We start from the raw sequence: 124,547 nt of genomic DNA on the forward strand, positions 1-124,547 counted from the left end.
ATTTCTTGTCCATCTAAGCCCAAATGTTGTCGATTGGATTGAGATATAAAGAACGAGCTGGCCAAGGCATGACCGTAATGTTTTTCCGATGAAGCCACTCTTTAACAGAGATTGCAGTGTGAGTCGTAGCGCCATCGTGCCGAAAAATCCATTATTGTTGTCTTCCTTAAAAAGCTCTGGCTATAGGCAAAAGTTTACTTTCGAGGATCTCTTTGTAGTTGTACTGGTTAATTCTGCCGTTATAAATTTTGTATGACCCTGTTCCTTTATGGGAGAAGTATCCTCATATTCCAACTGATCCTCCTCCGCCTTGTATCCTTGGTTCACAAAAACACTCTTTGAACTTTTCACCAGCCAGCTTCTTGATGATAAATCTTGACTTGCAATTTATCACCTCAAAATTGGATTCGTCGCTGAAAATAACTTTGGCCCAGTCTTCTACAGACCAGTAAAGTCTTTCTCTACACCACATCTGAGACACGCAAAAGTGGTTTTCGAGCAGCGACATAGCAATCTAAGCCTTATTTATTTAGGCATCTTCGTATAGTCCATCTACTAACACTAATGTTACCAGGCATATCTGTGAACCCTTCAGCAAGTTCGCGGCAAGAAATTTTAGGGTCTTGTGTATTCTTTCGATAGAGAAAACTTTGGTCTCTTGAAGTTAACTTTAAAGGCTTACCAAGCCTTGGTAAATCTTTGACATCATTATGTAGCTCATGGTTTTTCAACGTTGTTTGTAAACATTTAAGCGAAACATTGCACATTCGAGCTATTTCTCATTGGCTTTTTGTTTTATCTTTTAGCAGACCTACAATTTGCCATCGTACCTTGTCTGAAACAGCTTTTCTGCCCATTTTTGTCTTTTTACTTTACCAAATAATTACTATTAATTATTACAAATAATTCAAGATATAAAAATAATTATTTTATTTTCGCAAGAACATTTATATAGTTGGAAAGAAATCAATCCACCAAATTTTAGACCGCTCGGATAACATTTCGTTGAGATATTTCAACTTAAGCCGTTAAATTTTAGTTGACTCTTTATTTTTGCTACATTAGAAATGCAGGTGTGTTCTAATTAAATTGTTAATTACTCAAGACTGGTTAACCTAACGAGTTCTAATTATATACCATTCGATTGAGAATCAATTAATTAAGACATTTAATACGCTTTTAATCGTATTAATTAGTTGGTTTCAAAGGTAATTGGGAAAAAAACAAAAATTTCACACAAAGTAGTGACTATATTTATGCAACCCACTGTGTGTGTATATATATATATATATATATATATATATATATATATATACATATGTATATATAAAACGACTAAAAAGCTGCAAATTCCTCAAACATAACCTATTTGTCACAGGATTCGTCTGCTTTTTAAAACCTTTTTAACTAAACCTTTTTTTTTTTGTAATTTCAAAACAATTATCACCTTCATTAGCTGAAACAAAACATTCTAAACCTTGATAATTTTAAATTGTAAACAGTGTCTCAATGCAATGGTTACTGATCCATCAAAATTAGGAATATTAAACTTCTGTTTATATCCTTGTACGTCTTTATTTGAGCAACCCTTTGTTCCTTGAACAAGCTTTTTTAATTGATCTGAAAAAGCTTTGTATTTGAACGAGGGACATTTATCAAGTACTTAAAATTTAACTGTATCATTTCTTATGTATATAGACATTGTAAACTAGAAGATCCTTACCGTAAAGCTCACCAAATAACTGCACAAAATAAGTTAGTATCTGACAAGCAAAATGAACATATTTTTCAACAAAATAAAACAAAAAATCAGAACTGCAACTAAAAGTACTAAAAAGTTTGAATAGATTTTTTGCTAAATTATCTTCTTTAAACAACTGGCCCAGTGTATACTAAAAAAAGTCTAAATTCAGTTGCTTTCCATTTTTTAATATCTAATTAAGACCTTGGCTTGCTAGAAGATTTACTTGGAATGTAACAACATATCTGGAACAATCCGCCAGATAAAGTATTGACTGTAATCAGAGACAATTTTCAACATTTGGGCCATTTAACCATAGTTGACGAATCTTCGCATAGTATACTAGATGCATAAAGTCTAAAAGACACTTTGTCACCATGTCAAAATTTAATTCCATTTAATACACCACTAAGATGTTCAGAATGCTTTTGATGATGAAAATCTGAATAAGTGCTTTAAATTGATGAAATATGTGGGAGTATTATCCTGCCACACCACCCTTCTTTCCGAACACAACGCTCACATCAGTTATTCATTGTGTCCCTTAATACACTTAACAATTGCTCTAGCTGGTGCATCACATATGATAACAGCAAGATTGATTTCATACTCAAAATTTGTATAGATCAAACCATCTTTTGGAAGAACTTTGAGCTCTACAAAAAATTATGTAGATAAGGGTTATTCCATATCAAATCACCTAGTTTTTTGAAAGTTCCCCAGGGTACCATCTCAGATTTGCTTTAAACTTTGACCACACACAGATCTTATGAAAAAAATACAATCCAGAAAATTTCAGCTTGATTGACCTATTTCTTCAAAAGTTATGATTGAATTAAAAATGACCAAAATCCGAAAACTTTGTGTATCAGGAGCTTACAGCAGTTTTTTTTTATTTTTGACAAACCATAACTTTTTAAATAAAGATAGTGATCACCTGAAATTTTGTAGGGTAATAGTTTTTCACCCAAATAATCCATTATTGCAGTTGTTTTTGACTGATTTTATACAGTTTTTGAGTAATTGTACCTTAAAGTTGCTAAATATTGCAACATTATAAATATTTTTTTGAACTTTAACGTGTTACAGTTTAATACTTCCGGTAACAAGAAGCACTAAAACAGTGCTTCTTGTTACCGGAACTGTGCGCATCCCTTCATATCGTTTCTGAAGGTTAAAAGTTGTTTCATGGTTATTGATATCATCACTTTAAAGATAAAATATGTTAACAACTTTGATGTTTTTTTGAGCCCATGTAAACAGATCTTGTGGTGTGAGAATCTGATTTGTAATTGCTGCTCGTAGACTAGCTTTTGCTGTTTCTCCTATTCCATCACATAGACTTTTGCCATGTGACATAGCAAATAAGTGATGCTCAGCATTTATTTGGTGATCTACAATGTGATAAATTAAATTTTTTAAACATCTGTAGTTTTTATACTGAAGTATTTAACTTTATTTACTGTGGGTAGTTTAATTTTGACCATAGGGAGCAGCTTTGTGAGAAAACAATGGACTGGTCATGGATTGGTCATGACAAAGATGGTCAGAAATTAAACAATAGCATTCACATTTAAGGTGATCTTTTTCATCTTTGTAATAAACAGCAAATGGGTGTAAGTTAGCTTGATCGGCTTGCCAGTAAAACCCTTGTGTAGCATCTTGTACAAGAAAACTATAGTTTTCTACAAAATCCATCAGAATAATGCAGGTATATTGGTCTAATGTTTGTTTTGCCTCTGATAAGTAGGAAGACTGTGCTTCTTTGATAAAGTGGTGGTGACAAAGGCCATACAAAGTTTCACTTAAAGTTTCAAAAAATTTACTAATGCCTGTTTGGACTGTAAAAAGTGCAGTTCGGAACATAGATGAAACATGCAGTTTCGACTATCTATATTACAAACACATACTTTCATTAAATCTTTGTAATATATTAAATGGCTGTTAGCAAGAGCAGAGCACATCAACTTAGCATTTTGATGGTAAGAACATACACAAAATGAGTGGCTTCCACTACTATTAACAGTAAGGCACCACTATGGCCTTCGTTCACAGAACTTGCTGAATCCAACTTTGTGTTCAGGGTATAACTTCTTAAATTCCAGATGAAGTTCTTTTAAACGAACTAGTATTAAGCGTTTTTGTTTATGAACTTTAACATTATTTATATGCACTGAAACAAAGTTTTTTTTTCCTGGACATTGTCTAGTGTATTCGTCAGATTCATATATTTTAATGACTCTCTGCTTAACAATATCCTCCAAAGGATGTCCTTTTTTAGCATCAGGTTTAGCAAGTATTCCCTTTTCATTTTTCAGCTCTCTGGCTTTCTTAACAAGATGGTCTGAAACTGAAAATGCATGGCAAGTTTTTTTAATTGACCAACTATCAGGAGTTAATGTTAGTAACTGAACTTTTTCTTCATTCAAACTGATTTTTACTTTTTCTATTATTGCATCAAAAAGTTTGTCTAAATCATTACAGTTAATGCACTTTTGCTTTTTCTCAGATATTATTTCTTTTAGGTCTATATCCAATGCTGATGCTACTAGGTTTGGCATACTTGTTTCCAGTTTTTTAACATCTTTGTCTTCATCTTCTTGAATAAATTTTCCTGTAATTTGTTCAAGATTGAATTCATTCAAACAGTTAGTGCAAAGTTTTTGACCAGGTTTGATCTTAAGTTGACTTGCTGTTAAAATGTCGACTTTACACAATCCCTTAATAATTTTCTTCTTGTGGACTTTAAACGGATCACAACAGTATTTTTGAAGCGCTTCATATCTAGAAATATAGGCTTTTTCATGGTGAAAACATATCTCCTCATTTAACTTAAAAGTGTGTCCAGTTCTTTGAATTAAAACTTCAACATCTGTGTTCACAATATCTTTTAGTTTTATGCTTCTAATCATTCTACAATAATACGTTTTGTCGCACTCTTCATTTAAAACTTTCCCCACACAGCATTTCTCTGTCATTTTTTACTATTTTTATTACTAATCTAAAAAGTTTAAAAAAGACATAAACATATTAAATCTCAAAGAAACTAACAAATATCAGACACTGATTATGACACTGATCATGTCATTATTATTAGTACAAATTAAGACATTATGTCATTAAAAAGAAAACTGAATATATTCATTCACTGATAAAAAAAAATATACTCCTGTCATCCCTATGACTAATTATTATACTATGACCTACTGCTAGCTAATAGTCTAATAACATTTTCCTTTTGAAAATATCATCACTTTCAAAAGGCTACAATCATGTCATAAGATAGAGTATAGGTCTTTAAATTTTTTTTTGGTGATTGTCTATTTATAGAACCTCAACATTAAAAAGTTTCATAATTTATTTCAACTGTTTACGCTATTTTCTATGCCAGCAAAGTCAATGTAATTTATCATAATTTTTAAAAAAAGTGATTTTACAATAGGCTGCTGCATGTGCTAAATTAATCTTTAATGCATAATTTTGATTATTCTAACAAGTGGTGACTCTAGTGATTATTTTAACAAGTGGTACACAAAGGTAACAAAAAAATCCACATTCTGTAAGTAAGTATTAAACTGTAACACGTTAAGGTTCGAAAAAATATTTATAATTTTGCAATATTTAGCAACTTTAAGGTACAATAATTCAAAAACTGTATTAAATCAGTCAAAAACAACTGCAATAATGGATTATTTGGGTGAAAAACTATTACCCTACAAAATTTCAGGTAATCACCATCTTTATTTAAAAAGTTATGGTTTGTCAAAAATCGAAAAAAACTGCTGTAAGCTCCTTATACACAAATTTTTTCGGATTTTGGTCATTTTTAATTCAATCATAACTTTTGAAGAAATAGGTCAATCAAAGTGAAATTTTCTGGATTGTATTTTTTTCATAAGATCTGTGTGTGGTCAGAGTTTAAAGCAAATCTGAGGTGGTACCCTGGGAGCCTTTAGGTGATTTGATATGAAATAACCCATAATCAAAAATGGAATTAGGTTTTTGAGCACCACTTTTTAAACAAATCTCTAAAAATCCAATTTGGGTCACCCAAAATTGTGAGTCCAACAGCAACATTTATAAACGGCAAAAACATTTTGCAAATTTTTTTTTAATTTTTTACATGTATGTTTAAATTTTGTCACTACTTTAAATTTTCATTGAATAATTTCCTGCATATTTTTTTAATATAAAATATTTATGGAGTATTTTTGTCTTTTACTATCAGCTATCAAGCTGATTGAAGGGTCAAATCATTATATTTCAACCTCTCTCTGATTTTCCTGATTTTTACATATTGTTATGTGCATCATGTAGATAGGTTAAATTTGAAATTTCAGACTTCCAAGTACAACGGTTCAGAAAATATAGCCTTACAAACAGGACACAGTGACCCCCCTCGATTTACAATTGGTCAAAACAGACTACTTTAGAGCTGTATAACTTTTTTCTCACTTTCAACAAGTGTCTCATTTTTTCTAGAACTATTTTCTGGATAGTTCTCTCTTTAAAAAAGTGGTTTTTATTAACTTGTGTTAAATTAGAAAAAAATTATGACCTCAACTTTGGAAAAATTCATAAAATTGCTAAAATATGCCAAAATGAAACTAACTGTAGAATTATTCTATTCATCCACAAGTCTTTAGAGATAGGTTTTCTGATTAGTTACAACTGTCTGCATTAAACGGGCAAAATATAGGCAGCATGTTGCAGTTTAGAACTTAAATATATCTAAAAGCAAAATGTACACTCGCCTAAAAAGTCCAGTTTTCAGCCATTTTGAGATGCTTGTAAATTTTTCTAACACTTTGTTTTGATCTAAGATTAACAGCATATAAGACCATTAGACCCAACTATCTGAAAATGCAAGCCTTATAAACTTGTGAAATCCACACCAAAAATGCCAGCATTTTTAAATTACCCTATTTTTCAATCATCAACGGTTGTATGTGTTACTAGAAACCAGTGCCCCTCTAATCTGCCAACTGGCCTATGTAAAGGGTGCAACTAATTATAAGGCCTATGTAAAGGGTGCAACTAATTATAAGTTATTTCTTAATAAAAGAAAAGGTATGATTGGTTGTCCTTAATCTGGTCTTTATAGTAGATAGGGGCAGTAGCTTTTTAGAGACCTTCAAATAAAGGTCTCTAAATTAATTTAGATATTTAGGTACCTAATATCTAAATATCTAAATTAATTTCAAAATGAAACCATTATTTCTTTAAATTCTATTTTATTATAGGTAATCAGTGGTGTTTATGTAGTCTGGACCCCTCCCCCCTACTCATCGTTAATTATGTTAAAGTTATCAAGTTAAATTAAAATTTTATAATTAAAGTACAAAATACAAATTTTATCAGTTTTGTAAACATAAGTTAAGTATTATAAATATTAACAAGTATAAGTATTGTAAACATAAGTTATTATTATGTATATTATGATATTATTGTTAATATAACAAGCGTACAATTTTAAATCTAAGTCAAAAAATATCAATAATTAAAAAATACAGTTAATGTATAACAATAACGCCATTTTTTGCATTTATATGTAAACACTTAAACTGACGGTGGGTAAACTTAAGTTTACCCACTAATGTTAACTAAGTACTTATTTAACATCAATCATTTTGCTTGCATAAAATAAGAAAAATCAATGGAAAAGAGTGGATCTGTAAAAACGATTTAAAAGCTTTAAGTTTCCTAATTATAACCTATCCATCACAACATTCGCCTGTTTGCACTTTTTAAATGTTACTGACTAAACCAATATTTTGATTAACCTCAAAGTAGTTATTACCATCACTAGCAAAAACAAAACTTTATATTTTGATCATTTTAAAAATGCAAACATTGTCTCAATGGAATAGTTACTACATTTTTAATAGTTACTGTTAAACTTAGTAAATTTATTAAAAAATGTATAAAAAAAATTCTTTTATATTGGTAATAAATAAGTGAAATTCTAAAACAACGTCTTTTTAATGGAGTTTCACAGTGAAAAAATACACCGAAAATTTTTTTTTTCTTTGATTACAATGTAAATATAGTTTATACAAAAAGTATAATGCATAAAAGTTAAACATTTAAATTTATTTCACGCACAATAAGAATTATAAATGGCAACCATCGGAAAAGTTTTGTAATGATTTTTTCAATTATCGATTTGAACCTTTTGGGAACCTTATGGGAAACCCGTCAAATCCCCAGATCTTTCGGCCCTGATAAAAACCAGATAAAAGCCAATCAAACAAATTTGCTTGATTTATTTACCATATGGGACCCGTCCGGAAACCAAAACACTTACCCGTCAAAATCCCGTTCCCGTAAGCCCAGGCAAAAACCATACGGTACCCGCCTGTCAATGTTGGCTGGGTTATTTATATTAAATCAAAGAACAACAATAATATAGATAGTTTAAATATCAATTATAAGACTATAACTAACAAGAAAATAATTACAAACACATTAAACGATTACTTCAATTGCAGATAATCTTGCTAAAGAAATTATACTTCCTAGTTTTCACTTCAGCCACTATCTAAAAAACCAAAATCCTTTTTTTTTTATATCTCCAGTTACTTCTCAAGAAGTAAATGGCTATAACTCTCTTGAATCCAAAAAAAAGCACCAGAACCAATAGCATTCCTTCAAAAATAATGACCTTAGCTTCTCAAGAATTGATCTTCCCCTTGAGTATTATAATAAATCAATCTTTTCAATCAGGGATATTTCCTGACTTATTTAAAGTTGCAGAAGTTGTTCCAATTTTTAAAAGCGGCTGTAAACAAGATCCTTGTAACTATCGGCCTATATCCTTACTCTCAAATGTAGGTAAACTAATTGAAAAGTTTATGCATAACAGGCTACTTAGTTTTTTAAATCTATCAGATAGCTTATATAGTCTGCAATTTGGATTCCGAAAGAAACACTCTACTAACCAAGCACTCATAGATATAACTGAAACCATACGCGAGGCTTTGGATCAAAAACAATTTGCTGGTGGAGTGTTTGTTGATCTGCAAAAAGCTTTTGATACTGTCAACCATGAAATTCTATTACCGTAAGATTGGGTGGCTTTGGCCCTACGGGTTGACTTTACCCCAAGCAAAATTTTTGTTTAAAAATGGTTTAAAATCGATACCTCAAGGTATGCCGGTTAATGTTTAGTAGCAAATTGTGGGAAATTTATTATTTATTTAGTCTAACTTAGTTTACTTAACTCGAGTCTTTGTAATATTATTGTAAGTTGCACTTTAGAAGAAGCACCTTAAATCCGAATTTTTTAGGTGTGTAAACTTTTACATCGATAGCAGTACCTGGAAAAGGTTTTTTATTGGAATATACACTGAAATAATTTTAATCCATTAGTGTTTGATTCTATCTTGTTTTGAAAGCTTAACAGTTTATTACTTTTTTGCAATTGAGATTTAAAAAAAATAGGTTGTCTTTGGCCCACTACATAGGGTGACATTGGCCCGGGCTAAAGTCACCCCATGTATTAGAGTAAACCTTTTTTAGTGATCATTTATAGATATTATGGTAGTTACTATGTTGGAATGAAAAATTTTGTAGTAGTAATGCAATAGAAAATCAGTATAACAGTTTGTATTAGTAAATAGCAAAATTTGTTTAGTTCTTAGTTTAAATATGCCACAAAATTACAAGCCAAATCGTGGAAAAAGAAAATATGTTACTTATACTTTAGAACAGTTAGACAGTGCATTAAAAGATTTAAAGAATGGTTTAATTACTCAACGACAAGCAGCTTTGAAACACGATATACCAAGATCAGCATTAAAAAATAAAATAAAACAGACATATCCTAAAAAGTATGGTGGTCAGCAAATATTTACATCAAAAGAAGAAGACATGTTTAAGGCATATGCAATAAAATCATCTGAGCTTGGTTTTCCTGTTGATAAATATGATTTAAGATGCATAGTAAAAGGGTATTTAGAGAAAAAAGGCGTCGTTATACCTCAGTTCAAAAATAATTTTCCAGGTGGCGATTGGATTCGATCTTTTTTAAAAAGAAATCCAGAACTCACAGTAAGATTTGCAAGCAACATAAAGCGAAAGAGAGCAGAAATAGGAACGACTGTGATTGATAACTACTTTATAAATCTATCAAATGAAATAAGTAATATATCACCTTATAATATATGGAATTATGATGAAACCAATCTCAGTGATGATCCAGGTAAAAAAAAAAAATTAACAAAGCGTGGATGTAAGTATCCTGAACGCATAATTAATTCTACAAAGACCTCGTTCTCTGTAATGTTTTGTGGCAATGCTAATGGTGAATTGCTACCACCTTATGTTGTTTACAAAGCTGAGTCGTTATGGAATACATGGATGGAACATGGGCCACCAAAAGCACGTTATAACAGATTAAAAAGTGGTTGGTTTGACTCAACATTTTTTGAGGACTGGTTTTTCTCTTTACTTCTTCCAAGACTTAAGAGGGCTCAAGGAAGAAGTGTCATTATAGGTGATAACGTATCTTCACATTTGAGCATTGTAGTACTGGATGCATGTCAAATCAATAACATAGGATTTGTGGCATTACCAGCAAACTCTACACATCTCACGCAGCCATTAGATGTTGCCTACTTTAGACCTATGAAGATTAACTGGCGCAAAATATTATGTGAATGGAAGGAGAAAGGAAAAGGAAGAAGAGTTGCTTCTCTTCCTAAAGATGAATTTCCTAGACTTTTAGACCGTTTAATTACCAACTTAAATGAACATGGGAATGATAACCTTAGAGCTGGTTTTCGCAAAACTGGAATTTTTTCCATTAGACAAGTCTCAAGTGCTTTCACGACTACCATGTTGTAATGTAGGTTTAGACTCAACTACTGATTTAGTAAGTCAATCATTTTTAGATCATTTATGTAAGTCACTGGATGATCCCTCAGATGGTTGTAAAAAACCAAATCGACGTAAAGTATGTGCTGTCCCAGGTAAAAACTTATGTTCAACAGATATATCATCTTGTGTTATAAATGAAAATAATAGATTAAATTCAAATAATGTAGATACACCTATCAGTATTATAAATACAATTGAGACCAACAATATTAACTTTGCTGGCCCAAGTACAAATACTGGAACTACTGAGACTTCTAATCTAATTTTTGCGGATGTAAGTTTAGTCGTAGAAAGTCATACAGAATCTTTAAATCATTCAGCATTAGGCAAAAAGAACTTTCAAAATATTGATAAAACAAAAAATGTTTGTAAAAAGGAGAAATTGTTAAATCTTGTAGAGAATTGTTATGTAATTGTTAAATGCAATGGAGAGTTAAATCCTGGACAGGTTTGTTTATTTATTTTGAATTATTTTTATTTAGCTAATCAATTAGTAAACTTTATTTATTATTTAATGTAATGACTATTGAATAATTTTAAAGTAACTTTCGAAATTTTTTTTCTGCAGTTGAAAAAATTAAGAAAAAATGGAGCAGAAATTACTATTATAAAAAAAATGGACTTAACTGGAAATGGTCACTACCAGCAGTGCAACTTTTTTCCCTAGTCTGAAATAGTCGATTTTATTGAGGAACCAAAGAATATTTCGAAAAGAGGAACTTATTCAGTTCCAGAACTTTTTCACTAAATTTTTTAAAACATTTATTTAGTCATTTTTGTTTACTTTATACCTAAACTGTTTTGTTTACTTGGTACCTATACTTGTTTAGTTTTTACCTATATTTTATTTACTATATACTAGAACTTTGTTACTAAATCTTTTTTTGTCACTTTACTTTTGTAAATTTATTTTCTTTGCCTAAATATTGTTGTTTTTATTGTTGTTTCGCTTCCTTTAGTCCCTTTTTACAGGGTTGGGCCAAAGTCACCCTAACACACAGGGCGACTTTGGCCCACCATTTAAACCACCAAAAGATACTTCAGGTAAATAATTTTCAAATGGGAGACAGATAGTTCTAACTGTTCTTTCTATGTACTTCTAATAGTACTTAGTGTTTGAGGAAATAACTTTTGTGGCTTTCATGCAATAGACATTAAGGTGCAAAATGGGCCAAAGCCACCCAATCTTACGGTATCAAAGCCGTATCATTATGTTGTAAGGGGAATCGCTCTGAATTGGTTTAAATCATATCTAAACCATCGTCCACAAAGAGTTACTATTGGTAATATCTCATCCACTACTAAGTTTAGTGTTCCTATAGGTGTTCCTCAGGGTTTAACTCTGGGTCCCCTTCTTTTTCTTGTCAACATAAATGGTTTAAATACTTATATTAAATACTCGAAGGTGTATCATTATGCTGATGACACTAACCTTCTGAAAGTAGATAAGTCTTTAAAAAAGCTAAATAAGTACCTAAATTACGACTTGGCATCACTGGTTCAATGGTTGCGATCAAACAAAATATCTTTGAATGTCAAAAAAACTGAATTAGTTCTATTTAAACCTCAAGGCAAAAAAATTACCAAAAAACTTAACTTTAGAATTAGTGGTCAAAAATCTAAATATTGTAGATAAAATAAAATATCTGGGCATATTATTAGATGAAAATCTTTTGTTCAACAAATTAAATCCATATCAAACAAACTAAGTCGAGCAAATGAAATGCTTACCAAAATAAGGCATTTTGTGAATTACTTGTGAATATTTGGCATGCTATTTTTAACTCCCATTTACGCTATGGTTGTCAGATATGGGGATAAAATTCATCCGTTTATAAAAAAAGTCTCATAAATCTCCAGAATAAATCTTTAAGAATAGTTCACTTTCAACCTAACAGTTTTAGTTCTGACATACTATACAATCTTTCTAAAATTTTAAAGCTTGACGAACTTATCTACTTATTAAACTGTGTTCTCGTATGGGACATTGTCCACAATAATTGGCCCAGCTGCTTCACTAGCTACTTTAAATTCACAAATGATATTCATAGTTATAAACTTAGGTCTGTATCTTATTGTAGTCTCTCTATGCCTTTAAAACAAACACATAAGTATGGCATAAAGTCAATCAAGTATCAATCAATTCACTGTTGGAACTCTCTTCCTGTTGAAACTAAAAAAACATTATGCAAAATGACAAATAGAAATGCCTTCATAACCCATGTAAAAAAATTTATCCTCGATAACTATAATCAATGAACTATCAGTTATGCAATCACCGCCTAGCTATTCTCTATAACTAAATTTTTAATATGATAAAAATATAAAACTCATAAATAAAAATAAAAAAAAAAAAAAAAATATAAAACCAAAAATAGAAATAAAAATATAAAACTCATAAAATAAAAATAAAAAGATAAAACTCTAAAAATAAAACATAAAAATATATAAATGTTCATTTAGTCACAACCAAATACCATCATTTTCATCATCCTGTAAAATTTAAATGGCTCTAAAATTTGTGGCATTGTTACTAAACCATGTAACATGTAATAAATAAACAACAAACTATTTTGTTGTATTTATATTTTTTGTTATTGATATTATTATGATTTTTATATTTTTTATTTTGCATTATTATTAATGATTATCACATTATATATATAGATAAATATATAGTAAAATAATTATTACTATTATTATTATTATTACTTATTATTATTGTTATTTATTATTATTACTTATTACTATTATCATTATTATTACTTATTATTATTATCATTATTATTATTACTTATTATTATGCTATAATTTATACCATCATAGGTCTTAACACGTCATCAGTTTATAACTGTTTGTAAATGTCCCGCACGATTGTATATATATACAGTTATTATTAAAGTGAAATTATATTGATTTGATTTTGATTTGATTTGATTTGATATTAACATAATTATTTTTATTTAAGTGATCTTGATTTCGTAGTATAAATTACGAAATATGAATAGTATGTTATCAAAAATAGATCAATACAGAAATAATATGCAAATAAATAAAATAGTTCAATAAAATGTTTAAAAGCTAAACTTTCAAGATTCTTAACATTTCGGTACTTTTTTCACAAATTAAGCCAATGACATGATCCGGTTTAATGTCTGCCAACAACACTTATTACAATAAAGAAAATGGTAATAATTATTATCATTTGTAATTTTTATATGGTCATAATTTTTGAACGCTGGGAGATAATACTACGAAACTTAAAACCTGATCATTTCTTCTACCGTCTCTCCTTCTGATTCCAGATCATCAACATAAGTATCATCTTCCAAGTCCTACATTGTTTTCGGATAGATATTAACTTTCTTTGATTACCGCTTGATGATGAATGTAGTGAATGATCTCTCCCGTAAGTATTTCTGGTACTACTTCCAATATTCTTTGATTGATCTGTTCCATTACTATGTTATTATATTCTTTTAGTTTATTAAGTTTTTCCAAACGTTGTAACTTTTAATTGTTTAATAGCCAGATTTCTGTTGTCTGGCACTTTGACAACGTCCATTTTCATGGCATCCTAGCTTCATAATATCATTTGTTGGTTTGGAGCAGTTTTTTACTAAAATCTTGGTGGAACATTGGTTCACTGTTTTTGTCTGATAACGCCAGTATTTCTGAACTACGCATTTGCTCGAACTTCTCACGACCAGTGTTCAATAAGAAAGTCTTTTCAATAACTGAATTTAATTATATACGTCTCCCACTAAGAGTCCATCCCAACATAATAATTTATGCTTTTGGATCTTTATCTGGGTTTTTTCCAATAATAACCGGTTACGCAGTTTTTAATCGTTAATAATCAACAGCACCGAGTATTTTGTGAACAGGTTGCAATTCCTTGCTTCCTTCATCTTCAATGAATATCAGTGTTCTCATTTTTGAAAATTTTAATTTTTACTTCTATGACCATCGGATTGGCTAAAAAGGTTAGTATTTCTTCAAGATCGTATGCGTTGACGCATTCGATCTTGATGCAAAATTCTAATACCACTAATGATTCTAGCGTAACGTTATAAATCTCTACACGTTTGTTTACCGTTCCATATAGTTGTTAAATGCTTTTATATTCCATCCGTGTAGGTTTTAAATTCAGTTTTGCAGTTTTTATTTTGCAATCACTGTCGAGTGAATAGCTGTACTTGCGTAAAACATTTTCCCCATGGTTTCTTTTTTGTTTTTAATTTTACCATCCATTGTTGCATTAACACTTTGACAGATTAACGTGTGATGCTTTTTACTACACTTCCTGCATCCTCCCGATTGACAATTCGCTGCAGAGTGTCCATAACCAATGCAGTTGTAACATATTGTTAAAATCTCCTTGCGTCTCGCAACGTTTAGCACCTTTGTGCAATCTTCTCTTTTATGATTTGGTAACCCATAGTAAACATATCCATGTATACTAAGACTTGTTATCATTGCTTCAACATAATTACCTCTATTGTATTGCTTGAATGCAGTATTTTGTTGTTCATTAGACCGTAACTGTACGTTTGCGCTCTTTTTCTCGCATTTCATTCGTTTATCGCTTATGTTGAAAGTTGAGTTCAATGGATTTCTGTCAATGTATATTTGGAGTTTTTCGACAAGTTGCTCAAGTACCCATTCTTCCTATCCGTCATTGTTTTGCGTTAGTATTTCACGAACTGGTCCAAGTTTATACATTAATGAATGCATAAAAGATTGAGTCATTTACAGTTTGTGCATTGTTAATCAATTTTCGTGCTGTTTTTGCAAGCTTGTTATTAAAGTCGTAAACTTCTTTGGTTTTGTGCGTTTTGTTTATAGCCGTTATTTCTTCAAGATCTTTAGTTAACGCTTTGCGAACACAAATGTCTTTTCTTTAAGTGTCTTGTAATATACATTTTGCTTCTTCGTATCCATCCAATGAATGTGGTAATCTAAGTAGTCGTGGCACAGTGGTAACGCACTTGCCCCAGAAAGAAATAATCCGTGGTTCAAACCCCATCTCTGGGCAAGTTTTGCAACATCAGTTTGGAAGAAGGCGTGAACTTCTGATTAAATACTCATCCGCGGTGATAAGACCGTAAGGACTTCTTGGAGCATCTAAATAATTTTTTTTTTAAAAAGCAACAAGTGTCAACTCTGGGTTTTCCTTCAACGAGTTCCAATAAGTAGTTGAACTTACTGGTTCTTAATATGTTTGAGTTATCTACTTTCACCGTGAATTAATTCTGAAATTGTAACCAGTCCTTATAGTCCATTAAATTTTGTAATTGTATATTTTTGAAGCTTGACAGATTGTTACGTAGTTTCGTTTCCGTTTCCTGGAGTTTTCCGCAAGGTTGTTTGTTCCATAGTTTGTTTTTCAAACTCCTATTTTTTGACAACTTTGTTTGTATTTATAGGGTTTATCCAACATTATGTTTTTTATTGCCGCTTCAACTTCTATTACTGGTTTTGAGAGCAAATCCTCTACCGAGTTAATGCTTTTGCTGTCGTTCAACTTTTTCCAAGTCAGCTTGTCTTTTGCCATTTCAAATCTTGTTAATGAGCTTGTTAACCTTTCAAGGGCCAAAATTATTGTCAATTATCGTTATTCATCGGGTTTCGTTATATGTACTTAATGTTTTTTTGATCTCTCTCTCGTAACTTTTCTCTGGTTCTATTTTTGCTTATTCGTAGATTCCTTTTATGTCCAGGTACGGTTCGCTATCTTTTAGTGTTGAAGACGTCATTCACAACAATTCATCATTAAGTAAATCCTTTTCCACTTTCCAATTGGTAGCTGAAGTAAACGCTGCAACTGGTTTGGCGTTTTCCTGGATTAAAATACTTATTGAAGGACCATTCATGTTAGTAAATTATGATGAAGAAAAGTGTTGAATATTAGGACAGAGTATCTTTCAAGTAGCTAAGTTTTCATTTGTTTTTTATTTTAAGGAGAGCGATCAAATAGAAGTTTAGTGGGTGCACTTGATAAAAGACTTCTTTCAGGACAATCGCACACATATATGTCTTATTGTTTTCACTGGATGCATTGATCCATTTAATCTGAGAGTCAGTTGCTACAAAAAAAGCAATGGAAAATCTTTTGAAATGATATTAAAGATCTTCTTTAGATAAGTAGAACCCATTTGCATCTAGACTTATAATCAATCAAAAGTTCACAACAGGCGCAGTATTGCACCAGTACAGTCTAATACTGGCGCAAACACTAGCAGCCGGTACTGGTTTTGTATTGGCATTTTTCTGGGATAATAATGCTATGCCAGTACTGGATGTCGAGTACTTAACTATTAGTGGCATCTGGTAAAGCTATAGTACTGCAGCACTATACCATTACCATTATTATTATACCTAAAATTTTATGCGCTGTAATGATGCAAATATACATCATTAAGCAATTTGCGATTGCAACAGACTTCTGAATTGACACTGGGACCAGAGGAAACTTAGTGGAGCTCAGTACAACTTGCATACAATTGTTGTTTAATTTTTAGTGTTTAATTGTTGAGTTGTTGTTTTTCTTGGCTCAGAAGAAATGCACCATTGGTAAATGCAACGGTGTTTCGTTTACCGTTGACACGCTATATTTCGAGAGTATTAAATTGTTTGCATTAAAGCCTGTACAGTCATACCCTTTTATAGACTATAAATATGACTGTGCCCCAGTATATCTTATGGCTTGTAGATATTTTGGTATGATAAGAGGCAATTGGATACCGAATGTGTCATAATTGGCTTTGTTGGTGGCCGTACGCAGCCAAAATTGTGGAATGAAGAAGTGATTGAACAACGGCCTATCCATCAAGGGTAAAATACGTGATGTTTTATTTTGGTGTAATGCCTCTTTACAATTGATTTCTTTGGCAATTGTTTATTGTTTGTTGCTTGCTGTGAACGCTTAATTGCGCTCAATTTTAACACCAGTTTGTTGGCTTTAGCATTTTTAGTTACATTTAATTTTGTATCATTTAATTGAGTCTGTTATTGATCCTAGAATTGCAATACCTAAGTTTCCTCCAACTGCCTTGACACAATTTATGAGTTTTTGTGTCCATCATTTAGATTATTCTGTAAATAGACTGCAAGACCTCGAGCAATTGGGACATATTTAGTGTTTTTATTGTAATCTGTATTTCTCTTTTTTTTCCTGAAAGTTAATACACTTGAGCAACAAAGTAGCGCATTTCGTGACATTTTTTTTTAATCAATAAATTTTTTTTTAATAAAAAAAGACCAATATCTATGACATAACCTATATCAAAAGAGATCTCTCCAAGCACATCTTTGCGGATGTTAACGTCTGACCCCTAACAACAACAATTTCTTGTATAATAACATCCGTAAAACAATAATTGTTTGCGGGTGACAACTACATTGCACTTTGCTTTGCATAGAATGAACTAATATTTTCGCCAATATTTCGGCCCTGTCTCTTTTGATAAATTTCAGCTCTCCTCATACTAATTGCCAATTGGAGTAGAAAGTTTTCTGTCATTTCATCTTATTAAATTTCTCTCCTTTGCTTAAATAAGGTCCATCAACTAATAAAAATTGACCAAACTTTTTCTGATACGTCCTACCCAATGTAGAGACGATCCATTTTTGGTGCTTTGAGCTTAGAGAAGACTGACTCAATGTAAATTGAATGATAGAATTAGTGGCTGTATATATATATATATATATATATATATATATATATATATATATATATATATATATATATATATATATATATATATATATATGTATACAGTCACTAATTGTATATATATATATATATATATATATATATATATATATATATATATATATATATATATATATATATATATATATATATATATATATATATATATATATATATATATATATATATATATATATAATTTCAGTTGTTTAACAAATAAAAAAACATTATTGTTGATTTATTAGTTTAAAAAAAATACTTTACACTTGCAACTTTCTTTATATGATATTAAAAGATGATATCATGATGACACCATGATGATACCAAAAAATGCTTCGAAAGTGTTAAGCACAAATAGATAAAATTTCTGGACGTGGCAATTAAAAACTAATTCGTTTGGGGTAGTAAAGTACCCCACCGTTCTTTAAGTAGTTTCATTAAACTTCATACTGGTCATGAAATCTCTGAAACCTTTTTTTCAACTAAAAAATATTTAGGGCTATTTTATATATATTTTACATTTTTTTATTATATATTTATTTTTATTTTTTTATTATAGAATTACATTTATCTGATATATTTGTATTAAAAACTACAGAAGGGTGAGACAGGTGATATCAAAATTACTCTTATGTAACACCGAAAAAACATCAGCAGTATAACAAGTTAATGTAGAAGTGATGAACGCAGTAAAAATGAACAATTTATAATTGTAATTTTTTAAATTCGATTTGAATAATGACAAGGTGGCTGAGTGAACTATATTATTATAAAGAGAATTACATATCTTAATAACTTTTCCGCGGAAGAGAAACGTGAGTCGTTATTACATTTGCTAATTGAAATATGTTTTTGGGCCCAACATTTTGTAGATTAGTGAGAAGATGCAAATGTAAAAAAACTCAGAAAAAGGTAGATTGACAGGGTTGTGTGTAATTTTGTATGTCGTTATAAGTAAGTAATCAATAATAAAATTTAACATTTTATATAATAGATCTCATATAATAGAGTTCATAGCTTTTTGTTGATTTAGGTTTGTCTGTATATACATATTTTGATATTTGCCAAACCTTTTTGTAAAAAATTAAGTCATAATGCTAGATATTGCAAAACAAACACATATTTGGAGTTGCTAAGACGTTGCTAAAAGAATGAAGTAATACTTTAAAAAATCTCATAATATGATTACAAAACCATATAAAAGTTGTACTTTACAGAACCAGAATTAAGTTTGATATTTATTGAACTGAAAACCCTAAAATAGAATTTTTTACAATTTAGTGCCATAATTTTTTTGGAAACGAAGTTTTTCTAAAAAAATTGTTGGTGATTTTGAATTAACTAAAAACTCTTATGTTTTAAAAAAAGAGTTTTTAGTTAATATAAGAGTTTTTATTTTTAAATATTAGAAAAAATATTTTGTTTTAGAAACGATATAAATTTTTGTTTAGTCTGGAAAAATATTTATGGTTTTCATGTATATAGATGGTTTCCACAAAACATAATTTCTACAAAATGTTGTATGAATTTTCCGTTTTTTTTTTTTGATTTGAAAATATTTACAGCACAGCATCTCTAAAGAGGTGAACAAAATCCAGCTCCACCATCTCTGAATACAATTCTACAAGTCTCTTTCCAATTGCAATATATTTTTTCAGTGTGATTTGTATTTTAAAAACAATGTTTCCATATGTTTAGTAACTATGAAAAAAAGAAAAAATATGAAAATAAAAAAACATAATACATAATAAATATATAACGACTTGCCATTTTAACTTAACTTCAGTTAAGTTATTTACAGCTATTTTGTTATTAAGTTAAGCTATTTACAGATGACCACTTCAGCCAGTGGTCATCTGTAAATAGAATAAAAATTTAAAGATTGATATTAAATATAAATTTAAAGATTTAAATATTAAATATAAATTATCAATATGTATAGTAAACACATTTTTATATTGAACACAACAGTAAAAACAACGTAAAAATATAACTAGTGGGAACTCCACAAGTTAAATTTTTACGTTGTTTTTACTGTTCCAAAGTGAATATTTTGTTAATACATTGTACTTCATTTTTGACGCATTGACACAGTTTTATATTAGACTTATTGAGGTAGTAGTTGACACAGTTTTATATTAGACTTATTGAGGTAGTAGTTGACACAGTTTTATATTAGACTTATTGAGGTAGAAGTAGCCTTTTCTCGCGCATGTTATTAATTATTATTTTTTAAATTATAAGCCGCCTATCTTTTCATCCGCCTAAATTTTTTTTATTTTTAAAAGCTTTTATATTTAACCATTATAGGAATTTTTTTAATTACAACGACACGATATTAACTATTGTTTTAAATCCATAGTTACGGAATTACTTGTATTATGATCATGGTTGCTTACAAAACATTTTTTTAACAAATGGAAATTTGACTGAACTCTTGTTAAACATTTTAAAATGGTTTCTAAAAACATTGCTGAAAATTTTTTAAAGTCGACTCAAAAAATAGCATTCGACGTAAAAAATTATTTTTTTGCTAAATCAAATGACGAAAATTATGAAACAATGTCGTTAAAAAGCTTTCGATCGAAGTCTATTCTTAAAAGTAGTGTTAAGGTAAATACTCCAAATATAATAGAAGACTTTGAAAAAACGAACGAAAAAACACCAATTGACTGTTCAAGGAACCTAATAGTAGATCCAGATAACTTGTTTCGGAAAGGGCCTATACCAATTGAAAAACTGAGCTTTAAAGATCAGACTCATCTTTCATTAAAAGCATGTTTGAAAGAAATGAATGACAATGACAAAAATTTGTCCAGTGTTAGAGAAGCATCAGATCCAGCAAGCGAAATGCTGCTTCATTATTTTGCAAGGTAAGTCTTTATTCTCTAACTTTTGTAACAATTTTTTGTTATCAAGGATATATTATATCGTTACGTTAATAAAAAGATATGTTATATTGTTTGTTTAAATAGGATATATATTATACTTTTTTGTTTTTTAACATGACATTTAATCTTGTGATAAAACGCACTAATACTTTGTTAAGTTTTTTACTTTTACTTAATAACGTAATTTTAAGTATATATAATCGATTATAATAACTAAAGTGAAAATAATTTTTAAAATTTTCCAAATATGCAATTTAAAAATATTTAGTTGAGGGAGAGGTTCTAACATCTTGCATTAAAACTTTTATTTGGTTTTAAATTTACGTTGATTCTCCTCAGTGTGCATATTATTTATAATCTATTTATTTTCTCTCATTTGTTTTTTATTTTTATATATTTTATAATTGTACTTTCTCCTTTTTGCGGAATTTCTTTAAAAAAAGAACCGGTTGTTGATAATCAGCAACGTCATTTAGGGTGGTTTTGATTAAACTGTTTTAAAGCACTTGATGCTTCTGGGTTTTTTTTGACACACTGTTTCAATACTCTCTTTAAGTCTTTCTCTTTGTTTTATTTGTCAAGCATATTCACGAATCATCTGGAAACAATGTCAAAATATCTTTGATTTTGTAAAAAATGTCAGATTTTTGTAATTTTATATTTAAAAATTTTTTTTTTTAATTTATATTTTATATTTTAATATCTTTGTATTGATACATAAATAATCTTTTAATGGGTGTGGAATTACCCCCACTTCCAAATGGCAAACAATTTTTATTAACGTTTTATTAACGTTAGAACGGTTATACAACAATATTGTATAATAACATAATATAGAAATTTTCATGACAGAATACAAAGATATTAAAATATAAAATATAAACTTTTTAAAAATTTTTAAAATATAAAATTATAATCGCCTCCCATTTATGTTTTAGATTACCGCTTCCTGTTAAAAATATTTAATCGACTTTATTTTATCATTTCTATTTTGTATGTGTTTAATTTGTATTTTCATTTCGTGTAACAACTGCATTTAAGCTCAAAAAAATCTTATATTTATATATACATATATCATAAATTGAATGATACTGGGAAACTTGAGGATACCGGGAAATGGAATGTGTATTTTGTACTAACTTCGGAAGTCCTATCATTGGAAGGCTTTTTTTTTTAAAGAAAGTTGAGGAAACTTCCGGAAAAACCATCAAAGGAATAAATCGAGGAGGTGATAAGGAAAGTTTTTTTGGAAAAATTAAAAATTTTCGAGTTTTCTAATAAACTAAAAAAAAATTCTTAGTTTCATAGTATTACTAATTTATTGTGTTTGCTACATTTCCAGTAAATATTTATTTTAAAAAAGCGTTTTAACAACTTCAAAATAAAAGTTTCTATTCTTTTTTCATTTGTTAAAATTTTTCACAATAAAAGTTTGTTTGAATTGGTAAATAAATAAAAAAAATAATAAGTTTTCTTATTTTTACTTTTTCATAGTTATTTTTTAAAAAAGTTGCAAAACTACTTCGCCTTGTCTGGTTCTTGTTTGGTTCCGAATAGCATTAAAATTAAAGTCGTTATAAAAGCTTAAAAAATTAAAATGAAGCATTTATCATGAAACATTGCATGGGTTTCAGAAAAAGTGCATACTTATTTTAAGGACGCTCTCAAATAGTAGTAACATTTTTATTATCTCCAACTACATCACAGATGTTGATGTTGTTGATGTTGATCAAAAATCGAAATGTTTTATATAACTGTGCTAAATTTCGTCTAAGTTTTTTTTGATTTTTTATACAAAATATCAATTAAGTGATGACCATATTGGGTAATTGATATTGCTTGTACTCTAATAATCCAGACAACCGGTTTCAATCTTTTATATTTGCATGTATAATCGTTTAAAATGTTCTAATATTTTGAAATAAAAGTTCAGATCAAAAAACCCAATTTAATAAACTCTTTATTATAAATTTAACTTTTTTTATTCTTCTTACCAATAATAAGATCTAGTAATATACTAATAAAATATATACTAATAAATTACAATAATCTTTGCACATTTTTGCCTATAAAACGTAAACCAATGTCAACAATTGAATCACAAGAATGCTTTACAGATGCTTTGAAGACTTTATAAAACTTAACAAATCTGTTTGTCCTGTTGCTCCTAAGTATATTGGGAAGTGAAATAGTAGGTTTTAAATGCTAATTTACTCCCGTGATCAGTGTAAGTAAAAAAAGAAGTCCAAAAATAAGTCCAAAATAAGTTATGGTTAAAATCAATTTTTAACAACAGATTATTTAAATACAAGCTTAATATTTAATGAAGAATGTTTCAGGAGGTCGTAATTAAATTTTATTTATATTATATGTACAATGGTACAAAAGGTTAGTATAGTTATATTTATTTACATATGTAATAATAAATATTAATTTATAAATTATAGTATTTTGATATAAATAAGGAAAAATCCCTTAAAAAATATGTAGTATTTCATTAAAAGATTTGTTATTATTTGCTTTTCCGATAAATATTTACTTGTTGATGAGTTGCAATCAGACCTTAAACACCAAAGCAAAGGGTGGGACTAACCATCAACATTTATATGTGACCCCTGCCACCCACTTTATGTTTAAAAAGTTAAATTTTCTGCGTTTTTGAACCACCAGACCAACCATAAGATTAAATGAACAAGTAATAAACACAAAACAAGGCTCTTATATTTTTTGGAAATTTAGGCAGATAAAACAATTCTCTTTCATATTTTGAACAACCGTTTTCTTTATGACGGTTAAAAGTTAAAGACTTTTTTTTTTCAGTTTTCATTTTAATTTATCTTTTAGTATTATTCAAAATATCCCAGCAGTTTTCAACTCGGTGTTTTAATTTCTGAAATCTGATAATCCGAAAAATATTATTTTCCGATAATCCGAAAAATAATATTTCAAAAATATTAATGTACTCAACATATTAAAATTTATTCAGCTTTGAAGCTTAGTTGAAGAGTTACCAGCTACAAAAAACTTTCTTTCGCTGAATCGTAACGTGGGCTGAATTGTTTTGAGCGCAGCATCAATTTTATTTAAATTCGAACTTCATTTGCTTCAAATAGCCTTAACTCCTTTAGTTTCGTTGAAAATGAATCAGAACTATTAAGCTTGGGTTGGAACGAAGCGGTCTTTGTTAGAGATTGTTTTAATTGCGTCTTCAGATTACTATTGGCTTCTTCAGCAACTTCTGTATTTAATGATTCCACGTCAACGCTATCCTATACAATACTTTTGTTAAAAAGTGCTTCCGCCAAGCCTAGTTATGCAGGTTTTTTCGTAAACGCATATTGTGGCGGACGTGTATTTCAGGCATCCTCTTTAGTATGCAACCTAACCATAATGCTTGTTTTATTGAAAACCATACCCTAATTAAATCCTGAACCTAACCCTTAAGGTCAGAGTTAGGTTTTGGTTAGGTTATGGTTTTCAATAATATACGTTTTGCATATGACTTTTTTACTAACTGAAGGGTGGTGCCTAAAATTTACCTCCGCCCATATCTTTACTAAATTAGTGGCAAGAACTTGAACTCTAGTAAATATATTAGTAAAAGTGAATATATTATTGCAGTGAATGTATTAGGAAAATAAGTAAAGTAAAAAGTAACTAAGAAAAGTATTTCATTTAAACTGTTAATGTTATACAGCATTTGTGATCATAAATACCAACACTAGCTGCTAGTACTATTGCTTTACTATACCAGAACTGTAACTATTTGCATCACACGGATTCCAAGACTTTCATTATTTCAAGCTTTTTATTATTTATCATTACCTTGAATTTTTTATTTTAATATTTATCATTATCTTAAGTTTTTAATTTAAACCTTAAACTTTGAAACACTAAATTCGCAATAAAAATGTTTTTGTCTATTTATTTTATCATAAAATATGGAAATTTACAATAATAAATTATAAACTTACATAAATAAAGTTAGGTTTCATTCGTATTGCTAAAAAGTAGTCAATGGAGTGACACCAAAAAACAAAAATGAAAATAAAATTTTAAAAAAGCAAGATTTTCCATGCCATTTTAAAATATGAAGTCTAAACGGAACGGATTTTTTGATAAAAAGATCTGAAAAATATTCTGGCTTTAAACCTTTTATAGATTTAATAACTTCGGTTATTAAAAACCTCAAGTTTCTAAGATGGATAATTGGTTTATTTTTTAATTTTAGAATTTCATCTAATGAGACACCAAGTCTCTAATAAACAAATGCGAAGTCCATTTTAATGAATTTTATTATTATATATTATTATTATATTTTGAGCAAAACATCCAAATCAAAGGACAGTATGAAAAATTTGACAATATAAAAGCATTCAATAAGAGAGAAGCTTGTTTAAATGATAAAAAGTTTCTTATTCGCGAAAGAGCAAAACATTTATTATTTGCTTTTCCACAAATAATTTTAATATGGTCATCAACCTTCAAATTCTTATCAATTGTAACCCAAAAAGTTTAATTTTATAGGAAACAAAGATCTTTACATTTCCAATCATTTAAAATTGACCTTCACAATTTTTTAACCGTCTAAAAAAATTGAAATTTGTGAGAGTTTGCAACCATTTCATTTAAAGTAAATCATGAAATAGCATTTGATTTGTCAACTTTTATTTAAAGTAAACCATGAAAAAGCTTTTGATTTGCAAACGGAGGATTTTTAATTCTCATTTGCGAGCTGAAAGGTACGATAACAAAAGTTTGAGGCTTTTATTAAATAACCCATAACTTAACAATAAGCAAATCCTGAGGAATTAAATCATATGTCTTTGATAAATTCATAAATGTTTAACTAACAACGCCTCCTTTATACAAACATTCTTGCCACTTTTTAAATAAATTGAAAAGTGCATGCATTTACCTTGAGATGTTCTATTGCTTATACAGGAAGAAAGGTTTTTTCTTTAACCCATTACATAAATATGTAGCACAAACGTTGGAACATCTCCACTAGTCTTCTTTTTAACATTTAAAGTATTAATAATTTTAGTGATATCATAGAAAGTAATTTGATGAAATTTAATATTTTGAGGAGACATTTTTTTAAATGTTTTTAATATTAGGATGGTTTGCATATCTTTCAGTAGCAGACTCAACAGAATCCTGAACATTGCAAGGAGGAGGCCGATAAATCACACCACTAAGAGATGATGAGCATTTGTGAAATATAAGTTAAAAACGTTTGGCAGTTGAAAGTCATCCGACACAGTTTCCCCACCTTCAATAAACGTTATACGCTCGTTTGAATTTCCAGATTTATTTAAGAGGAAAGGCTTGCATATCTTTCACAGAGATGTGGAGGAAGATTTAGATAAATTTGCGTTATCAAAATACATTTTCTTTTTTTTTCAAGTTCACCATATAGTTTCTTTGTTTCCTGTAGAGAAAAAAAGAAATGTCTAATTTTTCAATATGGAATTTTTTTTTAATTTTAGGCGAAGCATTATTACTTTTCTAAAATTCTTAGTCATAAGAATGGTTTATCGTTGCCTCTTAAAATTTTAGTTTTTATTGGGGAGTAAAGGTTTAAAGACTTGCAAAAGTTAGTGTCATTGCAAAATCTTAACTTATTTTTTGTTGTTTCAGAAAAAACACCCCTTGAAAAGTTTTTAAAAGACTTGTATATTAATTTATTTGGATAAAATTTGCAAAAGGTAGACCTGAGCATTTTAAAGATAAGCTCATGGTAGTCATTAATACCCCTACAGACTTAAAGTGTTGGAAGTGTATCTTTCTATTTGTAAGGATGAGATCTAAACACGTGGGTTTTACGATGAATTTAAAACAAGTCAGCATTGTAATTAAACTACTACATTGATTAAGGCAAAGAAACTCCTTTATTTGTTTATCATGGGTTGTAGATTAAAATCTCCGATAATTATATAATCATTACATAGTTTCAAGTAAAAATCAAGAGCTCATCTAAGGCCTAGGCATAGTGATATAACTTTTTAATTAAAATCTTGTGGTCAACTGTATCAAAAGCTTTTAGGAGATCGTAAAAAGAGTGTTTAGTATATCAAAAATTTTTGAAACCTCTTTATTTGTTTTTCCTATCTTCAATTCCATTAAAGTTTTTTATTTCTGCTTTAAATTGTTTTCTTTATGTCTCTTTGAGGCCATGATTATTTTTAAACAGTAGAAGATAATTTACACTAATCGTTTCAAAAACTCATAACATTCGAAATTTGAAAAAAGATTTGAGGGTTTAATGAGCTTTTTACGCATCAGAAGTTAAAAAAGTTCGATTTACAAAGAGAATCTTACTGACGAGTCCATTCGAATTGTGGAGCTTTCTGAATTATAGAGATTCGAATTATAGAAAGTTAAACGTAAGAGTTTCTTAAGCGCATTTCACGGTGACTTTTTACTTAATAGAATCATGGAGGTTTTTGAATTAAGGAGATTCGAAATAGAAAAATTGTACTGTATTATCATTTTTAAACATTTTAGCCAAAATCCTTAGAAAGTCTGAAAGAAAAACGAAAAGATTGTCCGGAGCACAGTATAAAAGAAACCGAGAAGAAAAACAAAATGAAGATAAAAAAATCTTTGGTTCACTAACAAAATATTTGGAAAAAGCAAAAACATGAGAGACGAAAAATGCTTGTAGTAGCCAAACAAATTTAAGTAGTGAAATTTCTTCTGATAAAAATGAATTATTAGCAGAAAATACAAATGACAATTTTATTAGTAACGACAAAATAGGTAATAATACAGTTACATATATAGACGATATCACGGGAAATGCTTGCAGTAGTCTAGTAAATCCATGTAGTGATTTTTTTTTCTGAAAATACAAATGCTGGTGACAATATTGCAGTAGCAAATATCAGCAATATCACTAAAATTGATGAAGCATATTCTGCTATGTGTCTGGAACTAAATAATCCAGCTTGCTGGCCTTTAACACTTACCAATAAAATGGTGAATATTTTAATCTAAAAGGTTTTCAAAATATACTACTTACATATCCAGAAAACAAAATTGGGAAGATCTTTTTCAAAGGTTTAATTTTATAGAAATATGCCAAATGGTGAAAAATTTAAACGAGAGTGGTTAATCTATTCTTCAAAAAATAATGCCATATTTTGTTTCTGTTGTAAATTATTTGGCAAAGAAGAAATAAAATTAGTTAATAAAGGCTTCAACGATTGGCAACACACATCTGAAAACTTATCTCGTCATGAAAAAACATTGATGCACATTGAAAACTGCACTCGTTGGAAAGAATTGGAATTAAATTTAAAAAGAAAAACTACAATTGATAATAATATGCAACGGTATTATGATGCCGAGAATAAACGATGGTGTCAAATTGTCCCATGCAAGTGTGACAATTTGACAGGACAATTTCTAGCAGGACAATGTTTAGCTTTTAGAGGTTCTTCCAGCAAGTTGTATGAAAAAAATAGTGGAAATTTTTTAAAAGCAATTGAAATGAGAGAAAAATTTGATGATATAATGGCAGACCACATAAAACACGTATAAAAATTAATTGCTTTAAGGAACCACATGCCATATTACCTGGGAAATCGCTTTCAAAATGAAATAATCACTATCCTTGCAAATCAAATACAAAAATATATATTAACATCAATAAAAGAAGCAAAATATTTTTCAGTCATTTTAGACTGTACGCCGGATGCTCGACATGTCAAGCAAATTACAATGGTTTTCAGATATGTACATACAAAAAATAATAAAATTGAAGTAAGAGAAAATTTCATTGGTTTTTATCAAGCTGAAAAAAGTACCGGAGAATCTTTTTGGACTGGAGAATGGTTTCGAAATTCAAAAATTAAACTATCTTGAACTAAGTATTAACTACATGGGATACGACAATGGGTCTAATATGTCTGGAAAATATATTGGATTGCAAAAATGAAATTTGGACAATTATCCACGAGCTTTGTATATGCCATGCAACGCGCATACATTAAATTTGGCGATTAATGATGCAGTTAAAGTTTCGTTTCCAATGGTGGATTTTTTTAGTACTGTATCAGCAATATATAATTTCTTCAGTGGTTCACCATTTAGATAGTAAGTTTTAAAGAAAAATGTAAAATCTTTAACATTGAAACAGGTTAGTGAAATTCGGTGGGAAGCAAGAAATAAAGCGATTAGACTACTGCGACATGAATTAGGTGAAATTTACGTTAACCTTATAGAAATAGCTGAAGAACCCAGCCGGCACAAAGACGTCTAACGGTAACTTAAGTAAACGTCTGAAGGACGTCTTAAGACGTCTATTTGTTAACACTTTTGAGACGTCTTGTATAGACGTTTGTAAAACATATTGCAACAGACGTCTGTAAACAGTCTAGTATTAGATGTCTCATAGACATCTAATACTAGACGTTTAATTGAAAACTCGCCTGACCGTCTATAGAACGTCTTAAGACGTCTATTTGTTAACACCAGACGTCTTGCCGAGACATCTATTATACGTTATCTCAGCATTTATAGTATTACATACCGAATTGACTAATAAAACAGACTTAAATTATATTTAAAATCATATTTTATATTTTTTTACGTTTAAGATAATTAATAAATAAAATGTAAAAGGAACTATATGTCTACAATAAAACATACAATATCAATATTATTTTTTTATACAACTGTCATCTTTTTTGCTCGTGCAGGGGCATTTCTAAGGAGGCTCTAAACAACTTGATAAAAATCTTTTTCCGTCATCTTTAGGAACTTGAGCGTCACTACTTTGTATACTGCTTTGTAGGTCTCGGCTCCGCTTAAGGTTAACTCATTTTGGCTTGTTCATTTCATCCATTTCATGACAAAATCGGTAAAAAATCGTTTAATTATGTTCTTGATCATATCTTTGTAATCAAACCCTCCTATAGGCTTTTATTGTACAATCTAAGAAGTAAAAGTCACATTAAACTAGAAGTAGCTAAGTGTCCGAACACACACACATGTGTGTACCGACATTAAATAATATCGATATATATTATTTAATGTCGGTACACACATGTGTGTATTACTTTTCATCTAGGAATGAATCCAATTTCATATTTTCTTCAAACAGGAAAAACTCCTCTTTTGATTTTATAAACTCTATGTCAAATAAAGATATTGAAGATTGTTGAGAATTTAAAGTTGTTGGTAAAGATAAATAACTGGATATATCGCTCATCCATTTAACAACTTTTTCTTGAAATGCCAGAACTTATTGTTGAAAACCTAAAAAAAAAAAAAAACAATTTATTATACTTTCTCTGTTTATCATTAAAAACTATAATATATAATTCAAAAAATTTTGACACAATTTTTACAATATTCTCAATTTATTTAGTATTAAAGTTTGGATTTAAAAAAATCTAAACATCTAATACTAAATAAATTGAGCTCTCTCCTTTTTAACTTTATCAACTATACAATAAATAAATTATAACCGATAATAAATAGATTTAAACTCACAATAAATAAACTTAAACTCACAATAAATAAATTTATAGTAAAATAAAATAAATCACCTTTCTAACTTAATTGATAATTAAAAATTTAGATAATTGAATAACGCAAAGCATTTTATATACGATATGTTAAACTTGAAATTGAAATTTGAATTAATTCATCTGAAGTAAACAATTTTGCTAAAATGGAAAAATTTAAACAGTTTTAATATCATTGCAGAAAATTATGAGCATAAGTTCAGTTTTCAGAATTGTAATTGTGCAATACCAGAGTGTAGTAATTATTGGCTTCACCACTTTTTTACCTTTACATAATACAGCTGCGTTATTTAATCATTTATACATGGTGGCCACCTACTTTAAAAATTTAATTCTTTGATTTTTCCAGATTTATCACAATTGAATTTATATTTGCTGACAAACAAAATAAAAATAATTGATAAAAACAAATTGTGGAAAAAAAATGTAATAAGTTGAAAGTCTTCTTTGGTTTGTTCTGAAAATAATTTAAACTCCATAAATTTTCACTGACCTAAAACAAATAACCTAACTTTTTCCTGATTTTAAACATTTTGACAACCCTGTGATACCACTACTATATAACGAATAACGCCACATAGGAATTTTACAAAACTTTCATTTAAAGTAATGAAATAATTACCAATTATGATAGAATTTTTTTGTTTTAAAACCTTTTTGATAACTGGTGGTTCCAATTGAATGGTGTTGAATCGTCACAATTATTCCAATCTCTTATTAAATGTGTTTTTCACTTTCAGTGTGAAGTATTATTATTTCCAAAGGGCTTTGTATTTGTATCATCATGAAACACCAGTAAATCATTTTTAAGTTCTTAACACTTAATCTCATCGCCATTCTTTTCTTTCTCTTTTATTCCTTTATCCTGAGATGTATACTCACACTCAGTTTTATCAGCTACAAAATATTTTTAAACTATTAAACCAATACAAATATATACATACATATTTTATTTTTGAATTAAGAAGTAAATATTAAAATAGTAAATTTAAGTAATTGACCATGTGTCAACTTTATTTTTAAAGTTGGAAAAGAATATTTTTACTCATTGCTTTTTTCCATAAAAATTCTTTTGCTGGCCAACGCAATACATCTGCTTCAATCAAACTATGAGGAATAACATCTTCAATTACTCGAGAGTGTTCTTTCCACACTAGACCACATTGAAATATTCAAAAATTTGATAAATAAGAAAACCTGTAAGAAATAGCAAATTTAAATTTTAATAAAAGTATAAGAACTAAGAAAAAATAAATTGAGTAAAAAAAATATTATACTAAAAAAAAAAACCTATCAATTATTATATGTAAATACCTAACAATCATAAACAATTATATTTAGGGATGTATATTCTAGGGTTCCCCAGAATTTATATCCCTGAATATAATTTATTTTTCCTAGTTTGAAATAGACAACTGATATTTGATTCTATTATAATTGGAATCAATTATAATAGAATGTTAATAATAATAATAACAATAATAGTAATAATAAGAAAATGTTAATAATAATAATAACAATAATAGTAATAATAACAATGATAACAAAAGGATGAATATCAATAAAAACTACAATTAAATTATTGATAATTTTATTACTATTTGTAAAATTAATTATTTCAAAAAGCAAACAAAATATTAAAAATAATAAATCTCAAAAAAAAAAGATTTATAGTATTTTATATAATATATATAACAATAAATAATAACAGAAAAGACAAATAAAACTTTTAAGTAAAACTTTTCTCAACATATGAGTTATTTAAAAATCTTCATTTTATACAATCAAAAATAAGCAAGTAAAATTCCATCAGTTCAAATAATTGAAGTACTATTAGTATTTTAATACATCACACTCATTTACAATTTTGACACTAATCTATATAAAGGAAGACATTAAACATTATTATGTTGCAATAAAATACAATTAAAAGGTATATATATATATATATATATATATATATATATATATATATATATATATATATATATATATATATATATATATATATATATATATATATATACAGTGCCGGTTATAGCACTACCAGCGCCCTGGGCGAGATTTCTACGGCGTCCCTAGTTCAATTTAACCCCATTCAAAAAAAAGGCAAAGGGTAAAATAACCAATTAGTTTCGCCCCTTTATATTCGGCGCCCTGGGCCATCGCCCAAACAGGCCCTACCCTAAAGTCGCCGCTGTATATATATATATATATATATATATATATATATATATATATATATATATATATATATATATATATATATATATATATATATATATATATAAACTATGTCAGTATATTCTTCAAATAGAGTACTCAATGTTCTTAAAGAACAGAGCAATAATAAATTAAATTAAAGATAATTTATATATATATATATATATATATATATATATATATATATATATATATATATATATATATATATATATATATATATATATGCATATATATATATATGTATATATATGTATACATATATGTATATATATATCGTTTTATCTTCGAAAGATACATTAAGGATGTTCTGAAAGCAATAACTGTCTTTATAAGCATCATTTCTTTAACCGTAACTGCTTTGATCACAATTTTACTTCAGAAACTTTTCTATTTAAAAAACATGGCTGCCGTTTCTTTCACGCTTATTTATTAGTTATTATAACTGTCTTTATAAGCATCATTTCTTTAACCGTAACTGCTATGATCACAAATTTACTTACAATATATATATATACTAGCTGGAGTTACCCGGCGTTGCCCGGGCCAATATTTAAAAGTAAATGAGCATCTGGAACTTTGTTATACTAATTTTGGGCTATGCACAGTAAGATTGTGCAATATTTTTTAGTGTTGCACAATAATCCCACAAAATGTGACCCTGTTGGTTGAAGCTATGAAATAACTGAAAGACATTAAGGAAGAAAAAGACATTTAGTTTATTTTCCACTTAAAAACAACAAATTAAGAATTTCCAAAAGAACATTTACTCAAATTTTCCAATTAAATTGTTCTCTCACATTGGAAAAAAAAGTTGAACATGTTACAAAAGTTAAATCATGGGTAATTTCTTCACATTGGATTGTTATTGTTTTCTTTTAATAGGACTTCTTTAAAGAGGATTTCTTTCACTGAAGAGCCTTCTGATAGACAATGTTCTTGGTTTTTTCTTCTGGAGTCAAAATGAAAAGATTTCGTGGAGATCCAACTCTGGAGCATGCAACATAGAGCTGGCCGTGAGAAAAGCAGGGCTGTTCCAAGTTGATGCCAGCCACTTTGAGTGACTGTCCCTGCGCTTTGTTAATGGTCATGGCAAAAGCCAGCCTGACTGGAAACTCGAGACGCTTGAAACTGAATGGGAGGTCATTGGGAATCATTGGAATCCTTGGAATGAAAACATTCTCACCTTTGCCACATCCAGTCAGTATAGTTGCTTCAATCAAGTTTGAAAGGATAGCTTTGATGATGAGTCGAGTTCCATTGCAGAGCTTGGGACTGTCGAGGTTGTGAAGGAGAATGATTGGTGCTCCAACTTTCAGGTGAAGAATGTGAGGAGGACATCCAGATGGTTCTAAAGAGTTCAGAAATTCTGTTGGATAGTTGACAGCTTCACTGGGGTCCATAACCATGTCAATGGAGTTGTAGGACTTTTCATTGCCTGGGAGCATTTTCTGGATCTGCATATTGATCTTGGTGACAGACTCATTTTTGGGAGCCAGAATAGCTCTCTCACAGATCCAGTCATGTCTGGTGAAACTCTGCTGGATGTTGGGAAACACCTTGACAATGAGTTCCTCTGCAGAATCCACCAGTGTGCAAAAGTTGGCAGGGAATTTAATGAGCCCTGTCTGCACATCAACTGGTGCCTCACCATTGCCCAAGGCAAGGAGCTGATTGGAAAAGGCTCCTGCTGACAGATCACCAGACAACTTTACCCTCATGTTTGTTGTCAAATGAAGTGTTCTGACACTCCTCCACAGGTAGGAAGCTTTTAGGTTTTGCCAAATTGCACGGCTGAGGCTGCAGAGCCACACTGGATCCCATTTTTGGGCCCCCCTGACCCCGGGGGTCGGGGTATGGGGTCAAAACCCAGCTAAGAACCTTCTCCCCCTCGAGGACTACCCCCATGCCAAATTTCATCGAGATCGGTCCGGCGGTTTGGATTTCTATAGAGAACAAACAAACAAACACACACACATTGCCCTTTATATATATTAAGATATATATATATATATATATATATATTTATATATATATATATATTTATATATATATATATATATATATATATATATATACATATATATATATGTATATATATATATATATGTATATATATATATATATATATATATATATATATATATATATATATATATATATATATATATATATATATATGTATATATATATATATGTATATATATATATATATATATATATATATATATATATATATATATGTATATATATATATATATATATATATATATATATATATATATATATATATATATATATATATATATATATATATGTATATATATATATATATATATATATATATATATATATATATATATATATATATATATATATATATATATATATATATATATATATATATATATACGGCCCTATTTTATATATCGGCGCCGGTCTTAAAGAGAATATTTTATAAACACAACATGGCGCTACGAGTATGTAAATAAACGTGCGAAAATAAAGTTTTATAATATTTTCGAATTATCTTGTTTAATCTTGAGAATCTATTTATAAAAAATGGCAGAAAGTGGTAAAGTTGGTGTTTCTCCTCCAATGTTAGATTTAGTTGTAGATAGGTATGCTGCATTTTGCTCCTGGATTGATAAATGGCAGGATTATGTTTTGTTGTCGGATTTAGAGAAAAAACCACTTGCGTATCAAGCTGCTATGTTAAGGTATACGTTTTCTTTAAAAACTCGAAACATTTACGAATCATTAAACCTAACCAAAAATGAAAAAACAGATCCAGCTATTTCATTGGAGAAAATGGAAGTGTTTGCTAAAAGTATTATTAATGAGACTTTAGAAAGACATAAATATTTTAAACTTTGTCAAGAAGATGGTGAATGCTTTGGTGATTTCTTAACCGAAGTTAAATTATTAAGTAAAAATTGCAATTTTTGTAATACTGAAGATTGTTTTGGCAGTTTATTAGGAGATAAAGTTGTATATGGAATACGGTGTGACGAAGTACGTGAGAAATTACTTTCTGAAAAGACTTTGACACTAGATAAACCAGTAGAAATTTGTCGCTCTTCAGAAAAAGCACGAGATGGTTTATCTGAGTTGCGAAATAATAAAAGTGAAAGTGTAGATCGTATTGGAAAACAATTGTACAGTAAAAATAAATTTAGTTCACCCACACAGAATAGTGATAATAGAGGTTTTAAATTTAATTCATTGGTATGTAAATTCTGTTTAAAAAAGCATCCATTTATTCGTGGATCATGTCCAGCATGGAGTAAAAAGTGCAGAGACTGTAGCATTATGAATCACTTTTCAAATAGTTCAGTTTGCCTAAAAGCAAAACCAAATATTCCTGATAGAGATGTTTATCAACAGAACAATAGTAAAAATTATGCAGCATCTAGGTGCGTTGTTTTTAGGAAGAGTTGGAACAGATTGTGTAAACAGACCTTGGGAAGTTCAATTAAAAGTAAAATATGGAAAAATAACATTTAAATTGACACAGGCGCTGAAGTCACAGTTATAGGAACTAAACATTTAAAAAAGTTTGGAATTAAAATTGAACATTTATATACTACTAATAAACGACTAATTGGTCCTGATTATAAGCAACTCAATTGTCTTGGATACTTTAAAAAATCATTCTCTATAAACGGTCAGAAATGTAATTTAATTACTATATATGTTTGTGATAATGTGCAAACTGCTTTATTAGGAAGACCTGCCTTACAAAAGTTTAACCTAGTTAAAGTAGATATTCCTGAACGATTTATGTGTGCTATGATTTCAAAATCAAAAAGTAACATTGTAGAACAGTTTCCTTCAGTATTCAAAGGGTTAAGAACTATTAAAGGTGGCCTTGTACATATAACAACACAAGAAAATACAACACCATACCACATTGGAACGCCACGACGAGTAGCGTTCCCACTACTAGATCCGTTGAAGCTAGAGCTAAAGCGTATGAAAGAGATGGGTGTTATCAAAATAGTAGATCAACCTACAGATTGGTGTCATCCAATAGTAATTGTGAAAAAAGCAAATGGCCTACTTCGTATCTGTATTGATTTAACACACTTAAACAAAGACACCAAGCGTGAATTCTATGAACTGCCAAGTGTAGACGATTCATTTGCCCAACTTGGAAATAGATGTAAATATATGGCAAAATTAGATGCTAACTCAGGATATTGGCAGTTACCAATGGATATTGAAAGTCAGTTAAAATGTACATTTACGACACCTTTTGGGCGATTCTGCCCAACGAGGGATCCATTTGGATTAACGTCACTCCCTGAAATTTTTAGTAAAAAAATGGATAAAGTTATTGATGGTCTAAAAGGAGTGGTTAAAAGTATGGATGATTTTTTAGTTTTTGGGAATACAGAAATGGAATATAACAAAAACCTTGTAGCATTGTTAAATAGATTTGCTGAAAACGGAGTTACCCTTAATGTAGAGAAATGTTTATTTGATCAAACAGAAGTGGAGTTTTTAGGTCATAAAATTTCAGCAGAAGGAGTAAAACCATTGACCAAAAAAGTTGAAGCAATAAAAAATTTTCCAAAACCAACAAATATAACGTCTTTACGTAGTTTTCTTGGCATGGCCCAGCAATTAGCAAAATTCAATCCATCGCTTGCTAAAGTAGCTGAACCCTTGCGAGATCTTTTGAGTTCAAGATAGGAATGGTTTTGGACTGAAAATCATACTAGAGCATTCAATGAGGTAAAAAATAGTTTAACCAATCCACCCATTTTGGCACACTGCGATATTAAAAAACCTGTAAAAGTAAGAACAGATTGAAGTTTATTAAATGGACTTTACCAGAATCAGAATGGTATATACAAACCAATTGATTGTGCATCTAGATTTCTTACGACAACTGAAAAAAAATTATCCAATCAAAATAAAAATGTTAGCAGTAACATGGGGGTGCACACGCATGTCAAAATATTTGTATGGTTTGCCAAATATTATATTAGAAACAGATCACAAACCATTAATTCCAATATTAAATTATCGCTCACTTATTGACATATCTCCAAGAATTCAACGTTTAAGAATGAAGTTATTAGGATTTTCATTTACTGCAGAACATGTTGCAGGCAAATCTATTACTGATGCAGATGCAATGTCTCGTGCACCTGTATCTAATCCTACAAAAGAATATTCGATTGCAGAAAATGATCTTAATGTGTATGTAAATTCAATGATAAAATGTGTGTAGTTAAAATTGATGGGCTCTTATTATATCAAAATAGAATAATAATCCCAGTTAGTATGCGAAAAGAAATTCTTTCAAAATTGCATGAAGGTCACTTGGGAATGGAGAAATGCAAACGTCGTGCACGTCAGAGTGTGTTTTGGCCAGGTTTAAATAACCAAATTGAACAGTTTATTCGAAAATGTGAGGCATGTATGAAGTATCTCCCATCAAAGCCGAAAGAACCTCTCCTAATCCCTGATGTCCCAACACGACCATGGCAAAAACTTGGAACTGATTTGTTTCAGTGGGCCAATAAAAACTATTTAATTATTGTCGATTATTACAGCTTGGGAACTGAGGTGTTTCTGCTTTCAAGTACTGGACACATACGCAATTATAGTAAAAATTAAATTATAAATAAGAAAAAGTAAAATAAACGCTAGTATGCTACTAAATAAAAGCCAAGTCAAACGTCTTTCACCTGACTTTGAAAAATGTCGATAACTCTTTCAACATCTGGAAAAATTTCTTGATGTATCGACATTAATGCTTTAGAGTTAAAGTGAGACTCAACCATATTACATTACTTTGTTTTTACATATTATACTATTATGTTTTTAGTCTATGTATAACTGAAATACTTTTTTCACATTTACAAGTTGTTATTGAAATTGTTCCTAATATTATTAACGCTGTCCTTATATTTGGAAAACCTCTCATGTTAATGGCCTTAAAGTACCCGCAACAGTTGAAAGAATAATGACTGGTTTTTCAAAATAAATTCTCATATATCTAATAATATAATATATCTATATAGATATATATCTATACGACGGATAAACCGTTATATAGATATATATATCTATATAACGTCAATATAGATATATCTATATATATATATATATCTATATTGACGGATAAACCGTTGATGGTTGCCATCAAATACTGGTGGCATAATAGCCGAAATAGCTTGTTGCATTCTTGTATTCGTTTATTTATATATATATATATATATATATATATATATATATATATATATATATATATATATATATATATATATATATATATATATATATATAAAACAATTATCTGATCGTTTTTCAACCTTCTCTCCTATTACATAAAATTGTATATAAATACAAAGTTTATCACGTTTATCTAGAAATAAACAAAAACAACGAAATAAAACATCAGGATTTTACGGCAAAGTTCGACGAAAAAAAGTGGACGACATCATGGAACTGAAATAAAGAGCCCGCAATTAATAATACGATCTGCGAATACAAGATGAGCGAAGAGCATGAACGTAGTTACCGAAAAGAAATAAATGAATGGATCAACTCTGGCATTCTTGTGCCGTATAACGAGCAAGCATTGGGACCACCTAAAGTATTGGTACCGCTCATGTGTGTTGTGCAAGAAAATAAAGGTAGAAAGATACGCCCAGTGGGAGACTTCCGAGCTCTCAACGAATTTGTAAATTGTCACACAGCAAATGCCGACGTTTGTCAAGAGAAACTGCGTCGTTGGAGGAAAATTGAAAGTGCAAAAATCCTTGATCTTAAGAAAGCCTACCTTCAAATTCACATTGACAAAAAACTGTGGCCATATCAAACTGTGATTATAAATGGGGATCGGTATTGTTTCACCAGAATGTGTTTTGGCATCAACGTGGCTCCAACAATAATGACTACGATTCTTCGTCACGTGCTCAATATGAATTCGACTGTGAAGAAAGCATGTGATAATTACATTGATGATATATTTGTCGATGAAAGTGTAGAAACAGCTGAAAATGTAGCGAAGCATCTTGAGAAATTTGGATTGCAGTGTAAACCTCCAGAAGACCTAGAAAAAGGACGTGTTTTAGGTTTGAGAGTCGAACGAAATAAAAATGGGGAACTGATATGGAAGCGGGACAATGTAGTACAATTCGAATCTTCAAATGTAGTCACACGAGTCACAGCTTTTTAGCAATTTAGGTAAACTTATTGGACATTACCCGGTGGCAGGAAGTTTGCGTTTACAAGCTTGATACATCAAACGATTAGCTGGAAATATTCCATGGAATAAGTATGTTTCTGAAGATTGCAAAGAAAAAATGAATGAGTTGCTTCACCGTTTGGATAATAAAGACTCGGTTGGTGGGAAATGGCTAGTACCAGTGAATGAAAAAGCTGAGCTTTACTGTGATGCATCATCCATAGGACTGGGTGTAGTTCTTCTAATTGGAGAAGTAGTTATTGAAGATGCAGCATGGCTACGACCAATGAGTGATACGCACCATATTAATATAAGTGAACTAGATTTGATACTTCGAGGGTTAAATTTAGCCAGTAAATGAGATATAAAAGAATTCACAGCATATAGCGATAGCAAGGGCACCGTGGGGTAATTAAACGCAGTAGTAAAAGAAGAATATCGCGTGAAGACTCGGGGAATTTCTCAATTGTTAGTACAATGACGGCTGAATACGATAAAGGAAATAGCAAAAGATATTAGGATTATTGTACAATGGATTCCATCTGAGCTAAATCTGGCCGATCGACTTTCACGAATCCCTCTGAAATGGAGCAGAACAGTGTGTGCAGCCGGATTAATCCAACAGAAATACATATGGAAAGTTAACTCAATTGGTCATTTTGGTGTCGATCGAACATTGCAACTTTGTTTACGAAACAACCAGAATGTTTCACGTAAGGAGGTGTCAACAGTAATTGCAAGTTGTAACCAGTGCAACTCCATCGATCCTTATTCCGTAAAATAAAAGCATGGTCAGCTGAGTGTAAAGCAGAATTGGAATCGGATTGCCCTTGATGTAACTCATGTAGGTGCAGAACTATACTTATCAATGATTGACTGCGGCCCATTACGGTATACAGCGTGGCGTAAACTGGTGACCAAAATAGCAGCTGAAATTATTGGAAAGCTGGAAAAAATATTTTCCTTATTTGGACCGCCAGTTTGCCTTCTAATGGACAATGAATTTTGTTCACACACGCTAACAAGGTTTGCTGACGAATGGGACGTTAATTTAGAATATCGAGCAGCTCATCGAGCTCAAGACAATGGTATCTTTGAACGCATACATAGAACAATTAAAAGAACAGTCGCCCTGCTCACGTTGCTCAATCGCTCTGGCAGTATTACTGTACAATGGGACGATATCATCTAACTGTAGTAAAAGTCCATCGCAGCAATTTAAGCAAAAACCAACGTCGTTTATTCCAGGTGTCGATACACGTAAGAAAGTCAAAAAATATGAAGTAGACAACATATTCAAGGAAGGTGACAATGTTTGGGTAAAACCAGCTCAAGAGACAAAATGGGCTCCGGACAAATAATAAGAGCCCCACAACGATTAGACTTATGAGTTAATTCACCAAGAGGGCATGTTCTATTAAAGTTGGTGAATTAAAGTTATTACGTATAAGTGGTAAAAGTCAAGTAGATAAACGCGATGAAAGTCACGCATTCATTTATTGTTTTTAATGACAATTGTAGTTTTATAATTGTCATGGGAGTTATAACTTTGTATATATATACGATTTTATGTAATACGAGAGAAGGTTGAACAACGATCAGATGATTGTTTTTAATATATATATATATATATATATATATATATATATATATATATATATATATATATATATATATATATATATATATATATATGTATGTATATATATATATATATATATATATATATATATATATATATATATATATATATATATATATATATATATATATATATATAAATAAAGTACAAGAGTGTACAGAGAGTACAAGAATGCAACAGGCATATCAGATAAATAGAAATTTAAAAATTCATAAAAATAAGATTTCCATGGTTTCTAACTTGTATTCTGAACAGCATTGTTACAAGAACTGCTGCTAGACCTTTATAAATAAATGTACCATTTTCTGGAAATCTATTATCTAGCTCATTAATAAGTTTTTTAATTAATGGAGAAGTAATGCTATGTTTAAAATGGTCACAAACTGTGACTATTATACAATCTAGGTATCACTTCTTAAATAGGATAAACTAAGAGCAACAGTGTATCATTCAGTGTGATATATCGATTTTTTTTTTAATTCCTAATAACAGATTTTTCAGAGTAGTTGTTTTAAAACACTACTGAGGTATGTTAAAAGATTTGGTTTGAAGAACTACAGTAATTGCATAAAAAAATCCATTAACTGTTTTGTTAAAACTAAGCCTACAATAAATAAGAAATCTGTCGATAATTCAAAAAAGAAGAGGGTTTGGAAGCAGTTTCACTGTTGTATTCTTTTGATTTATTTAATCCCATTTTCTCTATATAGAATGAATAACATGTATAAAACCATCAAAAAAATAATATCAAGACCTCTTAGCTTTTGAATCCATCTTGTTTGACAAGTCTCTATTAATTTTTCCTGATTTGGGTTTAAATATTTTTTGAGACAGTTACTACGTTTAGAAAATAAGTTTAAAAAATAATAAGTATCTTTTACTTAGCCAAGAAGAATTTTTACTTTTTGAACTAAAGTAAATCTATGGCTTGCATAATGAAATAAAATAGCTTTATGATTAAGGGCTTTTATTCGAGAAGCAACTCTTTTATATTCATCTGCCATACAACCCGCACTATCATACCCTCGCCCTCTACAATTTTAAATATCAAGTCCAAGTTCTATTTGGAATACTAGCATCTAACAAAGTACTAAGAAGGCAGTAAGCTCCATCTTCTTTGCTAGAATAAGTTAACCAAGAAAATTGGCTGGGCCATTCAATTTTAAATGATCTTTTTGTTTTTGATAATAACAAATATAGAATTTAGACAAATAGAATTAAGGCCTTAGAGAGGAAGGGGCAAAGGAGGCAAGTTGTTCCAAGCGTCAAACTTGAAGGGACACCGGACGATCCATTGGTGTTTTTTTTTTTGTTTTTTTTATACAATTAATAGAAAATATTTTAATGACTATCAATGTGAAATCTGCTTATTTTTTCTATTTGACGTTAAGACTTTAGTATTTGGACTAAAAGTATACATGAAAATTTTTAATTCTATTTTTATTATTAATTATAAACTATTTTTTATGAAAATAAATAAGCAGTTATCTATGCTTGCTCGTACTCGATTGCATGTCAGGGTTAAGGTTAGGGTTAGAATTAACCCTAACCCTGACGCTGTGGTAATTATAATGGTCATGATCATTCAATACTGACTCATTGAAGCAGATGACACTGGTAGACCTGACAACTTTGTTAGGTAGTGCCTTCCATGGGTGAACTACGCGTTTGTTGAAGAAGTTGAAGCGAATAGGATATTTGTTATCGATATCACTATAAAAGCGCTACTTTTTCAAGTAGTATTTGACTGTTGAAGCAAAAAAGAGAATCATAGCGTCGCAATTTTTGGCAAATGAGCTGCCTTCCCTCTACCAGGACCCAATTAGTTATCAAATAATTGAGTTTTTTTATTTTTGCTGCACTCAATATGTTTGATTTGAAGGAATGTGGATCAGTTGGGGCCTCAAACAATTACCCTGAAGCTGAATTAAATGTCTGAAGGAGGAACTTTATCTAACAGTGAAGAATGTGATGTTCAAACTGACTTTGTAATAATTTATACTAACCGCTCTTTGTGGCCAGTTATTTTGAGTAAAAAAGATCAAGATGTTATTATTTTAAAGGGACCCCATGTACGAAAGCAGTATTTAAAAGCGGTTAACTGTCCCTTCTTCGTTGGAACAGAGGAGCTAAAAATCAATGGAGGAAACTCATAGATCTTGTCAAGCACCACCAATCCAGCCCGCCAATTCAGCATCAAAAGTTCTAAACCACCATTCCAGCATTAAAACTTCAATATTTGGGGCTGAGCATAACTGAATGCTTAGGTTAGGCGAAATGAATTTCAGCTCATGCTTATTTGGAAAATAATATTTCGCTCAGGCGTTTATAAGGTCACATAACATTTGTTTACATTATATTCGCGCTAATTTTAAAATTAAAACTAAATATTGATGTTTAAAATAACATAGTTCGATTTGCTACAAATAATACGATAAATATTCATTCAAACTCTATGCATATTAAAAGCTTGGTTATATTGCTTGGTTTGCAAAATAAATATCATATTGCAAAATAAATATCATATTTTATTTATAATCAACTTATGAAAAAAAATGATTTCGCTTTTAAAAATTTAATGACTATGTTCAAATTTTTTTTTACATACGTGGTTAAACGTCTTAAGCTTCAAAATAAAAGAAATGCAATTTAAGTTTTGTAACAATGCTGGCCAATCTAGCCGGGCTGATTTTGAGTGTGTTTATATCAGGAATTTTCACGCCGCATAACCGAAATGGTTTTTATCCATATGAGCAGTAGGGTGTCTCATATCTTATCAATTTTTGAAATTAAACTCGCGAATCAATTTATAAATTGATCATTTATAAGAAAATAAGTTTAAGCAAAAAAAATATATGTATATAATTTTTTGGGTCTCTGCTAGTTCGATTTTGGGCAAAAATGTTGGGTGTTTTAAACGCCTGGCGGGGACCTTGAAATTTATCCCATGAAATTTTTTATTCTTTTAAATAATATATGTTGGATTGCAAATTAATTACATAAAGGAGCATGTTGAAAAATTAAGATACGCCTTTGAGTTATAAAATACGCCACCGATTTATACAATAGGTTTTTGTAAAAAAAAATTTTTTTTTTTAAACAATTTCAGAAGATTCTGTAGAATAATTTCTAAATTTTTTCAACATGCTTGTTTTATGTAATTAATATTCAATCCATCATATTATTTAAAGGAATAAAAAATTTTATATGACAAATCTTAAGGTGCCAGGCGTTTAAAACGCCCCAAATTTTTGCCTAAAGTGGAACTGGCGGGGGCCCTAAAAATTATATATACATATGTTTTTCTTGCTCAAACTTATTTTCATATAAATGGTCAATTTATAAATCGATTCGTGAGTTCAATTGAAGAGTGCAAGGGAAGAACAGAGGATGTCAGTTTTTCGCAAACTGAGATAAATCAAATTTAGTTTTCAAAGTCCCATACGTTATATTTTTTCCTTTCCTTTTCACTAAATTAGACCATTAATTTTTATTTATTTGCTTCAAATTTAACACTGAAGGTAGTTTATGATTTGCACAACATGTTAATTAAAAAATTCTCAATATTTTCCCATACGTTATATTTTTTCCTTTCCTTTTCACTAAATTAGACCATTAATTTTTATTTATTTGCTTCAAATTTAACACTGAAGGTAGTTTATGATTTGCACAACATGTTAATTAAAAAATTCTCAATATTTTCAAAAACTGACATTCCCTGTTTTTCCCTAGCACCCTTCAATTTGTTTTTCCCTTGCACCCTAAGAATTTGTGCGATAAACCTAACTGGCCAATTTGATTGGGCAATCAAAAACAGTTTTGATGACAGCAGGGTAATTGAAAAGCGCCTCTATGGAAGTTGTCTAATCAAAATATTAAAAAAAAGTAACCATAAAATAAATAAAAACTGTATTTGTGCTGGACATTAACGTTAAGCAACTTTTCTTATATTTGCCTGATTTTTCAACAAACAAAAAAAAACAAAAAAAACTGTTAGCCGTAAAAGAAAACTAAAGAATTTCTGATTTTACATTTAAAAGTTGTTAAAAGTTGAGGAGTTGCAGAGCACCTTTTGAACCCCTCTGGATCCAATTTTCTCTATAAATTAAAACCTTGCAAAGGCAAGATATCTTATTGCTTATGCTAGTGGTGAAATTTCCATATTTATAAAATAAACTTTGTTGGTTCTGTCAGTGAAATGGGGTGTTAAAAAGCCAATCGTACCTTAACGTTTTGGATGACAGAGGTAACAAAACCAAAGTAATACCAAGGATGTTTATCCTGATGCTAAAGTAATTTCAAATGTGATAGACACTATCACAAATGAATGAGCGTTGTACATTTTATCCATGTTTTTTTTATTACTTTTGCCTTAATTTAAGGTTTTTCTATTTGTCGGGCTTGATTACCCAGTGGGCACGAGACATAAAAAAGACATCTTTCGAACATTCAAAAAACTTTAAAAGCTATCAAAAGACGTTTTAATGAAAAAATAGGAAAAAAATAGAGTGGATAATGAATAATGGATAATGAAATAGAATCTATTTTTTTCCTATTTTTTCCAAAATTCTGTTTTACTCAAAACACACCTTTTCTCAAAAAAATATGATGTAGAAAAAGATATTACGTAAAAAATATTATGTAAAAATATGATTTAGAAAAAATCTAAGTTATGTAGGTAAATTTTACTTACTCACTTTTTTCTATTGTCAACTTTGGCGCACAAGTCTTCTGATATCAAACATTTCTACTTCATTTAAAATACTCATTCCAATTCTAAATTAGTTAGCAAAGTTTCACATTGCCTTTTTCTTTGGTTTTACTAAAACTTCACCTGTATAAGTTTTGCCGCTTGTTCATTTTAGGATCTTTTTTGCAGCAACCGTAATCAAAACAAGTTTTTTCGTTTAAATTTTCTATTTTTATGATTAACATTATAAGCTTCTATTTTTATGATTATCATTTATAGCTTATCATTATAAGCTGTTTTCTATTGTCTCTTTTCAATAATAGAGTATATTGTTTAATGATATTTTTCACTTATTTGCGTTCATAAAGTACTTTAAGTAAGTATTGTGGGGTGAAAATGATTTGTAAAACCACTTAAATCCTATTGCAATATATTCTAAAGCTTACAACACGATGAAGAAGATATACATATTCATTTTACAAGACTGGGAAAACAAATGTTAAACAAAAAAAGAATTAAATACAAATATATAAAATAAAAAGAATTCAAAAATAAAAAGTGATAACTTATTATAAGATACTTTTGTTACTGGTAGATTGGGGAATGGAGCAGATGATGAGGACACTGTAAATTTACAATTTGTCAAAGCACTGTTAGACGAAGGAGCTAGCCTTAACTTTACAGATTGTTATGGACAAAGTGTTTTTTTTGCTATAGTTCGAGACTGGCATGTTAATGTAGCAAGTTTTGCTATCGAAAAAAGAGCTGATGTTAATCATAAGGACAAGTATGGTCGAACTCCACTTCATCTTGCAGCAGCTATAGATTATTCTGCAATGATAGAAATTCTTATTAAAAATGGAGGTAAATTTTTTTAAATTATATATTATGTCTTAAATTATGAAAAATCCAGTTTTTTTCAGTTTCCTGAAACTTTACATTATCGGACTTAGGCCCTTATAACATTCACCAATTTTTACATATATATATATATATATATATATATATATATATATATATATATATATATATATATATATATATATATATATATATATATATATATATATATATATATATATTAAGGTGGTTCTAAAAACAACTTTTTCTGAAAATGACTGCTGGCACCCCCTGAATATGTTGTATATAATTAAAAAAATGCTAGATTTAAGAAATTTTTGAATAAAAAATATTTAAGGGGTTGCTACCGACCCTCGAACATTATATAGGTCCCTAATATTATTAAAAAAAAAGTTTTTCAAAATTATGTCATGTTGGGTCTCAAACGAAGCAAAATCATATACAAATTTCAAAAATAATATTCATTTTATAAAAAAACATAGATAAAAAAAAATCTTGTTAAATTCCCTAGTTTTCATTTTTAGTTAAAAAATGTAACTTTTTGTTTACTAAAATCTAAAATAAAAATTTAATTATAAAATGATTAATATTTTTAAAATTTTTATATAATTTCCCTTCATTTGAGACGAAATGATTCTTCACAAAAAACTTACTGTGATAGGAAAATGGGAACAAGAAAACCTAAAATCTTAGCATAAAATCTAATTTCAATTGACTTCTATTTGAGTGTAGATTTTTTTAAATGTATTTTTTATATTTTAAAGCTTTAATTGATGCTGTAACCACTGGTGAAGAACAATCAGCATTGCATTATGCTGCACGGTATAATGCTATACATTCAATAGAGGTTCTTATTAGTCATGGCGCCAAACTAGATAGTGTTGATTTTTTATTGAGAACTCCTCTTCATGTAGCTGTAGAGTTTGGTAAGTTTTTACCGTTTTAAAATATCTTAAAAATTGATGAAGACAATCCAATTCATATTACTTACTAAGGGGTTTACTAAAAATTATAAGGCCAATAAATACCTCAGAATATTATACTAATCAAGGTTCAAATATGAAACATAGATTAAAAAATTATGCTTGTTTCAGTATGATGTCACAAGTACCATTTTGTGTTTCCCTAAATACACTAATAGTTACAAAAATGAAATGTCATGTTAACTTTAATTAATTAGAATTATTAATCTTCATGAATTATAATCATCTTTAAGCACTTACATATGTTAAATGGTGTACTATAGTTTGAATAAATACTTTGATACTTGTGTTCTTGTACATTAGGTTATCATTTTAAATGGTAACTTATAAATAGATGTAAAGTAGATATTCTAATTTTGTCATTTTTCTTTAGGTAGTCATAAAGCTGTAAAATATTTTTTGGAAATAGGAGTCCCGGTTGGTACATACGATAGTTATGGGAATTCAGCAGTTGGTTTAATGGTAGAAAAATTGCCATCCTGTACATATGAAGCTATGAATCAGTTTATTGTAAATAATAATTCAACACGAAAAATCTATTATTACCTTGATTGTCTGCAATTCGATGTAAAATATGCTACAAAAGTTTCTAAATCTGTTCTTCAGGTCCTAATTTGAAATTTTTATCACTTATATTTTTTCCTATCATTTATTATCATTTATCAATTATGCAATCATGCAATGTTTTTACTTTTGTATTATGAATACTACAGAACCAGTAAACTTTTCCCAAAATCAAAATTATATAATAATATAATTTTATGTATATTATATATATATATATTATAATAATTATGGCTATGCAATTATATCTGTAAATGAATATATTTGCTTGACATCATTCTCAACGATAAGTTATTTTTGTTTTTCTAAGACTAGTAAATAGCATTTGAAAATATCTAAGTAAATATCAAGCAGTCCTAGAGCATGTAAAGTATACATTCAAGATTAAATATTCGGCTTCAGTTATGATGTTTGGCCTGGATTCTTTTGATGAAGGTGACTTAAGACCATATATCATAACTCATAAATTTTTTTTGATTTTGAAAGTAGTCCATTTGTACATTCCAAAACTGTCAACATTTAAATCCTATTATGGTAGCTTTTCGAGAATACTTAGTTACAATACTTGTTTAATCTGGAGATTATTACCTCTCTGACTCATACTAAGGCCCCTGAGAGTGGATCAAATGGCCATATATAATTTGTTTGGTTATTTGTGCTATTGTATTGACACTTCGTGGATCGGATTTAGAAATAATTTCTAATAACAACTTGGGTTTTCTAGTTTGAATATAGACTAATTTATGTTTTAAAAGTTAGTTTTTTTATTGAGGATAAGATAAATTTACAGGAATAGAGTGGCATTATAGAATGATCTTCAAATTTGGGACAAAAAATTCTAAGTAAAATAGTTTTTTTTTCTAAAAAAGAAATATTTACTAAAACATAAATACTACATTTACTAAAGTTATAAAGTATATATATAGATACATATACGTTTTGTTTATATGTATCCCTTTAACTATAAATACCTTGTGTTGTACACGCAGACAGCTCTTTGCAAGATTTCATTGAAATTAGCATTGTGTTGTCCTACCTTTCGTATTTCCTAAAATTGTTTGAAGTCTTAATGAACTGATTCCAATGATTGCTCAGTCCAATACCCTAAACCTTGGGAAATATTGAAGATTAATACTTTTATATGTAAAAATTTAAAATGCTTTTGAATATATACTTACCAAACTTTCCTCCTTTCATTATAATAAACTTTTCAACATGATGCTCTACTATATGAACTTTAAGAGTAATGTTTGTACCAAGATCTCTGAAACTTTGTGAAAATCTTTTAATATATTCAGAGTAGTTTGGATTTAATGTTTTCCCAAAACACCCATCGCCAAAGTCTCTCAAAGTTTTCATATATTTTCCACCAACAATATTGTGCTCATTCAAATAGATTTGAAAACGATCAAGTTTTCTTAGAAACTTGTTGGATCCATTTCCTTCTAACCTGTGTTTATCTTGATAAGGTACTCTGTCAAGATTAATTGTAGGCAAATAACTATTTACAAAAGGAAATTCTTGATTAGTGCTCTCAAACAAGTTTTTTTCAATTAGTTTGAGAAGTTTGTCTACTATGCTTAGCAAAATATGTAAGCCTGGTATATTGACAATTGATAAGATCTTCATTGTTACATTTCCAGTCAATAAAGGAGGATTAACTGTTACTAAAATATTTAGCTTTTGCAATGTTTCCTCCAGCAGCCATCCATTTGTAATACCACTCACACAGAGAAGTTAGAGAATATAACTCAGCTCTCAGCATACTAGGTGATTCTGTTTCACAAAATGGACAAGGATGCTTTGAAGCTGCTGACTGCTTTCCAACCATCAGCAGAAGAAACTTTAGATCTTCTGAAATAGAGTAATCTAGAGAGTTAAGTTTTAATTTATCCAATAACATTTTTATGTTTGCATAATTTTCATCAATAGAGGGTAATACAGCAAAAACTAAAGTTTTGTGAACACTAGTAAACTTAAAATCTTTACATCCATACTCATCAGAATATTTCACTTTTTTCTTTTCACTTGAATGTGCATCAAGCTCTGGCTTCAATGTAATTGATAAGGTAACCTTTAGATAGCTCTGCCCTCCATCTACCCCAATCTTAACATCTACATATCTGGTTCAAGAGATTTATGTTGTAAAACTGTTGCAACAAACTCATCAACATTATTGCATATTACACCAAAAACAGTTCTTTCAATGCACTAAACAATAACAAAACAACTTGAATTCAGTAGGTTGATATAATTTATGTTATCAACTTAATCAAAATATAAAATTATTATGATGCATTAAATATTATTTTATTATAATATATTACTATTTTAGAACTATTTAGAGGAGCTAAAATCAAAGTAAACTATATATATCTATATATAGTGGATAGATATGTTTTAATTATACCATTTTTTTCTTATCTCCGATATCCTGTTTAGACTGAATCAGCATAAGCTCAGCATCAAACAGAGACAATAGATTTTTATTTTATTTTGTTAACTTTTTGTAAAAACAAGACTCAACAGATTTTCTGCCCCCATTCACTTGAATAAATCGAGCCATCTCTAACATCTTATACTCACTTGTAAATTGGATACAAATGTTAAAGACAATGAACATTTTTTAAAGTAATGTATATTTTTTGAATTCTGTAGTAAACAATCAATACCTTGTATGAAGTTTGCTTTGTAGTTGTTTCAGTTTTGAGAGAGAAAAGTAAGGTGTTTTTGGTTCAACTACTCCGTCAGAAACAACAAGTCTTTTAGGGCCAAATGTGTTCAATTTTATTTCTGTATCATTGGTTACTAAATTGTTGATTGTGGTTGATAAAACTTTTCCTTAAGTCACAGGTGAGGTAGATTGTACAATATGCGCCAAATTCTTTTGCATAGCTAACTTTGTGCAAGAATGTTTAATACCTTTTACTATAAGTTGAAAACAACTTCTGCAAAGAACAAAGTTTTCATTGGTTGCAGAAAAATTCATATTATTTTGAATGTGGTCTATATCTTTATTAGTTTCATATAAAACCATTGGTGGAGGAGTTGCCATTTCAGTACCATTTGTACGCCCATTAACACAAATAAAACATTCACATTTCCCACCTTGAATAACTCTAGTATTAAGACCTAAAAGTAACAAGAAATTAATTTTTTAAATGCAAACATAATATTGTTTATAAGCAAAATAATAATAATGAAAAAATTAACTAGTTTTTATTGACTTATTTTTTATTAGAAAAAACTTAGGTCGAGTGGTTAATAAAAAGGTTTTTAAATCTGCTTTTTCTAAACTCACTAGATTTTTTCTTCAATTTGAACATAGCATTTTAGGCAGATCAGGGTTTTCAACAAAGAAGTTTTCCCAAAAAAATCTCTTGAAAAGATTTTCATAACTTTTTCCTTGTTGTGGGCATGAATTTGGTTTAAATGCATCTTAAATCATTGCCTTTTTTCAAACAGCATATACAAAAGCATTTTAAAAACTCTTTATGATCTTTAGCAAAGTATGGCATTTCTTTTTTTTTCTTGAGAAATAATTTTTATATTTTCAAATTAATTACTTACTTTAAATTAATTACGGTGTATTTCAAATTGAAATACACAGTAATTTTATTATTATACTCGCTGTTATTACTAAAGTCTTTATTATTATTTAAGTCTTTTATTGACAACAAATATAAGCCAATCGGAAACTTATAAATATTATCACCAATTGCATGGTTGCAGTTACAGAAAGTAAACAACTATAATGGCCGATGGAAGAAAATTATTTTAATGTTAAAACATCGTTATTTATAAAACTTTTTACTAAGTTTTCTCGAAAAGCTACCATATAAGGATTTAAATGTTGATAGTTTTGAAATGTACTAATGGACTACTTTCAAAATCAAAAAAAAAATTATTGGGATATGTTATAAGGTCTTAGGTCACCTTCAGGGACCCGTGATATATAATATTTATACATATATATATATTATATATATGTATAAATATATTGTGTATATATGTATATTTTATGTATATATATGTATATTTTATGTATGTATATATATATATATATATGTATATATATATATATATATATATATATATATATATATATATATATATATATATATATATATTATATATATATATATATATATATATATATATATATATATATATATATATATATATATATATATATATATATATATATATATATATATATATATATATATAGGGCATAAACTAGCCCTGTGGGGTCCCGTCAAACGCATAATTCCCAAATGCTTATAAAATTAAAATTCCCAGTTTAAAGTTTAAAAAATCCCATTCTCCAAATAAAGTTTGCCAAATTAAAGTTTAATAATATTTCTAAAAGTTATTGAAAATTAATTATTAAATACCAATAGAAAAATAGCATAAGAAATTCTAATTTATTGTGTGAAACTTGAAATTAAACCGCTGTTATTTGTATAACTATGCAATTGCATAATTGTGAAAATGTCTATTGGAAAATTGGAATTTTCTTAGTGATTTTAGGGATTTTCTCAGCAACTTGCTTGTAAAATTCTCATCTCAATGTTTGCAAATTCTTTGCAATGTCTTCCGACATCAGCAAATATTATATAAAAAGTTTGCAAGAAATAAAGTAAAATCTAAAAAGTTAACAAATTTGTTTGATTTAACAAAGTTTATTCAAAATATCAAGAAACTGTTTATATTACGGTATATTACAGTTATGTTAAACTTATTTATTACTCCTATTGCGAATCTAAAGAGCATGATTTTTGAGTCCTTAGATTAATTCTGCTCAACATTGTTAAGTTAATTTTAATGAAAAAGTGCCTTAATTTACTATAGATCCTAGCTCAAGAAGTTTACAATTACAAAAAATTGCCATAAATGATCAGAACAGATCATATTATTAAACTATAATGTTCATTTCACCTAAAAAATGTATTTATTTAAAATCTTATATTATTTGGACAAGCAATTGTGATTTTAGCAAAAAAAAAAAAAAAAAAAAAAAAGAATCTCCAGTCTGTTTTTTTTTTTTTTGATACAGTCATTTTTATTTTGTGTTACTGCATAAATTTAATTTTTTCAGTCATAATAACATTTTATGACTATGAATGAAAAAATAATTATTGGTATTCTTTGTTTCAAAGATTGTGTGCAATCGCGATCAATATTCTTTTGTAATTAAATACTTGTGGTTGTTTTGACAGAGACTTGGTAATTGTAACTTTACTTTGCTATGCGATTTATTTATAAAGATAATTATTATTAATTATTAAATTGACAATAAATAGTAAACTTGAGTTCGTAAGATTAATATTTTATGAGCTCGTGTTTACTATTTTCAAAACCTTTTCTTTTTTTAAAACGTTTCTTTTGATGATACAATTTATTACAAGATGGTGTAAGGATAAATAATAGTTAGAAGTAGAAGATTATCTTTTGCAGAATCAATCTTCATTGAACATAAGTCGCTATATTACTTTAAAAACCGCCCTTTAATGCCGACCAGTGAAAAAGAAACATATTTTCAAAAGAATACTCTTAAAATGAAAGCGACAATGATATAATAAGATTTATATAAATCAAATGTAAAATTCTTAATAGTAACTAATTAATATACGTTGATTAAAATAATATAAAAATATATATTTCTTGAAATCATAGTTTAGTTTGCAGTGTTATTGTGAAATCACTTTTAATTTTGTCTTCATTTTATATTCATCTTCAGTAAATGTTGCAGACGGTATTTTATTTTATTTTTGGAGCTGTCCAATCAATGTATGAAGTGCTGAAGTGGAGTAGAAGAGGAAAGAAAATAAGAAAAAGGACCCTATGCATTCCCGGAACACATTTTAATCTCAGGGAGGGGGGGATTGGGAAATATTTTGACAAATTCCAAATTTCATCAAATCGCTGTATCAAATTTATTCCTGGTTAACACCCTTTTTATTTTAAACAACACTTATGATAAAACCATGATACACAACAATCTAAATAAAATTTGGACCATTATGATCACATTAGAAAATTTTTTTTTACAAAATATTGAGATTTAAAAGCCAAATAATTTATCAACAATTTGGGTATTTTTTGGGGTATTTTGCCGCTTGAGCACAAGGTTAATATCAATATTTTTGTAATTTTTTTTTGTAATTGCATTTTTTTAATATTTGCCCCAAATTCGGCTTCTTGCGTATTCGCGTTTATGTATATATGTATATATATATATACATATATGTACATATATATACATATAAATATATATATATATATATTTATATATATTTATATACATATATATATATATATATATATATATATATATATATATATATATATATATATTATATATATATATATATATATATATATATATATATATATAACAACGATTGTTCATGTTGTCAAAAAAAAATGAACAATGGTTCGTTGCCTCACCCCCCTTTCTCCTCTCTGTCTTAAAAACTGTCTGGGAGGCAGTCTAACAATTCATAACAAATTTTGCTGATATTTTTCTTTTTTTAGAAAAAACGAAATATGTTTAAGCACAGTTAGTAAATTTGATTTGATTTTAAAATGAGTTACCTAAATATTTAAGATAAATAACAATAACTTTAGGCATTCATAACTTAGGTTTCACTCAGCAGCTTAGGTTTTAATTTTGAATTTTTATAAATTTCATATTTTTAAATGTAACAACAATGGTGTAAGAATTAGCAAGTCGTTTTTGTAAATGATTATTTAAAAAAAAAGTTCGATTTAACTTGAAGTTAATGATAGTATTTTTGTTTTTACTGAATCACAATTTTTTTAATGTTTAAAATTTACAACAACAGATATTAGCTTACTTTGATAATTTTTTATTAATGTATAGATGGTTGTTATGCACAATAGATTTGACCTAATAATGCATCCTGTTTTACAAAAGTTGTTAAATGTGAATTGGAAATTATTTGGCAGACGCCATGCAGTCATTAGTAATTTTTGGAATGTTTTATATACAATGCTGGCAACAATTTTAGTCTATTCAATACCATTTACTTCTTACGATCAACAATATTCTCCACCAAAGGCAAAAGCATGGAAGATTGTTATTGCTTGTGTATTTTTTGTTTTAACTTTTTACTTTTTGATCAAGGTAATTTTTTTTGAATAAATTCTTAACTTTTTGTAAATGTAATAAAGACATTAGAGAAGAGAAAGGTGACCATAATGCAGACCAGACCATAATTCTGTCCTAATGCAGAAGAGTTAAGTCAAAAACTTATTTTTTAATTAATTTGTATGCTGCATACTTTACATAAAAATGAGAGTACCAGTCATATTTATAAATATAGAAGGCTATAATTCTAAATAGGATTGGTACTTAAAAATCTAAACCCAAAATCCCAAGAACAAAAACCCACCAAAAATTTAAGAACAAAAATTGCTGGAAAAATCTTACAAAATTTGCAGGCAATTTTAAGGACTTAAATTCATTTATCATTACTAACCGATCTTGAATTAGAATAACAGCACAATCATCAATAAGATCATTTTTTGGTGAATAGAATAATTGAATAGTAAATTAAATAATTACTATTTAACCCAGAGAAAAAAAAATTACTAATTTTCCCACAATAAAAATAATTACTAATTTGCCCTCAATAGGGTTGACTTTACTTTTGTATAAAGGAATTTTTTATGCTCAGATTTTCATTATAGTAAAGAGATGTGATGTGCATAACCATGAATAATTGCTTGTTATATTTTAGCCAATCACAATTAATATCCTTCAAAATTTTTCTCAACCATGTTGGATAAAAATTATTATATTTTCTTTGTATTGTAGTTTTTCCTGAGTTATATTACAAGGTTAACTTAATATAGTAAATCTAAGAAAAATTTTTATTGGTTGTAATTTTATTTTTAAAATTCACAACATAAATAAAGTATTGGGTGTATTTTACAGTCAAATATGAATTCATAAATATAATGAATTCATATTTGTTGTGAATATTTAGATATTCAAATAATATACATTTTGGCTATTGATCAAGATTGTTTTGAGAACAATAACATGGTTAATGTCAATTGATGTTTTTTGGACGATAATATTAGTATATTGGATTGCTGACTTTAATTTGATGCATGTTAAGAAAGCATTTTTTGTGCCATGATGGAACACTCAATAATCCAAAATATATCAAATGAAATAAATTAATTTGTATTGAGAAATAAAACTATGGAAACTAAAAGTTGAACAAGTTCATATGAGAGTATTATCTTTAGAATGACTTTTTGTTTCCATATTTGTTGTTTCTTTTATTTTTATTTTTTGAATTTTTTGTTCGATATAATAATTTAATTATGTATATACATTTTTTTTCTTCTAGCAATTATGGTCAGTTATTCAAAATACAAAATGTATCAATGACTACAAAAACTACAAAATTACAAGACTCAAAAAGCAGAAGCAATATTTTCATCCTGCATGGTTTGAAGAGCAGCAGTTCTATGAGGAAGAGTTTAAGAGAATTAGCAATCTTTCAGCAAATATATGGAATGATCTTTGGAATATTTTTGAGTTTATGCTTGTTGTGGTTGTGTTGCTAACATATATTTTGCATATTATAAATATAATTAAACCGAATATGAGACTTTTTAAAGCTGCTAACTATGTATCTTGCATTATGCTGTTGTTTGTTTATTTTCGACTATACAAAACTTTGAGAATTTTTTCAATATTTTCAGTTTTCACAGTTCTCTTAGGTAAACAATTTGATTTGGAATACTTTTTTAATTTATGGAATTTTTTTTTTGCATTTTACTGACTTCAAATTTGTTTAAAAAATACAGGGCATGTTCTCGAGGAAACGATTCGTATTCTATTGCTCTTCTTAGACTTTTATGTTCCCTATTTGTTTATAATTTTTATGCTTTTTGGAGGAAAAAATGGCTACAAACAAGAAGGAGAATTAAACAATAGTGGCTTAGAAAACTTTGATGATGTGGTAAATGTTTAATTAAATGATAAATATGTATATATGTGTGTGTGTGAGTATGTGTGTGTATATATATATATACATATATATATATATATATATATATATATATATATATATATATATATATATATATATATATATATATATATATTTAAATTTTGTTCAAATGAAAAACAATATTGTTAATAGTACTTAAAGTTTCATGCCATACACAGCAATCATCAGCTATAAAATACATTAAAAAACCGTTAGAAAAACCGTTAGAAAAAACCATTTAAAAGCAAACCCTTTTGCAAAGGAGTTAAAAATTACAGTAGTATGACTTCTGATTAATAAAAGATGTAACTATTTAGTCTCTGGTCTTAAAAGAGGACAGTAGAAATTTGTTCGAATGTTGACACTTAGATAATGTTTCGTCTTTTTTATTGAGCAGGTTGTTTACTTTGTGATATAAAATTATAAATTTCTCATGAAGGCAGAGGTTACAAATTTTGGATGTTGTTTTAATAGATTTACAGCGTTTGATAATTTTCCACTTTATTGTGTGTTTTATATTTTTTTCTTTTAAACTCCATATCTCTTTAGAAAGCTCAGTAGCATTTCTGGGTATTTCATGGCATTAAAAGATTTTAAATGATTTGCGTATCTAAGATTGAATAGTGTCTCACTTATGCTCAAAAATATTTTTTCTTTTTCTTTAGGATTAAGATTTTCATCAATCACAGAAGCTTGATAAAAAGTATTACTCAATAAACATTTATTGTTCAATGGTCAAGTGGTCTTTGTAATGCAGTTGCAAGTTCTTACATTTAAATTTGTATCACTGTGTAAAATCTTGTGGTTATGTGAACTAATTATAGACATTACGTTTTGCATACAGCTATAACTAACTTTGATTGAATTTCTGTTGAATATTTTGTGAAATTTATGGTTTACTGGAAGGTGCAGGTCAGTTAATGCTAATAAGTGACTGCCTATTTTTGTCTCCACATTTTGACTAAATGGAGAGTTGTACCATATGACTTTTCACTTTTGATTTTTGTTTTTAGTCAAGATAACTTGGGGTTGGTATTTCAGTTTACGATTATAGTCACACTTTTTTAAAGTTTCTTTGTAAGGTGGCATTATAAAAAGAAGATTCATTTACTGACGTAGCAGATAATCTCAATTCAACAGTGCAAGGGAGTCTTTTGATAATACTAGGTGGGTGGTTTGAATCAGAGTGAACATAATTCAGCTCATTGTTGCATTTGGGGTATAAAAGAATTGTTATTGAGATCAAATGTCACGTCAAGATAGTTAACTATTTTCATATTGCATTGGATAGAAATATGAAGATCATTACTTTTAAAAATTTTTACACGATGTTTTTTGATTTTCTCTATTTGCTGACCATTTTTGTTTTTAAATATTGCTAGCCCTTCATCACAATCTAGACCAAAATCATCTTTTTTATAATACTACGAAAGTTGGAATAAAAGAAAAATTCCTACTAACTTACATACTGCATACACCATCGTAAGCACCCATTGTTACATCAAAGAGGCCACCTTTTTTCTTAATCTACGCATCTTAGTTGTTAAAAAGTAAAGATTTTCTTGCGTGTCTTATTAATGTTTTGTATTCAGTATTTATTATTAGATTTTGTTTGGCAAAGTTGATTGCAATGTTAAGCAAGTTTTCACTTATTGAAGGATAAAAATCATTGATGTCGAAACTAAAAATTTGTAAAGTTGTTTATCTTTAATTTGTTGTTTTTCATTTAAACAAAATTTAAATATTTATTGCTCTATTATTCTAATATTGAGCACTGTTTTACGTTAAAGAGTTCAAGTTTTTATATTATTTTAATATAATATAATACATAAACAACTAATCAATATATATATATATATATATATATATATATATATATATATATATATATATATATATATATATATATATATATATATATATATAATTTGCAATCCTTGCAAGGTTGTTTAAAAGTTTTTTTCCATAATTCCAAAAAGAAATTTAAGTAAGGAAACTTAAATTTTTTTTATTTAGTGTAAAGATTGCCTGGTTAAACCAAAACCCTCAGTTGATGTACATAAACTCCTCCCATGTTTTACCTAATTAAGTCAGTCCATTTATGTATACTCTTTGCATGTTCTACCTATTTAAATTAGTCAATATATGTCCACGTTGCTGCGCCAATCCCTGATAAATAAATTTGTCGATAAGACAAAAATAAAATCAGAATTAAAGAAAAAAAAATTTAATAATAAAAACAGTATAAGACATTTAAAAAATAGAAACAAACACGTTCTCCATTTAAAAAAGGAGAAGAATTAAGTCAATTAAGTTTAATTTAAAAAACCCTTAATTATATATGCAATTAATTGAATGGATTCAGTTTTAAGACAATATGAATAAATTGCATGAAAGTTACAAGTAGTTAATAGTGACATAATTTGTTGTCAAAATAATTATTTTTTACTATCTGTTCTCTCAAAGTCAATAATTTATAGAAGTATTAGAATAATAGAAGTATATTAAGAATGATAGGTTTAAAGTAATTCGAAAAAGTATCAATTTAAACCAAATTAATATTTACAACAGGAAAGTAAAGCAGGGTTGTGTTTACAAATAGAACTATATCTTTCATGTATATACTTAATGTTAATGCATTTATTTAAAAGCTTAAAGATGCTTCTGAATAATAATTTCTTATCTATTCATTGAATAAATAAGATTCATTGAATGTTATTTATTTGACATTGCCTATTTGTTTTAAATTGTGGCAACAGGTCAGTGTAATATATTGTATACCTTATAAACAATCTAAAAATGAGTCTGTTAAAATTAACAGAATTCTCAACAGAATAATCTCTTGTTTTTGAACTGAGTGTTTGAAGTGAGTTGTCTGTAAAATTTACAGAGTAAAAATATAACAGCGTCCATTAAATTATTTTACGGAACATTAGGCAAAGTTTACAGACTGTTAAAAATATCAAGGTTTTGTTTTCTTACGTTTTAATTTTACTATGAAGTGAGGGCTTTTTTGTAACTATTTTTTAGTATGTTAGTAACGAAATAATTTTTCAAAATGAAATAAAAATATTAACATTGGAAAATGTTTCTAATTTTAGTTATAATAATGTAATTTCCTGAAGCATTTAGAATATTTATTTCATTATATATAATCAAATAACTAAATGAATTTTGCATATAAAGTTCTTCATAATGGCAAATGTTAGAATCAGTAAAAAACGTTGAGTCAAATTTATAATATGTTTATAATGCCATTTATTACACTTTGAAAATAGATGCTACAAATATAAAATTTAAAAAAATAATTTATATAATATGTATATATATATATATATATATATATATATATATATATATATATATATATATATATATATATATATATATATATAAACTCAGGTTTAGTTCAACATAAAGAATATATCAAGTGTTCATCTTTTGAGCACTGTTAAGTGTTTATTTCTTAACTATCTTCAACATGGCATGAAGCTGATACACTGATGCTGGAAATGGCTGTTTTTCTCCAAGATTGTAAACCAATTGCAAAAATTAAAAAAAAGTCGCACATTCTTCTGTATACTCCAAGTTAAAACACCAAAAAAGTTTAAACAACCATTCAATACCTTCTTTAATTGATGACCCAGCTGTAATTAGGGATTTCTCAGCAGCTATTTTTACTAATAAAACTTTGTCACTGGCGTTACCTCTTATGAGTAGCAATGGGTGCGGTTTCCAACAGTTTTCTGCAACTTCTGTCATGGAACTTCCTGGCTGAAATATAAAAAATAATCATAGGGGGATAAAAAAAAAAATTTGCTATAATAACTATTTCAGATTTTTATTTTGTGCTGCCATATAAAGTAATCATACCACATAGTCATTGTGTAGAAAAAAACTTTATTAAACATGGATTTTAACATAAAACTTTTATTACTATTTCTGAATGTATATTTGTATGTCATTTATTTTATATTCACACTTTATAACTCATTAATGCCTTTATATTTACTTTCATTTGCTTTATTTCATTTTGATGTCCTTTATAAACATCAGGAATAATCATTTAATAGGCTGTTCAAATAGTATGTTTTTTGGTTCTTTTCAGAATTCCTCCCCACAACTATGTGACATTTTGTGAAATTTTATCCTTCCTTATGTGACATTATTTTTAAACAAAGTATATCTCTAAATTTACATTTTTTGTTAAAATTTGCTATTTCAACAATAAGTCATACAGTTTTTTAGTCATTTAACACTGTAGCTACCCCTACCAGGGGTGTTCAAATAATATGTGACTAAGAGAGTTATATTATTTGAACACCCCTTTATGGCATATAATTAGTTCATTAAAAGTAATTTAAAAATTAGTAACTGGAAATTATGTCTAGCTAATTGTTTATCAAATTATTACATAATATGGATAGAAAAACTATAGTTAAATTTTTCTCATCTATTTGCAAATAGAAATTGAAATTCCTGTTGAATTAGGAAAACTATAAAAAATAACCTCAACAATTCTCATTAAATGGTTAAAAAACTCCAGACCTGAAATCCTTTTCCATTTCATAGTTGTTCTCAGTAGCAGTGAAATAATTTTGCAAGCATGATATGCATGCCAACCTTTAAAATAGAATAAATGGAACAGTCATGTTTTGGTTTAGATTTTAAAAATATAATTAAGTTGTAATATGAATAACAAGAACACAAGGTTTATTGTTCACCGCTTGTAATAAACAAGAACCCAGGGTTTACACTTTTCTTGTAGTTCATTCGTCTTAATATACTTTTATCGCAGTACATTTCTCTTATTGTATCATTTTATCCCTCCTACCCATCCACCACTTACATCCCACCCATCCACCACCCACATCCCACCTACCCACCACCCACCCACCACCCACATCCCATCCACCCACCCACCAACATCTCACCCACTCATAGGACAATTCAAATATGCCCAATGCACTTGAGCCACAGGATTTTCTTTACCCTAACTAGCACAATTACCTTGACTCTATCTATTACACATTATGCACACTTTCTTAGAAGCTTATTCTTTCTGGAAAAAATGCAAAAATATATATTAAAAAATATTAAGAAGGAAACAAACCATTACTGCCTCTTTTTGACACCTACTGCTATCACTTCTATTGATTTATTTTTGCTTAGTTCTAATGCTGGGACTAAAATTTCTGTCCGAAATACTGATAAGAAATTTGTAGTACAGTCAGAAAACATCATTTGAAGCTTAATATCTAAATGTAATTTAAAATATATATTGTACATTATCATGTTACATGCTTCATGAAATGTTAATTTCATGAAATCAAAAAATTCCATTCACTCTTATAAAAACATGTGTTTTTTTAAATATATGTATTTTTATTTTTGTAAATGTAAATGGTTTTTCAAAAGTTTAGAACTTAACACATGTTTTAGAATATAAAAAAAGGTGATTTATAGAAAAAACTTACTAGTTCTGGCATTGTCTGAAATTTTGGATACATTTTTAATATGGTAGACAATGTAGGTGACTCATTCATGATCCATATTTATCAAGTGCTCATACACACTCTTTAACTTTGTGTGTACGAGCACTTGATAAATATGCAAGCTTTTTTACATCTCCTCTATTATCATTACCTTTACCTACAAGAATGAAACAATAAAAAGAAAGAAACATTAAAAAGAAATATTTTTATAAAATTTTATTCTTAATCAAAAATGTGCAGTTAAAAAACTGGTACACAGCTGTTCTAAAAATAACTGACCGAAGCTTAAAAAAAATTGTGGTTAATTTAACACAACAGTTTCTAAATTATTTTAGATAATGACAAAATAATCTTAAACAGAAATCATAAACTATGTTCTCTGTCACAATAAAAATATTTACCCTTACAAACAACACAATCAGTTAATTTTCTGGGGGACCCATAAAGTTTTTTAAAGTTATCTGATGAAGCAGATGTTTGGGAAGATGCACAAGGTTCATTATTATCATTAAAAGCTAAATAATTGAACGGAATAATTAAACAGTGTTAAATTCAAAGAATTTATTCATGATAACAATTTTTATAATGTAAAAAAATAAATGAAACAAAATACAAAAAATATTTTACTTAATAACTCTAGTTCTGTCCTTTTGTATTTCATGTGTAGCTTCATCACAGTTTAGGTGTCTTTTTTTCCAATTATAAATCTTACGCTCATCTGAAAAATCATTAATTTAAAAAAATAAACAGAAACATTTAAAATGCTAATTTTATAACCAAAATATTCAACAAGTGTACTTACCATCCCAATCTCTTCTGCATTTTTTCTACCCCGCCGCAAAAATCCTGAATATGTCACTGCATCAAAAACTATATATATATATATTTTTTTTAACATCCTTTTTTTAATCTTTGCTTCCAACAAGGCTGCAAGCAATCACTAAAAGAGTTGGAAGTTACTGGAAGAGAAAAAATGAAGATTGTAGAGCAAGATAATGATTGACAGATGACTTAAAAGACTGCAAATTATACGAAGCAGGAAAGCAAGATAAAGGAAGCAAATTCCAAAGAACTGATGTTTGAGGAAAAAAACTAAAGGAATAAGAGTTTTTGGAGCATTTGGAACAGTCACATAAAAAGGATAAGACTTAATTGAATAACAAGTAACACAAGAATGAATTTTTGTAGATGGCACAAGAGCTCTTTAGAGCAGTGCCCATTATAGTATTGTAGAAAAGAGAAATAGAAGCAAAATTACGATGATGTGATAATGATTGGAGGTTGGCTGCCAGAGCAGGTCTAACTATGTTTACAAAGATGATAATTTTGAAATGGATTTGATATACGGTTTCCAAGAAAGAACGGAAGTAAGAGTTGATCCTTAAAGATGAAGGGTAGATGACTCATCGAGTACATTACCGTTCATAAATATAGGAAGATCTAAATTATTGCAGTAATGATTGGCTGAAAAAAATTGAGTTTTTATTAAAATTGAGTTCACCAGCCACTGTGAGCCCCATTCTGTAGCAGAAGTGAGATCCTTTTCAAGCTCAAATGCTCCATCAAGCAATCGGAGAGTGTTAGTTTCTTATCATGACAAGAATAAATGGTAGTATCATCAGCGAACAATGCCACCTTAGATGTGAGAATATCTGGAAGATTGTTAATGTTAATTAAAAGAGTATAGGGCCAAAGATTGAACCCTGAAGTTACAGAATAAGAAGAAGAATGCTATCCATCGAGGACAACTTTTATACTATTGGAATTGGAGCGGAAAGAAAGGATTCAATAATCTTAATGATGTTACCTGATACACCGTAAGAAGAAAGCTCATGGAGAAGACCAGCATGCCAAACTTTATCAAAAGCTTTAGAAATGTCAAGAGTGATAGCCTTAACCTCTCCATCTCTATCTAATGTACAATAAAACCTATTGGTTATTACTGTTAGCAAATCAGCTGTAGAACGACTAGATCAAAATGCACATTGATGATCAGAAAGTTATTAGATTCAAGATGAGAGATTAGGTGTTTTTTAAATTAAAGATTTAAAAGCCTTGTTTTTAATAATAAGAAAACTAATGGGACAGTAGTTAAATGAATCAGATCGCTCTCCAGAATTTTTGAAAATAAGGATAACAGATGCCGCTTTTCAGCAGGCTGGAAAACAAGACTCTGATAAGCACTTGTTGAATAATTTTGAAAGTATGGACAACAGCTCTGGAGGACACTTGTGCAAGACTATAACAGGTATGTTGCCCTAGCCACAAGCAGTAAAAGAGTCTAAGCCGGAAATCACTTTAGATACAGACACTGGAATGATATGAATGTCAAGCAATGGATCAACTTGTTTAATGGCTAAATCAGGTAGAATGCAACTAGTGGAATCAAGAGATGATATTGATGAAAAGTTCTTAGGAAACAATTCAGCTTTGTCTTTAGGTAGGGGACAAAGTCTGAATCATACTATGTTTTGGTGATATCTATCATCAAAACATAGAATTGTTTTGCTGATAGATATGGAAGTAACGGTTTCGATTGGAAATTGCAGCAGCACAATGTGAGGAAAACCATGGAGAAGAGTGAGGCTTGACCTGGTATTGTTGAGAGGGAATATATAATTCCATACCAGCCTGAATCCATGAAGTTATGTAAGAAGCACATTTGTCAGCAGGAAGACAAAAGATTTCTATCCAAGGCCCATCATAAAGAAAATCACGGAAAGAGTCCCAGTCAGCTTTAAGGTAGTTGTAAGAGGTGCAGTTATAGGGGGATTCAGATGATGAAGAAGAATGAGATAATAGTTTCAAAGAGATCAAACTATGATCAGAACAGAAGCAAGATATAAGTCGAGTAGAGAAGGTAAATAATTCAGGTTGTCTGGATAGTGAGTTGGAAAGTTGACTATTTAAGTTAGGGATTGAGAAAAGCAAAAGTTGTTGGCTTTAACGCCTGAAGAGTCACTGACACTAGAGCCAAGCCATTCAGTGTGATGAGCCTTCATGCTAAATAGTTGTCCTAGCAGACTAGCAACATCTTGTTTATGCCTACGAGTAGGTAATTTCCAAAAACATCAATCATTTTATGAACAACCTGCCAGGTAATTGCCTGGCGAGCCAAAATAGTTAAGACTCTTGCTGATAAAATTGATTTGACATAATCTGTTGTTGCCTTATAATAAATTTACAATATTGATGTACTATTGATGTATTCAACACATGTTTCATTTATCTATTAAAAATATATATTCATATTTTTTTAATAGATAAATGAAATTAATTAAAATATTTTTTAATAAAAATTAAAAATTCCGAAATAATTCTACACCTGAGATATTTAGATATCTTGGTTCAGCTCTTTAAATTAAAGCATTATTATGAATGTAATATCTTGTTACAAATATGTAATAAAAACTTACTGGATGTTTTAAAAGGTATTGCTTAAAGGTCTCGATACTAATTAAAAGATTGGCTTGGTCAGGTCCAGCACACTTAATGCCAATAACATCAACTGTAGAAAGAGAATTGTTGCAAGAATGAAGATTTTATTGAGGTAGTAATATTGACTCGATTAAACCCTTTTGTTTAATCGAGTCAATATTATTATAATTCTTTATACTGTATAATAAAATCAATAATATAGTATTTTATTTAATATAATAAAATATAATAAGATCAAGTTAAATAAATCACTAGACAATAAAATTTTTATTAAATTTTCTATAAAACTTAAATCAACTTCTGATAAATAACAAAACACCAAAATTCAATTTTTTGGTGTGTATTTTTTTGGTGTTCTAAAAATACCTAATCTTATTACAGAATTAACAGTCTTATTACAGAACATGGTGGAGAAGAATTTAACCAGGAAGTTCATGCCTGTTTCCTTACCAATTTCATTTATTGGGCTATTGCTGGCATCAAACCTCTAACAATGAATTTGGAATCTCAATACTAATCAATCTCCTCGATGATAGTTTTGAAGCAGATAATTGTTTCACTATTTGAAAATCTTGCAAATGCTCTAATATCGTCTTCAATAGGATCTTAAAGATCTATTGTTATAATTTTGGCGAATTTGATGACATATCCTGTTTCAGATTCACTAAATATTTGTCCAACATATCTGTGTATAATTATTTTTTGTAAAATTAATAATTGCTTAGTCCCCATCAATTGTAATATCACTGTCTTTTAATTATCAGTGTCATTTTCATCATCTTCACTCTCTTTACCTGACTCATCGAGATTGAATTTTGTTTTTTGCAACATCTTCGCTTTCAACAAGGCTGCAAGCAACCTTGTTGAAAGCGAAGATGTTGGAAAATCTTGTTGGAAGTTATTGGAAGAGAAAGGATAAAGTTTAGAGAGCAAGATAATGATTGACGTTATTAGATTTAAGATGAGAGATTAATGAAAAAAAAACCTTGCTTATGATAGGAAGAACACAAATGGGACAGTAGTTAGACTAGTCAGATTGTTTTCCAGAATTTTTAAAAATTTCAAGCAGGCTGGAAAACAAGACTGTGAGAAACACTTTTTAAATAGTTTCGAAAGAACACTTCTGCAAGACTTATAACAGGTATGTTGCCCGGACCACAAGCTGTAGAAGAATCTAAGCGGGAAATCACTTTAGAGACAGAAGCTGGAGTGATATGAATGTCAAGCAATGGATCAATCTGTTTGTCGGCTATATCAGGTAGAACGCAACTTGTAGAATCAAAAGATGATGTTGATGAAAAGTTCTTAGCTAACAATTCAGCTTTGTCTTTAGGTGAGGTGAGAAAATCTGAACCATACAAGAGAGGTGAAATAACAGATTTGCCCTTATTATGGATACTGTTGAAGATTCTCCAGAAGTCAGGAGAGCCTAATTTTTGAGATAAAATACGAGATTTCATGACCTGAGAATAGGGGCTTTAGGGTTAGATAGAACTTTTTTACAATGGTTTCTAGCAATAGTAAACAGACACCTTTTTTTTGAGAAATGTTTTGCCCATAAATATGAAAGTAATGGTTTTGATTGGAAATTGCAACAATACAATGTGAGGAAAACCATGAAGAAAAGTGAGGCTTGATTTTGAATTGTTGAGAGAGAATTTTAGAGAGATCAAACCGTGATCAGAAGTACCTATGGGTAAATGTGGAGAAATTGCGCACTAACTAGGATCAATAACAAGTAATAAGTTGAGTAGAAAAAGTAAATGATTTGGGTTGCCAGGAAAGCAAGTTGAAAAGTTCACTATTTGAGTTAGAGATTGAGAAAGGCAAAGGTTGTAGGCCTTAACACCTGCAGAGTCACTAAACCAAGTCATTCAGTGTGATGAGCATTAAAGTCACGAACAACAATGATATTGGCTGATGGATAAAGAGAAAGGGCTTGGTCAATTTGATCAGAAATAACATTGAAAAGAGTGCAGTCTTGAGATGAAGGAGAGCGATATAGAACAATGAGAAAGGTAACAGAGTGAAGTTGTGCTAAATGAAAGCACATAAAAGAATAGTCTGTGGATTCAAACCTAGTTTCCCTACAAATGGGTGAATTCTTTTGAATGTAAATGCCCCGGCCAAGCATGTGACTATTGGAGTCTTTATGAATTAAAGGAAGATAAGGATCAATGCTAAGATCACAAGATGAGACAGCCAAACTCAAATTAGTCACACAAAAAGCAAGTAGGTCTGGTGAACTTTGGAAGAGATAAAACTCAATAGAAAAAAAGTTTCTTCGAAAACCACAAATATTAGTGAAAGATTTAAAGAACTTGGTTATAATGATGGTTTTTGCATTTTATAGTTTTTGGTACTTATGTCATTTTTAAATTTGTTAAAGAACTTGAATTAAAGCATATATAGTACTCGGTACACAATTTAATAGTCCAAGCAATTGCCTCATTACTATTAATAAACCCTAAGTCGTAACAAAGGGCTCCAAATGTTAGGATTTGGGTAGGATCTTATAGCTGCAGGATTTACAAATGCTAATGTTGATGGTAATGGTTCAGCAGTATTAGATCTAAATTCCTAATATTTACATTATGTTTTAATATTCTATATTCGTAGTATTTATTGAGCTCAGTTCCTATTCACTATTGTTGGTAGAGGTGCAAAAATAGGTGGATTTTTGAGATTTAATAGGTAATATATACCCCAGCAATAGCAGGGGTATAATTACTTACTAAATCTCCCTGAAAATCATATTTAACACAACATGCGATAATTCTCCCTCATTTTGGGTGCACAGACAGGGAGATTTAACAGGTAACATATTTCTTTGCAAAACAGTAAAAATTTATCATAAAATTGGCATTTCTTTCTACTAAAATTCAACAGTTTTTTTCATTAAAAGATATTATTCCCAGAAGTTTAAAATCTAACGTTGTTTATAAATTTAATTGTGCAAACTGTAATGTTTGTTACATAGGATGAACTGTCCGACAAAGTTCTCAATATATTGATGAACATTTTAAGGAAGATAAAAAATCACATATGTTTTAACATATGAAATCCAACATTGGTTGTTTTAATAAAGCAATTGCAGAATGTTTTACCATTATGGATTCTGCCGATAGGGAAACTGAATTAGAAATTAAAGAAAGTCTTTATATAAAATGGCAGAACCCTGAGTTAAACAAACAAGTTAGGCACAGAGTTATTGAATTGCTCTAATTTAATTTATATTAACATCCTGTCCTTTATTGTACAATACCTTTTGTATAATAAATTTTAACTGTAAATTTGAGTGTATTTTTATTATTTCCTTTGTATTATATTTTTATTTTAATTATGTATATAAAAAGTTTTTTTTGAATAGCAATTTTTAATGGATTTTTAATTACTTTGTAACCTATATATTGAAAAATTTTATATTGGTCATTTTAAACTGATGATGAAATTTTTAATGTTATAAAACCATAAATAATTTTCTTTCGAAGTAAATATTATTTTTAAAATTTTTATATAATTTCGCTTTATATGAGTACCAGGTTGACATATTTTTGAAAAACTTTTTTTATGAAAATGTTAGGGACCCATTAAATACTAGAGGCTCTTGGGGAACCCCTTAAAATATTTTTTATTCAAAAAAATTTTTAACCTAGTGTTTTTGTTTTTATTTTCGAAAATGTTGTTTTTTGGGACACCCTAATATATATATATATATATATATATATGTATATATATATATATATATATATATATATATATATATATATATATATATATATATATATATATATATATATATATATATATATATATATATATATATATATATATATATATATATATATATATACATACATACATATATATATAAAATACTCAGTTTTGATCTGCAAAACAAGTTAATGTAAGGAAGGGCATTTGGTTGTAAAAAATTTCCTTTTACTAATTTCATATTTGAATAAATAAAAAGTTTAATGAAAACTAGCCCAAACACTTTTGTATTTTTTATTCCTGAATTTTTTTATTTAATTTGCAGACTTACAATATGTGGTTGATAATATTTGGGAAATCATATCCTCATAAATCGCTTGAAGAAACCAACATATATGTTTCTCAGGTTGCATTTGGTCTATATTTTATACTGATGACTATTTTTTTCATATACATATATATTGGACGATTAAATCAGGTATTCTGCAACATACATCAACAAACCCTTGCTACTTCTAATATGATGTTTGCATCTATTATGGTCAATGAAGAGAATAGTTTAAAGTTAAAGGACAAAATGAAGCAAAAGAAATTTTTGCGCCACTCTTGTGGTCCAATGGTATGTTGTTTCTTGTTTTTTTTAAAGAAATAAATGCATAAATATATTCACATATATATGACTTTGTTCTTAATATCTTACTGGTTTGCTTAGGACTACTTTATAATCACTTTGCAAGGAAAAGGTTTACACAACATAAAATATACAACAGTAAACATACCATTTTGTGATGAAAAATAGTTTCAGCAATGAGCACTTCTGTAGATTTGTTATCAAGCTTTGAAATTTGACCTGTTATCAAGCTTTGAAACCACAGAAACAAATACACTCATAATGTACCAATCAATCAAGCGGTATTGGTAGAGTACTTGCTTCCCAAGCGACAAGTAGTGGCCTCTTGATCAGTGTATTCACTTCTATACTCTAAAAGCTGCGAGTCTTGTTACAAGATTTTGTGACGTAACAGAAAATCGTAATGTGTGTAAATAGATAGATTTTTTTACCAAGCCGATATTCAAAAACATAATTTATGTTTATAAATCAGAAAGAAAGAGTTTTAATTCAATTTGTGAAAAGAATTCTCCTAAACAAAAATACTTCTCACTTCCTAAATAAAAAGTGAAGTTTTTGCTTGCTGTAACATAATTTAATCTATGATGGAGAAACTTAACCATTTTTACATAAAAAAAGGGTTCGTAAAAATTTGTATGCGCAGATATTCATCAATAAGTTATGCGCATAACTTTTTTTCAGCTTCAAATTATCAAAAACCGTTAAACTGTTTTGACTAGACAGACAGGCACAAAAAAATTTTAATTCTAGTTTTCGTGAAATTTTTAATTAATATGCTTTTGAAATAAAAAAATCATCAGTTTTAAATTAAAACTGATGATTTTTTGTTTGTTTTAAAAGCACATTTATAATTAATAATTTTTAATTCCACAATCAAAACTTTTAATAGTGGATTTAAAAGTTATTAATTAAAAAATTGCTATAGTTTTAGAAGTAAGTAAAACAATTAAAAATTTAAAAGTTTACAGGTTAATTAGATGTTTTTCCTCAAACAGAAAGACAATGGAAAACCTTACAATAAATAGATATTTGCAACTATATAGTAAAGAGAACTTGCATTGCCTGCCAAAAGACAGTTCAATGGGCAAAAGATTGCGTCGCAGCACATAAGCGAACATCATGTCCAAACGCTAATGAAGATGAGAAATGATGGTTTGCAAAACAAAAAAGTCAAATCATCAATCAACTTTAACGACAACATCTTAATCTTAAATAAAACATATAAAGTAGTTGACAATGTGATGAATCCTGAAGAATCAAAAAAAGAAATCGATATAAAATTAGCAAATTTCTTTTTCTGAACTAGAATATCTCTTCGTCTTGTTGAATCTGAAGCTTTTAAGGATTTGATCAAAGCACTTAATCCATTGAATCATCATTAATACTGTGTGCGAAAATGCTGTCAAGTTCACTTTTTGATAAAATGTATGCAGAATGCTCCGCTAAATTGGAAGAAATTCTCAAACCCTTTGGAAATTTAATGCTCATCAGTGATGGTTGGACAAATATTGATGGTGATCATATTGTGAATTTTTGTATCAAGGCACCAAATACAAAATTGTTTTTATACACTTTAATCAACACATTGGGCATAATTCAAAACACTGCAGCTGTTGCTCATGCCATCATTGAAGTAATTAAGAATCGACCTACAAAAGTTCAGAAGCATTATCACTGATAATACTCCAATAATGAAAGCTGCTTGGAAATTAATTGAAGAAAAATTTCGACATATGGGTGTTTAGCACTCGGTATGAATCTTCTTGTTAACAACATTTTGAGTACTACTGAAAGTTCAAAGACCATTAAAGAAGCTGAGTCATCAAATTTGTGAAAAATGATCACATTGTTAAAATAAAGTTTGACGAAAAGAGAATTGCAGCTAATATTCCTTGCTCGCTCATAGCCTGTTTCAACTTGATGGCTCAGTCAATTTAATTCAATGAACGACCTTTATATGGCAAAGTATGTTTTAATTCAACATGTGGATGAGGAAAATGCATCTTTGAAAGAAATTGCTTTAAAAACAAACTCGGCCGCCATTTTGATACTAATTAAATCAAATGCTTTCTGGGATTGTTCGGCAAAACTTGTGAAAGATATTGAATATCTTTCTAAGATCATCGCAAGACTTGAAAATAATGATGCTCCATTATTTTTGGTGTACTAATATTTTGGTGAAATGTACAAGATATTAGCAAATGAGGAGATTATTCAGGAAATGGTTATGAAGCGCTTTAAATTCTTTATCACCTCGAATATCGGAATTGCCTATATATTGACTCCTAAGCATGCTGCTGAAGGATTCTGTTTTGGTCAGGGAAGACTGATATAATTGGTTCATTTTCAGAATTAGCCTCCAAAACAAATCCAACAAGTGCTGAGACAGTTGAAAATGAAATGATTGAATTTGTTGGAGAAATGACTACACTGTGAGAAAAAGAAAAGAGACAATTTTCAAAATAAGCGCAAAGAATTATTGGAACATTGTTGTTTGTCAGAAATATTCAGCAGTCTTTAAAGTTGCAAAATCTATTGTTGAAATGATTTGTTCATAAGCAGTACTTGGTAGATTTTTTAATTTATTCTTTCACAATTGAGAAATCGTTTAACAAACGAAGGCATAAAAAAATTAGTTTTCAGATTTCTTAGGTCATTAGGAATGTTCGTAGAAATCCCCTTAAAAAAAAAAAAGTTTTTTTTAATTTTATTTTATTAAATGTTCAAAATAATTCCATCATTATCTATACAAAGTTGCATCCTTTCAAGCCATTTGTCAAACGTTTTTTTATACTCTTATTTGGGTATACTTTGAAGTAGCTTTGTTATGTGAATTTTTTGACTTTCATGTCAGTCTCATCATCAAGATTTTTTTTTATCTATTCAAATAGCCAATAATCGGATGGAGATAAGTCTGGTGAGTATGGTGGGTGGCGAATTATTGTAGTTCCAGCTTGGTTTAGACAACTTGTGATGGTTTGAGTCACATGGTGGGTGGCGAATTATTGTAATTCCAGCTTGGTTTAGACAACTTGTGATGGTTTGGGGTCGAGCATTATCATGGAGAAATTTGAAATTTTGAGTGCCTGTTTTAGGTCTTTGCTTATTTATTTCGCATATAAGAGGTTTCAAACAATTTTTCATATAATATTCGCTAGTAATGGTGTCTCCTTTTTTAACATAAACCAAATGAACAACACCTGTTGTTTTAAAGAAGATGTAGAACATGTTTTTTGGCTGAAACCTGTCGCATCTTACTATAGTTCTTGGACTTTCACCTTCACTGACCCAACTAGAGTTAGCAAACTTGTGTCCATTTTGTCTCAAATAAAACCACGACTCATCCCCTGTAATAATATCACATAGTCTCCATAGGCCATTTCTGAAAAGGGCTAAATTTCTAACATGCCTCAACTCTATTCTTGCGATTTTGATCGGTTAACTCATGGGGTATCCAACATTAATTTTCTTTTTTAAGTGCATTGTGAATGATTTCGTTGATTGTAAAATGATTAATTGATGTCAGGACTTCAATTATATCATATGTTGCATCCGGATTTTCTTCAATAATGGCTTGCACATGTTCAATATTCTCAGCCGTATACGTAGTTTGAGGATGCCCTGAGCAAGGATCATCTTTGAGGCTCTCTACCATCTTTAAATAAAGTAGCCCACTTAGCAACTGTACTTTGTTTTGGAGCTTGGTCACCATGAACTAAAACCAATTCATCGGTTATGGCTTGTGCTGAAACTCCAAGTAGAGCACAGGTTTTAATATATGCTCAATATTCAAATTTTTCCATTTTTGAATTTTTTCGTTTAAATGTATATAATAAAATTTAAATAACTTTTTTAATAAACATTCAAAATATTTCAACAAGTACTTAAAATGTTCATAATTAAACACAGTTTAAAATGATATATAAATATTTAATTATTTCCTGTCTCATTGTATTTTTATAGATGAAGTTCTATGAACTTCTCTAATGACCTAAGTACTAATTGTGTTTTGATGGATGCAAACAACAAAAATGATTACATTTTAGACAAAGGAGCAATTCTCAGTGAGTGTGAGTGTGAAATTATAAATTAGCAAATGTAATGCGAAAATAAATTAAGTTTTTAAGTTTTGTCATACAGAAATTCCTTTAAAAATCATGAAAGTAATTTGAAATATTTACTAATAAAATTAATTGCATAAAATCAAATAAAAAATTTTTTCATTTAATTTAAAGTCACCTACATTTGATTTAAAAAACATTTTCTTCTATATTTGAAAATATTTAATTAAATTCACATACCATTCACCCGCTAAAGTTGTATGCAACTCTTATAACTATTTTTAATACTTTAAAAACTAATTATCAGAATATACAAGTTATCTATACTTTATTATCTAAAAAGTTTCCACATGATACAGACCTATATTCATAAAATTTTTTGATCTAATTCTTTAAATTATTAAAAAAACAAGCTGTATCTGAATTTTTAAAGTCCAAAAAACCGTGAAAAAATTATTGGCATAATTTTGGGAATTATTTATCTTGAGCATATGGTAGTTCATATTCAGATTGATATAATGTTGAAACATAATGCTAATTATATATAATAAATGAAGAAGATTTGAATAAGAGATTCAATATGAGTAAATTTTTAATTGCAAAGAAAGTCAAATTAAAAATCATCTTTTAATGATAAAGGAAAGTTACAAATAAGTCATTTGGTTAATGAAAGTAGTCTGCGGTGCTTGAAGGCTGAGCAATAAATATACCCAGAGAGAAATATGAAATATTTCTATTGAAAAGGAGGATATGTTATAAAAATATAGATAAACTAACAGATGTTTATAATAAATACAAATTTAAATTTAAGGAGTAGGAGAAAATCACAGTCAACAGTAATTTTTTCATTAAAGTATACCTTATACATACAGAACACAAAAGTAACATTTATAAAAATAACCATAAAATCATAAGATTTAAAAATTTTACTTACTTTAAAACAAATATATATAAAAATATTAAAAAAAAAACATAAAAGGGTAGGAGGTATAAGACAAAGAAAAAATATTGTTGCCATGACACCAATAGCTAGTTTATTATGTCAAATAAACATTATTGCGATCTATGCTTTACCTTGAGATTTGTCTGATTAAACTGTAGTAAAAATGACTTTATTACAAACAGCCTAAACCTTAACTACACTTTTAAGCACTAATATTTTTAATGAAATATTATCGACAGTGAGAGATGTGAATACCAAATAACATAACAAAGTTCAACTAAAGAAAAAATAAATAGAAAAGAAAAAATAAAGAAAAAGTTAAGCCTAATAACAATAAATAACAGAATAAAATATAAGTGATAATGATAAATATTAAAAGTTATTATGTTTTGATAGTAAATCACAAAATGCTCAACTAAAACATATAAATATTGCATATTTGACACACCCTAATATATATATTAGGGTGTGTCAAATATGTACTCTTTTTTAGAAAAAGTTAGGAAGTTACTAAAAGTTGCAGAATTTTATGGAGAATCCAAATAATGTTTTAAAATTTGAATTATAAATCTTTTGCTTATTGTTTTGATTTTATATATTTTACTAAAATTTTGGTTTCTCATAAAAACCCGGTTTTTATTTAAATATTAATAAGCTTTTTTTTTACTTTATGTGATAAGTTTTAGTTGAGATATAGCTGTTGATTAAAACTAATTTTGATATGAATATATTTCCTTTCAAAATTTGTATAAAATTTATAAGGAAGATTTTTTATTTTAAAACTAGACTTTAAATTTTTATATGCCGGCATTTAAAACTAACAATAAATTGAGATTAATTTTAAAATATTAATATATTTTTCAACGTATTTTAAATACAGTTTGGCCTAATATCGCGTAATAATTTTATTGTCTAATTTTCAAGGTCTTATTAACTATTTTTAGTCATTAACTTTCTGCTTGCCTCTTGAGTTCAAACAAATCCTTTATTCTTTTCATGAGTGTACACTCTACTTGAAGTTTCTGTAACTTGCTTTACTCTTTACGTTTAACAGATTATCCATGACATGACCAAATCGGCACCTGCATAGGATTTGATAAAAACACCTTGATTTCAGAAGTTGTTAAAGAAGTAGTTATGACTGGTTCACAAATCAGTGACTGCCATGATATTAGGTTACCAATTTTTTAGTATTAAAGTTCAGAACAGGTGTTTTTTTTGGTCTAGGAAAAAAATCGCCTTTTGTAGATCTTCATTTCCATCTCTAATAACTTTTATCTTATTTACACTTCTATTCTTTTTAGTATTAGCAACATCTTGTATCTGATATTTGAGTTGCTGCAGCTGGTAAAGTACATGTTTAGGACTTTTAACCTAAGAATGTTCAATTTTGATATTAAACTAACAAGGAAATAAACACCTACAATAAACTCGGTGATAGACTTTAAATTTTCTAAATCTTTACCTTACATGTTTAGAGATCCTATTCTACATATTCTGTTTGCAGTAATTAACCATCTTGAATGTGAAACAGACCCAATTTGTAATAAATAAAATTTTGGCAATAAAATACCTCTTCCAATGCAACAAACAACTTTATAATTATAAAATTGATCTGCAGACAAGTCATTTATTATTTTATCATCTAGAGACAAGTGGATGACCATTTTTTTTAGTTTTAAATACTGAATTCATACCTAGATCTGTAGCCAAATCAAGCATAGACTAAATAACGCCAGACTATTTGTTGTTTGATTTTGTTTCACCGCTTAAGTTGGTGATAAGATGCCTCAGTGGCAACTTGTCAATACCACTCTCGGTCAACCATTGGAGAATTTTATTTGCTATAATCTCTGCATGTTTAACACTTTTGTTGCTTTCTCAGGAGTAAAGTGAAGTAAATATTTTCCTCCAGGTTCCATACAAACAGAGTAATGTTTTTCTCTCACTGTAACTAGAAATTTTGCATTTGAGCCATCATGTTCAATCATTTGTTTGGTTTGATCAATTCTCCAATCAAAAAATATGCATTTCACTTCTCCACTTTTTGCTATATTGTATATTGCTATATTGCAGAGAATAAAACAAATTTAGTTGCACGCGCAACTAAATTTATTTTATTCTCTGTATTTATTTATTTTATTCTCTGTATTTCTTCAGCAAGAGTGCTCAATGAATGATATCAGATCTTTATATGTTTGACAAGATAAAATAAAAAATAACTAAATAATGTTTACTACTAAAAGTTTCATTTGTTAGCAAACATCAGGTAAAAAATACATTATGTTATTTCGTTAAAAATATTTCGTTCTATTATACAAAAGAAACGTGCAGAATGTTTTATTCTGCTTGTATTTGTCAATTGGGCTCTTTTTTTATAATAAAAATCCATTTCTAATTGGAATCTTAATGTAATTGCTCCTCAAAAAAATCTAAATCAATGAATATATTTTCTAAAATTGACGAATATATTTTTTTAAATTGATGAATATATTTTCTAAAATTGGCAAATACATTTTCTAAAATTGATGAATACATTTTCTAAAATTGACAAATACATTTTCTAAAATTGACAAATATATTTTCTAAAATTGACAAATATATTTTCTAAAATTGAGGAATATCTTTTCTAAAATTGACGAATATATTTTCTAAAATTGCCGAATACATTTTTGAAATCAACTTATTATAGTCATTCCCATACTTCGACTATGGTCAAGTATAGGACTATGGTCGACTAATCTATTTAGTCGATTTTGTTGAAGTATGGGAATAATTTATTTTTTTGAAGTAAATTGTCATAAAAATAATAAAGTTATTTATATTCGCTTTCTATTTTTTAATATCAAACCATTTAAATAATAAAGGAGGTGAAACGGGCTGCTCCAACAATGGGATAATCTATTCCCAGACCGCAATGATTTAGGGACTGCCATTGCAATGCCTTTTCTAGTTATAGGTATTTGTAAATTTAAAATGCAAGACATTTTGAGATAATAAAATATTTAGCCTCAAAAAAGTTTATAATGCTGTTTAAGTACTTTTTAAACAGCATTATAAACTTCTGATACAGTGTGTGTTTATGCCATTTATTATTACAAGAATTCTTGTTTAGGTGTCTTAGAAAGACATGTGTTGAAGTATTAACTATAATTTCTTGAGCAAAATCAAAGGTTTTTGGCACATAAACAACATTTTTTGTTTGCATGAGCATGACAATAATTATAATTTCTTATTTGGGCCTAATGGTAACTTCTTGCTGATGTGTGGCTCTTTGATCAAAGTTTAAACAATTTGAAACTTATTTTGCTTGTAAACAACAAGTAGTTTTTTATTAGTGATATTCTTATTTCAGTTTTATTTAACACTAATGGTCTATATTTTATTTCCCAGATCTTTGCTTTGTGTTTAGCATACCATAAAAATGTGCCATCTTATTCACAGCAAGCAAATTCTAAATAAAATGAAAATATTAGGATCATTTTTTAAGGCCAATATCATTGCATTTAAACATGAAAATTACTATCATTTATAATAAAATTATTTTATAACTTGGAGAATTTTTCACTGATGCATTTTCTGATCATTCAATTGTCCAAAATTCAATATTTTGTTTGTCCTCTTTTGTTCTTGATCAATGCCTCCATGCATCTGGGTATACTTTTGTTAGACTTTAGCAATATTCCTTCAAGATTTTCCTTATCTTGACTTCTTTTATCACTCTATATGACTCTGGGGCAAATGATGTTGTTGTTCTGACACTTTATCTTTCAATTTTGTCCAATTTTCAAACAAAGAGAGATAAAAATTCACAGTTGAACATTTGTAAGAAATTTTTTTTCACATAATATTTGCCATTTTTCAAGTTGTTAACTTTTTTTTAAATACGTTTATGGCTGTGTGTTGCTCGATAGCGCGCAAGGTGTTGAGCAGCAATTTGAAGACAATTTTCTTTGTTGACTTCGTTAAGCTTGTGAGGCATCCAGACTCCAAGATTTTTGGCAAATCCCATTTAGTGAAGATGATTGAGTATCGTCTTATGATAACAGTTCATTTTTTTGGCCAATTCACAACTTGTTTGGTGACCATCTTCACAAGCAGGTCACCTGCTTTCTGACCGCGAAGAAAAGTAGGTGTCAAAAATACTGATTTTTGCCACCTGGGTTTTCCATTTCTAAGGGTGGAAAATGGGAAAAACTAAAAATTTTCGAAAAAACAAATAGCACAGTTCTGTAGAGCAGAAAAGGCACTGTCTAATGAATACAAACACTTTGCTCAACAACAAACAAATCCTTTAACTATAAATATGTATATATGTATATGTATATATACATGTATATATTTATAGTTATATATAAATTTTATATATACATATATACAGCCCTCAGAATTAAGAAAAATAAGGTCGGCAATAATTCTTAATCTGTGAGGTCAGAATCAGGTTGGTAGAAAAAATGTAAAACAAAGGTTTGACCATAAAACTTAGAAATAAGGTTTGCGATTTTGCACTGACCTCAAACACTTCTAGGTCAGCAGTGCGAATGCCAGCCCTAATTCCGAGGGTTGTATTAACATACCTGTTATAGTTTTGTAGAAGTGTTCTTCGGAGCTGTTGTCTATATTTTCGAAACTATTTAACAAGTCATTATTCAAGTATTGTTTTTCAGCCTGCTGGAAAGTGGCATCTGTTATCCCTATTTTCAAAAGTTCTAGAGAGCCATCTGACTTGTCTAACTACTGTCTTATTAGTCTTCATTCTATCATAAGCAAGGTTTTTGAATCTTCAATAAACAAACACTTAATCTCTCATCTTGAAGCTAATAACTTACTTTCTGATCATCAATATGTCTTCTCATTCTACTGCTGATTTGTTAATGGTAATGACTAATAGGTTTTATTGTGTATTAGGTAGATGTGGAGAGGTTAAGGCTATCGCTCTCAACATTTCTAAAGCCTTTCTAAACCAAAATAAAGTTTGGCATGCTGGTCTTCTCAATAAGCTGACTTCTTACAGTGTATCAGGTAACATCTTTAACATTATTGAATCCTTACTTATCAATTTTAGTATAAAAGTTGCCTTAGATAGATTTCGTTTTCTGTAACTTCAGGGATACGCTAAGGTTGCATCTTTTTATTGTGCTCCCCACTTTCTTACACCAGACTCTATTCTTTATTTCTATAAATCTCAAATCCTTCCTTGTATGGAATACTGTTGCCATATCTGGAGGTAATCTTCGAATGATGCACTTTCGTAAAAGTGCAAAAAGGCATTGTAAACATAGTTGGACCTGCTTAAGTGCTCTAAAAATTCTTATTCTTCCATTTTTTTTCCTCAAACATCAGTTCTTTGGAATTTGCTCCCTTTATCTTGTTTTCCTGATTTATATAATTTGCAATCTTTGTTGATCGTTATCTGGCTTTATAAACGTCATCTTTTCTGTTCCAGTAACTTCTAAATCTTCCGCAGCTTTGTTGGAATTGAGGATGTTTAAAATATATGAATAAAGAAAATATCTTTATATTATCATGTATAATGTTGTATACTTATAAGAGTGTTCAATAGAAAAAAAAAAGTTCAATTTTGCTACCTAGCAAAGTTTAACTTTTTTTAGTAGCAAAGTTAAACTTTTACTACTTGCCTGATGATTGTGGTAACACATGAAACTCAGAGTTGCAATATTAAATTATATTATAAACAATAGCATTTAGCTAGTTCCTGGTACTGCGGGTAACAGTAACATATATATATATATATATATATATATATATATATATATATATATATACAAATACATATGTAACTTTTAGGAAGTCAATTATGAGTGCACTTCTAGACAAGTAAATGAAGAACATCAAAGTTCTAAAATTCACATTGATCATATTGTGACAAGTGTAGACAATATTTCGGCATTTCTCTGTAAGTTGTTTTGAATTTAAAAAAAGTTAATTTCTCCATATAACAATGGTAAACTTAGCAAGTTTGATATTAAAACATAAAAAAACTAACTGAACAAATTTTTTTTTGTTTTTATATTTTGATAATTCAAAATAGTTTTTGTTTTAATATTATTAGCAAGAGTATTATTTTTGTTCCTTTAATAAATGTTTTGACAATAGTTTTGTTAGTTTAATAACATTAGCAGTAAATGAGCCATACAACTTGTTGGTTGGGGTATGAAACAATACTCAATAGTTTAGTAATAGGGGTTTTATTTGTGATTCCATTAATAATACACTATAAACTAACACATGCATAGCATACCATACCGACATAGACATGTCCAGACCATATTCCCAGGTTGTGCATAACCTGCAAATAAGGTCTGGACATGTCTATGTAGGACATGTCTATGTATGTCTATGTACCTGCACCCCCATCACCCATATATTGAATCACATGGTTTGTTTGCCGCGTCAATATCTCATTTGTCAAAGTCTGGTTTATTTGCCGCATATGATCTAAATGTGGTTTGATCTAAACAATGTTAACATTGGTTACAGACAAATTTTTTTACCCATATATTAAGTCACTTGATTTGATTAAACGTTTATGATTAGTAAATTGTTTTTAAAAATGTGAGTTTTAAACACTCTGCAGAGGCGTATCTAGGGGATGTCTGCTACATCGTTGGACGTACCCAAATAAATTAAATAAAAATTTTTTAACTTGATTATGTTGTTGAAAAAAGTTTTACTTTATGTAACTATTAAAACTACAGCTTAAACTAAACAAATTATGCACGATTAATTAACAAATTATGCACGGTTAATTAACAAATTATGCATGGTTAATTAACAAATTATGCACCGTTAATTAAAAACCGGAAAACATAAAAGTATATCGGTTTCATAAGTTTGCGGTTATTAAAAAATAATAATTCAATATTTTGATAGAGGTTAAACTAACTTTTGAGTTAAATAACTTAATTAAAAACTTGAATCGACATACCTTATATTTTTTTGTTATATAGAACTTTATTTTTTAAATTTTTTCTTTTATTAATTTAAAAAAAATCAAGATGATTATTTTAGTTAGATCAAACTTTGGACTTCCCTATTAACATTCACCCTGAGTAGAATTTTTATCAAGTTTTATTTTTAACTATTACCAGGAGGTAAAATTAGTTAGTAACAACAAGTATATATCAAAATATATCAATTGACATCCCCAGTTTTATTACACTAGACTGTGTACCATTTTAATAACTTGCATTTTAAACAAAAAATAAGGAGATAAAAGGTTTCAAATATAGAAAACAAAATTCAGACTTCCCTTTGGACATACACCCTGCTTAATTTGTGTTTTATTAAGTTATTAAATTTTATGAAACATATAACATGGTCGTTGATTAGTTCAAAATATCACTTAAATCACATGTTTGTATAGCAATTTAAAGAAAAAGTTAGTTAAAGAGAAACATTATTTCCTTTAAAGTTAGGCGACCAAATTTATATTAATTGCGTAGAATTTTTGATATTACAATATCCTTTGGATACAAGAAAGGAAGACAGAGAGTTATTACAAGTAGAAGCTGTTTATAATTGCATCCATAAAAACTAGTATTTGTTCCTTGGTTTTCTTTGATCATCAAGAGTTCGTGGCAAAAAAATTAGAATGTCTATATCCAGATTTTAGACTTATTAAGTATAAACTTTAGTTAGCCATATTGTTTACCCTTTATGAGAATCATGATAATCGTAATAGAAACTATAATCAACCACATAAAGGAAAAACTTATTTAATTAGTGTTTTAATAAAAGCTTGTAGCATGGATACTTTACAAAAGTTGATTATTCCTGTGGTTTTCTGTCTCAAAGAATGTCATAAAATATCGATAGAACATTTAATGGTGCAGCCTCTGCTACTGCTTTTTCTACTAAAGTTAATAACAAATTTTGATTTTGTTGTTGCACTGTGTATAACAAGACATGTTTTTAATATAACTCTTTTAATTACAGGATTGTGCAAGCAAGTAATAATGATATTTTTTATAGTTTAAATCTTATTCAAACATTAAAAGATTTTGTCTCTATACGTAGAAATATTATTAATCAACACCTCCAAATATGCATTAAACAAGCCTGAAAATTGCATTTCAAATTATTTTAACTTGGTTATCACTGTTTCTTTGCTAGACTCTCTGGTTACTGAGTTAAACACAATGTTTATTTAATACAATTTTAAAATGTTATAAAGCACCTGTGTTTTAATTTCTTCGTTCTAATCTTCAGTTTCTTTTCAAAACAATTGCAGAACTTCAGTGTTTTGTTATACTAGTTGGAAAGACTATATCATATGTTTTATTTAACCAAAGGCTTTATTAGGATTATTTATTATTGTCAAACCAAAGGCTTTATTATGTGAGTTTGACCTATGAGAAGTTTAGTTGAATTACACTTACCTGCCTAAATTTCAAAATGAACTCCAATCTAATAATACTGAAACATAACAAGTAACAAACCTTTTCTTTACTGAGGCACCTAAAAGGTTATAAGAGAATAGTAAGAAGAAGTTGCAAAGCAAAATGGTAGATAAAGTCTAAATGGTTTAGTTTAGCTTTTCACACAGAGTCTTTAGATAGTAAACAAGTTTTTAACAAGTTTGTTATAAATATTTATGAGTTGTGTTTTAAATAAAATTCAAATATAATAAAAGTATAACTTCAAAAAATGTTCTAGCTGTTTTTTGTTAAACAGCTATTTTAATAGCCAGACATCTTTGTAAAAACATTATTTAGCATTGTACAGTTATTACAATAAGTTTTTGACTCTAAGTATTTATAAAGTTTATTTATAATTAAAAGTTATTTATAAAGTTATATAAAAAAATTTACACAGCGAAATCTTATATTTAAAAAATTATAACCTGTAAATATTTAACATTAGGACAACTAAGTATTTAAAAATAATAATTTTTAGTTTGCAAAAATCATATTTTAAGCTTTAATGACCATTTTAGCAATGTTATAAGTCATTTTAAGAATTATTAAAGCATTTTTATAAAATACACTAAATCCTGTCAAAATCTGGTCCCCCCTCCCCCTCTCTTTGAAAAAATAGGGAGGTGCAAGTGGGCATAGTATTTTTTGAACATACCCAAAAAATCTCCTGTAAACGCCTCTGCCCAGTGTCATAAAATGCAGGAAAGGTCACTAACAGCACTACTACTAACACTATTATATAGAGATTGCTATAGCAGTTTATAATGTAACTTATAATGTAACTGATCGAATTTCGTAGGTCATGTCTTTGCATGACAGACAAGACCCGTAAACACGCCTATGCATACCTATGTACTGCATTTAAATCACTTTTTTAAAAAGGCAGGACCTAATATTAATTTAAATTTTTAAATAGTTTTTATATTTTAATTATTTCATAATTAAGTATTGTTATACAACTGTGCAATGTTAAACATTGTTTTATTTTAAAGTACAACCAGCATTGATAGTAGTTACATTATCTGTGCAACTACTACTAATGATACTTATGATCTGCCTATGACTTTTAATAAAGATGATAATATGATGAACAAACTTTCCTTTTTCACACAACATTTCCATAATAACACAAAATATCCACAAATCTGTATAAGAACATCAAAAATTAAAGCAAGTTTACGAACATTTGAGTTTGATGAACAGATGAGTCAGATGAACAGTTGAGTCATATTTAAAATACATTTTTTTATCATTTTTTTGTTAATTTTTTCATCTTTTTTTTTATTGTTAGCAAAGAGTAATCTGAAAAAGAAAAAGAAAAATACCATTAATTTAGAAAACTTTTCAATTTTCAACACAGAAGTGCAAAAGCTAACCCAACGCCAACAGGAAATGGAACACGAGTTTAGTGAATTAAAAAAACGTGTTGCAACTGAGCAGCAAAAAAGTTTAGATTCCATTAAAGAAGGTTTGAATGGTTTATTAATTTTTTAATATATATTATTCTAATATTGTTTTTCAAATTTATATTGTTTTAATATTTTTATTGGTTTTATGAATAAGTTTATTGTTTTTCACTTGAGTTGTTGTTAAAGGTTTCCAATTATTCTTCCATAATTTAAAGACCAGATTGTTAAATCGATGCTAATTAACTCTTATTTGTGCACTATGCATTGATTATTTTCATTGATCATTATGAATTAAGAAAAAAACTTAAGAGTTGATAAAATTTGACAAAACATCTAATTATGGCAATAGTTATATCATAGGATTTCAATTATATGCTCTATATGTATTAAAGTTACGTGTGATGTAATCATTTTTATCTTCTATCGTAAGGTGCTGTGTTAAAATTTTTCTCAATAAAATATTTGATTGATTGATTTGATTGATTGATGTCCAGTAATCATTGACTTTCAACAGTCCGATTGTTGTAGCATATTTAGATATGCTAAGAACACAACGATTGGACTGTTAAAAATCAATGATTACCAACAAACTTATGCTTCACATCCAAATATATTGCAGCTTCTATTAAGCAATGTACAGCAATTATCATTTGGGGTTACAATTACTGCCAGTGGTTATGCTGGTTTACACTTTTTTCAACAAGGTGAGGCTGTCAGTTGCTTAATTATGTGAAAATTTTAAAGAACAAAGTCTAATTATTTACTTTAGTATACTTTAGTATTATAACTTTAGTATTTTCATGCATGATGAGGCATCTTTCCATCAGGCAAAAATCGTCAAGACATGGCTCAAAAAAATGTAGTTAATGTTCTTGCTCCTTGCCCAGACAATTCACCCAGTTCAAATCCTATTGAAAACTAGGTACAATTGTATGCAGAGGCTTCTAAACAGAACCCAACCTCAGTAACAGATAAACATGTAAATATATAAACAAATTTTTACACAAATTGTAAAACTACTTAGTTCATAAAAAGAGTTTGTGCAAATTATAAATTAGGGAAATATTTGGTTTTATTATATATATAACTAGCAAAGTTATATAAATTTCTCAAAAATCTCTCTGACAATCAAACTTTGTACCGTTGTTAGCAAAAATCTTTGAAACTTCTATTATTTCATCTTGAGTCTAATAGCTTTCTTGAGTCTAATAGCTCTCTGACAATCAATGTTTTACTTCTCTTGTTTTATAATTGACTTGTTAACTATTACCAGAAATTAAAAAAGTTCCTTTCCAACTGTAGTATTAAAGTTGTCCTTGTTGACAAACACTCTTCTTCATTTTCAGTAGCTTCTGGTGTAACAAAGTTTATTGGTCCTATGTTGTTTCTCATCAGTATTTCTTATTCCCCTAATAATTTTAGCTCTTAAGTGGCTCTATTTACTGATGACACAACTACGTACTCAAATCTTGACAAAAGGTCATCACTTTTTGATCGCTTAAAATAGGTTATCTTAAATCTGTTCTCTTTTCTGTGATGACTTGGGGTTTGTAGTGGCTGGAAACAGTAGTGAATGGTGAATTTTGATTTGAATAAAAGTTATTTGGTGCTAATAGTTATCACAACATTGTTGATGTTTTTGATGCAGCACTATATTGATGCAGCACTATTTCTGAGTCCTTTTACAGCACACTTACTTAACATATTCTTAGATTATTATTCACTTCTGACTTATTATGGAAAACATGTATACAATCTATTGAAACCTGCTAAGATTGTCTTTATATTGTGCTGACCATTTTTTTACTCCTGGTTTCATTTAAATCAATAAATCTCCTATTTGTATAAAGTACTGTTACCTCATTCGTTCTGGTTCTTCTAAAGAGGTCCTCTCTTTAAGACAAGGTTCAATATCGCATTGTAATTTTTGCTGGATCTGTTATAGCACCCAAGCTTGATTCTATCATTGTTTTGTTGAATGTAATATCATGATCACTGCTTAAGCAACCTATCATCACTTGATCCATTAACCGTATTCTCAATCTTGCGCTACTCGTCATTCAGCAAAGTTGCATACTTTTACTGTAACTAACCTTTTATGCTCAAAATCCTAATTTTTCTACCTGAAACTACCTAATTAATCTAATTTTTTACCTCAAACATCAGTTCTTTGGAATTCTTTCATAATTTCTTGACAGTTTACAGTTTTACAAATCAACTTTTACTGTTACTGTCAACTGCTTTAATGGTCTTTAAATCTCTTTGTTTTCTGTCCCAGCTGTCTGCTTAGATAGTGGTTGCTTGCAACAGTGTTGAGGGTGAATATCAATTCTTTTTAAAAAATGATTTTGGTTCTGTAAACCTCTATTTTGAAAAGACTTTGTTTCTAGGTAAGTTAACTATTAATTTGCTTGATCTATGGAGTTGCACGAAAATATATTTATAATAGGATTGCCACATCATTACTATTGAAGTGAGGTTGAATTTCTAAGAGAAAAAAATGGATGTTTTTTTATAACGATGATAAAAAGTAATTTTTCGATTAAAATATGTTTCTATTTGTTTCGTAACAATTACTATTTTTGAATATATTTGTAAGTTGAATTTTTTAAAGGAACATGCCAAAATTATACATATTTATATTTAGTGTCGCGAATTTCATTTGAGTTAGGATGTTAATAGATATTTTAGCTTTCTAACTCTCCTATATTATTTGATTATTCTTGACTAAGCACCAGCAAATAATGTTTTTATTAAACGAATAGCGAATATTAATTTTTTGAACTTTGGTACCAAAGTTTTACGAATAATTGCTATTCGACTTCGTTTAACTTCGATTGGCGAAGTTAAACGAACTGCGCCGGTGCTTATTCTTAGCTTTAAGTAGCTAGTAGTTTTATTTGTATAACAGAATCCACATCCGCATATGCATACTTGAAGGCAGTTAATTTTGTCAATAGTACAGACAGACAATCAATTAAAAGTTGCAGACATTAAAAAATTTTGGATTTAGAATAAAATATTGAGTTTAATTATTTAGATGGTTTTTATTTAAGCTTCAAAATCAAAATATTTTTTTTCAAAATATTTTTCTTAAAAATATTTTTCAAAATCCTGTGTTTTTCAAATGGGGTCAGGATGGTGGTAATTATGTTTTTTCTCCTAAGCTTCAATTATAAAATGAAATATACATTTTGAAAACTATGTTTTTATATCTTTAATTTTTTTTTTTTTTTTAGTTTTGTAAAAAATATTTGTAAAAAAACATTTTTCTATTATTTTCAATTATTTTTTTATTTACAGCTGTAGACGCACATTTAAACGAAGCTGCAGCAAATAAAAGAAAGTTAGAGAAAGAAAGTTAGTAGCAAAAATTATCGGATATAAAATCGTAAATTAAATCAGAACGTTTAATGAAAACCCTTTATCCATGAATGATAACTCCAAAATCATTCAAAATTGTTTTATGAGAGAAATTTTACATTAGTTATTTGTGTCATATAATAAACTTAGTCGATGTTATAATTTTTAATGCCTAAAATGAAAATCTGGTTTAGTTTTCTTTTTTAATTATGGAAGCTAAATTTATATAATTGTTTATATATTTTCCAAAGAAGTTTATGAATGTCTGAATTAAGATTAAGTTAATTCTGGCAAGCTTAAAAATAGATATTTTAGACCTCACTGCCGGCATAATCGGAGGGCCCTCTGCAATTATACTGGTTGTTTATATATATGTGTATATATATATATATATATATATATATATATATATATATATATATATATATATATATATATATATATATATATATATATATATATATATATATATATATATATATATATATATATATATATATATATATATATATATATATATACACACATATATACATATATATATGTATATATATATATATATATATATATATATATATATATATATATATATATATGTATATATATATTTATAGATATATTTATAGATATATATATATATATATATATATATATATATATATATATATATATATATATATATATATATATATATATATAGTATGTATATATATATTTATAGATATATATATATATATATATATATATATGTATATATATATATATATATGTATATATATATATGTGTATATATATATGTGTATATATATATATGTGTGTATATATATATATATACACATACATACACACACTATATGTATTTTTACACTATATATTTTTTTTTACACTATATAAATATTTAAAAATTCGAAAAAATATTTTTTTTAAAAAGACAAAAACGCTTTTCGATGACTTGCATATCTTTGTGTAGTCTTCCCCATATTCGTCTGAAAAAAATCCTAAATATGGCTCATTATGTCCTTAAACTTAAATATTAGGTGCATTTTATTGCTTACAGTTGGACAACCCATAGATTGAAAGCCAGACATTAGTAGGTCTACTATATGTTTTCAGTCTTGTGTTACGTTCTTTCCGAGGACGTGTCGAAGAGCAGCATAAAAGTTTAACCAAGTTGCGCACTGTAAATTTGTCATCGTGCCATGAAAACCACCATGTTGTATAAGAAGTCTAATTTCAGGACCAGTAAAGACTTCAACTCTGCATGTGATTTCCGAATTTTTTGGCATAAAAATTTAAAACAATTGCTTCCTTTGTCCAATGCCTTAACATACTTCTAAAGAAGACCCAGCTTTATATGAAAGACAGATCTAATCAAAATATTTAAAAAGGCTTTAATTTTGATTAAGAAACTAACTTGGGCTAATATTATGTTTTCAAAAGTTCGTCATTAAGTAGATAATATAAAGCCCGTAGGAACAAAAATTGTATTGGGGGAGGGGGCAATGCTGAGGACATTTTATTTTTTATTGTAAGTCATTTTTTCTCCGAATAAAGTAGCCCTGGGCTTTGATTCGGCAATGCGGGGGGAGGGGGGAATACTACTGGGTAGATCAAATAGTAGTAGGTCACAAATTTTTGTCAAAGGAACTTACGCCAAAAATACGGATAACAAATTAGGTCTTTTCTACACTTTTTTTACTTTTATATCTTATTTTGTAATCGTCTTTTTTTTTTCGAACGGGTGATGTGGACGTTATCGGACAAAATAAAAACGTCAATAACTTATTTATAAGTAAAAAAACAAACTACTATTATATTTTTTTTAAATAAAGCATTCATCTTTTAATAAAAATATATTATTTTTTATATAAAAAAACACCACCATCTGCAATTGATCTCAATTTTGCTCTGACGCCTTTCATATGCGACTGTAAAAAGTTTAAATCAATTTCTTGTAGTTTTAGTTTAATGCAATCAATCAAAACTTGCTCTGTTGAAGCTTGCCAATCTCCCTCGTAAACCTTCTGTGCCAAATGTCTCCAAAAATTTTCAATTGGTCGTGCTTGAGGCACATTTGGGGGATTGGATTCTTTATCAACGTAATAGACATATTGGTCCATCCAATTTAGACAATCTTTAGAATAATGAGAACTTGCTAAATCTGACCAAAATAAATAGTTAAAGTCTCCATGATACTTGTGAATAAATGGAAGAAGTCGTTTTTCTAAACATTCATTAATATAGATTGATGAATTGATCGCTACAGCCTTGGAAGTGCCAAACAATGGCTCGGACATACCACGGTCAGATATGGCCACATTATCCAGATATATCCACATTAATAATTTTTTTGGAAATTTCTCTTTTCCTATAAAACGAACACTTTCTAGGCATGTCTTTTTGTTGTTTATGTAGCATCCAGAATTTCCAGGCATGTTGTCCCCTGCAAAACAAAAGTATTTTTCGTCATCGATGACTAGAAGCGATTTTGTGTTATAGAGTTGGTTAACTAGTTTCCTGCTTCTTTTCTTTGCCTTTATTTGTTGTTCTATAGTGTATTTTGGAGTCTTTTCACGTTTTCTATATTTAATATTCATTTTTTTTTACTGACGACCAATTGTCGATTGATTTACACCGAATTTAATACCTATTTTTCTCTGACTGACCCCTGTTCGATTGTTGACAAGTCTCGTTAATTAAGCTTTCTTTTCTCCAGTCCAGGGTGTTGGACGGGTGCTTTCTATCAGAAAACGATTGAACAGTTTTAAGTCTTTCTATCAGAAAACGATTGAACAGTTTTAAGTCTTTCTAGGTTATCATATATTGTACTTCGAGCAAATCCTTCCTTTTCAAAATGATTTACGGTTGTTGTTTTTTATTATATTAGGTTTATTTGCAAAAATATTTTTAGTCGCTTTCGAAAAGATTCTCGTTCAGCTGCATTTAACCTCATTTTAAATAATTGTGTTTCAAATAACAAAGTTTATATTTTATAGAACGTTTATGCCTACGCATAAAACCACAAAAACTAATTATTATGCTCAAATAATGAAATTAGGATTTGTCCGATAACTTCCGCACCACCCGTTCAAAACTAACTTCTAAATTTATTTTTGAAAAATTATTCGGGGGAGGGGGGGGGGAAATGCCCTTGCTGACCCCCCGATTGCTACGGGCCTGAAAGTAAGGTTACGTCGATAAGTTAGATAACGTTAATAAAAACCAATTTTTTTTTGAGAGGTTAATCTAACTTATGTCGGAATTGATGTAACTAATGAAGGAAGGCGACATTTGCAATTAATAAAGGAAGGCAATTCATATTAAAAATGGTGATTTAAACAACGACATTCAGCTGATAGCAAAAGAGTTAGAAGCTGATTTTTAAGTTGGTGATTAGGTTGTTGTTGCATACAATATGCAATGATATCCTGCAAAAATTTAAAGTTGTAAGACGTTGTAACACACTATAATATTTTATTTTTAAGTATCAGATCTATTTTGTTAAGATCTATAATTATTAATTTATTAACTTTATAAATTAATACATAATTATTAATTTATTATCAAATTATTTAAATGTAAGAAATATTTAGGAAGCACCAATAATTAGAAGTTGTTTTATTTTTAACTCAGCCATTAGATCAATAGTGATGATATTTATATTTTTCGTATAGATTATTCTACTTTACCTGAAAAAAACTGTTTCAAATGACCTAATAAAGAAATTATCCTCCGATTTTCGTCTATAGACGCATATAGACGAAAATCGGAGGATAATTTCTTTATTAGCTCCTTCATTAGTTACATCAATTCCGACATAAGTTAGATTAACCTCTTAAAAAAAAATTGGTTTTTATTAACGTTATCTAACTTATCGACGTAATCTTACTTTCAGGCCCGTAGCAACCGGGGGGTCAGCAAGAGCATTTTCCCCCCTCCCCCCAATAATTTTTCAAAAATAAATTTAGAAGTTAGTTTTTAGAAAAAAAAAGACGATTACAAAATAAGATATAATAGTAAAAAAAGTGTAGAAAAGACCTAATTTGTTATCCGTATATTTGGCGTAAGTTCCTTTGACAAAAAATTGTGACCTACTACTATTTGATCTACCCAGTAGTATTGTTTCCCCCCCCCCCCTACTTTATTCGGAGAAAAAATGACTTACAATAAAAAAGAAAATGTCCTCAGCACTGCCCCCCTCCCCCAATATAATTTTTGTTTCTACGGGCCTGATATTATCTACGTAATGACGAATTTTTGAAAACAAAATATTAGCACAAGTTAGTTTCTAACGTAATTTGTTAATATAAAAGATCCATGAAAGATTTCAGTCTATCAATACACCAAGATATTTAATAACCTCCGAAGTATATTAAAAGAATATATAGTCGAAGTATATTGTCGTTTATTATTAATTTTGATTTTAATTTTAACATAGTTGTCAAAAAAATATTTTATTGGAAGTAAAAAAAAATTAGTTCATTTATTCGGTGTTCAGACATTGCGTTTGAATTTAACCAGTGAACTATACCTATTAGACAGGAATTTTTTTTTTTTACATAAAGAATAATTGTTCATCTGTTTGCTGATAATCTCATAAAGAGATCAGCAAACAGATGAACTAAGAAGAAGTGAACAGATTTGGTTAGGTCGTTAATGCATATTAAAAACAAAAAAGGATCAAGAACAGAGTCTAGATGATCACCATACAAAATAATTTTATTACTAGAATTAAAACCATTAGTACTTACAAATTTTTTCCGATCTAAAAGGTAAGATCGGAACCAGTCACTTACAACACCGCCAAATCCATTATGTTTTAATTTAGAAATCAAAATATTGTGGTCAGCGGTATTAAAAGCTTTTTGTAAATCGATATAAATAAAATAATCAGTATCAATAGCTTTTCTGATTTTTTCGGTTTATCAATGTGTGGAAAGTAAGTTAAAAACTTTCGGTTATATTTATCAATGTGTGAAAAGTAAGTCATAAACTAAAATAAAGTTCAATAAAACAGTTAAAAAAAGTTTAGAAAAAAGTACACAAATAGTTTAGAAAGAATATCCGAGAGTTCATAGTAAAAATCAATAAGTATGTTTGCGGGAATAAGGTTAGGACTTAATAAATTTCTTGAACTCAATTTAAATTTAAGAGATAAAATTTTGAGAATATTTATAGGAAATGATAGTAGACTATATAAACTTGGATATTTAAGATACTTTTGAAAATTGACTTAAGACGAATGAATATTGGATTTGAGTTTATGAGCAACATTTAAAAAAAAAAGTGATTTTTCAGAAATTAGAGTCCGGTCAGTTATATAAGTTTCATTTACCTGAATAGATTTTATTACTTCTTTTGTAATCCAAGGTTTAAATTGACGTTTGAAGCTCTTGATTCTAGTTTTTTTTTTAGTGGAGGCATAGCGATCCAAAACTAATGTTGTTTCAGTAATTAACATTTAAAAAAATGAATTAGCATCATTATCATATTATCATTATCATATATATTCCAGTCAATTTTTGATAAATCAGATTTAAAGTATTCTTTATTAACTTTCTTACAATTCCTGCTTTACAAATTGTGTCTGTTTGAAATAAATAAAATAATGAAATTGAGACAAATACAAAGTTAAGATAACTGATCAGAAACAGAAGTTGTTAAATTTCCTGAAATAACTTCGTTAGTTATTAAATTATAGAAAATATTATCAATGATTGTAGCAGAGTGATTAGTAATTCTAGTCGGCAAAGTGATAAAAGAACGAATATTGATCGAACTTTCTGTTCATAAATATTGTTATTTTAATATAAATAAATATTGTTACGTACCTCCAGGGGGCAGATCCAGCATTTTTTAAGCTAACTTCCAGACATGAAGCAAACTCCAAACATTTGTATATTTATACTTATTTCAAATAAGGATGCTTTACAAAAAATTGCGATGATTGGAGTCTGGGAACAAAAAGCCCCAAAATTCTCTCTCCGCTGACCCAAACCTGAGAGCAACAAGTTGATAAAATGTTTTTTTTATTATTCTTAACTAGACTTATATTCATCAATAAAATTTAAGTTTCATAGTATAATCTCGTATATAATATGCGTTCAAAAATTATGACCATATCAAATATATAACCCCTTCAAATTGAGGGGAGTTCAAACTTTGTATGATCATAACTTTTGAATGCTAAAATATTTTACCATGAAATTTAAAACTTATCAATTAATATAAGACTAGTTAAGAACAGAAAACATTTTATTCACTTGTTGCTCTCACGTTTGGTTAGGGTAATATAAAGTATTATTATTAATTATAAATAAAGTAAGAATAAAAATGCTAATAATCACACTAACCTAAAAAAATTTAATAGTAAACAAAATGCATGCTTGCAAGATAGAATAGCGAAAAAAGCAATGCATGTTACAAAACCTTTCATATATAAGTTAGGAGTTTTAAATATTTAAGTTTTGTATTCATCAAGTAATACTTTATGTTTTAAATTTATTTTTAAAGTAAAACATGGTTTATCTCCAGTAACTTTTGAATTTTAATAAAGTTTTTTACAAATATCCTACCAAAATTTCAGAAAATAACTTTGTTGTTTCAATAATCCAAGAATGACGGAAATCAGTCTTGTCATCGAGTATCTTTAAACTAGACGTGTAATACACATAAAAAATCAGTTGCATATATGTATGCCCTAAAATAAGTTCTTACCAAATTCTACAACTTCTTTATTTATGTAGTATGACTCTTTCATGCACAGCCGCACATAGCTTTGTGATAAGAAATATTGAAAAGATATTATTGAAGAGTATTCTCCTATCGCATTACTTTTAATCTAAAAATTTAAATTCCTGCTTATCGTTTTTTTTTTTCAAGGAAGGAGGGGGACGTGGAGGGGAGAGGGGAGGGGCATCTTTTAATCCATTAAAAATTGTACAAATAAAGCTTATATTTGATATTTATAAGTGCAAATAAAATAGCCATTTTAGTTTATTAATTTGAAAGTTAAAAAAAGTTTTGAAGAAACAAGAAAACCAAGTTGATGCTACCATACCGTAATTATACCATAATAAATATCCGTTTATATTATTTACATTAAAATAAATAATTTTAGGGTATGAAAACTGCATTACTTTTAACTGTCATTTTTCTATATTTAACAGTCATTTTTTCAAACTAGATTTGATAAATATTTAGTTTTACAGACCAGATTAAAAACCAGCTGCCTTCGAACTCATATTAACTCTCAAATCCTGACAATAACAAAATTAATCACCTGTCACGATAAATCTATCCGAACCCAACAAAAGATCATATCATTGAACGAATAGCACTCCACAAATGATTTTATAAATTATAGAAGTCGTTCATGTTTTATAGATATGATAAGCATCCAAAATTGCTTCATTAACTTTAGCGTTTTCTTTGTTACAGCTAGTGTAGCATTACTCTGTGATAAGAGTGTTGAGTCTTTTGAACCACCTTATAAACTATATAAGTAATATATAAAAACAGGAAGCCCTACACTTAAAAATTAGGTGTAAAAATATGCCCTTAGCTTTGTAATAACTTAAACTTTTGTCAACTAGTTTTAGTTATTTCATACAAATTTACCCCAGTCAATCAGCAAATTGGAAACTTTTTTAAGATAAAGTTGTAAAAATGGGACTATTTATCTCGGCAAATTGGAGAATCCGGGTTTATCTTTTTAAATAACAATTTTTTAATTACTCTAGTTTTTAATAATGTGCATTACATCCTTTCACACTAATTAATTTGAATATTTTTCATACTTTTCATAAGATTTTCCTAAAAACCTTTGAAATATTGTTTCATAAAATATCAGTTCCTATATCGTATTATACTGTCAAGAATTTCCATATATAGTCCGTGCCAATATTCCCCATAATTTTCAATAGGGTTCAAGTCAGGTAAACGTGATGGCCAATCCAAACATGTATATTTTCTTCATAAAATCACTGTTTTACACTTCGTGTCGTGTTAACCGCCGCATTAGCTTGTTGAAAAATCCAATTCTCAGTAGGTTGTTGAAAAATCCAATTCTCAATAAACTCGATTAAAACATCTTCTAAAAGATCTTCGTAATTTCTTGCATATATATATATATATATATATATATATATATATATATATATATATATATATATATATATATATATATATATATATATATATATATATATATATATATATATATATATATATATATATATATATATATAGTATATAAGTATAGCAGTATAAGAATGTTTTTTTTTAATTACCGTATAACTCCATAATTCCGGATGTAACCTAATGATTCCGGATGGTTGTAATAAAAAGTTTCATAACTCGCGAATTCATCATACATTTTTTTAAATTAATAAACGTCTAAACAAGATAAATCGAACAATATAAAAGAAATTATGTAAATATCGTAATCTTAAAAGATTTTAATTTGAAATCTTACTAAATTAACAAAAATACGAAAAAATAACTTAGATGCAACGAAAAAATTAAAAAAGTAATAACACTATTGTGAGCAAAATTTTATGCTGATTATTTTAATATATAAATATTACATTACCATTTGTATTGATTATAAAAATAAAAACTAAGTTAATCACCAGCAAAAAAAAATTGACACTTAAATCTGAATATAGATAATTATTATTTTATGTGCATGAAAAAAATAAAAAATAAGTTAACCACTAAGAAAAAGATATAAACAATCAGTATTAAATATGCTAAGAGATCAATTGACACTAACTCTAAATAAATAAGTTCAAAAAGGTGAGAGAATAAAGCAACCATTACAATATGACTTCGGCGGATGCTATAGCGTTTGATGAGACTAAACAAGCCACAACAAAAAAAAACTAATTGGTTATGCATTGAATGTGTTGTTGATTATCGTCCAACTATGGAATTTATTTGTAATGAATGTGAATAAAATATTATATTTTCTTTTTTAAGTAAAACAATTCCATTTCGTTAATAAATTAACTTAAATAATTTACTGTTAGAACTAGTTGCGTGTTTGTTTTTTTATATTTTATATCCATCCAGAATAAGGGACGTAGAGACACTAACTCCGAATAAGAACAGTGCTTTTTAAAAATTAAATACTATAAAAATTTAAATTACAAAAATAAAGTTTTTTTATATTGTTCAATTTATCTTGTTATGATGTTTATTTATATATATATAAAAAAATAATTTTGAAATCTTTTATAACTCGCTCGTTGTGATGATTTAAGTTCTAAACCAACCGGAATTAAGGGGATTTACGATACATAATTTAACCTGTTAATGATATTTTTATTTTGTATAAGTTAGGTGTTTGGTTTTTTTTTATTTCTTATTATAAATAAAACAATAAACTAAGTTATTGTTTTTTTTTCTTTCAGTTTTGTTAAAGGAAATTTCATTTTAATTTCTTGTAGGAGGAGTTTATAAATTTGTTTGGAAACCCAATATTAAAACGTGAAAAGAGTGGAGAATTTAAAACGTGAAAAGAGTGGAGGATTAAAAAAAGGAGAAAAAAACAAAGACGACCTTGAAGATAGGCGGAAAGTTTATATATATATATTTAAAAAAAAAAAAACGTTTCCCAGTGGACTCGGACGATAAAAAGAGGTCTATTGAACGTCTTTGAAACGTTTAAAAGACGTCTTTTTAAGGTAAGTGGGCACGGTACCCACTGAGTTTTTTTCTTTCGAATATCAATGTAATTACTAGTGTCTAAATATCTTATATAACACATTTTAAAATTTATTAGCAATTAAATGCTATTTATAAAACAATTAGTCAATAAAATGACACAAAATAAGATAATGATCCGCAGTGATACACAGTCGTTAACTGAAATTTTTTATGCCTTAAGATTTAAAGGTTGTTATAATGTAGTTAGGGGTCGTCCATAAAGTACGTACGCTTATTTTTTGCCTACCCCTACCCCTCTCCCCCCCCCCCCCTTGTATTTTGCCATACAATTTTTTGAGTACCCTCTACCTCCCTAATAGTACCTACGCTTTTAACTTACCAATCCAATATTTTATGATATTTTTTATAATTAGAGTCTCCATACTTTTATAATTGACCTACTGCCTCCCTCTCTCCTCCCATCTCATTACGTCATTTGCAGACCCCCTCTTCCTCTCCGAGCGACGTAATATATATGGAGAATCCCTAAACTTTAAAATCCCTAATTATATGGACAATCCCTTAGCTTAAAATCCTGTACTATATGGGCAATCCTTTAGCTTTAAAATCCTGCACTATATGGGCAATCCCTTAGCTTTAAAAAAGTTTCACATAAAAATACGTTTAAAAATTAAAGCATTAATACAATTATGACATGTTTAATAATATGAATAATCAGAATTGTCATAAGTTTTTTTTTAATGAGGAAAAATTTTGTATTTAATTTCAGCTAGAATTAAAGTAAAAAAAAAAATTATGGGCGAACTATTTACGATAACACCTTAACGAAACTAACTCCGTTTATGTGATTTAAGTTAGTTAAGTTAATAAAAAACTTATTTTGTTCACTTAATAAAGGATAGAATAAAAAAAATGAATAAAAGCGTATTTTTCAAAAGCAAATAAACAGTTCTATTCAAAAAATCAGTCTCAATTGCAAACAAACGAAACCGAAATCAAAAATTATAAAAATTAAATAAAATTATAATATCGCTGCACTGCCAATATTTTCATACGGAAAGTTATTGATATAACTGTTATTGATATAACTGTGAAATCCATAGTAACTTTAAAAATTTTAATTTTAAACATTAATGTTTTTGTTGATGTTTGCAGATGAGACTTTATAAAAGTATTCTCTTTTTTTGTAGAATAAAATCACATATAATTGGTAATATGTTCAAGTTTGTAATTACAGTTGTTGTTTTTAAAACTTATGTCTTGCTTCGATATTTTTTTACTTTTTCACAAAAATATTTTTTCAAAATAATAAATATTTTTTTAATAAGTTAATGGTTATTTTTATTTTATATTACACGCTTTCACGAATCCAAGTAAACATTCATTGAAATAAAGAGAACTTCAGCGTTTAGACTGCTTTTCTTCGGTTATAGATGTAAATCAAACTAATATCTGCCAAAAAATTATAGTACCTTATGATGTTCTAGCTTAGCACCGTGTTCTTCTGCAATAAACTAAAAATATCATTTATTCTATGCAATAATAGTAATAATAAAGTTATTGAAATTCAAATTCTAAAAAAGATTTTCAAATTCTACTTAACTTCAAAATTTTAAATTATGGACAAGAAGTCTAATAACTTTTTGACTGTAAAGTCAAAATCTAAATTTAATATTTACTTTACCAAATCAAGATTTTCTTTTATGTTTTCCATTGCATCCTCTTCAAAATGGGAGGCATGGAAAAGATTGTTATGATCATTTGTTGCCCTCTCCACTGCTTAGTCTGGTATAAACTATTTTTCGAAGTATTATAATAATTATTAGTTTATGAAGATTTGGTCTGGATATTATATATATATATATATATATATATATATATATATATATATATATATATATATATATATATATATATATATATATATATATATATATATATATATATATATATATATATATATATATATATATATAAGTATATATATATATATAAGTATATATATATATATAAGTATATATATATGTATATATATATATATATACATATGTACATATATATATATATATATATATATATATATATATATATATATATATATATATATATATATATATATATATATATATATATATACATATATATATATATATATATATATATATATATATGCACTCCTAGTCAGCATACTATTTTTATCATATTTATATGATTTTTTAAATTTTTATTTTATTTATATTTTTATTTATACATATTTAAATTTATTATTTTATTATAAGATATATTTTTTATATTTATTTTTGTTATTTTCATTTATTCATTATATATTATATTTCATTTTTTATTTCATTTATTTATAAAAATGATTAATTACAGTAATATATCCATATTTAAACCTTGCCATAACTCTAATCCTAAGCCTGACCTTGATGCTGATCCTAACCAAACCCTCAGTTGATGTAGCTGCACTCCATTTTGAGTCAGGCTATTTGATAGTCGATGTATGTATTTTTTGTTCCCTATAAAAGTTATAGGGACATTTTTTTATACAAAAGAACGATGCTTACAGGGACAAAAACAGGTACACAAAAATGTCTCTGAAAATGCTAATAAATATATATATATATATATATATATATATATATATATATATATATATATATATATATATATATATATATATATATATATATATATAAATATATATATATATAGAGAGAGAGAGAAAGAGAGAGGGGGGGGGGGGGAGAAAGAGAGAGAGGGGGGGGGGAGAAAGAGAAAGAAAAAGATAAAGCTGAGAGGGCTTCAGTACATTTATCAACTACTTTAGAGAGAACACAGTAGGCATCTTTTGCTATATTGACTCAGTGTTTGGATTGGGGCAGCAATAAGTTTTTTCTCAGCTGTTTTTTTTTCTTCTTCTCTTTGCTAAAAAACCATATGGAATTATGTCATATCGAAATAAGAACAGGATATTAATGCCCCTGAACTGTATTTTGTATATATATATTTTTATAATTCACCTCCCCAAAACCGAGAAGCCCACTATAGATGAGGAGGCTACTTATGGTTATAACTCTCTCTCAACTCTATAACTCTGAAACATGAACCTTAATGAACAAGGCCGCTGCACGGAGAAACAAGTTGAGCATGGTACTACCAGGGTCATGGCGATAATCAAACTTGGAACCTCTCGCTTATGAAGTGAGCGCTCTACCACTACACCACTACTGGATATATATATATATATATATATATATATATATATATATATATATATATATATATATATATATATATATATATATATATATATATATATACACACACACACATATGCATATATACACTGCCCAGCAAAAGTTTCTTGTCAAGAGTTCCATTTATTTTTATGAGATTACCAACCTGATTAGAAACAAAACAGCCCCACACCATTACTGAACCTCCACCAAGTTTGACAGAAGACTGTACACACTGTGGATGAAATTTTTCAGTAGCTGTTTGTTGCACATAGATCTGTCGCTTTGTTCCAAAAACAAGAAGTTTGGATTTGTCCAACCACAATATATTTCGCCAGTCAATATCTGTCCAATTTGAACGTGCTAGAGCCTATTGAAGCCTTTTTTTCCGATTTTTTGCTTTTAGAAGAGGTTTTTGAACAACTACTCTACCATTTAAGCCAACAGTTTTTGAAATAGTTTAAGCAAAGTCTTTTTGAAATAGTTTTATTATAAGTAGCATTGAAGTTAGATGTTATTTCTTGGGTTATTAATTGTCGGTTTTGTTTACATTAGAGTATAATTGACTTGTCTTCAACCTTTGATATTTTAAAGGGGTGTCCAGTTCTTTTTTTATCTTTATTTGTACCAGTACATTTAAACCAACAAATAGTATGACTCACTGTTGATTGCACTGTTTTTAACAAATTTTGAAAATATCTAGTTGAACAACCATCATTTGCCAAAGCAACAATTGAAGAGCGTGTTTGTAGTGATAAATTGCATTTCTTTTACATTTCATATTATATTATTTATATTATATCATTATTTTCTAAAATATTGGTCTAAAAATAATCAAAATACACTTATATAAACTGGAAATTATAAAATAATATCAAATTTAATTCAGGTATATAAAATATTTACTAAATTTATTTATTCATGCAATATATTATATTAACTCCAACAAAATTATGCTTTGATGACAAAAGAACAGTTGAATTTATATCTATCTATCTATCTATCTATCTATATATATATATATATATATATATATATATATATATATATATATATATATATATATATATATATATATATATATATATATATATATATATAAATATATGTAAATGTATATATATGTATATATATATGTAGCCCTCGGAATTAGGGTCAGCATTCGGCAATGCCGACCTAACTGCAAACCTCAAAGTGTTCAAGTTTGGCAATAAATTGCCGACCATGTTTCATATATATATATATATATATATATATATATATATATATATATATATATATATATATATATTAATTTAATTTGTTTAATGTATTTGTTAGGTTTTTAAACTTTATGGTTATCTGGAGTTTAAACTTTTATTTAAAAATTATGTACATTTATGTCAGCACAGTACTAATTTGTAATAATAATTTTGCTGATTTAAATTTAAAAAGCTTTAATTCAGACACATTTTCATAAAAAGAAGACAAAGTATAATAATAAAAAAATTAAAATGAAACAGTTAAAGACCATTATTTCAGTAAAATATCATCATTGATGTTTAATAGGCAGCTATCTGCATTTATTTTCTTTTCTCCCAAAATTGTATTCTTCAAATGAACGAATTTTTGCTTTTAAAACTGTTGCACAAACCTATGGCATCTTTTCTACGAGGGTGACTAAGATGGTCAATCCATGTATGTTAATACTTGTACATGTTCCTTTTGATAAAACATAATTTTGACACCACTTTGATGTATGCTAGTAGTTGTTTAAAAAAAACAACATGCAATTGTCCATTATTCTTTTGCCAGATAGTAAAGCATATTGCTGAAGAATCTTGTGATAATAAATCTTATCAAGAATTCCCTCAATTCTATTTTAATCTCCTACTTTGTAACCAGCAAAACAATCCCAAGTTGTTACAGAATTATTTTTGCATTTGATTGTTAGTACTCTCTTTAGACAATCATTAATTTGCTAATTTTTTAGAGCATATGCTAATTTTTTAGAGCATATTATCTTTTCCTTCCAAAAATTCCAAATTTCGATTACATTATTACACTATTTGATTTGATTGCATTATTACACCATTTATTCAATGACAAATTTTTTATATTTTTTATCTTAATCTCTTCAATTTATATCTAAAAGTTTTTTTTAGATACTACACATTCTTTTAATCCATAATTTTAGAGATGATACTGCACAATTGACACAGATGTTGGCTTATGGCTAGTAGGAATTCAAGTTTATCTCTATCTGGTGGTGGGAATATCTGGTGCAGTATGAGCTTTTCATATACTCTATACCTGTATAATCTTTGTTTTTTATATGTAACTTTCTGTCTTACTGTTATGAAATATTTTTGTTTCGGTTAACTTTTATGATGCCTTTAAATTATGCAAACTTCTTTTGACTGGACAATCTTAGTTCTAAGAGCAATTTTTAGCATATTTTATAAACTAAAATTAAGAACAATTGGAAAATAATATAAATTACTTTAAAAATTTTCTTTCTACCATACCGTACACCATAAACTTGAACAATAAATATAATTTCAATATTTTGGTATTTGTAGGTGCTAACCACTATTCATATCATATGTTTTTATTATTATATCACTACTCACATGGATCACCATCTTTTTATTATTATATCACTATTCACATGGATCACCATGTTTTTTAAGACAAATAATATGTATAAAAATTTAATTAGATTGAAAATAGTAATTAATGTTTTGACTTTGTGTTTTGATTATTATTTTGGATTTAGATATTGTAAACATATACACTCCACTGTGTACACACACCTATCAAAAAAAAACAGTTGATTTATAATCATTTTGCAAATTGCTAAAATGAAAAATAAAAGGGGTTATACATTTAATAATAAAGTAATATAAATAATTTGTTATTAAAGTTAATATTTTTGTGGTTTTTTTAAAAAGCGATATAATTTAATGGTTAATAACATTAATGAAAATTATTTTTTAACTACTTTTGGAAAAAAACTGTATTGATTTAGGTTGGCAAAACAAGTCAGTAAAAACATTTTTATATTGGCTCTTTATTTTTAAACTTTCAGTCATTATCCATACAAAAAATATAAAAAGTTTCAATAAAATTTAGAAAGCCATCAGTTAAAAGTTAAATTTAGAGTAATATAAGGGAAATAAATTCCAGATCCAGAAGGGAAATTATTTTTTGCAAAATGTTTTTTGGATTTTTAAAATATGACCTGGATGATCTCTAATATATATATATATATATATATATATATATATATATATATATATATATATATATATATATATATATATATATATATATATATATATATATATATATATATATATATATATATATATATATATATAGTTATTCATGTAATTTAAGATATTAGATAATGGGTGCAGGTCAATCAGCATTTACCGAAGAAGAATTGAAAGAATATCAAGAATTAACTTATCTAACACAGAAAGAAATTTTGCATTGTCATAAACGTTTTAAAGAGTTAGATGTTTTAGCTGTTACAAAGGATAAAAATGCACGATTGTCTAAAAGAGCTATACTTAACCTTCCAGAGTTAAAAGTCAACCCTTTTCAAGATCGTATATGTCGTGTTTTTTCCTCTACTCCAGAGACTGGTGATATGACATTTGATGATTTTCTCGATATGATGTCTGTTTTTTCAGAGAATGCTCCAAAAAGTGTGAAAGTTGAGTATGCTTTTCGAATATATGACTTCAATGAAGATGATTTTTTATGTCGGAGTGATGTTTGTCAAATTATAAGTAAACTTTGTGGTGAACAAAAATTAACTGAAGATAACATAAATGCTATTGTAAAAAAAATTATGGCTGAAGCAGACTTAGACGATGATAATCGGTTGTCATTTGCAGAATTTGAACATGTTATTTCAAAAGCTCCAGATTTTGTCAATTCTTTTCGCATTCGTTTTTGATATAGTTTAACTAGTTTTTTACAAATTAACTTTAGCAGGTGTCAACAGGTGTTTTCAACAGGTGTTTTCAGTTGTGTTGCTTAAATGCTTTTTTTTATTTTATTTCAGCACATAAATTAATTATTTCAAACTATTTATACTTTGAATATTTTGATAGTCTTTAGAAAAGTTATTGTAAATAGATTTATAAATTTATAAAAAAAGGTTGGATTTTTTTTTTAAACCATAAAGTTTATATATATCTGTAAAAAAATATAAATTTGTAGCAATTTATTAGAACATAATTGGAAATTGAACTCAAAATTGTACAATTGATTTTAAGTTTAAGAAAAGAAATTTTATAAATTTTTGAACTCCAGTGTTTTATTTTAAAGAACACATTTAGGAGTTCAATAAATATATTTTAGAAAGTTGTTGTTTTTAGGACCACCTTGGTAAATAAGTTTTTTAGCTTGCACACTGTGTGCTGGTTTGTATTGTTCACTAACAACCTATATGATGATTATTTCTGAACTTAAAACTATTTACTTTGCCAATTAATTAATTCCAATTCTGCAAATAAATATTTGGTTTTAAGTATAGTATATATATATACTATAATATATATATATATTATAGTATATATATATATATATATAAATATAATATAGTAAATAAAGTAAAAGCATCTAATAAAATTTGGAACTTTTGCTTTAGTACCCATAAACTTGCCCCCAGAACAATCAAAGTATTTGATGCTTTTTATATGGCATCTTTAATGTTTCTTAAAACATTTAAGATGCTATATAATAAAACATCTTAAATGTGTTTTTGTTTTTTTCATTTTTCTTTAATTAATTGCCCAATACTTTTCAATAACTCTCAATTTTGGGCAGTTTAAAAGATTTGTTGTTTTAAGCACAACTTTTAAATCAATCCTAATAAATTCCTGCACCTTATTTTATTGAAAAAAAGCACTTTATATATATATATATATATATATATATATATATATATATATATATATATATATATATATATATATATATATATATGTATATATATATATACATATATATATATATATATATATATATATATATATATATATATATATATATATATATATATACATATATATATTTATAAATGTAACATACTATTTGTAGTTTATATTATTTATCTAAGAAATGTCTTCCAGCTCTGATGGTGAAGAAATTGAAAGAAAGATATCTAATGTTAGTATTGATGACAAAAGAACTTTCAGTAAAAAATCCTCATTTTCTTCTATAATCTCTGACAATTTTTTGAAATCAAACAAATCTACTGATCTTTCAGATTCATATTCTTCAGATCGTTCATATCAAGAATCTCTAGCTGAAAGATCTCAAGATGTAAGTGGCAGACAATCCTCTTATATGAGTAGCCTTTCAAGAGAAAAAACACAAAATAACAGCTTTCATGAAAATACATCAAGAGGAAACAGTGCAAAAAAAAAAAGTGAAAAAAAAATTAGCAGGGAGAGCACAAACATTTCTGTAAATAGTAACTTGAGTAGTGTGAAAAACTCATTGAGAGAAAAAACTGGAAGTTTTGTATCGAATCCATCTTTTGATGACAAATACTCTATAGATGATTTTGAAAAAGAAGACAGCTTGCTGGCTGAACGAGGTGGAAAATTTGAATTTATTGAAACTGAAAGTATAAAACGCACTGCTTGTCAAAGCAACAATTTTAATAAGCTAAATTTAGATAGCAAGAGGACAGGAAAAAAATGTGATTATCAACATATTCAATCAAAATATGCAATGCCTGAGTTACAACGAGAAATGAAGAAAAAAAGAGTGAGCATTATTCAAATGAGAAAACAAGAAGAAAAAATCAGGATGCAGTTAGAGCAAAAAGAGAGGCAAGAGACAGCAGAAAGATCATTTCAGGTAAATTACTTGTAAAAATGTTCTGTTTAAATTTAGTTTTGAAGGACACTCATTAATATTTTATATATAATTATTTTCGATATAATTATGACTTATAAGTCAGGTTAGGCTTATGATCATTGTGATCATCCTGCTATTGGTAACATATAAATCATTTGCTATCTAAGCAAAGGCAACAAAAAGTGAACTTCCTGCTATCAATACTCTCTAATACCTGTTATGTCTGTATCTATTTTTGTCTGTTATATAGTTTCAGTTATATAGTTTCTGTTACATAGTTTTTGTTATATAGTTTCTGTTATATAGTTTCTGTTATATAGTTTCTGTTATATAGTTTCTGTTATATAGTTGGAGGTTTCTTTGTTAATGTGTTAGCTCACCTGTTGTTTACTAAATATGTTTGTGTTCTGTCTGAACCTATGGTGTGGCGTTTATTTACCCGTAAATTGCTATTTGTATTTTTGTTTTCTGTCTGAACTTCTGGCGCAGTGTTTGTTCACCCATATGTTATAATATGTATGTTTGTGTTCTGTGTGAACCCCTGGCATGTTGCTTGCTCACCCATAAGTTACCATATGTATGCTTGCATAACTCTATACCAATGGTTCTGTTTGAACCACTGGTCTAGGATTAGCTTCAGTTACTAAATAGTGACTCCAACTTTGTAACATTCACCTTAATTTCCAGTATTCCTTTAGATATGTTTTTCTTATGGCATATCCTAAATCTCCTGTCACTGTTTTAGAGTCATGCTTACAGAAGTAACTTCTTTTAACTACTCCAGTTCATGTTTAAGATCATCATAATCACCCTGCTACTGGTAACTTGTCCTACTGCCTTGTTGGATTCACTTTTCTAGGCAAAAGCTAGAAGAAATAAACTCTGACTTAAAATACCCATGCATTGGGGCTCTTAGTTAAATAATGGCTAGAAAGGGTATCTGGATAAAAACAATCATCGTGAACAGATGTTAACTGCACCCAGCTACTGTCTTTTTGAAGTCATCTTAGGCAAAAACTTTGGTTTAAGCAGAATAATTCTGTTGACCAGCCTCACTACCCTTCTTTATCTATTAGGCTGGTGCAGATATAACTTGTGTTATCTTGTTTCCTGACTAGGATGATAAATGCTTGATGTTATTGACTTTACTCATGGGTTTTCTGTTGTGCCTCCCTGATAATGGTTTTGCAACTCTTCCTGTTATTTCCCTTATATGGGTACCTGTTATCTCGCTTATATATATTATATATCTAAAAGCCAGTTTAATGGTTCTAAGGCTGGCTGATAGTAAGGTTTCTCGAACTCTGTGGTAGCTTTCAGAAAGACTGGTTCCATCAACAGCTGTAAAACATCAGAGTATTAACAGCACCATGTTGCACATGGTGTTCTTATTAGTGCTTTTGGTGTTTACTGTTGAAGCCACATAAGGAGCTCATAGTTATAACTTTGTGTTAATTAGCAGGACTAAAGCAACTGCATAGTTCATTGCTTGGAGTGCCATGCTTTATCTATGATTGAGTCTTTTTAAGTTCTTTTTAACTTGTTAAACATAAAGTCACCATTACCTAACTGTTTCAATCTATCTTTTATAAATGTTCAAAGTTTTTGAAGTAACATTTCATCAGTTGAATTTTACCTTTTGCAAAATTCACTAGACTTGCTCTTAGTGAGACTAATTTGAACTCAGTTATTTCGTCTTTGGATCTCGTCATTGATAGCTAATATCCTTTGATTTGCAAAGACTCTAATTTGCATGCTTGAGCTGGGAATACACTTATGCGTCAGTTCATCTATTTGTAGAGAAATTGCATTTGAATCCACCATTTTTTAAGGTGCTTCCAATTAGCACTTCACCACTCAATCACCTCTCTTTTTGTTTTTTTATTGTTCTCCTTTTTCTCAAAACTACTCATTTTGTAATTTCAGATCAAATTGAGCAAGCCCTTTTTTTTTCTTCCTTCGTTACTTGATTTGTGTCTTGTCACTGACCCTAGTTTATGTTCAGTTTCTTTTTGTTCTCTTTTAGGTGGATTTGACCATGCAATGATCTCAATCAATTTTTTATCTTGTACTTCTTTTTTGGACTCACCCTAACATTGCACTACTTACTAATACCCTTAAGCTGGCTGGGGTTTATTTTGTGATTTTCTTCAATCTTAGCCTAATGTATTGATCTTTCTGTACCTCCTGCATACAGGGAGGTATGCAAGCCAATGATACAAAAAATGACGTTTTAGAAGAAACCTACAATTTTTTAAACATTTATGCCACTGCAGCTGTGGGTTTGTTGGGATTTCTATATCACTACTACAAGGACATAACAAATGTTAAAGTTTCTAGCTTTTTAATACATTAAATAATATGACTGAGCACAATAAAAAAAATGGGATAAAAAGATATGCATGTTAATCAAAGCAATACAAAAACTAATTTTTGAAGGTAGTTGGCTTTAGGGTTTTTTTTTAGTTTATTTTTTGTCATATATATATTTTTAATTTTGAAGTAGTGTAACTTGTTATGAGTTGAACTTAAATTTTAAAAGTAAACTTCATAAACTGAAGCATTATCAAGCTATTATTCCAAAAGTAGTATTATAGCATTATTCCAAAGCAGTACAAGAATTTTTTTTTTTTTTTTTGAGGAGTTGGTGAGAACAGAGAGAGTAAAGTGGTTTTAAATGGCAGTGTCGAATTAAGAATTAAACATTTTTTCATTATCATAGACAAGTCAAAAATGTGCTTGAAAGAAAGTTTTTCTGCTTATGAGTCAGTAGAGAAAAAGTTTGATTTTCTAACTAGTTTTCCAACCATGATCTTCCGGACAATTTTTTATCTAAAGTGGCTCTATTTGCTGATGACTCAACTTTATACTCTTGTGTTGACAAAAATTCATCTCTTTTTAATTGCTTAGAACAAGCAGCTGATTTTTAATCTGATCTCTTCTCTGTAACAACATAGAGCTTGCAGTGGCTTGTGGATTTTAACTCCAAAAAATGTACAACTCTCTCACACTCAGACAAGTTCCAAAAGTTTATTGTAAATGTAGTTAGACCTGGTTTATCTGTCAAGTTTTAGCCACTCTCCCATCGTTGTATAACAATCTTTCTGACAATCTTACATCTAAAGTTTATTTGCTGACAACTCAACTTTATACTCTTGTCTTGACAAAAAATCCTCACTTTTTGTTCACTTAGAAAAAGTCTTTAATCGGATTTTTCTTCTGTAAAAGCTTGGGGCTTTCAATTTAATTTTTAGCTTTAACAAAACTCAGTTGTTTACTATAAACAACTATTGCAATATTGTTGACTTTACTATCTTGATGAATGACAACCCACTCACTGAGTCTGTATTATCATCCACTACTGAACTCTTATGGAAACCAAATGTACAATCCATTGCAAAGTTAGCATCAGCTAAGGTTGCTTCTCTTTATCATGCTTGCCATTTTCTTAAATCAAAAAATATATATAAATCAAAAAATATTTATATATGTAAAAATCAAAAAGTGAAAGAGTTTCATTACAAGAACAAGTCCAAATATGACAACAGTATTCCTTACAGGAATGAATGAGAGATTTGTAGAGGTAGAGAATGGATATATCCATTCTCTACCTCTACAAATCTCTTATTCATCCCTGTAAGGAATTCTGTTGTCATATTTGGACTTGTTCTTGTAATGAAATTCTTTCATTTTTTGACAAGATCCAAAAACACATAGTAAATGTAGTTAGGCCTGCTCTATATGCCAAGCTTGAACCACTTTCCCATTATCATGATGTCACCTATTTTTATTTATTATTATATCAAATTCCATCAGCTAAAACTCATTCTTGCATGGCTCGCTATTCAATAAAGTTGTTTTACTGAATCTATTCCTTCATTCTTTAAAAACTTTTATTCCTTTAACTTTTTTACTCACACTTAAATCCTTTGGAACTCTCTCCCATGTTTTCCTGACTCATTCTTCAACTTTTGAAGTTTTCTGTCAACTGTTCTTTCTTGCTGTTTATTGTTTTCTAATAACTTTCAAATTAATTGTGGCTGCTTGCAGCTTTGTTGCGAGTGAATTAATTTGAGAAAAAAATTTTATATTGTGTTTTAATTAATGTTATTATAAGTTATTTTTATAATAGTTAATTGATATTTATTGTTTAACTTTAATGTTTAATGGAATGTTTATTAAAAATTCATTAAGAAATGGCTTGATGAAAAAAATGAATGTAAGAAAAAATGTGATGAAAACAAATCTGATACAAAACAACTCAAGAAGCCATCTTTCGATAAAGAAAGAAGCGAATTAGCTCAGCAAGCGTTTAATGAATGGCTGCAATTAAAACGAGCTCATCAAAAAAGAGAAATGGAAATGGAAAAGTTACGACTAGCTGACGAAGCTCAATACTGCATAACAAGAGATAAAGTGATGTGCAACAAAGCTTTCAAGGAGTAAGCTTTTGTTTTACAGTGTAAAAAAATTTTTTATAGTAAAACAGTATAATTTTTTTTAAAATTCATATTCAAAATTAGTGATTTCTTAAACAAATTAAGTATATACTGTTGATTTTTTCTAAAATTTATAATTGAAAAATGCAGTCATTTTTATAAAAACAAAAACAAAGAAAACTGCATATTAAACTACAATGCTTTTTAAAAGGCATGTTTGTCTAAATTATTTTGATAAAATATAAGATTATTTAACTGATATTTTATGTAATGACTTATATATTTTATATATTAATTACTTTAATATATTATTCACTTTTATTAAGAATTTTAATACATTGTAATAATTCTTAAAATGCCTGCATTCTATAAAAATAAGAAAATGTAAAACATTTTTTATAAGCAGTAAAAACTTTTATAGCTCTTTGTCAAATTTTATCAAATAAGTAATGTTGTTAATAAATAAATATCAAATAAGTAATGTTGTTAATAAATAAATATCAAATAAGTAATGTTGTTAATAAATAAATATCAAATAAGTAATGTTGTTAATAAATAAATATCAAATAAGTAATGTTGTTAATAAATAAATATCAAATAAGTAATGTTGTTAATAAATAAATAGATAGCTAGTGTGAAAACCCAAAGACAAAGCTCATCTAAAGAATTTTTTCACGGTGCAATAAATGATGCTTGTTATGTATATATTCTTGTGACATTAACGTTACAAACATTTTCTTGTAACATTAACGTTACAAACATATTCTTGTAACATTAACGTTACAAACATATTCTTGTAACATGTATAAAACCACATTTTGTACTTAATTAGCAATTTTTTAATGAATAAAAAGTTAGCTCGTGCAAAAAAGAAAATCTCCTGTAAGAAGATGTTGAGAGGAGCAGCTCGCATGACTCGCCGTGTTTGTTTTGGAGAGCTTTTCTCCCCTCTTGCACTCATTTATTTCCGCTAAGGCCTGTATATATATATATATATATATATATATATATATATATATATATATATATATATATATATATATATATATATATATATATTTAATTATTTATTTATTTATTTTAGCTATATTTATTGTTGTTATAATTGCACACATAGGAAATTTTTTTTTCTGTAATTAGTAAATAATTTAGCTGTATTTATTTTACACTTCTATTTATTTCATTTTATAAAGTTCTTTTTTTATTTATTAACTCCCAACAAGATTGCATGCAACCACTATTTTAGTTAAGAGTTACCAGGAAACAAAGAATATTATAAAAAGAGCAAAAAAATGCTTGACACAAGAGTAAAAAAAAAATTGTAAGAATTCGGAAAGTATGATGATGTGCAAATATATTGATGCACAAGGGAAAAAACTTAATAAGTAAAAGTTTTTTGAATGTGAAATTTGATTTAATAGAATGACGAGTCAAGGAAAACTGAGTTTTGGTGGTCATCTTTACAAAATGTATAGTAAAACAAACATTTTGAAGAGATGGTAGCTCGTTTGAGCAGCAACTGTAACATCCGTATTGTGTTTGGCAGAATACACACATGCCTCAAACTTATATTATAAAAAATAAATATGGGAGGCTACATGCCTAAATCTTTCTTATTGTATTTGATGTTTAAATCAACCTTTGCAAATATTACATGTTAACAGAAGAAAATCTGTTTTTATATTAAAAAATGAAACAACTTTAACCATTTGATTCCATGAATTTAACTGGCAACATAGAAAATTGGCGAAAATAGGAATTAAAAAAAAAAAGATGGAAATTGCAAAGATGGAATCTCGATCATCGGAAGCAAAGATATTCACATTTTCCTTTATATGGTTTATCATTATGGCTTTAATATTTATTAAAGCATCTTAATATTCATTTTTATAAACAAAGAAAATGATAAAATAGAAACTTATTCTAGCTGTTCTAGCCCAAAGAAAAACAACTTATGAATGTTATTTATTCAATACCTGTTTCAAGACAACAGACTATCTACTGGCTTTTTGATTGGTTGAAACATTGAAAACCCAAGTAAAAGTTAAAATACAATCCACACAGATACTGTAAAAATAACAAGGAAGCAGAACTAAATTCAACTCCCTAAAAAATGATCAACCAATACAAAGTTGCATTTTTTGTGGGTCACAACATTTGAAATTACAAAATACTAAATCACACACAACATACAAAATTGCACACAACATAATATATGAAATCACAAAGTACAAAATAAAAAAATTAGGTTCAGGTCAGGCTATCCTGCTACTGGTTACATGTAACTGGGTTACATGTAACCAGTAGCAGGATAGCCTGACCTGAACCTAATTTTTTTACAGGGTAAGTTGAAATAATGCTGACTCATCATTTTAGTGATTATCTGAAGTGACTACAAAGCTACTTTGACATATAGTATCTTCATAATGGCTTGTAGAAATTTCCTAAAATTTGGTACCCCAATAGATTTTTACTTGAGGAATCCAAAAATAACACCCTCAAGACTAAAGATTGTCTCAGGAAATGCCTCATTTATCCAATTTTGTTCAAAATTATTGACTCGTAAATTCATGATTTTTGGAGGTAAAATGAAGACTGTTGCCCAAAATCCTGAGTAAAAAGTTTAATTGTATACAATTATTTTATCTTAGGTCTACTGAAAAAAATTAGATTTATCAATTGTAATACTTGATCAAAATTTGCATTTAAAAATTGTATCTTTTTAGAAAATTTAAATTTTGCAACGAAAGCAATTGAAATGTTTTTTAAAACATTTATTTGAATAAAATATCAAATAGTGTTATTTATTGACAAGTTTAGGGCATTTATAGTCATGGTCCAAGGAAGGGCCAGGGGCCTCTGATTAACTCCGCCCCCCTCTCCCCCCACACACAAATCTCCCTGGATTATTATTTTTTTTTTAATATACAGAAAACGAATTAATAAATAATTATTAAAATTCAATTTAAAAACATAATTTTTTTTTTGTGTAAGTTTGAGAAACAATTTATTTGCATTATTTCAAATCAATAAATACTAACCTCTTATTTCAAAGTAAGCACTCAAAACTGAGATTTTTTCACGATTTTAAAAATCATAAATTTTAAAACCAAAAATATTGAAGTATTTTTTAAAACATTTTAAGAATCAATATCTTTATGGTATTATTTAGTAGTTTAAGACTAATTTAGTCAATGACATAATAAGGTGGACAGTTGGATTTATTTAAACCCCCTCCTTCTCTGCCTTTCATTCAAGGATTTGAAAAAAAAGAAAGACTAATTGAGGGGCTCAGTGGAAAAGTGGTCAAACCCACATTTTTTAAATTCTCCGGATAATCACTGCAAACTATACATTGAGTATGTAGTTTGTTTTGGAAAAAGTGCCTAACCCCAAAACCCATCCATACAGTGCTACTACCTATAATCATATTTACTTTAACAGAAAAATAAAATTTGAATTGTGGAAAAGTTGCCTATCCAACAATCAACATGGCGAAAATGAACTGCTCAGATTTGGAAGAAATTCTAATGAAAAGTGATTGTTATGATTCAGATGCAGGTAACAACACTTCTTTAGAGGATAATGTTAGCGAAGGTATGTATATAATTAATGCAGCATCAAGATATACTTTTCATTGAGTTTATTATACAATAATATAGTTTCTAGCCTCAATGTTGTTTAGGCAGGTTTTCCTCTTCTAGTTTTTCAAAACTGACATGCAGGTTTTTATTTCAGTTTCAAGTATTGGGGATCAATATGTTGACGAAAACGCAAGACCTATATCTATACTAACAGGAGTTAATGGTATGTACAATTTGTCTAAAACTAAATAGGCTTATAAAAGAAATTTTTTAGTCCTACTGATATGGCCTAGGACTGATTGTTTACATTGGTGTTAGGCCTAGCATTAGACTAGCTAGGGCCATTTAGTTTGTTTTGTTGGGAATTCTTTTCTTGTTAGAAAATAATTTTTACCTAACATTTTCATTGCAGATTCAAATGATAACCTTGTTGGAGAAGTAGGAGAGGACGACAGCTTTTCCCAGGAAGTACAAGGAGAAACCCTTAATCATAGACATAGTCGTAAGCGAGTTGCCTATCCAGAACTACACAAAAGAAATATTTTGAAACAAAAAAGGTCAACAGGGAAGGGATATGTTACATCAAAGGGCAAAGTAGTTGAACCAAAGATTTTTATTAACAAAGATTGTGGTTGCAATCTAGAGTGCAGCAGTAAAATAACAGTTGCTCGCCGTAATCAAATTTTTTCTAACTTTTACACCATGAACTGGGATTTAAAAAATGCCTTTGTGATGGGTTCTGTTGATGTAAAAGAAAAACACAGGACGTATACTGCATCAAATAACTCCCGTAGGGCAAATAGTCGTTCCTATAAACTAACTGATGAATGTGGAAATGTTAAAAAGATTTACTTACTTCAAAGACACATTGCAGAATCCTGATGGGACAATAACAAATATTTTAGCAAGGAAAAAAACAGATGGTACACCTATTGAAGATCGCAAAGGTAAATCGGCTCCACAAAATAAAAGTAGTGATGAAGACACAGAATATCTTCAAAGATTTATTCGCTTATTTCCAACGTACCAATCCCACTATAGCAGAAAAGACAACCAGTACAGAAATTATTTGCCTCCAACTTTACAAATGTCAACGATGTATGAGAAATATGTTTGCAATTGCAATGAAAATGATTGCACCCCACTTTCAATTTTTGTATTTCGACGCATATTCAATACAAAATTCGATTTACATTTTCACCATCCGCAATCAGATACATGTCAAAATTGTGAACTATTTAACAATAAAATTAGGTGTTTTTCAGTAGGTGAAGAAAAGAACACTGTTAGGAGGGACCTTATTATTCATTAAGAGATGGCTGAAAAGGCAAAAGAAAAAATGAATGAAGATACACTAGATGCACATACAAATCCAAACAAGAGGGTATTAGTTTTCGACTTACAAAAAACTATACCGACACCAGTGCTTAGTACAGGAATAGCCTACTATAAAAGGCAAATGTGGATTTACAATCTTGGAATTCACGATGAAAACTTAAAGACAGGTTTAATGTATGTATGGAGTGAGGAACAAGCATCCAGAGGTACTCAAGAGATAGGTTCGTGTATCCTCCAGCATGTTTTTCGACACATACCAGAAACTGTGACCCATTTAATATTGTATTGCGATAGTTGCGGTGGACAAAATCGTAATATAAAAATGTCTATTATGTTACAATATATTTTGCACAAATCTCCATTTCTGAAAACCATTTCTGATTCCTCTAACTCCATTTCTGATTCGTCTAACTACCCATAAGTCTTCTTCCTATCATTAGCAAGGTTTTTAAATCTTTAATTAACAAACACTTAATTTCTCATCTTGAATCTAATAACTTACTTTCTGACCATCAATATGGATTTCGATCTTCTCGTTCTACAGCTGATTTGCTAACAGTATTAACTGACAGGTTTTATCGTGCATTAGATGAAGGTGGAGAGGTTAAGGCCATCTTGACATTTCAAAAGCTTTTGATAAAGTTTGGCATGCTGGTCTTCTCCATAAGCTTTCTTCTTATGGTGTATCCGGCAACATCTTTAAGATCATTGAATCCTTCCTTTCCAATCGTAGCATAAAAGTTGTCCTCGATGGACAACACTCTTCTTCTTATTCTGTAACTTCAGGGGTTCCTCAAGGTTCTATCCTTGGCCCTATACTCTTTTTAATTTACATTAACGATCTTCCAGATATTCTCACATCTAAGGTGGCATTGTTTGCAGATGATACTACCATTTGTTCTTGTCGTGATAAGAAACCAACACCCTCTGATTGCTTGGAGGGGGCATTTGAGCTTAAAAAAGGATCTCACTTCTGCTACAGCATGGGGCTCACAGTGGCTGGTGAACTTTAATTCAGATAAAACTCAAGTTTTTTCAGCCAATCGTTATCGCAATAATTTAGATCTTCCTATATTTATGAGCGGTGATGTACTCGATGAGTCACCTACTCTTCATCTTCTAGGATTAACTCTTACTTCCAATCTTTCTTGGAAACCATATATCAAATCATTTACAAAATTAGCATCTGCTAAGGTTGCATCTCTTTATTGAGCTAGTCACTTTCTTACTTCGGATTCTATTCTCTATTTCTATAAATCTCAAATCCGGCCTTGTATGGAATACTGTTGCCATATCTGGGGCGAATCTTCTAATGATACCCTTTCTCTTTTAGACAAGGTGCAAAAACGCATTGTAAACATAGTTGGACCTGCTCTTGCAGTCAACCTCCAACCATTGTCACATCGTCGTAATGTTGCTTCTCTTTCTCTTTTCTACAAATACTATAATGGGCACTGCTCTAAAGAGCTAGCGTCTCTTTTGCAATCTACTAAAATTCATTCTTGTGTTACTCGTCATTCAATCAAGTGTCATTCTTTTTCTGTGACTGTTCCTAAGTGCTCCAAAAACACTTATTCGTCTAGTTTTTTTCCTCAAACATTAGTTCTTTGGAATTCGCTTCCTTCATCTTGCTTTCCTGATTCATATAATTTGCAATCTTTTAAGTCGTCTGTCAATCGTTATCTTGCTCTACAATCTTCATCTTTTCTCTTTCAGTAACTTCCAACTTTAATTAGTGGCTGCTTGCAGCGTTGTTGGAAGCAAAGATGTTTAAAAAAAACAAAAAAACCATTGAACAGAAGTTTTTTGTACCAAGGCATAGTTTTTCCTCCTGCGACCGAGACTTTGCTGTGATTGAAAAAGCCAAAAAAATGAAGGACCAAATTTTTGTTCCAGATTATTGGATAGACCTTATTAAAAATGCAAAGAAGAGGGCCCCAATATTTATTGTAAGAAAAATGGAGACGAATTTCTCAGTACAAAATCATTGGAGAGTGGGATAACCAATAGAAAAAAATTAACAAATGGCAAAAAAGTTTCATGGCTAAAGACATGCTTGATAAAATTGGAAAAAGGATCACCACGCTCATTTCAAATGAAGCAAACACATTTAGAAAGTGACACATTCATGTTGCTGGACGTAACAAAGCGAAATCGTGGATGGACATCTACCACTATCAATGTTGAACTTGAGCCCTTGTACCCCAATGGTAGAAAACTCACAAGAGAAAAGCTAAGTGATCTTTTTGAGCTAATACAATTCATACCACCTGTCCATCATCCCTATTATTTTGCTCTTAAAGGTGACGAAGAGGCAACTGATTTGGGTCTAACAGATGATTCTGGTGATGAAGACATAAATTAGTGCATGCTACATATATAAAAGAATCATTAACAAGTCATAAACAAAATATCCATTTAGCCTAACCAACTCTATTAATAATATTTTATAAATTTTGAAGAGGCAAAGTTGCCTAACATTTTTGTTATTGCAGAACACAGTAATATAGTGTCCTAATTTTTTAGTAGATATACCAGTGTATTTTTTCACCTGTCTTTATAATAAATACTATTTTTCTGATAATGATACTTTTTCCTGTTATTTAAAGATCCGTAAAGTCTTTTACAGTTTACTAAAAATGAAGTAATTGTAGCTTAGACCACTTTTCCGCTGAGCCCTCCAATTCTAAACGAAAAATAGGCAAATAAAATTACAACAAAATTAATTTAAATGTATTTAATTTTTTTTTTGTAACCAACTTCTTATATTCTCTAAACCTAAATCAGATATGTTGTACATGCAACCTGATGTTGTTGTGGGTGTAGAAATTAGGAATATAACTTCAGAATTGAGCGCCCAACACTCATCATTTATCATTGGCCAAAAGAGGTTTTTACCTGCTCCATGTGGATGCATGAATCTGACTTTTATATCAAGCTCACTCACATCTTCAGCAATCCCTACCCACCAAAGTCCGTCATAAAAACATGCAATATAATCCATTTTTTTAATGTTTAATGAAATCACTTTATTATGTTTGCTTTTCGGAATGATATCAAATATTTCAATACATGTATCAATACTTATTTTATTATAACTTATAGTATTTGAAGCAATTGGAATAAAATGATGAAACATCCTTGTGCATCCAGGAACTGTTCTTTCACCTAAATATCTTTTTTCTAATTGTGCTTGTGTTTGGTCGATTTCATCTTAAGAAAATAATTTAAAACAAATTCTATTTATCTTGGCTTTACAAAAGCAGTACATTAAATTAACATCTAAAATCTGCCCAGTTGTTATTTGTTTTAGACTTTCTTAACATACTACTCTTTTAACAATCCCACCAATAACATCACAGAGGGATTTACAATGGCTGGTAGTAAAAAATACCCATTCAGCATTTAAATCTAAGTCTTTACTGTGATGACAAAGATTGGTAAAGTTTTTAAAATTTTAAATTGTATTGCACAACCATCGGAAAAGTATTTCACACTTGATACGTCAGGTAGATTTTCTTTGATATATCTAGTTATATCTTCCTAGGTCTTGTAAATCAATCCTGTGTAATGATCAATATCTGAAAGGTAACAAAAAGATTTGTGTTTAAGAACTTTTTTCTCTATAAAAGAAAGTACAATTTTAAAAGGTGAACATTGACTTTTGCTCCAGTGATAACTTTAAACCTCATCCTGAACAAGATATTGATAATTTTCAGCAAAATCTCCTAAAATTTTGGTTAAGATTTTCTTTACAGTTTTTCAAATATCTACTTTGTGTTTTTACAATATATGACAATATACTTTCCGCACTGAAGCATGAGTCCCATAGCTGTTATTCATTAAATTAGTAATCCTTTTCAGTTTTAGACTTTCCAGAAGCAATTAAACAAGCGATTGCTCTTTGGTCTCTTGGTGTAAAAATTCTTTCGACCACTTTTCGGCTTATTTACTTCTAAATTATTGCACAATTTTATTTTATATATGAGATTGAGTCTTTCCGAACTCAGCAGCGATTTCGCGATAAAATTGTCCAGGTTTAAGCCTTTCCACAATATTTTTTTCTAGTTCAAGATTTATTTTTCTCATGATGATAATAGCAATACTTTTTTTATGTTTTGTAAACAAAATCAAACTTTAAATGATATTTAATTGTTAAAAATCTGTGAAAAGTTGATAACTCAATCATTTTAGTCATAAGGCTATTAATTTATGTCGTATGCCTAATTAACTGTGGACAAATATGTTAATGGCTTTCATTCGCGACAAAATTGTCACCATTAGCTTTTCACATAAGAATTTTAAAAAAAATTCAATATCTTCTAAATTTAACATTTTTAGTTAGCTAAGTCTTAAATTTATTTAATAAAACTAAAATTTCATTTTTATTCACAGCTTTTCTATTAAAATATATATATATAATATTTTTTTGTTCAAACCTGGTGACAATTTTGGCACATACTGTATACATACATACATACATACATACATACATACATACATACATACATACATACATACATACATACATACATACATACATACATATATACTCACACATACACACGCTTTTTTATATATTTCAACTGATTGACAATGTAGTTTGAGTAAATAGCACAAAATAAATGTCAAGTTCTTTGAATATTTGAGAGATTTCAAAATATGTTTTATCTGCTAATATTTTTTAATAAAAGAACATTCTAAATAAGGCTTGGACTTGATTTTGACTTGTTGCATAAAAATGTAATGGGTGAATTTATTGGTTAATCAACTTTACATTAGAAAGGTGGTTTTGGAAATTATATTTTAATTTACACATTTTAGGTGGGTATTTTGGTTCATAGAGTTTAGGTGGCTATTTTGGTTGATATAGGTTAGTTGGGAATTTTGGTTCGTATGGTTTAGGTGGGAATTTTGTTCATACAGGTTAGTTGGGCATTTTAGTTGATATAGTTTAGGTGTGGATTTTGCTCATAGAGTTTAGGTTGGGATTTTGGAGTACTTTTGATAGTTTGAGTGTCAACTTTAGATTGTTAGAAAATGATGAAAAATGAACTTAATGCGGATGTTGTCTTTCTCTTTAAAATGACAAAAACAAGATATTTATTTTCCTTTATTAATCATTACAATAATAGTAAAATGATAATAATATTAACTAAATTGATAGTAAATTTTCATTTTTTATTTTTGTAGATGGTTGCAAAAGAAATGTGCAAGTAATGAAAAGAAACGGTTAAATGAAAGGCCATCTAAACACATAACATCCAAGTTTCCTGTTTCAATGTATTAAGTGCAGTTTTTTGTTTAAGGGATCATCCATAAAGTACGTACGCTCAGAGGGAAAGAGGGGGTCTACAAATGGCGTATATCAGATGGGAGGGCAGTTGGTCAATTATAAAAGAAAGGAGACCTTGAATTAAAAAAATATCATAAAATGTTAGATAAATAGGTTAAAAGCGTAGGTACTTTTAGGGAGGTGGAGGGTACTCAAAAAAGCGTATTGCAAAATGTGTCTGGGGGTGGACGAAAAAAAAATGTACGTACTTTATGGACGACCCCAAAATAACAAACTCTTCCTGTACTTACATGCTATTACTTTTACTTACAAAGTATAATGTAAGGAGTGCTGAACACTAAATATATTAAATTTTGTTAAATACATATTAAAAAGCGTTCTACTTACAGACATTTTTGCATGCGCTGAAATTTTTGTTAACATTTTAATCTCCTTATTTATGGCGTCTAAAAAAATAGCTTTTGTAACTATAACAACGATTAAGAGACTTTATCACAAATTGAATTATTTTTTTAAACAGAATATTTTTATTGTATATATTTGGATGTAATATATTATATGTTATCATTAGTTAATTTTAAACTACCTAATAATATATATTATTGAATTTTTATTATTTTTAATTCTCAATTTTTATTTTAAATCAATTTTTTCAGTTTCAAAACAAAATAGATTTTTGCTCTGGGAGTCTAGTTTGGCTCTCCCTAAACAAAAATGATCTTTTTAGTTATCCTTTTTCTTAAAATAGATTACCCAGTAAGCACAAAATGTTCAAAATACTTTTGAATCCTTAATACAAGGGAAGGGGGGGGGAATTTTAGTCCAGTTTTTAGTTCTAATAAGCGGGGGAAGGAGGCGGGGTTAATAAAAGGTTACAATATAAGTATTTTTAATAAAAAAGTTCAGTTTATAAACTGTTTACATTGACTAGAGAGTACGTATTAATATGTTTATTAGACTTGTTAAACGCGTCATGTGCTTACTGGGTTAATAATAGGGGTGGGAGTTAAGGTTAGTTTTAGCCTAACTAAAATTACCCGACTAACTTTTTAGTTTAAAAAAAATTCTAGTCAAATAAAATTGTTATTAAAATAAATCGTTATAAACTAAATTTGAATATTTGTATTTTTCCCCAGCTCGGAGATAAATGCCCATGAAGTTGTTGCTGTTTAAAAACACCTAATCGGCGCGGAATGTAAAAAAGACGCCATTTAGACAATTAAGCTAAATTTGGTACGTTTATTTACCGTTTAATCTAATTTATCACACATCGTGGGTACTTTCCCCTGGCTTATTGCAAGGGTGGAGTAAACCTCCAATTTTTACCAAAAATCGCTTCGATTTCAATTAATTACTTTCCAACCAATCTACACTTACCCCCCCCCCCCCAAACACCAACCCCTCCTAACAATTTATAACCACACCAAAATCTAAAAATAAAAAATAAAAAAAAGGCAAAATATAGTATGGTAAAAAATACTCTAAAATATGAAATACAGAAACAATGCAGTAGAAACATTTGGCATTCTACTAGTTTTTACTTACTACTTTTTCTGTACACTTGAAAATAATAAATGAGTAATCAGTAAGTCCTATCCCTCTATTAACTCTCTCTCAATCTATTGAAATCTTAACGTAACCAC

At 28.5% G+C, this 124,547-nt stretch overlaps 5 protein-coding genes across 6 annotated transcripts; 4 read left to right on the forward strand and 1 right to left on the reverse strand.

Moving 5' to 3' along the window:
• The first annotated feature begins 8,825 nt into the window (after positions 1-8,825).
• Positions 8,826-11,698, forward strand: LOC124809207 (jerky protein homolog-like). Its single transcript, XM_065792752.1, has 2 exons — positions 8,826-11,069; positions 11,190-11,698. The coding sequence occupies exon 1, from the start codon at positions 9,392-9,394 to the stop codon at positions 10,586-10,588; it is 1,197 nt and encodes a 398-aa protein (XP_065648824.1). The 5' UTR covers positions 8,826-9,391; the 3' UTR covers positions 10,589-11,069; positions 11,190-11,698.
• Positions 11,699-20,698: 9,000 nt separating this feature from the next.
• On the forward strand, positions 20,699-89,662 carry LOC100206166 (transient receptor potential cation channel subfamily A member 1). 2 transcript variants are annotated; one of them, XM_065792753.1, is made up of 11 exons: positions 20,699-21,211; positions 47,126-47,394; positions 48,156-48,317; positions 48,748-48,980; positions 55,828-56,091; positions 57,329-57,704; positions 57,792-57,946; positions 70,949-71,242; positions 82,067-82,175; positions 85,991-86,167; positions 89,412-89,662. In XM_065792753.1, the coding sequence occupies exons 1-11, from the start codon at positions 20,793-20,795 to the stop codon at positions 89,471-89,473; spliced, it is 2,520 nt and encodes an 839-aa protein (XP_065648825.1). In that variant the 5' UTR covers positions 20,699-20,792; the 3' UTR covers positions 89,474-89,662. The 2 variants fall into 2 exon arrangements, 1 of the variants encoding a protein (XP_065648825.1); XR_010637478.1 differs by lacking the exon at positions 89,412-89,662 and adding an exon at positions 71,336-71,659 and having other exon boundaries at positions 20,716-21,211; positions 85,991-86,092.
• Positions 89,663-91,327: 1,665 nt separating this feature from the next.
• On the reverse strand, positions 91,328-92,068 carry LOC136078579 (uncharacterized). Its single transcript, XM_065794357.1, has one exon. The coding sequence runs from the start codon at positions 92,066-92,068 to the stop codon at positions 91,328-91,330; it is 741 nt and encodes a 246-aa protein (XP_065650429.1).
• A 13,681-nt stretch (positions 92,069-105,749) lies between these two features.
• On the forward strand, positions 105,750-106,684 carry LOC100205896 (calcium and integrin-binding protein 1). The gene has a single exon (XM_065792754.1). The coding sequence runs from the start codon at positions 105,774-105,776 to the stop codon at positions 106,329-106,331; it is 558 nt and encodes a 185-aa protein (XP_065648826.1). The 5' UTR covers positions 105,750-105,773; the 3' UTR covers positions 106,332-106,684.
• A 799-nt stretch (positions 106,685-107,483) lies between these two features.
• Positions 107,484-123,520, forward strand: LOC100198706 (coiled-coil domain-containing protein 181). The gene is made up of 3 exons (XM_065792755.1): positions 107,484-108,247; positions 112,442-112,689; positions 122,802-123,520. Exons 1-3 carry the CDS (start codon positions 107,501-107,503, stop codon positions 122,896-122,898), a joined length of 1,092 nt encoding a protein of 363 aa, XP_065648827.1. The 5' UTR covers positions 107,484-107,500; the 3' UTR covers positions 122,899-123,520.
• The last annotated feature ends 1,027 nt before the right edge of the window (positions 123,521-124,547 follow it).

Source organism: Hydra vulgaris, chromosome 03 (assembly GCF_038396675.1).
Source record: "Hydra vulgaris chromosome 03, alternate assembly HydraT2T_AEP".
Taxonomy (NCBI): domain Eukaryota; kingdom Metazoa; phylum Cnidaria; class Hydrozoa; order Anthoathecata; family Hydridae; genus Hydra; species Hydra vulgaris.

Coding starts and splice junctions, on each gene's coding strand:
- LOC100206166 (XM_065792753.1), top strand. CDS start 20,793: ATGGTTTCTAAAAACATTGCTGAAAATTTTTTAAAGTCGACTCAAAAA. Junction 21,212..47,125: donor CTGCTTCATTATTTTGCAAG/GTAAGTCTTTAT, acceptor TGTTACTGGTAG/ATTGGGGAATGGAGCAGATG. Junction 71,243..82,066: donor GCCACTCTTGTGGTCCAATG/GTATGTTGTTTC, acceptor TGTAACTTTTAG/GAAGTCAATTATGAGTGCAC.
- LOC124809207 (XM_065792752.1), top strand. CDS start 9,392: ATGCCACAAAATTACAAGCCAAATCGTGGAAAAAGAAAATATGTTACT.
- LOC136078579 (XM_065794357.1), bottom strand. CDS start 92,068: ATGAATATTAAATATAGAAAACGTGAAAAGACTCCAAAATACACTATA.
- LOC100198706 (XM_065792755.1), top strand. CDS start 107,501: ATGTCTTCCAGCTCTGATGGTGAAGAAATTGAAAGAAAGATATCTAAT. Junction 108,248..112,441: donor CAGCAGAAAGATCATTTCAG/GTAAATTACTTG, acceptor AAATTCATTAAG/AAATGGCTTGATGAAAAAAA. Junction 112,690..122,801: donor TGCAACAAAGCTTTCAAGGA/GTAAGCTTTTGT, acceptor TTATTTTTGTAG/ATGGTTGCAAAAGAAATGTG.
- LOC100205896 (XM_065792754.1), top strand. CDS start 105,774: ATGGGTGCAGGTCAATCAGCATTTACCGAAGAAGAATTGAAAGAATAT.